The sequence below is a fragment of the Rhinoderma darwinii genome, chromosome 3 (assembly GCF_050947455.1).
Source record: "Rhinoderma darwinii isolate aRhiDar2 chromosome 3, aRhiDar2.hap1, whole genome shotgun sequence".
Taxonomy (NCBI): Eukaryota; Metazoa; Chordata; class Amphibia; order Anura; family Rhinodermatidae; genus Rhinoderma; species Rhinoderma darwinii.
In genome coordinates, this window is record NC_134689.1 from 288436864 (window position 1) to 288571334 (window position 134471).

Genomic DNA, 134471 nt, shown 5'->3' on the forward strand with positions numbered 1-134471 from the left:
TAAGGGTAACGGTAGCATAAAATTAGAATGCACGGGTTAAAGTAGTAAGAACCACTCGTGCCTGTGATACTCCTGTAGGGCAAGGCAGTGAGATAAGTCAGGATAAATATCCTGCCGTACCTACGTGCATAACTGGTCAACTAGGCATAAGAAAGTCAACTAATTCAGCAAGGGGTTTTCCAGTGGTGGACAACACCTTTAAAGATTTATCACATTATAACTGGTTTTACAGCTTTTGCACTTTGATAATGAGTAGATGTATAAATGTCTGTTACCCACAATGGACAAACAATCATGTGCATTAAACTTTATGTTCACATTTGAACACTAGTTTACATATAGCATTAATATACATAAAAAGTGAAGTAACTTTGTAAATACTGTACATTGTATTAGTTTTAATGCACCGGTCCTGAGTTACAGCCTGTATTATAGTCCACAACTGCATTTACAATTCTGCAGGCTTCAGATCTGAATTTCCCCAGAATTTCCACTTGCCTAGTGTCTGAACAGACCTCGTTGGATGATTTGTATTCTAATACCTCATGCACACAACCGTATGCGCTGTCCAAGTCCCGTCAGTGATCTGAGGAAAGACACGTCATGTTCTATCTTTCCTCGGATCGGAGACTCGGACCATTTTTAATGGACCCGATTCACCCGCTAAAGTGAATGGGTCCGTGAAGACTATCGGGTGCCACTCGGTTGCCGTCAAAAACGGCCCGAGTGGCACAACGGTTGTGTGCGTGAGGCATAAGAAGTTTACTGTTTATTCTAGACACTACAGTAATCTGAATCAGGAAAACTGTTAGGGTGTTAGGGATTTGTCTGTCAACAAGCTTGTTGACTGTTTTCCAATAACAGCCAGCATAGTTGTGAATGCAGCAGTGAAGGTAATGTATTAACAATTACTCATTTTTATATGTAGATTTGTTATACCTTTGATTTTCCATCAAAGAAAAAAGAAAAGCAAAATCCTCATAGCTACCACTCACTTCTCAGGTTTGAACAATGAAGAATATGTTACATAATGTAATAATTATGCCAATCCATACTATCAAAATACAATATAGTATTTTAACGTGTGAACAGGGCTCTATTTTTGTTTCTGTGGGGGTATAGTGTATATAGTAGTTAACCTGGAGAATAAAACTGGGGAAAGGCAATGTATTTTGGTTTATATGACAAATGGTTACAATTATGGAGTAAAGGCAAATGGATGGTAGAGCTATTAAGCAATACTGATGGGGGATATGGTGAGGACCGTAAAAAACATGTTTATTTTTTTGGTGTTTCTGGTTTTGGATTAAAAAGTGGGCTGCGGCACAAGGTGGATTTAGGTGTTGTGCAATTGCTATGGGAGATGGAGATTGGACAATTGAAGATGAATGGAGAGATTGCTTTGCTTTCAGTGGTAGATGCACTCATATGTTATGGCTGAGTAGTGTTGTGGCAAGCTTATTCGTAACAATGTCATGTAAGATCAATGTTCGCATTTAGACCAGTGGGTGTTAGAGTGTTCAGTTTATATATCCAGTAGGATTCGCGGGCGCAGAGGTTTTTAAAGTGATCTTTACCAATTTTTTCCTCAATGATGTCGATCCCTGTCAGTCATTTCTTCATTTTTTCCTTGATGTTTAATGAGCATTTTTTCCGGTTTTTGATGTTTCTGCAGTGCTCGTGGAATCTGTCCTTCAGCAGTCTAGTTGTCCTACCAACATATTGTAGCCCATAGGTACAGGTGATTATGTAGACCACATATGTAGATTCACAGCTGATGCTTTGTTTAATTGTGAATTTTTCTTTTGTTGTGTTGGATGAGTATTCTTTGATAGATTTTTGCATATGGGAGCAAGTAATGCAGTTTATTTTATGTTTTCTGTGGCAGCCCTTATTGTTGTGTGTTTTCTTATCTGATTTAAGTGTTGGGGCTAGGATGTTCTTTGGGGATTCTCCTTTTTTGTATATGATACACGGTTTTTCTGGGAGTCTATCGCAGAGGATTTGGTCACTTTGTAGAATGGACCAGTTTTTCTCAAATATTTTCTTGATGGTATCGGGTTGGTTGCAGTATTGCGTATGATGGGTAGGTCACATGCTTTTTTTATTATTCTAGTTTTTTGATGAATAACTTTTCTTTTGTTTTGTCTGAAACATTCTTGGTGAACTATTTTTGGTTTTCTCTTTTTTCTAGGATTTTCTTTTTTGGTCCTAATAGTAGTTTCCTTGGATATTGTTGTGCTTCAAAGGATTCTATCATCTTATTTATTTGGTTTATGCAGTTGTTCGTATTGGTGCAGCTCCTGCTGATGCGATTGAACTGCCCATATGGAATGTTGGTTTTCTATCTTGTAAGGTGGCTGCTGTGGAAATGGAGATAGCTATTTGCATCAGTCGGTTTTGTATATGTTTTTGTTTATATCATTGTTTCGTTTATAGTCAGTGTAATGTCGAGAAAGGTAATCTGTTTTTTACTGTATTGGGTCTCAAATGTCAAATCTAGTGGCTTGTTATTCAGATATTCTTTGAAGTGGGAGATTTCTGAGACTGGTCCTTCCCATATAATAAGGATGTCGTCGATATAGCTTCCAAAGTACAGAATGTAGGGGAGAAATTGATTATTTTCTTGAATGTATATCTCTTCCCACCACCCCATGTATAGATTCGCAAAACTTGGAGCGAATTTCGTGTCCATCGCTGTCCCGCACTTTTGTAGGAAGAAAATGTAAACTAAATATGATTTGTTTCTGCATGTGGGACGTGGAATTGTCTTTGTGCAGATAATTTGATACTGCTCTTATTCCTAGAGAGTGTGGTATGTTAGAGTAGGGTGCACTCACGTTACTGGTTATCAGTATTTCCTTATAGTGATGCTTTTTAGTGTGTTGAGAAGGTGAATGTTATCCTTTATGTAGCTAGATAGTCTTTTTACATGGTTTTGTAAGTTGTGATTGCTGTATTTGAGGTAACGTTATTAATACCGGAGATGATGGGTCTACCTAGTGGGTTGGTTACATTTTTATGGATTTTTGGTAGATGATAGTACACCAAAACTTTTGGTTTCTTAATTTAAAAAAAAGTCAAACTCTTGTTTTGAAATAATATTGTTAGCTTTTGCTTCTTTCTAAGTAGTTCCTGGTTGTATTCCTCAGCTGGATTGTTTTTTATAGGTTGGTAATAGAATGTATTTTCCTGTATGTGCACTTCCTCCTGCTGGTACTCAGAGGTGTCCTGAATGACAATTCCCCCACCTTTGTCGGCCAGTTTGATGGTTATTTCAGAGGCTTGTTGTAGATCTTTCATTGCTTTTATTTCCTTTGCTGTTAGTTTTTTTTTTGTTTTTTTTTTTTGGGGGGGGGGGGGGGTTTGATACCCGCTTGTGTGTATTCTGTATGTCGTGCCACATGGTATGATGGAATGTTTCTACAAATTTCCCTTTGTCTTCCAGTCGGTAGAAGTTGGATTTTTTTTCTGAAGGGTTTTGGTGGTAGTTGGTTCCCTATAGTTTCCATATTTATATCCTCAATATTTACTGTGTTTGGACCAAGATCTTGATTTAGATGGTCCCCAGAGGTGTTTTCTGTTATGGTTTGGAGGGCAATTTCAAGTCTTTTTCTTTCTAGTTCTTTAAGGGTGAAGTGTCTTTTTAGTGTGAGGTTTCATGTTGAGGTCAACAAATTGTTTGAACAGATTAATTTTTTTAAGTCGGTGCATAAGATAAAACCTTTGAGAGTAATTCTGTTTCTGCTTCGGTTAGTATGCGTGAGGATAGATTAAAGACATTCTTTACTTTGTTTGTACTGTGGGGGATAGTATGCGATATTCTCTTTTTGTACTTCCATCCTCCTCTCTTTCCTCACTTTATAGTGCTCTTTTCAGTGATAATCTCAGCGGTGTTGTGCCCCCCACTTTCTTTCTGCACTGTGGCCCGACTGGGTGGAATATCTGGTAGGCCAAGGCATGATTTTTGAGTCATGTAAAACTCTGCTCTGGTCATCTAAGGGGGGTTGGTGGACTGGGTTTGTGTTTCTTTGGTGTGTGTTTTGGGATGCGCTCCTTGCCTAACAAAATCAGATTTTTTTTAGGGGAATGATGTGTTTCTATGTAACAAATATGGGGGGTATTATATTTGTTCTGGATAGGCAGATTATTGATAGGGAGCGAAAGGACAGGGTGTCTGGTTATGGTAGATGTTTTGGTTGCAACAGGATCAATCATAGGCAGTGGTACCTGGAGAGGTGATGGGAAGAATATGAGGTCCTGGGGAGTTTTGTGCTGGGGTTGGGTTGTGGGCTGGTCAATCACTGATGGTTTGAAAGTAACTGTGGAATGTCTTAGTGTTTTCAGTGATGTAACTATGGTTGCAGGCATTAGACCTATACTAGAGGTCTGTACGTTGGAGTTGTGTCTAGTCCTTGGTTGTTGAAGATCTGTTGTTTTGTTGTTGGTGTTAGTGTTGTGTGATCTAGCCTGCATAGTGTGTCTATTCTTGTGGTTGTATTTGAGGGATGTATAGATGCCTGTGTTTGCAACTTGAGTAGGAGTGTCTTTATAGGTATTACTTGCATCGGTAGCCGTAATGTGGCTATAAGTGTTGCGTGGACCATTTTGTCTTTTGTGTGAGCCACTGGCTGTACTTGTATGTCCATGGTAGTCATGTATGGTGTTCTGTTTGTAATCATGTACATCTCTGTGCCTATGTAACTGTACGTGAATGTACCTTAACTGATAAAAGTCAGATAGTGAAAAATATCTGAACACTTTTTAAATCAATGGCAAATCCTCCTATCTACAGACACTGTATCTGAACTGATGTTATAATTTATTTAACTTTTGCATGTCAAAGTATCACATAACTGTGAGATAGGGTCAGAGTAATATTTTGATTTGTACATTGTATACTGTTGATAATGTTTTGCAGATGTCAGGAAAGAGAGGATTTAGTAAATCCTGTGGCCTACAGTTTATATAAATTAATCTTTCTAAAATAACAAGGAGAGTGTCTTATTTATTAATCACGTGTGTTATTCATGATTTATTTGTGCATATTTCTTTAAAATATAGGGTAGCCTAAGACAATATAGTCTAATGTTAAATGTTAGCAAATGTTGGCAAAATCTGATATACTCAAACAAAAGAACCCAGTAACAACTTACAAGAGAGGAAACGCTTAAAACAATGGTGGCCAAATAGTCTTTTACAATCTACAGTACCTGAAGACTGCAAGGCAGGGACCAAAAGATCTTGTTCTCCCGATGGTTTCAACACAGAAATGGGAAAACTGCCTCCCCATAGGTTCATGTTTCAGTGTGCCTATTCAAATCTTTCTAGTAAAATGCTCATAGGCACTTATGGGTCTCGACTTGCTGAATAAGGTATCACATACTCCCTGATGGCTTATGTAAACTATAGCATAGAACAGGGAAGAGGGGAGTAGCTGCATGGTCATATATGAAGAGGTCAGGCTGTGGAGCAAGTGAATAAGTGATTAACTGCTATTATTATTATTATTATTATTATGAAAGGACCGGGCCATGGAAAAAAAATGGCAGCAATGTACCCAGGTGCCTCATGTTTCTGACCTTTGTACATAGATCACCCAACTCAAGCTCCACAAGAAGTTTGGATGAATGTTACAAGTCAGACAATCCAAAGTAGCCCAGTCCAAAGAGTAAATGCAGCACAGGTGAAATCTTGGAGACTGAAATGAGGGCTGATGATGAGGATAAGGAATAACATTTGGCAGATCAAAGTTCTTGGCGTTAACAGAGAATAACTTTTTCCCACAGAAACTTTTCGAATGGAAATGTTACTTTGAAAGAAAAAAATACTTAAATTTTACCTCCGTGATAGTGTGTCATTGAGCTACAGTGGATTATTAGAAACACCTTATCATTGTACAAAAACAAGTACATTTAGACATGTAGTAAAGTCCTTATAATGAACCAATCCTATAATGAAATTGAACAGGAAATCTACTTCCTTGGACCTTGCATTTCCGTTTTTTTTTCTCAGTTTGTGACTGAGCAGGATTTAGTGAAGCAATGATTCTTTTTATCTCCTCATCAGATAAGTTAGGGAGAAATTGCTGTCGGCTGAGAGTTATCTTGTGTAAATGGCCAACTTCAGTGTTGCTGGGTCAGTAAACATCCACGAATCAGTGAGACAGTTCTGGATTCCTAGCACTTTACCAGAATGCCACACATCTGTGTTGATAGAAGAAATGAATTATACTTTTACTTAATGAAATTCTCCACTGCTGATCTATGACTGTAGATATTGGCACATAAAGACACAACTAAGGCCCCATACACACGAACGTGCTTTTGCGGCTGCAATTCCCCCAAAAATCCACGGGAGAATTGCAGCCCCATTCACTTCAATGGGCCCATGCACACAAACGTGGTTTCCACGGTCTGTGCATGGCCCAGGAGCCTGGATCGCAAAAAGAATGGACATGTCTTATTACGGCCGTGTTTTGCGGTCCAGGCTCATAGAAAATAATGCATGCAGCCATGTGCACGGCCCATGATTTCAGGGGGGCTCGCAGGTGACACTCCGCGGCCGGCCTACCCGAAAATCACGGTCGTGTGCATGAGGCCTAAGTGGCTGCTAATTTGCTGTTCAAATGCAACATCCCGTGGCAAATATGCAAATCCATAAATAAATTAATTCAATAAATACAATATCATCTAAATTCATAAGCAAATAATAAATATTGACAGAAGATAAGGGGCGAAATAGGGCATAACAAATCCCCTTATTTGGCCAAAAGTCCAGACCGCCAGTGAAATAAATTATTTATCAAAAAAATCTCCAATAATTAAAAAAAAAATAATCAGAATGGTGACCTAAATAAATAAAATAAATTATAATACATACATACAAACAAAAACTCTGTAAAGGTATGATGTAATTTCACTACTGATAGATGTCACCTCATCTGAGTCTTCCTGGTGGATTCCAGATGGATTGTGCATTTTGAACTTTTAGGCTGGGTTCACACGACCTATTTTCAGACGTAAACGAGGCGTATTATGCCTCATTTTACGTCTGAAAATAGGGCTACAATACGTCGGCAAACATCTGCCCATTCATTTGAATGGGTTTGCCGACGTACTGTGCAGACGACCTGTCATTTACGCGTCGTCGTTTGACAGCTGTCAAACTACGACGCGTAAAATGACTGCCTCGGCAAAGAAGTGCAGGACACTTCTTTGCAACGTAATTTGAGCCGTTCTTCATTGAAGTCAATGAAGAGCAGCTCAAGATTTATGAGCGTCAAAGACTCCTCGCATAATGCGAGGAGGAGCTTTTACGCCTGAAACGAGGCAGCTGTTTTCTCCTGAAAACAGTCTGTCTTTTCAGACGTAAAAGCCACTTCTCGTGTGCACATACCCTTAGATGTCCACATCTAAACAGAGCTTTAAACCAGTCTTCTAATGTAAAAGATAGTTTGGGTTCTTTCTCCCAATTCAGCAGGCTGGAAATATTAGCAAGATCTTTGTTTGTGCAACATGGATGAATATGCAGTCGAGGGTCCCCGAATTGAGATATTTCAGAGGTGAGGTATATTTGGAAAGATTACCTTTTTAGAAATCTAAATTTTTGTTTGGCTAGAAAGGTTAAGAGATAAGGGATTTAAGTATTTACCTTATTGTAGGAAATTGCCCCAAAGGATGCTCGTAACTCTGAAATTTTTGGAAGGGTAGAGAGCGTGTTGGTTAGAACTAGAATGAGATTGCAGCGTATTAATCTATTTTGTGATTATACGATCCTATATGGATGTCTTTAATGGAGCTGTCTTCTCTAACCAAGTGGCCAAAGGTTGCAATACAAGAGTAAAGGAGAGAGCGCGCAACCCTGGCGAGTGCTATTCATAATGGGGAAGGATTCCGAAAGAATACCTGATGCAAAAACCTTGGCATTGGAAGTAGTATACAGAGCCATTATGGAAAAATGAGATTAACCGATGATACCAAAATGAGTAAGAACCTTAGACAGGAACAGAGCCAGTGTACCCTTCTCTGCATCCAATGGGGGGAAGATGTTAGGAATATTGTCAATATGTGCAATATGAAGAAGATTAATAAAGCATCTAGTAACTTCAACTGTCTGACATTTTTTTTACAAAACAAAACTGATTGGATGTAATTAGTTTGGGAAGGATGTTGTCTTGTCTATATGTCAAGATTTTTTGCTATGGGCTTCAGATCACTATTTAAAAGAGAGATTGGTCTGAAGTTGCAAGGATGAGTAAGGGGTTTTGCTGCGTTTGAAGAGGTGTGACTATTGTGGCAGCCCAAATTTTCGGAGAAAAAGTGAAAATTTGGAAGTTGCAAAAAAAGATGCGGACCAACATAGGCATCAATACAGTTTTGAAGATTTTATAGTAATCATATGAAAGACGATCTGGGCTTGAAGAATCTTTACATTTGAAAAATGTAATCGCTTTAAGTATTTTGTTAATATGTATTGCAGGGTTTAGAATTTCCAAATTAGGGGGTGATATTTGTCGGAGATTTACTTTGGAGAGAAATCGATCAATAATCTCAGGAATAGGTTGGGGAGTATTGCGGTCAACACATTTTCAGCAGGAAATAGATCGTTTGGGATGATGCAAAATTGTCAAGAAACATCAGCAAACTGGTATGTGACCCTCTACAAACCGGAAAACTTCGAATAAAATACCTCACGGATAGATCTTTGTGCTGGAAATTTTACGTTGATTTACGCATGAATACATACATATATACATACCAGCAAACAAAAAAGAGTAGCAGAAAGCTTTTGCTTTAACGGGTAAGCAGTGCCCTCTCATTATCCATCTTGAATAGAGAGTTTTCCCCCATTTTATAATATCTTTTGCTGTAAGCCTAAAAAAATCACACAGATTTAAAATATTTTTGCCCCATTTAATGAACAATAGAAAAAAATACCTGCATAAATTGCTAATACCCAATTTGGATTAGGAACGTCCCATGTAGTAGCCAGATTCAGCTTTGACTATAAAAAGTCTCTTCGGACTATGATGGCCGTCATGTAACACCAAATGAATTTGTCAACAAAATTAGTATTAAATAGAAATATTAAATCTGTAAAACTTTATATCCATAAATTTATTGTACAGTAACCATAGATATTTAGAATTCATATAAATATTTATTCCCTGTTCTACCCTTATTTACAAAAGTGTGTCATTATACAAGCTATAAGGGATGTGGCTATATGGGTGTGTAATATTTTACAAACTGCAGAATATATCATTAAACTTTCAGCTTCTGAGCACATATTAGGGAGGATGTTTTTTTCTCCCGTGGTACAATGAATTCCCCTGAACAGCGACCTTTGCCTGTGGCAGATGTTCATCAGAGGGTGGATTCCACAATACAAGAAAGCACTGAGAGATTTTTGTATCTAGCTAATGCTATGACATGTAATAAAAAAAAAGTAAAATATCATAAAATCTTTTTTGAGGACTCCCAGAACCTAATTTCTCTCAACTGCACCTGGTCTACTCGAGATGACTCAAATGGTGCATTGACTATTTCATCCGATCTGAGCAGGTGTTTCAGTTCTAGATTTTGAAAGTCCTGAATACGGAGTATATTTCTCAATGCAGCTATTCGCATGATTCTGTTTTTTATATTTATTTTCTAAATACATTGCATGTTCTAACATTGTGTGCCGGTAACATATTTCCCCATATAATTCAGTAGAGCATTGAAATCTATGCAGACTGGCATTTTATTCTGTATTTAGTTTTATTTAACTATTTATGTAAATATTTGATCCATATTGATGAAAACATATATTGACCAAATCTGCACAGTGTACATGAGGCCTAGGGACAGAATGAATGCGGTGTGAATGGGCATCTGTAAGGGTATGTAGACACGCAGAGTCAAAAACGTCTCAAAATACGGAGCTGTTTTCAAGAGAAAACAGCACTTGATTTTCAGATTTTTTTGTGCCACTCGTGATTTTCAATAGAGTCTATGGAAAACGGCTCCAAAAACGTCCCAAGAAGTGTCCTGCACTTCTTTGACGCAGGCGTAATTTTACGCGGCGTCTTTTGACAGCGACGCGTAAAATTACACCTCATCTGAACAGAACATCGTAAGACCCATTGCAAGCAATGGGCAGATTTTTGCAGACGTAATGGAGCCGTCTTTTCAGGCGTAATTCGAGGCGTAAAATGCCTGAATTACATCTGAAAATAGGTTGTGTGCACATACACTTATTCCACTGGCGTAGCTATAGGGGTCGCAATTGCGACCGGGCCCCGAAGCCAGGGGGGCCCACAGCCCCCCGCACCACATCAATAAAAAGTTACTATAGTAACTCGGGCCGCAGGCCCCTGTTACTATAGTAATAGACTGTACATACCTTCCTGGTTCCGGATCGCAGCGGAGGTCCTGACGTCAAGCGCTGTGCGCAGCGCATGACGTCACAGCGCTATGCGCCGCGCACAGCATCGAGACGACAGAACTACCGCCGCAGCTGAAGAGGAAGGTAAGATTAGCCCTGACTGGCGGTGTCCGACTCCCGGGAACCGCCAATCAGCTGTTTTGAAGGGGCCGCAGCGTACGAGAGCTGCCTCCTCTTCATTCCGGTCACTTCATTCCGGTCACACTGTGAATCGGTGTCGGCGATTCACAGTGTGAGCGAGTAGTGAAATGAAGGGGAAGCAGCTCTAGTACGAGTGCTGCGGCCCCTTCAAAACAGCTGATTGGCGGGTCCCGGGAGACGGACCCTGACACATCAGCTATTGATGGCCTATCCTGTGGATAGGCCATCAATGTTTAGGGACTGGACAACTCCTAAGCCTACGATGTAGCAGGCTTAGGGGGCCCATGAGACAGGATCACAGATTGTGTGATCCTGTCTGCTGGGCCCTGTATCTAAGCCAATAACATGATAGGCTTAGATACATGGCCCATGTGTGATCCTGTCTGATGGGCCCTGTATCTAAGCCAATCACATGGTAGGCTTAGATACATGGCCCATGTGTGATCCTGTCTGATGGGCCCTGTATCTAAGCCAATCACATGGTAGGCTTAGATACATGGCCCATGTGTGATCCTGTCTGCTGGGCCCTGTATATAAGCCTACCACACTGTAGGTTTAGATACAGGGTCCAGCACACAGTAATCTTATACTGTATAAGATTACTGTCTGCTGGACCCTGTATCTAAGCCTACGTTGTGGCTTATTTTTTCTATGTGCTTGTATCTTTTTAAACTTTATTATCACCACCTTAGTAATGGCCGCTGGCTGATTGACAACCTCCATTACTAAGGCGAGGCTTAATGTTAGCCGGTGCAGAGGCCAACACTAAACCCCATTATTACCCCGGTACCCACCGCCACCAGGGGTGCTGGGAAGAGCCGGGTACGAACCAGTACCCGACCATCTGTAGTGACGGTCAGACACCAGGGCGGCCGCAGGCTGGTAGTATCAGGAGGAGAAAGGCCAGATACAGTGGCCCTTCCCACCCTGGTAATGCTAGGCTGCTGCTGCTTTATTGTATCTGGCTGGTTATGAAAAATGGGGGGAACCCCACCCAATTTTCATAACCAGCCAGATACAACACAGCAGCAGCAGGCAGCATTACCAGGGTGGTAGGTGCCACTGTTTTTGGCCTTCCCCAGCCTAATACTACCAGCCTGCGGCCGCCCTGGTGTCTGACCGTCACTACAGATGGTCGGGTACTGGTTCGTACCCGGCTCTTCCCAGCACCCCTGGTGGCGGTGGGTACCGGGGTAATAATGGGGTTTAGTGTTGGCCTCTGCACCGGCTAACATTAAGCCTCGCCTTAGTAATGGAGGTTGTCAATCAGCCAGCGGCCATTACTAAGGTGGTGATAATAAAGTTTAAAAAGATACAAGCACATAGAAAAAATATTTTATTGAAATAAAAAAACATAACCCACATTAACCATTTTATTGAGAATTAAAAAAACGCCGTCATTGAAGTCCTCGTATCCGAAGTCCAACAACCGAACCTGTAAAAAAACACAAACACACAAAAATAATCAGTAACACATAAAGAAGCTAAATTATTATTCTTACCTTTCCTGGGTCTAGCGCTGGAGCCGCAATGTCAGCGAGCTGTGTATCTAATCCTATCATGTGTGATACTGTCTGCTGGGCCCTATAACTAATCCAATCACCTGTGATACTGTCTGCTGAGACACTGTATCTAATCCTATCATGTGTGATACTCTCTGCTGAGCCACTGTATCTAATCCTATCATGTGTGATACTGTCTGCTGGGCCCTATATCTAATCCTATCATGTGTGATACTGTCTGCTGAGCCGCTGTATCTAATCCTATCATGTGGGATACTGCCTTCCGAGCCACTGTATCTAATCCGATCATGTGTGATACTGTCTGCTCAGCCATTGTATCTAATCCTATCATGTGTGATACTGTCTGCTGAGCCACTGTATCTAATCCTATCATGTGTGATACTGCCTTCTGAGCCACTGTATCTAATCCTATCATGTGTGGTACTGTCTGCTGGGCCACTGTATCTAATCCTATCATGTGTGATACTGTCTGCTGAGCCACTGTATCTAATCCTATCATGTGTGATACTGCCTTCTGAGCCACTGTATCTAATCCTATCATGTGTGGTACTGTCTGCTGGGCCACTGTATCTAATCCTATCATGTGTGATACTGTCTGCTGAGTCATTGTATCTAATCCTATCATGTGTGATACTGTCTGCTCAGCCACTGTATCTAATCCTATCATGTGTGATACTGTCTGCTCAGCCACTGTATCTAATCCTATCATGTGTGATACTGTCTGCTGAGCCAATGTATCTAATCCTATCCATAGTTTATGGGGTCGTAGTGCTATAGATATGTTATGCTGTCTCCTATACACACATTTTTTTTGGGGCGGACACATATGTATTGGGGCTATTTCCCCTAACATTTTAAGCCCTGAGGGTATGTCCACATGGCAGCGTCTGTTACGGCTGAAATTACGGGGCTGTTTTCAGGAGAAAACAGCACCGTAATTTCAGCCGTAAAGGCATGTGCAGGCGTCTTTCGCTGCGTCCATTACGGACGTAATTGGAGCTGTTTTTCCATGGAGTCCATGGAAAATGGCTCCATTTACGTCTGAAGAAGTGACAGGCACTTCTTTGACGCGGGCGTCATTTTTACGCACCGCCTTTTGACAGCGGCGCGTAAAAAAAAATGACCGTTGGCACAGAACATCGTAAGACCCATTCTAATGAATGGGCAGATGTTTGCCAACGCTTTTGAGCCGCATTTTCGGACATAATTCAATGCAAAAACGCCAGAATTACGTCCGTAAATAGGGTGTGTGAACCCAGCCTTAGTGACGCCCCCGGCTGCTAGTGCTGCATTGTTGGGTCACTTAGGAGTTTGCGGGGGGGGGGGGGCGGCCCAATAAAAACTTTTGCATCGGGGCCCATGAGCCTTTAGCTACGCCCCTGCCTTATTCTGTTTGTTCATCTTTGTGCATATACATCGGACTCCTGTAATATGTATTTTACTTTACGCTGAATGACTATCTTTTTTACAGGTTTTTTGTTTTTATTTATTGCGTTTTCATGTCTTGATAATTTCAAAATAAAAACTTTGAAAAAAAGAAAAGAAACCCCAAGATGTCTGCATGTTAGGAGGGGATCAAGGGGATCAGGGAACAAAGAGCCTACACTAAAGATAATCATTAGTATTAGGCCGGATTCACACGGGCGTGTGCGTTTTGCGCGCGCAAATAACGCGGCGTTTTGCGCGCGCAAAAAGTCCATAACAGCTGTGTTATCAGCATATGATGCGTGGCTGCGTGATTTTCGCGCAACCGCCATCATTATGACACTCTGTATGTTTGTAAACAGAAAAGCATGTGGTGCTTTTCTGTTTTCATTCATAGTTTTGACTACTGTAGTGCGCATTGCGTGCGACACACGGAAGTGCGTCTGTGTGCCGTGCACGGTTTTCACGCACCCATTGACTTCAATTGGCTTCAATTGGGGCGTGATGCGCAAAAAACTGGCAAATATAGGACATGTCGTGAGTTTTACGCAGCGGACGCAAGCTGCGTGAAAATCACGGACAGTCTGAACGGCCCCATTGACTAACATCCGTGCCAAGTGCGTGAAAATCACGCGCGTTGCACGGACGTATTATACGTTCGTCTGAATATGCCCTCATGTCGGTTTCACACAATAGTAATACGAGTGTTTTTACAGAGGTCTAGTAACTCCTACAGTATCATAGGGATTTAGGGCAGATACAGACGGACGTTGCGTTTTTGCGCGCGCAAACAACGCGGCGTTTTGCGCGCGCAAAAAACATTTGACAGCTGCGTGTGTCATCCGTGTCTGATGCGCGGCTGCGTGATTTTCGCGCAGCCGCCATCATAGAGATGAGGCTAGTCGACGCCCGTCACTGTCCAAGGTGCTGAAAGAGCAAACTCTTTCAGCACCCTCGACAGTGAATGCCGAACACAATATCGAAAAACCTGTTGAAAAAAAGTTCGTACTTACCGAGAACTTCCCGGCCGTTGCCTTGGTGACGCGTCCTTGGTGACGCGCCTCTCGACATCGGGCCCCACCTCCCTGGATGACGCGCCAGTCCATGTGACCGCTGCAGCCTGTGCTTGGCCTGTGATTGGCTGGAGCTGTCACTTGGACTGAATTGTCATCCCGGGAGGTCAGACTGGAGGAAGACGCCGGGAGTTATCGGTAAGTCAGAACTTCGTTTTTTTTTTCTACAGGTTCATGTATATTGGGATCGGAAGTCACTGTCCATGGTGCTGAAACAGTTTAACTCTTTCAGCACCATGGACAGTGACTATCTCCTGACGTCGCGTACCGATAATTTTTTTGCCGGGTTCGGCCAAAACGAGTTCGGCCGAACCCGGTGAAGTTCGGTTCGCTTGTCCGGCTTCGCTCATCGCAAAGACACTCCGTTTGGATGTTCGGAAACAGAAAAGCATGTGGTGCTTTTCTGTTTACATTCATCCTTTTGACAGCTGGTGCGCTGTTTCAGTCGGTTCGCACAGAAGTTCTTCCGTGCAACCTGCGTGGTTTTCACGCACCCATTGACTTCAATGGGTGCGTGATGCGCGAAATACGCAGAGTTATTGAACCTGTCGCGCTTTTTGCGCAGCAGACAAACGCTGCGCAAAAAGCACGGACTGTCTGTACTGCCCCATAGACTTGTATTGGTCCATGCGTGCTGCGTGAAAACCACGCGGCCCGCACGGACCGAATACACGCTCGTGTGAATCCCCCCTTATGTGCAAGCGGCCTTAATTGTTTATCAGTATATCAGTATATAAGCCACGTTGGAAAATCCTTGCTGAACTCTCAACCCACTGAAACAGCTCCTCGCACATTTATGAAAATGGATCCTGAATGACGTACATTTAAGGCTATGTTCTCACGGTTATCAAAAAACGTCTGAAAATACGGAGCTGTTTTCAAGGGAAAACAGCTTTTGATTTTCAGCTGTTTTTTATTCAAACTAGCGTTTTTCGCAACATTTTTTACGGCCGTCTTTGGAGCTGTTTTTCTATTGATTCAATGAAAAGCGGCTCCAAAAATGGCTCAAGACGTGACATGCACTTCTTTTTACGGGACATCTTTTTAAGCGCTGTTTTTTGTAAATGAGGCGTAAAAACACGCCCCGTCAGAACAGAACCCCGTATTTCCCATTGAAATCAATGGGCAGATGTTTGTAGGCATTCTGCTTCAGATTTTTCAGCCGTTTGCTGGACGTTTACGGGCCGGAAAAACGGCTGAAAATAGGTCGTGTGAACATACCCTTAGGGTGACATTTCTACTAACAAGGATCTAATGTGGCAGATACAACAAAGAAAAATATTAATTTGACCAGAGAACTATGGTGTGTAAATTATTATTTTTAATAATACAACAATAGGCCTAAAAGGAATGTATCACCTACTGTATATATTTTGCTTATTAATTAAAAGTTTGTTAAATTCTTTGAGGTGCATGGTAACTTGCAATATATAATGCCATGGCATTTGCAAAATTGATTTGAGGAGTTATTTCTTGCCCTTTAAGAACTTTCCTATATTTGGTAAAGGAATTTATAATTGAAAAGAAGTAGTTACGTATAAAGCGTTTTTTTTCTCCCAGACAAGTCGAGCCTTGCACTCCATCTTCAACATTTTACATGCCAGAGTGTGATCAGATATTAACATTTATGGGTACATTCCTCAAAAAATACGTGGGTCGTGGTAGTATAATTCACTCTCTTTTCCTAATAGGATCTAGTTTACAAATGACCATAAATGGTGCCAATTATCAGCAACAGAAAGTATGAAGTAACTTTTAATGGAGTCTTGTCTTTACAACTCAAAGGTATACTGGTTATTTCGTCTTGTTCTTTTTGCTTATCATTTCATTGACACCAGGACTTGACCTACAAGAAAATCTCAGCTGCTCATCTCTAGCACTGAACATGTTAACATAGTCTGCTAAGCAGATGGAGAATGTTGTTCTGCCAACAATTGTTACTCATTTGGATGCAATGTAATAGAACATTCCAAAATGTAACATTGAACAAAATAATCCCACCAAGTTCTAAATTGTGACGTGAAACTATTCAGGAAAAAGAGACAAACCCGCTGCAGTACAACGTCTCATTTCCCTTCTATATGTCACATTGACATCCTACCACATTTTCTATTAGCTAAATAATCTGACTCATTCCAATAAATGCTGTTTTGTTTTCGAAGTTCAAGTTTGGTAAATGTCACTTGATTGTACAGCTAGATATAACCCAAGGGCGTAGCTAATGAGGGGGGGGCAACCAGGGCATGTGACATGTGTGCGGCTGTACACCCAGATATAACCCAGGAGTGTAGCTAACGGGGGGGCAACCGGGGCATATGACATTTGTGCGGCTATAACTGACGGGTGGGGTTGCCAGCAAGGGGCATATACCTTGGATTTTCTGCCCGGTGTCCCCAATCTCAGGAGAGTGCCAAATTAAACTATATCCACGTCCTTAGGAAGCGGATACAGTTGAATACTATAGCAGAGCATGAGAGCCTACAGTTTCCTTCCCCGCTGTTCACATCATAAGCCAAAGGCCCCATGGTGGTGTGATCACAAGAGCTTGCGCCAGGCTACAAAATGCTCAGGATACAGGCCAGAAGAGGCCTGTGACCTGTGTTCAGTTTCAGTGAGAATCCACATTAGAATAGGAAACTCAAGTGATCTTTGTGACATCGAACGAGGCATAGTCATCGGTGCTTGACTAGACTGGGCCAGTGTTTGAAAAAACTGCCAAACTTGTGGGGTTTTCTTGTGCAACGGTGTCTAAAGTATACAGAGAATGGTGTGATCGAGGAAAAGCATTCAGTAAAAGGGGATCCTATAGACGTCAACAATACGTCGACAAAAGGGATCAAAGGAGGATGTCAAGAATCATTCTGACAAACACGCAATGCACAGTCTTTTTTTTTCGCTCTATTTTTGGGAGATGACGTTAGATTGGTATCATGCAACATACGAGGCATGGCAACCAGGGTTCAAAGGACTGCAGTCTTCAATCTGCTAAAGGGACAGCAACCTTCCTCGAACTCATTTCAATACAGTCTTAAATAGAGCGCATAAGAATTCTTTACAGATTCAATGTCACCGTGTATTCCTCCTTTTCAAGTGGAGTGCAATTTTAATTACTAAAGGAGTTAGGCCCCATGCAACTGAAACGTGCTTTTACGGCAGCAATTCACCCGAAAATCCACGGTAGAATTGCGGCCCCATTCATTCCTATGGGGCCATGCACACGACCGTGGTTTTCACGATCCGTGCATGGCCCCGGAGCTCGGACCGCAGAAAGAACGGGCAAGCCTTATTACGGCCATGTTTTGCGGTCCGCTCATTGGCCGGCCAATCCGGAAATCACGGCCGTGCACATAGCTACAGTCGTGTGCATGAGGCCTAAGATTTGAACTGTTGTCACAGAAAATAGATGGCAGTGGATGTTTGGAATTCTTGCATTGTATCATTGAGGGATTGCACAGTAACATCCATTTATATACCCCCACCATTTGAATATGAGGTGAAGTATACATTTTAGGAGTTTTTGGCAGAAAAGGAAGGTTGTCCCTTTTTAATGCTCGGTGACTTTAACCCCTTAAGGACGCAGCCTTGTTTTGGCCTTAAGGCTCAGAGCCCATTTTTCAAATCTGACATATTTCACTTTATGTGGTAATAACGATTCTTGTTTTCTCGAGACACATTGGGCTTTATGTTAGTGGTAAAATTTGGACGATATATTCAGTGTTTATTGGTGAGAATTTGCAAAATTTAGGGAAAATTTATAAAAAATAGTATTTTTCAGAATTTAAATGCATCTGCTTGTAAAACAGACGGTTATACCACCCAAAATAGTTGCTAGTTCACATTTCCCATATGTCTACTTTGGATTGGCATCGTTTTTTGAACATTCTTTTATTCTTCTTGGACGTTACAAGGCTTAGAACATAAACAGTAATTTCTCATTTTTTTAAGAAAATTTCAAAAGCCTTTTTTTTAAGGTACCAGTTCAGTTCTGAAGTGGCTTTGAGGGGCCTATGTATTAGAAACCCTGATAAAACACCCCATTTTAAAAACTAGACCCATCAAAGTATTCAAAACAGCATTTAGAAAGTTTTTTAACCCTTCAGGCATTTCACAGGAATTAAAGCAAGCTGGAGGTGAAATTTGCAAATTTCATTTTTCTTGCTGAATTTCAATTTTATTCAATTTTTTTTGTGCAACACAGAAGGTTTTACCAGAGAAACACTACTAAATATGTATTGTCCAGATTCTGCAGTTTTTAGAAATGTCCCACATGTGGCTCTACTGCGCTCCTGGACGAAAACACAAGCCCTAGAAGCAAAGAAGCACCTAGTGCATTTTGAGGCCCCTTTTTTATTAGAATATATTTTAGGCAGCATGCCAGGTTTGAAGAGGTGTTGAGGTGCCAAAACAGTAGGAATCCCCCAATAGTGACCCCATTTTGGAAACTACACCCCTCAAGGAATTAATTTATGGTTGTTGTTATCATTTTGACCACACAATTTTTTCACAGCACCTATTTTAATTGGGCTGTGACATTAAAAAATGACATTTTTTCCAATAAGATGTAATTTATGATCAAAATTTCCTATTTTCACAGGGAATAAAATACCCCATTTTGTTGCCCAATTTGTCCTTAGTGCGGCAATACCCCATTTGTGGCGATAAACTGCCGTTTGGGCCCATGGGAGGGCTCAGAAGGAAAGGAGCGCTATGTGTTTGTTGGAGTCAAGATTTTGCTGGATTGGTTTTCGGGTGCCATGTCGCATTTGCAGAGTCCCAGAGGTATCAAAGCAATGGAAACCCACCAGAAGTAACCCCATTTTGGAAACTACACCCTTCAAACAATTCATTTATGGGTAATGTGACTATTTAGACCCCATAGTTTCTTTACAGAACTTATTTGAATTGGGCTGGGAATTTAAAAAAAAATAATTTTTTACAATAATATGTCGTTTTAGCTCAAAATTTCTTATTTTCACAAGAAATAAAATACTCCATTTTGTTGCCCAATTTGTCCTGAGTGCAGCAATACCCCATTTGTGGTGATAAACTGCCGTTTGGGCCCATGGGAGGGCTCAGAAGGAAGGGAGCGCTATGTGTTTGTTGGAGTCCAGATTTTGCTGGATTGGCTTTCGGGTGCCATGTCGCATTTGCAGAGCCCCAGAGGTATCAAAGCAATGGAAACCCACCAGAAGTGACCCGATTTTGGAAACTACACCCCTCAAGGAATTCATTTATGGTTGTGGTTATCATTTTGACCACACAGTTTTTTCACAGCACCTATTTGAATTGGTCTGTGAAATAAAAAAAATGACATTTTTTCCAATAAGATGGCATTTTTTATCAAAATGTCTTATTTTCACAGGGAACAAAATACCCCATTTTGTTGCCCAATTTGTCCTTAGTGCGGCAATACCCCATTTGTGGTGATAAACTGCCATTTGGGTCCATGGGAGGGCTCAGAAGCAAAGGAGTGCTATGTGTTTGTTGGAGTCCAGATTTTGCTGGATTGGTTTTCGGGTGCCATGTCGCATTTGCAGAGCCCCAGAGGTATCAAAGCAATGGAAACCCACCAGAAGTGACCCCATTTTGGAAACTACACCCCTCAAGGAATTTATTTATGGGTGTTGTGACAATTTTGACCCCACAGTTTTTTCACAGAACTTATTTGAATTGGGCTGGGAATTAAAACAAAATTATTTTTTCCAATAATATGTAGTTTTGGCTGAAAATTTCAAATTTTCACAAGAAATAAAATACCCCATTCTGTTGCCCAATTTGTCCTGAGTGCGGCAGTACCCCATTTGTGGTGATAAACTGCCGTTTGGGCCCATGGGAGGGCTCAAAAGGAAAGGACCACCATTTGGCCTACTGGGGATTTTTTGGTGCAAAGTCATGTATGCAGAAGCCCCTGAGGTACCAGTACAGTTGAAACCCCCAAGAAGTGACCCCGTTTTAAAAACTACACCCTTGAGGCATTCATCTAGAGGTGTAGTGAGCATTTTGACCGGAGACTTACACCCCATAAACTGTAATGTGTATTCTCCCGGGCATGGCAATACCCTACATGTGGCTGTTATCAGCTGCCTGGGCACGCAGCAGGGCTCAGAGGGGAAAGACGAGGGGGATAAGCTGTGCGGAGTGCATCAGGGTAAGTAAAACTGGGGTAGATTAAAAATCATGGGATGTATGATAAATTTTGAAGCTCTCTTTCATACGGAGCCTTAGTTTTTCGGGACATGTGTCACATTGATATATTGTGTCCTTCCTTATCCCCCTCTTATAGCAGACTTTGTACCTCTTTTGACTTTTTCCTTTCTTGCCAGTTTGGGGAACTTCTCCTGGAAAGTGTTGCCCTGGTAGGATGCGTGTGGCCCCGCTTCCATAAGTACTGGGTGCCCCCCCCCCCTTCTTGGTCCATAAAAATTAGTTTCTTGATAACCACCTCTTGAAATTCCAGGAAAGTTCCCGTCTGGCCTGTACATCGATGTAGCACGTACGCGTTGTACAATGCCATCTGTATGATGTGCCCGGCCAGCTTCTTATACCACACCGCATGGCGCTGTAGGACTTCAGGGCTTGATCTGACAAGTCCACCCCTCTCATGTACCTATAGTAGTCCAGGATGCAGTCTGGTTTGGGGGTCTCTGTACTGGTACCTCGTACAGGTACATGGGTACTGGTGTGACATCTCTCTTGTCCTTGTACTTGAAACACAATATGTTGCTGCTAGATTGTGCCCTGCTCTCACCCCTTCTGAGCGTTTGCCCTGCAGAGTCTGATGGAGGCCTCTCAGATTTCTTCTAGCAGTGCCGCATGCCGCAGGACTTCTGGAAGCGAGGCAGTTGAAGAGTGGGACGCTGGTATAAAAATTATCCAGGTAGAGGTGGTAACCCTGGTCCAGCAGTGGGTGCAACAAATCCCATACAATTTTTGCATTAACTCCCAGTAAGGGGGGGGGGGCATTCTGGGGGCTGAATACTGGTGTCCTTCCCTTCATATATTCTAAATTTGTAGGTATACCCTGATGCACTCTCGCACAGCTTATACATCTTCACGCCATACCTTGCCCTCTTACCCGGCAGATACTGGCGGAATTGAACCATCCCTTTAAAATGTACCAAGGACTCATCAATAGAAATACACTTCTCGGGGGTGTATGCTTGGGAAAACCGGGCACTGAAACGGTCTAATAGGGGTCTCCATTTATACAAACGGTCAAAACTGGGGTCATCTCGGGGTGGGCACGGCTCATTATCAGTATAATGTAAGAAGCAAAGTATTGCCTAATTTATTAATTTTTTAGGTTCCAGTTCAGTTCTGAAGTTGCTTTGAGGGGCCCATATATTAGAAACCCCTATCAAACACCCCATTTTAGAAACTAGACCCCTCAAAGTATTCACAACAGCATATAGAAAGTTTATGAACCCTTTAGGTGTTTCACAGAAATTTTGAGCAAAGTAGAGGGGAAATCTACTTTTTTTTTTTGTCAGAAAATCCTTTATATACCACTTTTTTTTATAACACAAAAGGTTTTACCAGAGAAACGCAACTCAAAATTTATTGCCCAGATTCTGCAGTTTTGAGAAATATCCCACATGTGGCCCTAGTGCGGTAATGGACTGAAGCACCGGCCTCCGAAGCAAAGGAGCACCTAGTGGATTTTGAGCCCTCCTTTTTATTAGGCACCATGTCCGGTTTGAAGAGGTCTTGTGGTGCCAAAACATTGGGAACCCCCCAAAAGTGACCCCAATTTGGAAACTAGACCCCTTGAGGAATGCATTGTAGTTTTCTTGGGGTGCATGCGGCTTTTTATCAGTTTTTATTCTATTTTTAAGTGGCGCGGTGACTAAAAAACAGCAATTCTACTATTGTTTTTTTATTCTATTTTTTTTTACAGCGTTCACCGTACGCTATAAATGACATATTCACTTTATTCTGCGGGGCGATACGATTACGGCGATACCAGATGTTTATAGTTTTTTTTTATGTCTTATGGCGTTTGCACAATAAAATACGTTTTGTAAAAAATCATTCACTTTTTGTGTTACCTTATTCTCAGAGCCAGAACTTTTTTATTTTTCCATCAATAAAGCCGTGCGAGGACTTATTTTTTGCGTAACGAACTGTAGTTTCGATCAGTACCATTTTTAGGTACATGCGACTTTTTGATCTCTTTTTATTCCATTTTTTTGCGAGGTGAAGTGACCAAAGAATTGTGATTCTGGGACGGTTTATTATTATTTTATTTTACGGCGTTCACCGTGCGGGATAAATAATAAAATAATTTTGTAGTTCAGGCCGTTACGGACGCGGCGATACCAATTATGTATAGTTTATTTGTTTGTTTATATATTTTTATTAATAATAAAGGACTGATAAGGGAAAAGGGGGGATTTTTACTTTTATTACTTTTAAATCTTTTATTTTCTTATTTTTACACATCTTTTTTTAACTTTTTTTTAACTTTTTTACTTTGTCCCACTAGGGGACTTGAGGGCAGGAGGCCCTGATCGCTATTCTAATACACTGCACTACATACGTAGTGCAGTGTATTAGAGCTGTCAGCTACTCACTGACAGCAAGCATAGTGGGTCCTGACTTCGTCAGGACCTACTAGGCTTCCGTCGATGGCATAGCCGGACGCCATTGTTTGGTGTCCGGTTGCCATAGTCACCATCGCCGGCCGCTATCGTGTAGCAGGCCGGCGATGGCAGCTTAACCCCTAAAAAGCCGTGATCGCTATTGAACACGGCTTTTCAGGGGTTAATCAGAGGGGACACAGCGATCGGTCCCCACTGTAGGAGCTGTGACAGCCGCTGTACGAGACAGCAGCTGTCACAGCTCCTGTATGTGTCGGGAGGATGGCCGTTACTCCCGAGACGTACTATTCCGTCATGGAGCGCGAACAGGGCGCTTTCCATGACGTAATAGTACGTCACTGAGCGTTAAGGGGTTAAGAATATTGTAGACGTACATTAGAATAAACACCAACTGTGGGAAAATCACGGCTCTAAACTGTCCACGTTTGGGAAAATACTAAAGGAATTAAATTGGATTGATTAGTGGCGGGTTAAAAACTTAAATAGTAAAGAATTCACATGTTTCTCCAAAACCCATATGTCCCTGACAAGGATAGATTTGATGATTGGGAACCAGGGTGCATATAACCTAATGGAAAATATTTTTCACAACTCTAGAGGTGTATCGGATCACTCTATAATAAGTATAGATATAAAAACAGGGAATAACTTTATAAGAAAAAATTGGAAGTTAAATCCACAATGGTTAGAATATATTAACAGTCATGATAAGGTAGAGGAAGAGCTAATCTTCTTCTTCAATGTTCGCAAAGGGATGGTATCACATAATATATTATGGGATGCTAGTAAGGCATTTTTAAGGGGCATTTTGAATAGGGAAATATGTAGAATTAAAAGGCAGTGTCAGGTGGATGAAAAACAGATTAAAAACACCCAAAAAAATTAACATAATCATTTACAGGCTCCTAGCACAGAACTAAAAAAAATATATATATCTTTATCTTGGCTCTGATAACTTGCTGCAGCATGATATACAGTGAAGGAAATAAGTATTTGATCCCTTGCTGATTTTGTAAGTTTGCCCACTGTCAAAGACATGAACAGTCTAGAATTTTTAGGCTAGGTTAATTTTACCAGTGAGAGATAGATTATATTTTTTTTAAAAACCAGAAAATCACATTGTCAAAATTATATATATTTATTTGCATTGTGCACAGAGAAATAAGTATTTGATCCCTTTGGCAAACAAGACTTAATACTTGGTGGCAAAACCCTTGTTCGCAAGCACAGCAGTCAGACGTTTTTTGTAGTTGATGATGAGGTTTGCACACATGTTAGATGGAATTTTGGCCCACTCCTCTTTGCAGATCATCTGTAAATCATTAAGATTTCGAGGCTGTCGCTTGGCAACTCGGATCTTCAGCTCCCTCCATAAGTTTTCGATGGGATTAAGGTCTGGAGACTGGCTAGGCCACTCCATGACCTTAATGTGCTTCTTTTTTGAGCCACTCCTTTGTTGCCTTGGCTGTATGTTTCGGGTCATTGTCGTACTGGAAGACCCAGCCACGAGCCATTTTTAATGTCCTGGTGGAGGGAACGAGGTTGTCACACAGGATTTGACGGTACATGGCTCCATCCATTCTCCCATTGATGCGGTAAAGTAGTCCTGTGCCCTTAGCAGAGAAACACCTCCAAAACATAATGTTTCCACCTCCATGCTTGACAGTGGGGACGGTGTTCTTTGGGTCATAGGCAGCATTTCTCTTCCTCCAAACAAGGCAAGTTGAGTTAATGCCAAAGAGCTCAATTTTAGTCTCATCTGACCACAGCACCTTCTCCCAATCACTCTCAGAATCATCCAGATGTTTGCAAACTTCAGACGGGCCTGTACATGTGCCTTCTTGAGCAGGGGGACCTTGCGGGCACTGCAGGATTTTAATCCATTACGGCGTAATGTGTTACCAATGGTTTTCTTGGTGACTGTGGTCCCAGCTGCCTTGAGATCATTAACAAGTTCCCCCCGTGTAGTTTTCGGCTGAGCTCTCACCTTCCTCAGGATAAAGGATACCCCACGAGGTGAGATTTTGCATGGAGCCCCAGATCGATGTCGATTGACCGTCATTTTGTATGTCTTCCATTTTCTTACTATTGGACCAACTGTTGTCTCCTTCTCACCCAGCGTCTTACTTTGGGTTTTGTAGCCCATTCCAGCCTTGTGCAGGTCTATGATCTTGTCCCTGACATCCTTAGAAAACTCTTTGGTCTTGCCCATGTTGTAGAGGTTAGAGTCAGACTGATTAATTGAGTCTGTGGACAGGAGTCTTTTAAACAGGTGACCATTTAAGACAGCTGTCTTTAATGCAGGCACCAAGTTGATTTGGAGCGTGTAACTGGTCTGGAGGAGGCTGAACTCTTAATGGTTGGTAGGGGATCAAATACTTATTTCTCTGTGCACAATGCAAATAAATATATATAATTTTGACTATGTGATTTTCTGTTTTTCTTTTTATATAATCTATCTCTCACTGGTAAAATTAACCTACCCTAAAAATTCTAAACTGTTCATGACTTTGACAGTGGGCAAACTTACAAAATCAGCAAGGGATCAAATACTTATTTCCTTCACTGTACAATTAGTAGCAGGGAGGAAAATGGGACGCTGGTTAGAAAATAAGATGGGGGAAAAAAAGGGAGCTCAACAGTATACTGTGCATCAAAACAAAAGATGGCAGACCCTCAAGAAATTAGAACAGAATTCTACTATTATTATTCTACTATTATTATAAAACCCCTCTACCAGTCTATCAGTCCTTATACAAATAAGAATTGTGCAAGGTACATGAAGAAGATTATGATGCCTACTTTGTTACCAGAGAGTGTAGAGCTCTTAGAAGACCCAATATCACTGCAGGACCAACAAAAAGTAATAAGGGAAGTGTCAAGTGGGAAGTCACTGGGAGTAGATGGACTCTCCTTTGAGGTTAAAGTTTACAAAAACTGTAACAAAACACTTTTACCCTTCATGTTGCAGACATTTAATAATGCCTTGTTTCAGGAAGATTTGCCAAACTCTATAACAACGCAATGGTGGTTGTATTGCTAAAGCCCGAAAAACATTTGGAGAAAATAATTTCTTAGAGGCTAATATCCCTGCTAAACGTGGATATTAAGGTGCTGGTATGGATTCTGGTTAATAGAGTTGTGAAAGTTATATCGGAAGTTGTGGGTAGAGATCAGGCAGGATTTATGCCTGCAAGCACTACAACAGAAAATATCTGTAGTTACTTAAACATGGGCCCTCCACTCGGCTCTGGCAATTGCTCATAGATGCATCTTGGGCCCTCGACACAGTTGAGTAGGGGTACCTTCAAGAGGTGTTGACAAAAATGGGGTTTGGACCGATGTTTAGAAAATGGATGAATCATTTATAGAAGGTCGAGGACTAATGTAGTAATAAATGGTAAGTGAGCTCCGAGTTTTCCTCTTGGTAAAGGTATTCACCATGGGTGCCCCCTGTTGCCTCTGCTGTTTGCACTGGTGATAGATCCTCTGGTGGTGGCAGTAAGAGGGACCCACGTATCCGGGGACTTTTGCAAGGAGGAATGGAATAGAAGATTTTGTTATATGCTGACGATGTAATGATATTTTTGGGGAATAGAGGGAACTCGTTGATATGGGTGATGGAAAAATCGCAGAATTTTCAGATTATTCTGGTATTTAAATGAATAAGGATAGAAGTCTGATTATGCCCCTTGATGGTCTAATGGAGGACTTTGGATCCTCCCTTCATGTGTGAAATACCTCTTTTAAAGAGGATCTGTCTCTAGTTTATTAATTCCCAAACTAATCTAATAGGCGCTATGATGCTGATAACAACAGTGTAATTTTATTTTTCAAAAACGTTTATTATTTTCAAAGTTATGTGCATTTTTCTAAATATGCTAATTTGGCTATACTTGCCAAATAGGAGGATACTATTTATTTTCACTCTGGGCGGTTGTTTTCGGTATGATGCTGTCCGATCAGCATCATATAGTTCTCCTCTTTCCTGTCCAGCAACACGTGATCATATAGTATACAGCTTCTATTCCCGACTGTGTTTTCAACTGGTGATAACTCCGGTTGTTTCACAGCTAGAATTGCAATCCTGGTGCCATATGAAAGATTAGAATCTCATCTTTCATATGCCACCACTGTTCTAGGTGGTCCACAGCCGGACTGTGTGTGAAGCAGCTTCATGTTGATAGGACAGTCTCAGAGGCAGTGAGGTAGCTCCACCTCAGGAGAATCGCTGCTGTTGACACCAACTTGTCTAGTATAGCCTAATTTGCATATTTAGAAAAAAAGCTCATAATTTTTAAAATAATAAACTTTTTGGGATAAAATTTTCGCTAGCATTATCTGTGTGACTGCACCTATTAGATTAGATAGGAGATTGGGCATTACTAAACTAGTGACAGATCCTCTAAGTATTTGGGGATAAATATTTCAAAATAGTGGAGGATTATGCAGAATTAAACATACAGCCTTTGCGAACTAGGTTATGGGGAAAAGCAAAAATATGGTCAAAACTCCCTTTGTCCCTGCATGGGCGTTCGGATTTGGTGAAATCTGTATTTTACCCTCAATTTCTATACATATTAGCATACAGTCCAGTATGGTTAAACTCCAACATTTTAAATAGTAGCTGCTATCTACAGAGATATGTTTTGGAATGGGTGTAACCCAAGGATACGACTGAATGCCTATCAAGTCAAATGTGCCAATGGAAGGGTTGGGGACTTAATAATTAGGAGGAGGTCAATTGTAAATTGGTCGGAACCTGTGCAGGAGGACCACGAACTCCTTCCATCCGGTCGACGCCCTTCTCTCCAGAGATGTCTGCACATGCTGCCGTCCTGTTCCACAGTGACCACCAGGGTGCGCTCGCGAGCTCAGTTCAGACAAGGAGCCAGGTCACACACAGGTGGGAGATTGAGCTGATTGATCCCAGAGCACCCTGGACTATAAGAAGGGCTGTGCCCCTCCCTGCAATGCCTGAGCCTTGTTGTCGTTATTCTAGTATGTCTATGCAAATGGTCTCCTAAGTGTTTTCGAGTTCCCAGTGTTCCCCGTTCCTGCTACCTGTAACCTGTATCCCGTGCTATCCTGGTCAAGTGCCGTATTGAGCTGAAGTTGTCCTGTGCTGTGTACCACGCCTGTCCTGCTACACCACGCCTGGAGCCTGCCAGCTGCCTAGTCCCAGCCGAGCCTGTCTTACTATTGTCTGAGCTACCACAGGTACACTATACGAACTATAGACTGTGGCCTGTGTCCTGTTGGCCTGCTGCCATACCGTCAAGGCGGTACGGGCCAGTGGGTCCACATACCCAACATCAAAACCAAAAAAAAGGCCATACTTACTAAGTGGGTGGGTGAAAACCCGTTCCCAGCAGGACGCAGACCGGTCAAAAAATGCTGCAGAAGGAGGGTGCATTAAATAGTGATAGCCACTCCCACTAGTCTTGGGGGGAGTGGCAAACTAAGTGCTCACAAGTGTGTGATAAATGAATGTCAGTGTTAGTATAGTGCTAAGGTGTGAATGTATGGTAAAAAAGAAAAGTGTATGTATGGAAGTGTCAGAAATGTGTGATAATGTAATAAGAAATAAATGTGTGATGAATGGGGTGTCAGTACTAAGTGTAATACGTGGAGGGACAATGTGCTGGTCGTCAGGAATAGCATATCTTGCCGAATCACAGCCTATTTGTAACGCCGCTACTGTTAGCTAAGGCGGGCTGCTCTGTATGCCAAGCCAAACGCCAGCACATCATGCCCTCCCAGCATATAAGACCTCGCTGTGTCCTGAAAAAAAGTATACATAGTAAACATATCCATGAAACATGGGGTATTAGTTGTTATTTTGGCCAAAATAGGCATAGCTCGCAACCCAACGTCAAGGGTCCCAAGTGCCTTGCGAGTCCCTAACTAGAACTTTTCGTTCCTAATTTAAAAACACTTCAAAACCACAAAAAAGGCCATACTTACTAAGTGGGTGGGTGAAAACTAAGGCGAACTAAGTGCTCACATACCCAACATGACAGCAAGCTCAGGCCATGGACCCCGCTGGTCAATCCAAGACCATGACGACGTCACAGGAGATGCGGGCGGATATACTAGACCTCCGGTCTCGACAAGACCAACTCCTCCAGGCATTGAACATTATTGCACGTCGGCTGGAGGTGCAAGCTGTCGTTCCTCCTACTACACCTTCTGGCAGTACTGATCCTCCAACTACACCTCCTGGCAGTGCTGATCCCGGATTTTCTTTGCCGTGTCCTGACCGCTATGATGGAGACGCGAGGACCTGCCGTGGATTTTTGAACCAGTGCCAGATCCACTTTAGCCTGTATGCAAGGGCATTCTCGTCTGATGACGCAAGGGTTGCTTTCATCATCTCTCTCCTCACTGGCAGGGCCCTTGCATGGACGAACCCTATCTGGGAGAGACAAGGACCTGAGACCCATGACTTCCAGGGGTTCCTACGGACATTTCGCACAGTGTTTGAGGAGCCTGGACGAGTCTCGTCTGCAGCCACCTCCTTCCTGAACCTACGCCAGGGAGACACCTCCATGGGCAAGTACGCCATCCACTTCTGCACCCTGGCAGGGGAACTGTTGTGGAACAATGAGGACCTGGTGGCTAAATTCTGGCAGGGACTGTCTCCTAGGATTAAGGACGAGCTTGCCGCCCGAGATCTACCGTCTACCCTGGATGACCTCATCCTTCTGACCGCCCGGATTGATATAAGGATCCGAGAACGGTACCAAGAAGCTCGTCGGGAGGGAGGACTCCCTAGTCCGGTTCCTACTTTTTAGTAACCCCTGCTGTTCTCAGATGCTGATCCTCTTAAGAAGTCTGTGAGGATGTACCAGTTTAAGCTGTCTACCCAGGAGAGACAGCGCAGACGCACCTTGGGACTCTGTCTATATTGCGGCCTCGGAGGTCATCTTGTGCGTCTGTGTCCCCAAAAGCCCCAGAGCCTAGGGTTGGTGAGAGAGACAACCCTGGGTAAAGAAGGACTTTCGTCTAAATTGTCCATTCCCGTGACCATAGTGTCCGGCGAGAAAACGCATCAGGTCTCTGCGTATCTGAACTCTGGATCCGCTGCTAATTTCATTCGTAGAGACCTGGTGGATCCTCTCCAATTGCCCACAACTCCTCTGGAGAGACCGTTGATGGTTGCATCTGTAAATGGACTACCTCTGCCAGACCCAATTATAGCTGTGACCAAGCCGCTGAGGCTCCAAGTAGGAGACCTCCATTCCGAGCTCCTCTCATACTTTGTCCTGGCTAAAGCTGTCAATCCTGTTCTGCTGGGTCTGCCCTGGCTCCGACTACATGCCCCTGTCCTGGACTGGAATTCTGGAGAGGTTCTCTAGTGGGGTCCCGAGTCTCTCAACCGTTGCCTGGTACAGAATTTTTTCAGCTCAGCCTCCTCTGCCTCAGTCCTTGGCAGGATTCCCTGGTCATTATTTGGCATTTTCGGAAGTCTTAAGCAAGAAAGAGGCAGAGTCGCTGTCCCCACACCGGGCGAATAACTGTCCTATCGACCTAGTTCCTGGTGCATTCCTTCCCCGTGGTAGGTTATATCCTCTTTCCTTGCCAGAGAGTCTGTCCATGTCCGCCTATGTTAAGGAGAACTTGGAGAGGGGCTTCATACGGAAGTCTTCCTCCCCGGCAGAAGCCGGGTTCTTCTTCATCAAGAAAAAGGATGGTTCTCTGCGTCCTTGCTTCGCCTATCGGGGTCTCAACCAGATTATGGTAAAAAATAGGTATCCGTTGCCTTTGATTTCTGAACTGTTTGATCGCATACGCGGAGCCAAGATTTTTTCAAAGCTAGACCTGCGTGGGGCTTACAACCTAAACCGGATTCGCCGGGGTGACGAATGGAAGACGGCATTTAACACCCGTGACGGACACTATGAATATCTAGTAATGCCCTTCCGTCTGTGTAATGCTCCTGCGGTCTTCCAAGAGTTTGTTAATGACATATTCCGTGACCTCCTCTATGTATGTGTTGGGGTCTATCTTGATGACATCTTGATGACATCTTTTTTCTCCAGATCCAATGACTCATCGGAGACATGTCCGTCAAGTTTTGCTACGGTTAAGGGAGAATCGTCTGTATGCCAAGTTGGAGAAAAGCGTGTTTGAGAACGTTGCTCTACCCTTCCTGGGCTACATCATCTCGAATCAAGGTATCAAGATGGATCCTGAAAAGGTCCCAAGATAGATTCTGAAAAGGTAAAGGCCGTTCTGGAATGGCCACGCCCTCAAGGCTTGAGGTCCATACAGCGCTTCCTGGGATTCGCCAATTTCTACAGACAGTTCATTCCAAACTTTTCCTCACTGACATCTCCTATCTCTAACCTCACCAAGAAAGGCATGAACGCCAAGGTGTGGACTCCAGAAGCGGAAGCCGCATTTAATAGCCTGAAGAGTGACTTCACGTCAGCTTCTATCCTCTATCATCCAGATGTTTCTCGACAGTTCTCGTTGGAGGTGGACGCCTCCTCTGTCAGTGCTGGTGCACACCTGTTCCAGAGAGGTTCCAAGGGCAAGTCAATGGTATGTGGCTATTACTCCAAGCTCTCCTCTTCTGCAGAACGCAACTCCTCGATTGGGGATCAGGAGTTACTGGCCATCAAGTTGGCTCTGGAGGAGTGGAGACATCTATTAGAGGGCACAGTTCATCCCATCTTGATATTCACTGACCACAAGAACCTCCCTTATCTCCAGACTGCCCAATGACTGAATCCCCGCCAGGCCAGGTGGTCGCTCTTCTTTGCCCGGTTCCAGTTTGAGCTCCACTACCGTCCGGCCGACAAGAATGTGAGGGCCGATGCATTGACCAGGTCGTTCGAGACAGAGGATGCTATAGAGCCTCCATAGAATATCATTAATCTGTCCTGCATCATCCCTGTCAACCCTCTGCAAGTTAGAGACGTTCCCCCGGGGAGGGCTTTTGTGCGTCTGGCAGACAGAAGAATCCTCTGCTGGGGACACAGTTCCAAACTGGCAGGGCACGTGGGTGTCCGTAAGACCCGAGACTTGATCGCTCGTCAGTTCTGGTGGCCCACGCTGCCCAAAGACGTCACGGACTTTGTCTCCTCCTGCACGGTGTGCGCAGCAAATAAAGTTGCCCACTCCAAACCGACGGGCCTGTTCCAGCCGCTGCCTGTGCCCGATGCCCCCTGGCAACATATTGCTATGGACTTTGTCACGGACCTGCCTCTCTCTGGTGGTTGCAGTACGGTCTGGGTGGTGGTGGACCGTTTCTCCAAGGTGGCTCATTTCGTTCCACTGACCGGCCTACCATCCACTTCCCGACTGGCCAATCTTTTCGTCCAACACATGTTCCGTTTGCACGGCTTGCCTCTGCATATTGTGTCGGATCGGGGGGTTCAGTTCACCTCAAAGTTCTGGAGGGCCCTCTGCGTACTCCTCGGTGTGAAGTTGGACTTTTCCTCTGCCTACGATCCCCAGTCCAATGGTCAAGTCGAGAGAATAAATCAGATTATGGAGAACTATTTACGACACTTTATCTCCAGGCAGCATGATGACTGGGTGCAGCTGCTTCCTTGGGCTGAGTTCTCCTACAACAACCACACTAGTGAGTCCACCGCTAAGAGTCCATTCTTCATTGTCTATGGCCAACACCCCCGAATACCTCTCCCTGTTTCCACTACATCCCAGGTGCCTGCAGCTGACTCTGCATTCAGGGACTTTCTACAAATCTGGCAGCAGACCTGATCTTCTATTATGCTGGCGGTCTACCGCATGAAAAGAAAGGCAGACACAAGAAGACGAGTGCCTCCCCAGTTTCTTCCAGGTACTGAGGTCTGGCTGTCCTCTAGGAATATCCAGATGAGGGTGCTATCGTACAAGTTTGCTCCCAGGTTCCTTGGACCCTTCGAGATTTTGCAACAAATCAACCCTGTCTCCTACAAGCTCCGGCTGCCTCCTACCCTCAAGATCCCCAACTCCTTCCATGTCTCCCTGTTGAAGCCTGTGATTTTGAACCGCTACTCCAGGACTTCCACTCCTGCAGTGGCTCCCAGCGGTTCATCAGATACTTTTGAGGTTAAGGAGATCTTGGACATTAAAAAAGTAAGAGGAAGAACCTTTTATTTAGTGGATTGGACGGGGTTTGGTCCGTAGGAGAGGTCCTGGGAGCCAGAAGAGAATCTCAATGCTCCTACCCTCATTAAGAAGTTTCTCTCTCATTCTGGTCCCAAGAGGAGGAAGTGTAAGAGGGGGGATACTGTAACGTCCGTGGTCGCTGACCACAAACGCCTTCCATCCGGACGACGCCTTTCTCTCTACAGATGTCTGCACATGCGGCCGTCCTGTTCCACAGTGACCACCAGGGTGCGCTCACGAGCTCAGTCCAGACAAGGAGCCAGGTTGCACACAGGTGGGAGATTGAGCTGATAGCTCCCAGAGCACCCTGGAATATAAGAAGTGCTGTGCCCTCCCTGAAATGCCTGAACCTTGTTGTCATTATCCTAGTATGTCTATGCAAATGGTCTCCTAAGTGTTTTCCAGTTCCCAGTGTTCCCTGTTCCTGCTACCTGTATCCCGTGCTATCCTGGTCAAGTGCCGTGTTGAGCTGAAGTCGTGCTGTGGTGTGTACCATGCCTGTCCTGCTACACCACGCCTGGGGCCTGCCTGCTGCCTAGTCCCAGCTGAGCCTGTCTTGCTTCTGTCCGAGCTACCACAGGTACACTATACGAACTATAGACTGTGACCTGTGTCTTGTTGGCCAGCTGCCATACCGGCAAGGCGGTACGGCCCAGTGGGTCCACATACCCAACGTGACCATATGGAAGTGGATAGAGGGCCCTCTGGGGAAAATGGAAAGACTATTTAGGAGACATAAGGGAAGTACAGTGGAAGAATATTGTAGGAATAATTCCTTCAATATCAATTTTCCCTCCCCAAGGGCCTCACAACTCTTTATATTATGTAGAGCTCATTACACACCTAAAAGGTTAAAGTAAATTGGATACAGGGAAACAGAAAAGTGTCCCAAATCTAGGGCGCTCAAGGAGATTTGATTTATCTATTGTGGAATTGTCCGAAGTTAAGATAGTTCTAGAAGGGAATAATAAAGCTCTTGAACAAGGTGTACAGTATCAATCTTCAGGTTGACCCAACTTAATGTATTTTGGGGTGTAACCTTGGTTTAACACTTACTAATCCCTATAAGATCTCAATTTGGTGTATCCTATATATAGCCAGAAACATTTTACTAAAAAACTGGATTTCTGAGATGGCTCCAAATGTGCAGATTGGAAGGCTGTGATCCTTAAATATATTCATTATGAAGGAATTTTATGTAAAGATAACTATTCAATTTACTTAAAGATGGGAATTGTGGGGTAACCATGTATCCATAGACCAGGCCGGCCTTAGGGGTGTGCGAGCTGCGCGAGCGCACAGGGCGCTGCACCCTCCCAGCATGTAGGGGGCGCCATTGGGCTCTGCCTCTATGCTCTGTTGTTAAACACACAGACTAAATAACAGCCGAGGAGCAGAGGAGGAAGCTCCGCCCAAAGCCCGTCCTGCAAAAACCTGCGATCCTGTCAGCAAGGAGACATGGTGAGTGTCCATGTGTGTCTGGGTGTATATGTGTGCGTAGTGTGTATACAGTACGTGTCTCTGTTCATACAGTATGTGTCTCTGTGTTTGTATGTGTATATGTTACAGTGTGTGTGTGTGTGTGTGTGTGTGTGTGTGTGTGTGTGTGTGTGTGTGTGTGTGTGTGTTTATGTCTCTTTGTAAAACTGTGTTCAATATTAAAGTAGAACAGATAAAATGCAGATATCTGTGCTGCCTCCTATATACCCTGCTGCCCCTATATATCCTGTTGCCCTATATACCCTTCTGTCCCCTATATATCCTGCTGCCCCTTATATAACTTACTGCCCTTTATATACCCTGCTGCCCCTATATACCCTTCTGTCCCCTATATATCCTGCTTCCCCTATATATCCTGCTGCCCCTATATATCCTGCTGCCCCTATATGCCCTTCTGTCCACTATATATCCTGCTGCCCCTATATACCCTGCTACCCCTATTTACCCTGCTGCCCCCTATATACCCTGGTGACCCCTATATACCCTGCTGCCCCTTATACACTCTGCTGCCCTTATATATATATATACTTGTGTGTGTGTGTTTAAATGTGTCTGTCGGTATAGTTATCATCTACTACATTATCTGTACTCAGAGAGTTATCACTGTGTTATCTGTGGTGTTACATAGGACTGCAGATAACACCCACTACATTATCTGTTCTCAGAGAGTTATGACTGTGTTATCTGTGGTGATACATAGGACTACAAGTAAAGCTACTACATTATCTTTTCCCAGAGAGTTATGACTGTTATCTGTGGTGATACATGGGACTGCAGGTACCGTCTACTACATTATATGTACTCAGTTATTACTGTGTGTTATCTGTGGTGTTATATAGGGCTGCACATGAAATCTACTACATTATCTGTACTCAGAGAGTTATCACTGTGTTATCTGTGATGTTGGGTAGGACTGCATGTGAAATTTACTACATTATCTATACTGGGTATATACAGTGAAGGAAATAAGTATTTGATCCCTTGCTGATTTTGTAAGTTTGCCCACTGTCAAAGTCATGAACAGTCTAGAATTTTTAGGCTAGGTTAATTTTACCAGTGAGAGATAGATTATATAAAAAAAAGAAAATCACATAGTCAAAATTATATATATTTATTTTCATTGTGCACAGAGAAATAAGTATTTGATCCCCTAGCAACCATTAAGAGTTCAGCCTCCTCCAGACCAGTTACACGCTCCAAATCAACTGCATTAAAGGCAGCTGTCTTAAATGGTCACCTGTATAAAAGACTCCTGTCCACAGACTCAATTAATCAGTCTGACTCTAACCTCTACAACATGGGCAAGACCAAAGAGCTTTCTAAGGATGTCAGGGACAAGATCATAGACCTGCACAAGGCTGGAATGGGCTACAAAACCATAAGTAAGACGCTGGGTGAGAAGGAGACAACTGTTGGTGCAATAGTAAGAAAATTGAAGACATACTAAATGACTGTCAATCGACATCAATCTGGGGCTCCATGCAAAATCTCACCTCGTGGGGTATCCTTGATCCTGAGGAAGGTGAGAGCTCAGCCTAAAACTACACGGGGGAACTTGTTAATGATCTCAAGGCAGCTGGGACCACAGTCACCAAGAAAACCATTGTAACACATTACGCCGTAATGGATTAAAATCCTGCAGTGCCCGCAAGGTCCCCCTGCTCAAGAAAGCACATGTACAGGCCCGTCTGAAGTTTGTAAATGAACATCTGGATGATTCTGAGAGTGATTGGGAGAAGGTGCTGTGGTCAGATGAGACTAAAATTGAGCTCTTTGGCATTAACTCAACTCTCCGTGTTTGGAGGAAGAGAAATGCTGCCTATGACCCAAAGAACACCGTCCCCACTGTCAAGCATCGAGGTGGAAACATTATGTTTTTGGGGGATTTCTCTGCTAAGGGCACAGGTCTACTTCACCGCATCAATGGGAGAATGGATGGAGCCATGTACCATCAAATCCTGAGTGACAACCTCCTTCCCTCCACCAGGACATTAAAAATGGCTTGTGGCTGGGTCTTCCAGCACGACAATGACCCGAAACATACAGCCAAGGCAACAAAGGAGTGGCTCAAAAAAGAAGCACATTAAGGTCATGGAGTGGCCTAGCCAGTCTCCAGACCTTAATCCCATCAAAAACTTATGGAGGGAGCTGAAGATCCGAGTTGCCAAGCGACAGCCTCGAAATCTTAATGATTTACAGATGATCTGCAAAGAGGAGTGGGCCAAAATTCCATCTAACATGTGTGCAAACCTCATCATCAACTACAAAAAACGTCTGACTGCTGTGCTTGCCAACAAGGGTTTTGCCACCAAGTATTAAGTCTTGTTTGCCAAAGGGATCAAATACTTATTTCTCTGTGCACAATGCAAATAAATATATATAATTTTGACAATGTGATTTTGAGTTTTTTTTTTTTATATAATCTATCTCTAGACTGTTCATGTCCTTGACAGTGGGCAAACTTACAAAATCAGCGTGTGCGTGTGCGTGTGCGTGTGTGTGTGTGTGTGTGTGTGTGTGTGAAAGATGCTTGCTTTAATTTTGTAAACTGCTTTTCAAAACCATCAGGCCTAACCCAGAATTATAAAATGCTCTTTGTACTTCATTTCCCCAATAAGGATATATTTATCCATTTTATTTAGGAGGATTTGTCCCTATTTGACAATATGCAAAAAAAAAAATGTCCATTCCGTTGAGATTTTATAATATTTGTATAGTAGCAATACGTTAAACTTTGGATAGTTAAAAAAAAAATATAATAGAATATATCTGCCTGGAGTAGGCTACATTTAACACCATGGAAATTCTCATTGTTAATAATTTTGGATTACACATGAAGATGAAAGCAGCCATGCAATGATGTCTGCTGTATAGTAGTGCTTTATTTAATATATTAGTGGCCCCCATCATGTTATTCAGTTTTTAAGTGAAATAACTGTTGCATCCATTGCACTGTGGTGCTTAACCTGTTTGCGCACCACAACATACTATTGTGTCATGGTGCGGTGGGCGATGTTTGGAGCGGCCTACATACGCATCGGGTGTCAGCTGTGTTTTAGAGTTGACAACCGGGACTAACGGACAGTTTTAACTAACTGGCGGTTTAACCCCTTAGATGCTGGGATCCAGCAGGATCGCAGCATCTAAGACGTTATAAAGAGGGGGGCACCCCTCACTGACAGCTCATTGCCCACCCCCTGCGATGCAATCGGGGGGTGCCGATGGTTGTCATGGCAGCCCAGAGGCATAATGAAGGCCCTCTAATAAAGGCCTCTGGCAGGGCTTAACAGGAGCCTGTCAAACTGACTATATACAGCAATACATTAGTATCCAACGTATCCAACTGGTTCAAGTCCCCTAGGAGGACTAATGAAATGTGTGTAAAAAAAAAAGTTAAATAAAGTTTTTAGCAGTGTAAAAAAAAATCTAAATAAATAAACATTTCCCAAAACCCTTTTTCCCATTTTTCCTCTGATGTAATGTAAAAAATATACAAAATTGGTAACGCTGTGTCCGTAAAAGTCCAAACTATTACAATATAGCATTATTTAATGCGGATTGTGTACGCCGTAAAAGGAAAAAATATAAACCGCCAGAATACTGTTTTTGTCACTTCATATCCCTCAAAAAATGAAATAAAAAGTCTTATGTAGCCCAAAATAGTACCAATAGAAACTACAGCTAAAAAAAAAAAAGCCCTCATACCGCTCAATCGACAGAAAAATAAAAAAAAGTCATGGCTCTCAGAATGTGGCGACAAAACACAAATTTTATTTTTAACAATTAGTTTCTTTCTTGTAAAAGTAGTAAAACATTAAAAAAAAATACATAAATTTGGTATCGTCGTAATCGTATTGACTGGTAGAATAAAGTTAAAATGTCATTTTTTTACCATATGGTGAAAGCTGTAAAAAAACGAAACCCCTCGAAAGATTGGGGAATCACTGTTTTTTTCCTATTTCACCCCACACTTTTCCAGTTTCCCAATAAATGATATGGTACAATAAATGGTGCAATGAAAAACTACAAAAAAACGGCCCTCATATGGCTATATCGAAGGAAAAACAAAAACGTTATGGTTTTTGGAAGGTGGGGAGGAAAAAAAATTACAACAAAAATCCCATAAATGGCTGCGTCCTGAAAGGGTTAAAAAGATGCTGGGGCTTGTGGTGCCGTCAGGGGTGAGACATACCAGTAAAAGAATATCAGAATATCAGAATTAAACCACATTGTCACGAAAAAAGTGTGTGGTGTGGTGCTTGAAGTATGCTGGGGACTGTGATGCCATCAGGGGTAAGACGTACCTGTGAATGAGAGAACTGATGATCTGACCTGATCATGAGTTCTCTCCTTCACAGGTATGTCTTACCCCTGATGGCATCACAAGCCCCAGCATACTTCAAACACCACACCACACACTTTTTTCGTGACAATGTTGTTTAATTCTGATTAGTACACTTATGTACACTTATTAGTGCAATTATGAAGTTACACTTAAAGAGACTGTCACCAGATTATAAGTGCCCTATCTCTTACATAATCTGATCGGCGCTGTAATGTAGATAACAGTGGTTTTTATTTTGAAAAACGATCATTTTTTAGCAAGTTATGAGCAATTTTAGATTTATGCTAATTCGTTTCTTAATGGGGATTTTATGGGGATTACCGAAGTGTCAGGAGTTTGAAACGAAATCATGTCCTGGCTGGAGGTGATGTCTATTCACTCTCAAGACACTTCAGTAAAGTTAATGTTGGTGTATGTGATAGCACAGCGTGATCTCGCGAGATCACGCTGTGCGGAGTACAAATGGACATGAATGGAGAGAAGTGTATGACGCTGATTGGTCCGATTGGTCAGCGTCATACACTTCTCTTTACAATGCCCACTTGGGAAAAAGTAAAAACACGCCCAGTGTTAGCATAAATCTAAAATTGCTCATAACTTGCTAAAAAAATGATCATTTTTCAAAATAAAAACCACTGTTATCTACATTACAGCGCCGATCAGATTATGTAGGAGATAGGGCACTTATAATCTGGTGACAGAGCCTCTTTAAGGTATTTTTACACAGATTAATGATCGGCAAACGATCATTGCTCTGTATAAAGAGACCAGTGATTAGTTGACAAATGAGCAACTGCTTGTCAGCTGATCCGAAATTTTATGCCGCCTAAAAAATGTCTTGTCTCGGCAGCACATCTCCCCATGTAAACAGGGGATGTGCGGACGACAAGATGCAAAATGTATTGGGATGAGCGATCATATTAACGATCATTCGTCCCTATAGATTTTCATAATTGCTCTGTTTAAATGGAGCAATCGAGCACCGATCGACATCCTCTTTTGTTACCTGCCCATCTAAAACCACCTTTGGCGATATTACACGGAATTCACTATAAGTGGAATTATACGATCAGTTCCATTTATGTTTATAAAACCGACTATAGTATGGCTCAATAGAGAAAGGTCCCAGTGCAATGGATGCAACAGTTATTTCACTTAAAAACTGAATAACATGATGGGGGCCACTAATATATTAAATAAAGCACTACTATACAGCAGACATCATTGCATGGCTGCTTTCATCTTCATGTGTAATCCAAAATTATTAACAATGAGAATTTCCATGGTGTTAAATGTAGCCTACTCCAGGCAGATATATTCTATTATATTTTTTTTTTAACTATCCAAAGGTTAACGTATTGCTACTATACAAATATTATAAAATCTCAACGGAATGGCCATTTTTTTTTTGCATATTGTCAAATAGGGACAAATCCTCCTAAATAAAATGGATAAATATATCCTTATTGGGGAAATGAAGTACAAAGAGCATTTTATAATTCTGGGTTAGGCCTGATGGTTTTGAAAAGCAGTTTACAAAATTAAAGCAAGCATCTTTCATATGGGCAACATTGTAGTTTTTGGGTGCCAAAATCGGTATATTAAACACTATGAAACATCTACATTTATTTCCAGCAAATGACCGGGGCTGAGAAAATCGGAAGGTGTGCATATGTATCTATACAGTTGTATTTTCAATGTAGCTATGCAGCACTAGCAAAGTAGACAGATGTTAGACAGAAGTTTAAATCTCTGTAAATATTTATAAAACTGATTAACCCCCTCCCCATTGTAGGAATGTGAAACATGCCGTCGAGTCCTGCTCTGAACAATTCTACACATATAAAAGGATAGGAATCTTTGTTGCTGAATTCAATAGTATGTTCTAGATCACAATATAGGATGACAGATGAACCCTCCCAGTCAGATCTGTTAGCTTAATTCTAGGAAAGTATTTAGTCCATACATCTGAACAGATCTTGGACCCTCCTGATACAGTAGAACATTTGCCAAGTTCAAGATTAGCCAATGATCCAGATGCTAAGGCGTGGGAAATTTCTTTGCAATGAGAAAATACAGCTTGACTTAATGATGATTGTAGATCTGTGGAATAAACAATCCGATCTAAAGTGCAAGAGAACACATATGGTCATTGTTAATTTTACTCAATTCTTGCAATCATAAAAGCTTTAGAAAAGTAGAACATTTGTACTAAAGTACTGAAGCATTCTTCTTACCTTTACGGTCAGTTCACATGGAGCCGAAACCGCATCGGAATCGGCTCCAAAAAAAAAGCACAAATTGCCCCCCCCCCCCCCTTGATTTGAGGCAAAGGAATTTTTAGGCAGATTTTTTTTTCTGCATGTCAAGAAATTCTTTTGTCTGTTAGTAAAGCCTTCTTAGAAGACAAGATCGTATCTGTTGGGGCGTGGCTTAGGCATGGCGGCGTGAGACAGCAATTCCCAGGAGTTTTGGACACCTCCAGTTGAACTTTGTCAATATCTCGACTTACCACAGTTAGACATGCCTAGGGGGAAAGGGAAGTCTAGAACTCCCAGTGTCTCACGAGATCCCTCCCAGGCTCGGTTCCTGCAACCATCAACGCCGTAATATATATATATATATATATATATATATATATACACACACATTATTCCAACCCTACCTCCTCCACCCACCATACCGCAGCAACGATAAAAGAATAAAAAAAATTTTATGCAATTTTTATTTTATCAAAATTTCTGCAATTTTATCATTTCAGAAAAAACTTTTCCGAAGGTTTGACAATATCAATCAATTTTTCCTAAATAGAAAATAACTTCTGCAGACACCCTCTGGATTTATAGAAATAAAACTCATATGACATTAACGTAGAGGATTCAGATTTCCATAATTTAAAAATTGGAGTCTTCTACTTAATAGAATATTCCCTTCATGTTCAAATGCATGCTGGAGACTTTGTGGACACAAGGGCTCTTTATATCACATTCTGTGGGAATGTAAGAAAATCCAACCTCTCTGGATAGCAACAAAAAGGATAATTTCTATCCTTATGGGAAAAGAAGTACAAATTAGCCCACGAATGGCTCTACTCTTTTTCGATCTCCATACCTTCAACTCCTCTTCCAAGTATATTATAGCACATCTTCTGATGTCAACCAAACTCATAATTACCAAGTATTGGAAACAGCCGACACAGCCCCATATACGAGAGGTTACAGGCCAAATTAACACTACATGCATTTATGAAAAAATGTTTGCCAATCAGAATCACAAATGTGAACAATTTATTCAAAGATGGGGAATCTGGATCGAAAGTTCATATTACAATACCTGAATGCTTGCTTAATTAATATTACAGTACTTGTTAATGCAGTCGAGTTTACTATGGATTAGTTACTTATTATTGTTATACCAGATAGTTCATTTTAAAGCGCAGACACTGCATAACAAAGTAACAAATTGGGTTTGAAGGACTCGTATGAGTAAAGACCCAAAATGTACTGAAAGCAGTTTGGAGAGAGCTATTACAGAGGAAAATATGCAAATAACTATCATTTAAGAAGGTACAAAGATTTATATTAGCTCAATGTATGATTGAAATACAATGGCATTTTTTACTAAATGATTTGTAAACTGTTTTCTATACTGAGAACGGTTTCAATGCTCTGTTTTATACTCTGTATGATCTGCGTATAAAATAAAAATGTTTTGATTTAAAAAATAAAAAAAAAATTGGAGTCTTCTTACAAAGCCAAAATCTGGCGATTAATTTTCTGGCAACAAACAAAACTTTTAATACCCCCAAAATCATTGGAGTAATAACCCCAAACGGATTTGGATCGCCCAGTATACAAATTTTCAGACATCTACAAATCCGTTTTGTATATCCGGCTAATTTTGCTTGTTATATCTGTCCAATATCTGACCAACTTGGGACATCTCCATATTAAATTTAGAATCTGATGAGTCACATTTAGGACAATTCAAGGAATCAGAATATCCTATTCTGTGTAAAAAGTATTTGGAGTAATAAAGGCGATGTGTTATCAAAAATTTAGTAATTTTATGTGCCCCATTTAAAATAACCTTATGTGAAATTTTGTAAATTCGTGTCCATGCCACATCTGAGACAGTGCCCAAATCTTCTGTCCATTTAGGACGTTAACTGATATATGTTAAGATTTTTTAACCATCAAAGAGTCGTATATATTAGAGATAAAACCCTTTAGTCTGTGCAATTAAAATTTCATAAGCTACGAATGTACCAATTTATTTTTTCCCTCTTAAAATGTGATTAACCCCTTCAAGACACAGCCTGTTTTGGCCTTCAGTACACAGCCAATTTTATCAAATCTGACATGTTTCACTTTATGTGGTAATAACTTCGGAATGCTTTTACCTATCCAAGCGATTCGGAGATTGTTTTGTCGTGACACATTGGACTTTGTTACTGGCAAAATTTGCTCGATACATTAAGTATTTAATTGTGAAAAACACCAAAATTTAGCGAAAAATTGCAAAAATTAGCATTTTTCTAAATTTATATGTATCTGCTTGTAAGACAGATAGTAATACCACACAAAATTGTTGCTAATTAACATCACCCATATGTCTACTTTAGATTGGCATCCTTTTTTGAACATCCTTTTATTTTTCTATGACATCACAAGGCTTAGAACTTTAGCAGCAATTTCTCACATTTTCAAGAAAATTTCAAAAGGCTATTTTTACAGGGGCCAGTTCAGTTGTGAAGTGGATTTTAGGGCCTTATATATTAGAAACCCTCGATAAGTCACCCCATTTTAAAAACTTCACCCCTCAAAGTATTCAAAACAGCATTTAGAAAGTTTCTTAACCCTTTAGATGTTTTACAGGAATTAAGGCAAAGTAGATGTGAAATTTTCAAATTTCTTTTTTTCATCTATTTTTTTTTGTAACACAGAAAGTTTTACCAGAGAAATACAACTCAATATCTATTGCCCAGATACTGCACTTTTTAGAAATACCCCACATGTGGCCCTAGTGCACTTATTGACTGAAGCACTGGCCTCAGAAGCAAAGGAGCACCTAGAGGATTTTGGGGCCTCCTTTTTATTAGAAAATATTTTAGGCTCCATGTCGGGTCTGAAAGGCTCTTGCGGGACCAAAACAGTGGAAATCCCCCAAAAGTGACCCCACTTTGGAAACTATACCCCTTTAGGAAATTATCTAGGGGTATAGTGAGCATTTTGACCCCGCAGGTTTTTTGCAGAAATTATTGGAAGTAGGCTGTGAAAATGAAAATCTACATTCTTTCAAAGAAAATGTAGGTTTAGCTAATTTTTTCTAATTTCCACAAGGACTAAAAGGAGAAAATGCACCACTACTTTTGTAAAGCAATTTCTCCCGAGTAAAAAACAATACCCTGCATGTGGTCATAAACAGTTGTTTGGACACACGGCGGAGCTTAGAAGGGAAAGAGCGCCATTTGGCTTTTGAAGCTCAAATTTAGCAGGAATGGTTTGCGGAGACCATGTCGCATTTGCAAAGCCCCTAAGGGACCAAAACAGTGAAAACACCAAAAAAAGTTACTCCATTTAGGAAACTACACCCCTTGAAGAATCCATCTAGGGGTGTAGTGAGCATTTTGAACCCACAGGGGTTTCATAAATTAGATTAGAATTGGGCAGTGAAGATAAAAAAAATCATTTTTTTTCCAATAAGACGTAGCTTTAGCTCAAAATTTTTCATTTCCTCAACAAAGGAATAAAAGAACCCCAACATTTGTAAAGCAACTTCTCTGGAGTACGGCAATAAACTGCTGTTTGGGCATACGGCAAGGATCAGAATAGAAGGAGCGCCATTTGGCTTTTGGAGCACAGATTTTGCTGGATTGGTTTCTTGACACCATGTCACTTGTCAAAGATCCTAAAGTACCAGTACAGTGGAAACTCCCCAAAAGTGACTCAAATCACGAAACTACACCCATTGAGGAATTCATCTAGGGGTGCAGTGAGAATTTTGACCCCACAAGTGTTTCATAGATTTTATTAGAATTGGGCAGTGAAAATAAAAAAAATCCTTTTTCTTCAATAAGACGTAGTTTTAGCTGAATATGTTTCATATTCTCAACAAATAAATGAAATAAAAAGCACCCCAACACTTGTGAAGCAACTTCTCCTGTGTACGGCAATACCACATATGTGATCATAAACGGCTGTTTGGGCACAGAGTAGGGCTCAGAAGGGAAGGAGCGCCATTTGGCTTTTGGAGTACAGATTTTGCTGGATTGGTTTCTGGTCGCTATGTCGCATTTGCAAAGTCCCTGTGGGACCAAAACAGTGGAAACCCCCCAGAAGTGACCCCATTTTAGAAACTAAACCCCTCAAGGTGTAGTGAGCATATTAACCCCACAGGTGATTGGCAGAAATTGGTGTGCACTCGATGTTGCAGAGTGAAAATGGTTTTTCAATAGATATGCCAATATGTGGCGCCCAGCTTGTGCCACTGGAGACACACACCCCAAAAATTGTTAAAAGGGTTCTCCCGGGTATGGCGATGCCATATATGTGGAAGTAAACTGCTGTTTGGGCACACTGTAGGGTTCAGAAGGGAGGTAGCGCCATTTGGCTTTTGGAGCGTGGATTTTGCTTGTAGTAGTTTTGTTTTGAGTCAGTTTATAATGTGGGGGTACATGTAAGGCGGGCGGAGTATATAAGGGGCATAGCCAGGTGGTATAGTGGGGTAAAAAAATAAAATAATTATTTATAGGTGTGTTATGCTGTGACACAATCCTTTCTGCACAGGCCGGTGTCGCACTAATAAACGGTCTTTACTTATTCCCCTTTTGGTCCACACTCGGCACCTTTGAAGTTTGGGGAATTTTGCTGGGAAAGTGTTGTCCTGGTATAATACAGGCGCCCTCACTTCCAGCAGATATGTTTGGGCCCTCCCCTTCCTGGTTCCCTAATTTTAGGGGCCTTGATAATTCGCTACTTGTCGCCATGTTGTGAGAGCCATAACGGTTTTAAATTTTTCGTCGACGGAGCTGTATAAGGGCTTGTTTTTAGCGAGACGAGTTATAGTTTTTATAGGTACCATTTTTAGGTACATGCGACTTTTTGATCACTTTTTATTTCAATTTTTGGAAGACAAAGTGACCAAAAAATAGCGATTGTCAGTATTTTTTAGTTATTTTTTTTACGGCGTTCACTGTGCGGAATAAACAACATAATATTTTTATAGTTAAGGTCGTTACAGTCGCAGCGATACCAAATATGTATGGCTTTATTATTTTTTTCAATAATAAATTACTTGATAATGGAAAAAGGGCGATTGTGTTTTGTGTTATTATTTGAAACTTTTATTATATTTTTTACAACTTTTCTTTAGTTCCACTAGGGGACTTGAAGGTCCAACTGTTTGTTTGATGTTCTAATACATTGCACTACCTATGTAGTGCAATGTATTAGAACTGTCAGTTGTTCACTGACAGCAAGTCGATCAGGCTCCGCCTCCGGGAGGGGCCTAATCGGCTTACTTAATGGCAGATAGGAAGCCATGGTTAGGGCTCCTGTTGCCATAGTAATAGTCGCCAGCCTTGCCATCGCATGGCAAGGCTGCCGATTTTCTACAAACCTCTAGGATGCAGCGATCACAATGGATCGCTGCATCGAAGGGGTTAATGCCAGGAATCGGAGCTAGCTCCGGTTCTTGGCGATAGATCTGGGTGTCCGCTGTAACATACAGCGGACACCCACTGATGACGCCGGCTCAGCTTCTGAACCGGAAGCTGAGCCGGCACTATCTTGCTGATGGTACCGGAAGCCTCCTGGGCCCCGCCGACGACGGGGCATAGGAGGATTCCGTTACTGGCGGACCGGGAGGTAAGTATTAGCCCTCCGATGGCCTTTGCAGCCACCGGCAACCCAGCGATCACGTTGCTGGGGTGCCGGTGGCTATAAACTCCTCACATGCTGCGATCTCTATTGAACGCAGCATGTGAGGGGTTAATCGGTCGGATCGGAGGCTAGCTCCGGCCCTGGCCGACACCCCAGGGTGCCAGATGTAACATACAGCTGTCACCCAGCGGTGATGTCGCTGGCTCAGCTCCTGAGCCAGCTCCATCTGTTTCACGTACAGTTACGTGGAGATACGGGAAAAGACCATCTCCCATCACGTAACTGTACGTGAAATGGCGGGAAGGGGTTAAAGAGGCTCTGTCACTAGATTATAAGTGCCCTATCTCCTACATAATGTGAATGGCGCTGTAATAAGCCGGTGTCATCAGCAGTGGGTGTCCGAAGTATGTTAGTAACAGCTAACGGCAGGAACCGGAGCTAGCTCCGATCCCTGCCATTAGCCCCTTAGATGCAGCGATCACTGCATCTTAGTGGTTTGCAGCAAATCGGCAGCCCTGCCATGCGATGGCAGGGTTGCCGACTGCTGTTATGGCAACAGGAGGCCTAACAATGGCCTCCTGCTCTGCCATCAGGAAAGCAGATTAGGCCCCGCCCAAAGCCTGATCGGTGTGAGGTCAGTGAACAACTGACAGTTCTAATACATTGCACTACATAGGTAGTGCAATGTATTAGAACAGCAATCAAACAGTTGGACCTTCAAGTCCCCTAGTGGGACTAAAAAAAAAAAAAAATTGTCAAAATAAAAGATGTAAAAAAATAAAAAGGTTCAAGTAATAAAATAAAACACAATTGCCCTTTTTTTCCCTTATCAAGTCATTATTAAAAAAAATAAAAATAAACCATACATATTTGGTATCACCGCATCCGTAACGACCTGAAGTATAAAAATGTTAAGTTATTTATCCCACACAGTGAACGCCCTTAAAAAAACAACTAAAATAATTGCCAGAATTGCTGTTTTTTTGGTCACTTTGTCTTCCAAAAATTGAAATAAAAAGTGATCAAGAAGATGCATGTATCCAAAAATGGTACCTATAAAAACTATAGATCGTCTCACAAAAAACAAGCCCTCATATAGCTCCGTCTACGAAAAAATTAAAACGTTTTGGCTCTGACAACATGGCGTCAGAAAAAAATGTATTCTTTTGTAAAAAGAAGGTATTGTGCAAAAAGTTGTAAAACATAAAAAAGTTCTATAAATTTGGTATCGCCAGAATCGCACTGACCCGCAAAATAATGTTAACATGTAGTTTATAATGCATGGTGACCGCTGCATAAAAATAAACAACCTAAAAAACGATGCCAGAATTGCTGTTTTTTGGTCACATTGCCTCCCAAAAAAAAAAAAAAAAAAAAGGATAAAAAGTGATCAAAATCTCACATGTACCCCAAAATGGTACCAATAATAACTACAGCTCATTCCGCAAAAAAAAAAAAGCCCTCCTACCACTACATCTATGAAAAAAAGTTAAGGCTCCAAATAGTCAGGAAAGAAAAATATGCAGTTGTGCAGCCCTGAGGGGAACATTTCTTCTGTTTCACGAGGCGATTTATCAAGGGACTAAAATTAGGGAACCAGGAAGGGAAGGACTCAAACATATCTGCTGGAAGGGAGGGTGCCCGTATTATACCAGGACAGCACTTCCCAGCAAAATTCCCCAAACTGCAAAGGTGCGGAGTGTGTACAAAAAGGGGGATAAGAAACGATGCCACTGATCAGTGCACACTGGCCTGTGCATAAAGGATTGCTTCACTGCGTAACACACATCTATGGATTATTTTACCACCTGACTATGCCCCTCATGGATTCTGCCCAGCTTACATATGCCCCCACACTATCAACTAAAATACCAGTAAAACTCCAAACAAAACTACTATCAAAGCAATATCCACGCTCCAAAAGCAAAATTGTGCTCCCTCCCTTCTGAACCCTACAGTGAACACAAACAGAAGTGTACTTCAATTCATATGGCATCACCAAACCAGGGAGAACCCTTTTAACGATTTGTGGGGTGTCTCTCTTTAGTGGCATAAGCTGGGCACAACATATTTGCCACTGAAATGGCATATCTAGGGAAAAATTGCTATTTTTAATTTGCACCATCCGCAGCGCATTTAGAAAGACCTGTGGGGTGAAGATGCTCACTACACCTGTTAATAAATGCCTTGAGGGGTGTAGTTTCCAAAATGGGGTCACTTCTCAGATGTTTCTTTTATCATTTCACATCAGAGCCTCTGCAATTGTGAATCAATACTTTGTAAGTCGTCAAATAAGGCCCCAATTTCGCATGGTACTCTTTCACTCCTGTGCCCTGTCGATCGTCCAGGCAAAAAGATTAGGGCCACATGTAGGGTGTTTCTAAAACCGTGAAACACCGCATAATAATTAGAGAGCTGTCTTGTTATGGTGGCACAAGCTGGGCACCATATATTGGCATATCTATGGAAAAAATCCCATTTTCACTCTGCAACATCGAGTGCACACTAATTTCTGCTAAATGCCTGCGGGGTTAACATGCTCACTACACCCCTAGGTGAATACCTTGAGGGGTGCAGTTTTCAAAATGGGGTCACTTCTTGGGGGTTTCCACTGTTTTGGTCCCACAGGGGCTTTGCAAATGCAACATAGCACCCAGAAACCAATCCAGCAAAATCTGCACTCCAAAAGCCTAATGGCGCTCCTTCCCTTCTGAGCCCTACTCTGTGCCCAAACGGCAGTTTATTACCACATATGGGCTATTGCCATACTCGGGAGAAGTTGCTTTACCAATGTTGTGGGACTTTTTCTCCTTTTATTTGTTTCGAAAATGAAACATTTTGAGCTAAAGATACGTTTTATTGGGAAAAAAACCCTTAATTTTATTTTCACTGCCCAATCCTAATAAAATCTATGAAACACCTGTGGGGTCAAAATGCTCACTACACCCCTAGATAAATTCCTAAAGGTGTTTAGTTTCCCAAATGGAGTCACACGACATGGTGCCAAGAAACCAATCCAGCAGAATCTGCGCTCCAAAAGAGAAATAGTGCGCCTTCCCTTCTAACCTCTGCCGTGTGCCCAAACAGCAGTTTATGACCACATATGGGGTATTTACATACTCTGGAGAAGTTGCTTTACAAATGTTGGTGCCTTTTTCTTCTTTATTCCTTGTGGAAATTTTTTTTCTTTAGCTAAAACGACTTCTTATTGGAAAAATAAAAAATATTTTCACGTCCAAATTCTAATAAAATCTATGAAATACCTGTGGGTTCAAAATGCGCAGTACACACCTAGATGAATTCTTTGTGGTGTGTAGTTTCCAAAATGGGGTCTTTTTTGGGGTGTTTCCTTTCTTTTGGCATCACAAGACCTCTTCAAACCGGACATGGTGCGTAAAATATATTCTAATAAAAAGAAGGCCCCAAAACCCACTAGGTGCTCTTTTGTTCTGAGGTCTGTGGTTCAGTACATTACCACACTAGGGCCACATGTGGGATATTTCTAGAAACTGCAGAATCTGGGCAATAAATATTGAGTTGCGTTTTTCTTGTAAAACCTTCTGCGTTACAGAAAAAAAAATAAAAAAATGCATTTCTGCAAACAAGAAATGTAATTTGTAAATATCACCTCTAATTCTTGTGAAACGCCTAAACTTTCTAAATGTTATTTTGAATACTTTGAGGGGTGCAGTTTTTAAAATGGGGTGATTTATGGGGGATTTCTAATATATAGGGCCCACAAAACCATTTCAGAACTGAACCGATCCATGAAAAAATAGCCTTTTGAAATTTTCTTGATAATTTGAGAAATTACAAGGCTTAGAGCTTTAGCAGCAATGTCCTAGAAAAAGAAAAAGTACGTTCAAAAAACGATGCCAACATAAAAGTACACATATGGGAAATGTAAACTAGTAACTATTTTGTGTGGTATAACTATCGGTATTTCAAGCAGATACATTTAAATTTAGAAAAATGAAAATTTTTGCACATTTTCTCTAAATTTGTGTTTTGCACAAATAAATATAGAATTTATCGACTACATTTTTTCACTAACAAAGTCCTGTATGTCACGAAAAAAATCTCAGAATCGCTTGGATAGGTAAAAGCATTACAAAGTTATTACCATATAAAGGGATATGTCCGATTTGAAAAGAAGGCTCCTTCAGGAAGGTCAAAATTCGCCCCAGCGAAAAGGGGTTAAAGTTCATAACTGGTAACACTACTTACATACTGCCTAACCTTTGAATACCAAATCATGAGACATTTTAAGTTCCACTCTGCTGATCCCAGGCATACCCCCAAAACAGCCAAGGGAATGCCTCTTTTTATGCAATTTCTCATTGGGCTATGTTTACACTGCCATTCGGGACTGCTTTCAGAGACTTTACCGACAATGCCGTCACATTTGATAGCAAGAATAGTGCAGCAAATTTGGCATTGCACACAATATTTTAATGGGAAACCACTTGTACCAGTGAATAGAATTCACTATAAATTTAAATGATAGAATGTATTGTATTAAGCTCAGATAGAATTTTAGGGCTATTGTTTTCTACTGCATGCAAAAACAAAAAAGCAGTGCATGGTTTTTCATATGTATCTACAGGTCAATGAAAATTTTAAACCTAAAAGTATAATTTTTAGTTTATTTTATATCTACAAGTACATCTTAAGCTAAACTTTTCTGTATGTAGTGATTCATGATCCACACCCAATAGGATCATAACTTATAGAAAAGTTTTAAATACTTGATTAAAGATCAAAATCATAAATGAATGCTCCTCACTATGAGAGAAGGGTGTACAGATCATAAAGATTCCAAAAACCTTTTAAAGCAAAACTGCTACAAAATATATTTTATTTAAAAAAAACAAAAAAACAACGCCTTGTCCTGTAAATCAAATTAGCAAATCCCACAACTATTCATGTCCTTATATAACCTTAATCTTATATGTAGGATATGTACTTTACCATAAAACATACAGAATTGCTATGAAATTCAGGAGGAAGAAAGTATGCTAAAAAGAACGTAAACTAGAATGTAGGTCACAAACAACTAAAGACAGCTTAAAAAAAAAACTATACTTTCAAACAAAATGAAAAATGATGGATTTGGTAAAGCTTAATGATTAAAAAAAACAAAACATTAAACTAAATGAGATTGGTCATAGGGTAATGTATGATGAGTGAGCTCATGTGGAAAGAAAGAAGATCATAGATGAAACATGTATGTGTAGTATATATTAAAGATTCGAGCAATGCCGACAGATGCCTTATAGGGAATGTCTGATGTATTTAATTTAGCTTGATTAATTAGATTTAAAGGCTATGTAAACCTTTGAAAGGCAATTTTTTAAAACAAAAGGTGTATCTTTGGGTTTGGTGCAACTTTACAAATACTTTTTTAAAAATGTGTTTTACTTTTTGAGATACAGCTGTTCTGTATTCTCTATAAAGAGCAGCTGTATCTAACGCTATTCACTGAATTAGTCAGTCCCGCGGACCTGCCGGGTTCAGTGACAGTGGGTCCTGCGCGTCTGACACGCAGGATCCAGCTGTAAACGGTCACATCTAAATTCATAACGGGACTGACAGATTCAGTGAATAGCGCTAGATACAGCTGCTCTGTATAGAGAATACAGAGCAGCTGTATCTCAAAAAGTAAAACAAATTTTAAAAAAAGTATTTGTAAAGTTGCACCAAACACACGGATACACCATTATATATAGAAAAAAAAAAAAAATTGCCTTTCAAAGGTGTACATAGCCTTGAAGACAGAGAAGTTATGTATTTATTATTTTTAAACTCTTGTAGCGATTTGTTTTCCCTGGGACAGCCATTTTGGAGACACATTTCCTTCCTGTACAGCAGTGTTCGAGCTTTATGGCAGCTGAAATTAAAGACTCTGGCTAGTCCTGATCAATAAAATAACTGGTGTATTATAAGCAGCAAGGATACATCTCCATAATTATTGCAATTGGTTTCTAAACGTAATGTATATTTGCAAAAATGGACATATGATAAAATACAGTTAACACAAGTTTTCCGGGACTTTGATATTAATGGAATATCCTAATGCCATCAATATCACATCCATCAATATCAGAATGGAGGGGGTCTGACCCGACAACCCCACCAATCAGCTAACGGAGGTGGATGTGGCGCTCCAATGAGCAGCACGCCCAGAGTTGCACATTTGTGGCTGTGCCTAGTATTGCAGCTCCGTTCCATTCACATGAAGAGGACTAAGCTCAAAGACTTGCAGCACCATGAAGAGCCACTACAAAATATATGGCGCTGTACCGTATAAACAATGAAGGGGCAGATCCAATCAGCGCCACACCAATCTGATATTGATGGCAATTGATATTGATCGCTTATCCATATAAAGACGCGGAAAATCCTTTTAAGCCTAACATTTGATAAAACAGAGGCTAATGGTTACAGTAAAGGCCTAAGTATTAAGGGAAGTGTTTTAAACTCATACTCAGCAGGAGAAAACCCAGATAGTCATGAGTCATGCAGCAAGTCTTACTTCTTTATTCAGTTTTCTGTGAGCGTAAGAGTGCCAAAAAATACGGTAAAATATGCAATAAATATTTTAGATTTTCTGTAACAAGCAGACGTGCACATTAAATAGCACTGGAAGAAAACATTTCTACAAACACAAATAAGATGGAAGAAATTTTAAACTCATGATATTTTTTCCTTTTTTGCAATTTTTTGCCAGTTCTTTAATATTATCATTTACAGGACAAACTGTAACACTGTAGAATGTTGCCCTTCAAGGGGATTAAGAACATAGCAACAGAAGTGGTTGAGCAAAATGACACTGGAGACTAGGACAGAAAAGCCTGGGAAAAACGGCTGCTGGAAAATTCTGATTTCAGTTTTCTGGCTGCTCTACAATGTTCTGCCTTTGGCAGCTCTTTTGTTTAAACCTCCAGTGAGGCCCATTTCCAATATAGTCTGTTTCACCTTAAATTGTAAACTGTGCAATGTTCATTGAAAATGGGCACTTACAAAATCTAGCTAATCAAATTCTTTGGGACTCTTAGTATAGGAAGGAATGTCAGTATATATTTGGCCAGTCTGTACAGGCCCTTGTCCGGTTAGGGTATATTCACACAGGGTAGAGTCAGCCGTTTTTCGTGCTGTAAACGTCACGAAAAACGGCTGAAAAATCGGAAGCAGAACGCCTCCAAACATCTGCCCATTGATTTCAAATGGGAAAAAAACGATGTTCTGTTCCGACGGGGCGTTTTTTTTTACGCAGCCGTTTTTCAAAAAAAAAGCCAGCGAAAAACAAGTGCATGTCACTTCTTCAGCCGTTTTTCATAGACTATAGAAAAACAGCTCCAAAAAGGTCTGCGAAAAACGCGACTGATTAAAAAACTTCTGAAAGTCAGGAGCGGTTTTCCCTTGAAAACAGCTCCGTATTTCCATACGTTTTTTTAGTAAGCGTGTGAACATACTCTTATTGTTTTATTCAGCAAAATACTATTCGTTTCTTTTTTTTTTATATATCTTATATTTTTATTATTTTCTATTCAATTCACAAAAGCCATATACAAAAAGAATGTATAATAATACAATTGCAATGCCTAAGTTACAAAAATAAATGAAAAAAAAAATTGTTTCATCCCCCTTTCCACCCGCCTCAAAAAAATGTACTTCTGTTTTTGTACTGCAGAGAAAAATTTTCAATAAAGATATTGGGGGAGATTTCTTAACACATACGCCAGTCTTCATAAACAGTTCGCTGAATTAAGATGTAACACATTTATTAAGAAGCTAATGCCTCTTAATAAATGGGTCGCATCTTTCGCCTGGCCTTGAGGCACAATAGTGGCGTAACAATCTCTTCTGCAGCACCAAAGAAATAAATGGAGTGGTGGCCGAGCACGTGCAATACCGCTCCACTCATATGAGGCTCCCAGGAACGGAAATGTATGCCCGTTCGTGAGTAGTGGGGGTCCCATCAGTCGGACCCACAGCGATCAGATATTTATCACCTATTCAGTGGATAGGTGATAAATATTGATTACGGGAAAACTGCCTTAACTAAAGGCTGACACTAGCTTCAAGTCACCAGGTGGCCATACACCTTCAGTAGTTGTCGGTCTAACAGCTATTCCTCCCGACTTCCACATACACATGAACGTCCAGTTCGGTTGAACGTGCATGTGCTCTCAATGGAGAGAGGGGAATAAGCCTTTGCCATACACTTCTAGTAGCAGGTTATCTACCTTGACGACAAAGGAGCAGGCATGTTAAAATAAAAAAAAGAACAATTTGTGAACAAACCCAGTAAGACACTATCCTGAGAGCTCTGCCCCAAAGAGCCCACTCTTTCACCCCCAAATTGCTGCCCCCTCAGGTCAAAAGCTTTTGTCCAGCACATATGCCAGAAACTTTTTGTTCTTACTCTTTATAGAACCTCAATGCTCCTCCATCGACTCTATACAACGGCAACATGGATTACTGCTTGGTCTGTTCTGGACTCCCACAGCTTCCAACTGAAGCAATCCACTTATTGGAGACCCCCCATCTCTGATAAAGAACTGCAGCTGACCATATAAAAATCCTCAAACTGGCACAGCCCCACAACCGAACACCTCTTCCTTTTCTATTTCAAACTCTTCTATCCTAGTTTTTTCTTTTTACTCCCTTTCACAAGACCGCTCCCTCACAATTGACTCTTAGGGCCCATATATCCATCATACCTAAAAAAAATAAAAAAAAAAAGTAAGGACCAGACGCAGTGCCCTAATAACAGGCCTATTTCCCTCCTTAATGTGGACATTAAGTTATTTACCAACATTTTTGCCACCCACTTTACTACTGCAACACATCATCCATATGGTCTAAGTCACCCAGCTATATCAGATGAACTTCTCACTCTCCTCCTGGCTGTCTAAGCAGATTAAGACAGGTGGACATGGGGAACCTTTAAATGGTTTGGTCATTGATCCATATTCAATATGAATGTATTCCCCTAGATCCTTTACCCAATTCACATTCTCTGAGTCTTTTTCAACAGAATCTCCTCCCTTCTAACTCAGTTCTTATGGGCTAATAAACCATTCAGGATTGCTAAATCTATTCTTTTAAGACCTAAAAAGGAGGGCAGTCTCTGTTTACCAAATGTCAATTCTTACTACGTTGCCTCCAATCTTTACAGAGTGGTGGACTGGCATCGTCATGCAGAGACAAAGCTTTGGGTGCAATTAGAGTCTTCTTTTAGCTCCACACCTTTGACTGTTGACCCCTTGGTTAGACAAATCCCCTTAAGACAACCATTTTCCAAAACCTTTTTATTGGCCACATCTGGCTGCATACCTCCCCCATGCTTCGGGTCTTAAAGAACCTGGCATTTACTCCCGAGTGATCCGATATTTCACCGCTGGTTCCATGTGGGCCGTTTCCATGTCACACATTTTATCCAAAAGAGACTTATGGTCTTCTCCTGACTCATTAAATAGAATTACAGAACTTTGTCCCCGCTCACATTATTTATTTTCTTCTCCACTCCATTGGAGACTTTATGTTTTGTGTCTAGCCTGGTAAGACACTCCCTTTCACAGATTTATGCCACGTTGAGGGTCCCCTCTAGGTCAACCATCCTCATCCTTTCTATTGAATTAGGAAAGGGATCTGAATCTTTCTCAGAAGTACAAAAATGTAGGTTGTACCTTATGGCTCAGGACTCTTCAATCACTAGTCTACCGGAAGCAGGTTGCCAAGTGCTCTCAAGATGGCATAGGGTTTCTTCCAAAACGACTCATGATGATTCCAAATGGTCCCCTCCACTTGCTTGTGCCGTTTTAATTTTGCACATTTTCTGGGAATGCCCGGCTTTGGCCTAATTTTGGAGAGAGGTGTAGAAAATTTCTTCTACTTTCAGAGTACTCTATACCTTTCACTCCTGCCTTCTTTATAACAGCGACATCCCCATGAGGTCCTATCGAGTTTCAATTCTGAGACATTTGGTAAATACAGCTAGAGCCTGCATCCCAGCACTGTGGAGACGTTTAGACTCCCCCCCCCCCCCCCCCCTCCTTGCAACTCGGGCTACAGAATGTAGAGATTTGCATTGCATGGATGATCGGACTTATTAAATCCACAACAGCCAAAACTCATACTTTAAGTCCTGACACTATTGGCAAGAATTCCAAGACTCAGAGGAGTACAAAATGATTTTGGTGCAGTGAAGGCTCTGTTTTCGAGGTCCATGTCGGTTTCCTTGGGGATGGGGGACAAGAGATCTGGCACTTCTAAGCTCCCCTTTTTTTCTTCTCTTCTTGGTCACCTTGCTTGTCTCCTCTCCTTCCTTTTTCTTGATACCCATTTGTGATGATTCATTAGTATAAAACACTTTCTGTAGGTTGAGCCTGCGAGCTCACAAATTGCTTTGTATTTGTTTTGACTGACCTCGCTGTATAGGGGTTCAAACCCCCTTTCCTCCTCCCTCATGGATTACTTGATTTGTTTTTTGTATTTAACATATTCCAAAAACAAACTTACATTTCTCTCTTTAAAAATAGTGGAGGTATAACCCAATATTGTACAGTAGTATGTGCAGTATTCCACAACAGGCATCGGCGGTGATAGAGAATGCGACACATGCTCCGCTAGTAGTCTACAATGGTGTACCACTGAGCCTCACATGCTAGTATAGCCAATAGCAACTGAAATTACTACTTTCATATTCAATTCTGCTTTGAAAAAAAATATATAAAAGCGCCGCCTGTAGCAACCAATCAGATTCCAGCTACCAGTTTTGTTTGGAGAGGTTGAGGGTGAATAAAACCTAAAACTTCTATATGGATTAGTGCCATATGTAAAAACTAATAACCAATTCCTGCCCTGAAACCCACCAAATTGCTATATAGTTTGGATACGTATCCCTCAACAATCACTCAGCACGTGAAGAATTTTTAAAGTATTGAAAGCTAGCTCTTGATGGAAGTTCATGATTTTTAAAAAAAAACAAAAAACTGCAAAACGGTTTGCATTTGTACAAACTTAGACAAAGACAATAAGTAGAAGAATGGACGGCAGCTTGGTTTACACTTCACAAATAAGCTCCAAAGAAGCAGATTTCTGCAATGAATCTCATACCAATAACATGTAGAACAATTAAGAATTTTAATAGGAGCATATAAAAACATGCATACATTTGTTGCCATTACCTTGCTTGACCCAGACTACTCCCTATCACAAAGGAGGAAAATAAAAAACACACACAGCCCTATTCTACATGGATTCCAAACATGTTAACAGCTTAAGTGCGAACATTGCGCTGTAGACAAGCTAGGCTACAAACGGACAGCACACAACCACGTATCGGCCAAGCTTAATGCATGCCTTTAGCTAGCCAAGATCCCTTTACTCCTGCTACCAAGGTTAGATTCTTACAAATATTATTTATACACATATGTAAATATTCATATTGGCTTTTTCTTTAGTAACAGATTTGGAGTATGCTGAAGTTGTTTTTTTTGTACATGGACAGTGACACACTTTTTTTTTTAAACTACTTTGTACATATGCCTTCCATTAGCATTGAGATCATTCCTGAATCAAAAATACCCACTTTCCTTAACAAGGGCAAGGCAACAATTCATAATCTCTAGCAAGTAAATGGTCAACTGCTAACGTCTAGAAGGTGAAATCAGAGGCACATGGGAGGTACAGTATGGCACAATACACCTCTATGGGTGCCATATTACAGATAAGTACAACTCAGAGGTTATACACTCCGTATAATATAGTTGGTAGCATAAACCTTAGTGTCCCTCCAGTCCCCCCCCAAAAAAAAATGAACTAACGATTGCAAAATGATATTTAACTTACCTAGTGTCCATCTTTTTTTTTTTTCATTCTGGTCCCCATTACGCACAATGCCAGATCGCCACCAAAGTCTCAGACTTGCATATGGAGTGTTGTATGAAAGGCTGAGACATGCCCCCGCCTCCTCCTCTGTCCTCTGATGGACAACCGCTGAGGACGTCAGCGCTGGTCCATTGCTTCTGACACTTCCCCTGCTGTTAACCTTGCAGGGGTTCCGGCTACAGTATTCCCAGTGAAAAGAGTGAAGACAGTGCCGGGGACGTCAGAACTCATCTAGTGGAGGTAAGTATATCCCTGTATTTTTGTAAAGGTCTTCTGTCTTTTATGGTCAGGCCGAATATTCGGATGGAAAATCTGCAACAAATCCGCTATGTGTGCAAGGGTCCTTAGTCACAGTAAACCACCAGCCTTACTTAAGCTTGTTGGTAATAGCCCGAAAATGGCAAACATCTGGTCTGTAGCATAGTACATGATAAAGTACTATTTTGACCTTTAGGCTGCGTTAATACAATGCAGAAATATAAGGCCATGTTCAAACAACAGATTTTCACGCGGATTTCTGCACGTAATCCGCACCCAAACCCATGTGCAATTTGCCCACATCCTTCCTGTTGCAATGAGAAATCCACTCGTAGTTCATACAACACAGATTTTAAATCCATGTCGCAGAAAACAAGAGAAGCGACATGGATTTCTGCCACGGATTCTCGGAAAAATCCATCATGTGATCACTTCTGTTTATAATTATTGCAGGTCCAAGCTCCAGAGGATAAACATGTAGTAAAGGTCTTTTAGATTGGCAGCTCATCCCACATTGAGGGGAATGTTGGAAATCTGACCGCTGGAATACAGGTGGTCAGTCCTCCAGAGAAAAAGCGGATTATTTTTGCTGCAGTTCTCTATCACAGCCAACCAGTGAGGGACCTTCTATGACGACCATATTCCATAATAGAAATTTGGCCAGGGTGGTCTCATTGCAAAGTATTTTGGAAAAATTATTTTATCCATTCCTTCTCCAGGAAATACTCTCCCCTCTGAATAACAAATGCAACTGTATGGTATACAATGGTGGAATTACGTTCGTCGCAATCGATGGTAGATTTTTCTAGATTATAAAGCATTAATGTGATGATATGAACCTAAAACGAACATTACCAAACGTTGGCCCTCATTTCTAATATTTGGTCAATTTTAATGTTTTGGGTGGAAATCCTGTAACTATGCCCATTGATCCTAGCCAGTAACTCTACAGTGCACCCTCTGCTTTCCTCAAGTGCATACTTGTGGGTATGCCCCCCTCTAATCCCTTTAAAACTGGGTTTTTCAACAACATAGTAGATTTCAACTAAAAATGCTGCATAATGCCACCCAAAATTCTCAGCCCAATTCCTAGATGTTTGACACAAAAAAAAAGTGGCTAAAATAATAAAATCTTTATTTAAATAACATAATTATGTAAAAACAAGCGCATAAATACAAAAATAAGCCTTTAGACAAACACACACATACAAAAATAGAATATAAAAAAAAAGCACAAGACTATATACATGCCCAAAAAATAAATTAAAAAAAATCTATGCATTCTGTAGCAAGAATTGAAAAGTTCGTAGAAAACATCCATGTAGTGGAAGCCTTTTGAGTGCTTTTCTTAATCAGTTAAAACGACTTAAATAGGCAATGGACTGTCAAAGCCGCTGTCTTGCGGTGGAGATGCAAAATCCAGCAATAATTTCCGTGATGGTAGCTGGATGCCTCGACTTACGTTGGAGTATGACTTAGATTCTACAGCTGTAGGCGGATGACCCACAACTTTACTAGAATGCTGTGTACCAGGAGTCTGATCTCTTTTCTTCCCAATGTGTGCCGATTGATTCTGACCTTCATATCTGCTGCCAAAGGTATCATGACTTCTCTCCACAAAGGAAAACACACCTGCTCCTGAAAAATTCCCAGGAGCGTTCGGATTTTGAGACTGCGCTTTCAAAAAGAGACCTTTACTAGTCAAACAGCTCCAGTCATTACTTCCATTTTCATCCCGCACAGGAGTTTCTTGGAGTTCAAACTTTTGTCTATCTGATCTTGACTTTGGATTCCCATGGCATGAGCGATCTTTTAACAAATGTAAAACAGAGGGATCAATTGGTTTACCAAATGTGACCTGAAGAGAATCTGCATTAGCGTCTGGACTATTCGAAGCAAGACCATCAAAAGGTGTGCTCATAGACCGTCCTGTAGGCACCGGTGTAGGTCTGTGCTTTGACACATCAAGTTTAATAGCAGTAGAATCTTCCAGATTAGGGAATTTGCCCCCATCAAGCTTCTCCTTCATATGTCTCCTGATGAGTTCATCCAGTGTCTTTTGTTCGGTGTTTGGATCAGTCGATCTGTTACTTGAACAGCTTAGAACATTCTGTATTGGCCTCATTGCTTCAGGCTCAGTTTCATCTTGGCTCACCGCTAACCCTAATTAAAGATTAAAAAGATATTAAAAATCTAAAGCCCTTCGTCATTCCATTGCAATGAGTTACAGTGTGATGTCAAGACTGCCAGTGTCATCTGTCAAATGAAGTTTAGTCAGCAGTTGAAGGAACTCGTAAAGTCTGTTACTGAAAAGATGCATCATATCCGCAAATGCAAGTTTATTGGAAAAATGCTATTTCTAATAAGTTAAGAATCTCCACGGTGAAGTTACATGTTAAAGCTGCATAAGTCTGCTACTGAATAGGACTGGATAGTATTCCAGATTCTCCAAGACGTAATCTCTTAGGTTCTGTTCACACCACCATTTGTTCCTTTTCCGTCAGTCTGCAGTGCCATTATTGCCATCAAATAGATCATAATCCAGACAGACCCCATAAGTCAACAGGATCCATCAGGATTAGTCTCAGCATTCGTGCAAGTGTGAACACCGTGCAACAATTAGACTAGTCCGTCACATATTACATTTCTCACATGTTCGTAAAGTCTGATCAAAGATGGCTGATCTCTCTATCCAAAACAGGATGCAGGCAACCGCTTTTATTTAACCTCATACCTACAATGTAGAAGTTATTCCATCCATAGCCTTCAGTGACCACCTTCTGCTGAATCACAAAGTATTTTCCAAAAGAGAATCCTACATACCTGCACGCAAGCTTCTGCTTTGTGTTTTTTGGGAGATGGGAGTTTCCAAGACTTTTGCCATAGTTGCAAGTTTGCTCGCAGCATTCATTATTTTCTTTTCAGCTCTAAGAAAACAGATCAAAATACGATTTGTCAGAAATTCTATGTAAATCAGTTACGGTTTCCTGTATTTCTGCGGTCTACTAGTTAAATGAAACTGCACACAGAACATCAACAACACAGGGTTGTACATTATATACTGCTAGTTAGAAAAAAAATATATACATTTACAACATTGCTATCTACGGCTGTATAACACAACGTGTTATAGATGTGCAAAAATCTTGTGCTTGTGAGATAATCTAAGGGTAGCCATAGGTAAACAGTCATTTATTCATCGTCATGCATTACTGGTGAGATCTATTAGAAAATCACAGGGTCAATTGGAAAAACAGAACATGAGCACAGTCAACCGTCAAATGTACTTATATACCCCATCAAATTTTAGATTCCTTCCTGACTGACCTTACTGTAAAATGAGGCTACCCATAGCTAATCCAATGGCATTTCTCTAAGCCCACTATCCTAAAACGCTAGAATCGCCAACAAACATCTTGTATGCTGCAAATTTAAACAAGTTCTGTTTCTTGTGTGCGGCACACCGACCCCTCATTCTTGCCATCGTCCTTTAGTAACTGCTGCAGACAAGTCAAGTAATATTTGCGCATTTTCCGAGCGGTTTCTTGCCGTTCTCTTAAAACTTCATTTTTCAACATTTCAGCTGCTCTTCCCTTACTTTCATGTATATAACGAAGCATGTCACCTGTATAAAATAAAAAAGGGGAAAAAATAAGTACATGGTCTAAACACAGCAAAGACAGAATATCCACAGAATATGCCATAAATGTCCGATAGATGTAGGCCCCACCTCTGGGCCCTGCACCTATCTATAATGGAGCCCACTGACTCCCGTCCCACCTTCTCTTGCAAATCTCAGCTCACTGACTGATGAGGTGGTCAGAAGTACAGAAACAGTCTAGCTCGCTGAGCTGAGCTGTTTCTGTGCATCCTGTGGACATACCATAAATGGGAATACCCCTTTAAAGTAAAAAAGTAATTATTTATATATATTTAACATATATACACACACACACACACACACACACAAAATATACTATGAAAAAATGGGAGGTCCGAACTCAAGCGAGTCTCAAACCAGGCACACCATTAAGATTAAAATTATGCCATGATTTTAAGTCCATTCTTTTTCGCACAACTCTACAAATGTTAAACCAACTAAGCCATATTAAAAAGGGGAGAACTCGCTTTTTTACCAAGACATGAACAGCTCACACGCGGGAACACTTGGATGGCTTTAGATTTGTTTTTGTCCATAGTAAAGAAACAAAAGTACTGGTTGATTACTGATATTTAAGAATATTGGTATAAAGCTTTGGTTCTGTTTGGTCAGACTTCCATTGTCTCTGATGGACAGAATAGAAAAGTCCTCTTTAACTTTTCTACCAAACACGGATTCTAAGGGTCCATTTATACGGACAGATTTCTGCGGGTAAAGAAGTCGATCCATGGCACTAGTCTAGCTCCCTTTACATGGATCAATCATTGTATCGTAGGGGGGATGAAAGAGAGCGTTCACATCATTGTCGGCAGCACATCCCCTTTACATGGATCAATCATTGGATCATATGGGGGATGAAAGAGAGCGTTCACCCCATACCGTTTGCATCATTGTCGGCAGCACATCCTCTTTACATGGGGAGATTTGCTGCCAATGAGGATGATTTTTATGGCTACATAAAATATGCGATCAGCCGACAAATGAGAGCTTGCTCGTCTGTCAGCTTATCGCTGGGTCCTTTTAAAATGGTAAACTATCGACCCATGTAATAAAGGGCCTTAAATCAACGTGATCAGTTACAAATTGGTATCATCGATGCTTTAATCCCTTAGTGACCAGCCTATTTTAGGGCTTAATGACTAAGCAATTTGACGTTTTTCCATCGTCTCATTCAAAGAGATATAACTTTTTTATATTTCTGTCGAAAGATGTATAAAAGGATTTAATTTTTGCGGGACAAGTTGTATTTTTTAATAGCACCATTTTGGGGTACATATGATTTATTGATTAACTTTTAACCTTTTTTTGGAGGTGTGGTTTAAAAAAAAACGCATTTCGCCACTCTTTTTTGCATCTTAAATTTACGCAGTTTACGGTGTGGTATAAATGACAACATTATTCAGCGGGTCCTTAGGATTGTGACAACAAACATATAGTTTTTTTTATGTTTTACTACTTTTACACAGTAAAACCACTTTTTCAAAATGTGTTTGCTTCTCCATATTTTAAGAGCCATAATAACTTTATTTTTCCGACGATGCAGCGGTCGTAGAGCTTTTTTTTGGGCGGGACGACTTGTGGTTTTTATTGGTACCATTTAGGAGTACATGCGACTTTATCACATTTTTTTGAAGGCAGATATTTTTTATTTAATTTTTTACGGCGTTAAATGTGCGGGTTAACTAATATAATCATTTTATAGTTAGCGTCGTTATGGATGTAGCGATACCAAATGTGTAACGGTTTTACTTTTTTTTTTTCTTTCATAATAAATCATTTTGTAAAGCCAAAAAGTGGGTTAATATTTTTTTTACTTTGGGATTTTTATTTATTAAACTTTTTTTAACTTCTTTTTTTAGTCCCAATAGGGGACTTTACTATGCGATAATTTGATCGCTTTTATAATACACTGCAATACTTCTGTATTGCAGTGTATTATGGCTTGTCAGCATAAACTGATCCAGACCTAGGGGCCTTTGTTATGTCCACGGCTACCATAAAAACCATCGGCACCCGGCGATCGCATCATGGGTCTGCCGATGGGGTGGGAGAGGGAGCCCCCTCCAACTAAAACCACTGAGATGCAGCGGTCGCTATTGACCGCTGCATCTATGGCGTCAAATGGGCAGGATCAATGCGGATATCGATCCCGGCCGCTCCAGCAGGTCTGCGCCCAGCACTCAGCTACCTCCAGTAGCATAGAGCAGGGAGCTTTTTTCAGACTAAAGCCATTTTTTTTTACCACCCATAGGCCTTTTTACGGCAAACACGAACAGGTTAAAAAAATTTAAAACATGGCAGTAATTATTTAGATTAATATTTTTGTTGTCAACTCACTTTTTATTTTGTCCACAGCTTTGATATATTGCGCACGCATCTCTTCCAAAGCATTTCCTCTACACAGAGCACAGCCCTTCTCTGAACCCTCTTCCGGTTGTGTACTTAAAAAAAAAAAAAAAAAGCGTAAAAAAATTAAAATTAATTTTAAGTTACTGTAAAACAAACAAGAACCGTAAATTTGTCACATTTATATATCTAAATTCAGCGGTAGGACAGCCATCTCCTCACTACCCAGCCTATTGTAAGAAAAAGAGATGGTGTCCTCAGCAGCACGTACAGTGAAATATGGAGCATGACTCAGACGTCACATGTTCATGTTATAAGCCCCCTTCCATAAAAGCACTATATAAACATATTCAAACTATTAAAAATAGAATAATAAATCTTAAATTAAATGTATGAGCGCAGTGATAACAGAACATGCACATCACTAAAACAATCAGAAAATATCTTTTAAAAAGAAATCCTTACCTTTGTACTTTTCTGTTACTTTTCAATACTTCATTAGTTTTATACAGTTCAGCATTTTCCTTCCTTAGAGTTTGGGCAACAATGTCATTATCTGGAAAAAAAAATAAAACTGGTAAGGAATTACTTATGCAGCATCATAATGAAAATGGCGATTCTCAGATCCCAAAAAAAATAAAAGTATCTGTAGAAAAGCTCACACTTCGGCTGGATTCACATGCTCCGTGTGGCAGCAGCGTATGATGCGCGGCTGAGTGCTTTTCGCGCAGCCGCCATCATAATGACACTCCGTTTGGATGTTTGTAAACAGAAAAGCACGTGGTGCTTTTGTTTTCAATCATCCTTTTGACAGCTGGTGCGCGGTTTAAAGGGGTTGTCCAGGCACAGAAAACTGATGACCTATCCACAGGATAGGTCATCAGTATATAAATCGGTGGGGGTCCGACACCCGGACCGATCAGCTGCCTCCGGGCATCGGATATCCATGCCGGAAGCAGGCGGCTCCGGTCACAGAATAGCGGTCAAGCAGTTGATTGGTGCGGGGGTCCGGGTGTCAGACCCCCACCGATCATGTACTGATGATTTCAACAATACCAAAATGGTGTTTTCAGGTGAGTTCTCACCACAATCCCTCTCATTACTTTTGGGATGCACCTCGTGTATACACACACTAACACACAAAAACTCGGTGGTATCGGAAAGGTGTTGACTGTTTGGGTGAATAGATCTTGTATTATCACCCGTATAAATTGCCCTGTTATCAGGGAGTAGTGCATTGTGGAACCTTATATGACTAAGGATAAGGCCACACAGGGAGGGATTGACGTGGCTGTGAATCGTGCCGCCATGCTGTTCGGCCCAGTTTTCAAATTGATTGTTTATGGCTGCCCTTTGTTGCAGGTTAACTCCTTAACGCCGAAGGACGGATATATCCGTCCTCAGCAGCTGCTAGTTCGCGCAGGAGGAGGGATATATCCGTCCTGTGATCGCGCGGGTACTGTCACTGTACCCACGCGATTAGCGGCAGGAGCACGGCTGTTATACACAGCCTGGCTCCTGCTGCAACTGCCGGAATCGAAGCGCGCTCCGATTCCGGCAGTTTAACCCATTAAATGCCGCTGTCAATAGTGACAGCGGCATTTAATGTGTTTGACAGAGGGAGGGAGCTCCCTCTGTCACCCGATCGGCGCCCCCGCAAACAAATCGCGGGTCGCCGTCGGGTTTCCATGACAGCCGGGGGTCTAACAAAGACCCCCAGGTCTGTCTTCAGCAACTGCCTGTTAGGCGATGCCGGAGGCATGACCTAATAGGTTGCCTGTCAGTATACCAAAGCATTATTGCCTGTCAGTGTAAAACTAAGTATACCAAAGCATTATATATGCGATCGGCACATCGCATAGTGAAGTCCCCTGCTGGGACTTTTAAAAAAAAATGTCAATCAGTTAAATAAAGTTAGTGGAAAAAAAAAAAAAAAAAAAGTCAGTCAAAATCAACTAAAACTACTTTTTTTGCCCAAAAAGTGGTTTTATTCAGTAAAAGTGTCGAAACAAATCACACATACACATATATGGTATCCCCGCGATCGTAACAACTTGACCAATAAAATGAACACATTAATTAAACCGCCGGATGAACGGCGTCCAAAAAAAACGCAAAAAACAGCAAAATTCGCTCTTTTCTCCCATTCCCCCCATAAAAAAATAAAATAAAAGTTAATCTATAAGTCCTATGTACCCCAAAATAGTACTAATGAAAACGACACATTGGCCCGCAAAAATCAAGCCCACATACGGCCACATCGACGGAAAAATAAAAAAATGACGGCTCTTGGAATGCGGCGATACAAAAACAAGTAATTTTTTTCTAAAAGGGTTTTTATTGTGCAAACGTAGGAAAACATAAAACCTTTACATATTTGGTATCCCCGTAATCGTGCCGACCCATAGAATAAAGTTAACATGTTATTTACGCTGCATAGTAAACGGCGTAAATTTATAACGTGAAAATTAATGCTGGAATAGCTGCTTATTTTCAATTCTCTCCTAAAATAAAGTTAATAAAAGTTAATCGATATATTGTAAGCATCTAAAAATGGTGCAAATACAAAATACAACTCGTCCCGCAAAAAACAAGCCCTTATACGGCTATGTAGACGGAATAAAAAAAAAGTTACGACTCTTGGAATGCGACCATGAAAAAACAAAAAATAATCCTTGGTCATTAACGTGCAAAATGGCCCGGTCATTAAGGGGTTAAACTGCTGTTTATCTGCAAAATCATGCGGCCATTAATGAATAGGCCCTTATGGCTAGGGCTGGGCGATTCATCAAATTAATTCGCCCTCAAGGACTCACACGATTCTGTCTCTTAACAGAATCGATTCTTTAGTGGCGCTGTCGCGCCGTGCTGTAGGAGGAACTCCGCCCCACCGCATCTCTGCTTCCCCACGGAACTGCTGTTCTGAACAAATTGATACCATACGGAACAGCAGTTTTCGCTGGGAAGCGGAGACTCCTCGTATATAGCGACCCCACCTTCCTTGCAGATCGCACAACCCCCCCCCCCCTCCCCCCTGCAGATCGCATCACAGTAGCTCCCACTAGGAGCTGAATCTCCAGCCAAAGAGTCGGCAATCTCTGCCAGGAGATTCAGCTCCTAGTGGGAGCTACAGTGGTGCGATCTACAAGGAAGAAGAGGGGGTGCGATCTACAAGGGGGGGTTTGAGACCTACATGTGGGGTGGGGGTGCTATCTGCAAGGGTGTGTTGCACTATATTGGTTGGGGGTGGCACGGTCACTACATGTGGGCACACTGACTGTGGGCACTGATACTATATGTGGGCACTGAGGTACTATGTGGGCACTGTGGCACTATCTACAGGAACATTACAGCACTATCTACATGGGCACTGCCGTTTTCAGGGGATTAATACAAAAACCCTGACAAATGAAATCCATTTATTTTTTTATTTTTTTTTAACGCCCATGAAAAACAGACAGACGGACTGGAAATGGAAGAGAATTTGGAGAAACGGATGCAAAATGCACATGAAAACTGACAAAAATGTCGTTTGACTGCAGCCTAAATGTCATTTATTAAAACCCCATAGTGGGGCCGGTACCGCACAGGGTTCTGCTCACACTTCAGACACTATAATGTAATCTCGCCCCAGCGTGCCGGCTTGGCGCTAGCAGAAAAAAAAAAAAAAAAAAATGGGAAAAAATAAGAAAACCGAGATTCAAATCGAAAAATCGCCCAAAGTGCTGAAAAAAATCTAGATTTTATTTTTGGCCAAAATCGTCTAGCCCTACTTAAGGCCAGACAATTTTGCAGGTAAACAGCAGTTATACCCGACACACCGCACGGCCATTAATCAATTTGAAATAACCACCGTCTTTAGAATCTGTGTAATATGGATTTCAAATAGAGTTGTCTGCATGGGCCCTACAGTGAGCTAAATAGCCTGAACTTCAGGCAGATCTATTTTACCTACATTGATACAATGAACGTTTGTCTTGCTGATATATTTACCACAGAGGACAAAATATACAGGATACAAATGCAGCAAACTCTCAGTAGTGAAAAGTTTTAGGTTTGTATGTGACACTGTAGAACAGTATCCTATACTTTAAGCACTTGAAGAGTTTTATAGAAAATCAAAAGTGATCAATAGTGAATACTCGGGACCCAAACTCTGGATTGTTGAGTTGCCATAGACCATTATGGGGATAGAGATAGATAGATAGGATAGATATAAGTATTTGATCCCTTGCTGATTTTGTAAGCTTGCCCACTGTCAAAGACATGAACAGTCTAGAATTTTTAGGCTAGGTTAATTTTACCAGTGAGAGATAGATTTTATAAAAAATAAAAAAACAAAAAAAAAAAACAGAAAAATCACATTGTCAAAATTATATATATTTATTTGCATTGTGCACAGAGAAATAAGTATTTGATCCCTTTGGCAAACAAGACTTAATACTTGGTGGCAAAACCCTTGTTGGCAAGCACAGCAGTCAGAAGTTTTTTGTAGTTGATGATGAGATTTGCACACGTTAGATAGAATTTTGGCCCACTCCTCTTTGCAGATCATCTGTAAATCATTAAGATTTCGAGGCTGTCGCTTGGCAACTCTGATCTTCAGCTCCCTCCATAAGTTTTCGATGGGATTAAGGTCTGGAGACTGGCTAGGCCACTCCATGACCTTAATGTGCTTCTTTTTGAGCCACTCCTTTGTTGCCTTGGCTGTATGTTTCGGGTCATTGTCGTGCTGGAAGACCCAGCCACGAGCCATTTTTAATGTCCTGGTGGAGGGAAGGAGGTTGTCACTCAGGATTTGACGGTATATGGCTCCATCCATTCTCCCATTGATGCGGTGAGTAGTCCTGTGCCCTTAGCAGAGAAACACCCCCAAAACATAATGTTTCCACCTCCATGCTTGACAGTTGGGATGGTGTTCTTTGGGTCATAGGCAGCATTTCTCTTCCTCCAAACACGGCGAGTTGAGTTAATGCCAAAGAGCTCAATTTTAGTCTCATCTGACCACAGCACCTTCTCCCAATCACTCTCAGAATCATCCAGATGTTCATTTGCAAACTTCAGACGGGCCTGTACATGTGCCTTCTTGAGCAGGGGGACCTTGCGGGCACTGCAGGATTTTAATCCATTACGGCGTAATGTGTTACCAATGGTTTTCTTGGTGACTGTGGTCGCAGCTGCCTTGAGATCATTAACAAGTTCCCCCCATGTAGTTTTCGGCTGAGCTCTCACCTTCCTCAGGATCAAGGATACCCCACGAGGTGAGATTTTGCATGGAGCCCCAGATCGATGTCGATTGACAGTCATTTTGTATGTCTTCCATTTTCTTACTATTGCACCAACAGTTGTCTCCTTCTCACCCAGCGTCTTACTTATGGTTTTGTAGCCCATTCCAGCCTTGTGAAGGTCTATGATCTTGTCCCTGACATCCTTAGAAAGCTCTTTGGTCTTGCCCATGTTGTAGAGGTTAGAGTCAGACTGATTCATTGAGTCTGTGGACAGGAGTCTTTTATACAGGTGACCATGTAAGACAGCTGTCTTTAATGCAGGCACCAAGTTGATTTGGAGCGTGTAACTGGTCTGGAGGAGGCTGAACTCTTAATGGTTGGTAGGGGATCAAATACTTATTTCTCTGTGCACAATGCAAATAAATATATATAATTTTGACAATGTGATTTTCTGTTTTTTTTTTATATATAATCTATCTCTCACTGGTAAAATTAACCTAGCCTAAAAATTCTAGACTGTTCATGACTTTGACAGTGGGCAAACTTACAAAATCAGCAAGGGATCAAATACTTATTTCCTTCACGATGATAGATAGATATGAGATAGATAGATATGAGATAGATAGATAGATATGAGATAGATAGATATGAGATAGATAGATAGATATGAGATAGATAGATATGAGATAGATAGATAGAGATATGAGATAGATAGATATGAGATAGATAGATATGAGATAGATAGATATGAGATAGATAGATAGATAGATAGATAGATAGATAGATAGATAGATAGATAGATAGATAGATAGATAGATAGATAGATAGATAGATAGATAGATAGATAGATAGATAGATAGATAGATAACATACACACACACAAGAAAAAAAAAAGGATTTAAAAAATTTACTCACCGCTAATTTGTTCTGCTTTTAATTTTTGGTCCTTCACTGCTTGTTGAAGATGCCGACATGCTTTATCCAGTTTGCTTCGAAGTTCTTGACAGTCCTTCTTGTATCTCTCAAGCTGCTGCGAGCAGTTCTCACAGCAGCAAAATACAGGATTATTACCTCTCCTTTTCAACTGTTCATCTACAGGATAAATATTCAAGCAATTTATAGGTAGTATTCATTTTCACAAAGACTTCTTCATGCAGACTAAAAAGCGAATATACGATGTTTTATTTATATGTAATACGAGTCAGAAAACAAGCTCCTCAAAGCGGAAAGTATTTTGAATATCTGCCATTGTTCGAGGCATTTCCTGCTGTAACGTTCAAATACACAGAATTTTTGCAAGGATGGGCTAAACAAAACGTAATAAAAAAAAATGCAGAGATGTAAAACGAAGCCCTTGTGAAGACGGATATTCTTGAAATTATAGGTTAAGTAATTAAAGAGTTAAAAAAAGCTTCAGAAAATAATCGTGCAGCAATTCAGGACGTCACATAATTATGCATCCAGCAATGCTATTTTTGGCTAGAAAGATGTATTAGAGGGACTTGCGTATTTTCAGTTTTTTTTGTAAATAAAGCTTAAAGTGAATTTCTAGGTCTAAAAATGTATTATTTAAGTCTTTATTCTATGGGTGTTGCTTATAAATTATTTAATTTTCCTTAACTTTTTTTAAGCTCTGCTTCATTAGGGCACCACTAGAAACTGTGACTAAGCTGCATTGTAGTTGAAGCTGTAGAGGGAGTCTGAAACACACCTTACGTTCACAGCTGTTCGTCCCCCATGCCCTGCACTGCAGCTTTGTGTGCTTGAATGTTCACATCTGCGTCAGCGCTCCGTTCCATCGTATCTTTCCGTCGGAACGGTGCCCTGACTGACAAAAAATTAAACCGGTTTCCGTTTTCATGACCATTGATTTCAATGGTGACTGTTCCGGTGCCAATGGTTTCAGTTTGTCTCCGTTGTGCAAGGGTTCCGTCGCTTTGACCAGACGAACCGTAGTTGATTGAAATCAATGGTGATGGAAACGGAAAACTACGGTTTCAGTTGTTTGCGTCAGTCAGGGCTCCGTTCTAACGGAAAGCTCCGACGGAACGGAGCCCTGATGCAGCTGTGAACGAAGCCTTAGATTTATCAGACTGGGCAAATAAACAGACTGGAATAGAGTTATAAAAACCAATAATGTAATTTATAACGATGTGATATGTGGAATTCGCTTCCATCACAACAATCACAAACACAGAACGTCGTTCCAAAATGCAACCTTAAACCATGTAGCTTTTTAATTTATATTTCAGTTTAATTCTACAGTCTAAATGGTCCATTTATCCTCTTCCAAACCGATTATTTTGGTTTTAAAAATGAAATCTAGACGACAGTACATTTGTGTGTCACAAGTTTCAAAAAAGGTGGAAAACAAATACCATTTGTCTGCCTCTCTGAAAAGTTTTTCTTGTGACTTTTGGGTGCACCATCAGCATTCCTAATAAAAGATCGGTCCGGTGGATTTATGGGGACCTTTGGTTCTCGGTTTTCAAAATTCTCCTCGGGGTTCTGAAACACATCAAGGCATAGGGGTCATGTATGGAGTAACGAATATATTTAAAAAAATGGTCCACTATGTTTTTCAGTTAAAAACAAATGTACAGAGAAGTAACCTGTAAATAATTACCTGCTTCCACTCCGATTTTGCATCAGAAATGGCCTTGTATGCAATCCCCTTGACAGACTTCTGTAAACAAGATCGTAGCTTATCCAAAAACTGGGCATCTAAATTGCTTGACGTATAAGAGAAACTATTTAGAACACGTCCTTCAACCAGTTCGTCGTGAATGTCAGACATAAGGCGCTCTATTTCAGATAAGATCTCTTTATCGTGATCTTGGATTCTTCGAGATTCTTCACAAGTCCGTTGCTTGAGTTGCTGGTTAAAGATTTCTGTCAATTCTGCCACTTTCTGAGACATCAGTTCAATTTTTTGCTTTTCAAAATCAGATTTTGCTGTGGAAAGAACTTCGCTGATCTTAGTCCTATGCTCATTCAAAAAAGTGCGGTAATCTTTTTCATTTTGTGCCTGAATTTGATGAATTTCTTCTTGTCGCTCTTTGTTCCACAGGGCACGCGACTCCCCAAGTTCTACTTTTATCCGTGCCTCATACTCCTCTTTGTTTCGCTCCAATTCCCTTTTCAATAAGGCAATCTGCTCCTCCAATTCTTTTTCTGTTTGGTCTGTGTACTCAACTTTTCCAACTCCTAACTTCAAGCTTTCTTCAGCTGCAACAGCATCGGATATCTGCAAAAAAAATGTTTATAAGCTATAAGATACAAATAATACTCTTAGATAAAAAAGGACAGTAAGGCCCCATGCACACGACCGTAAAAACTCCCGTAATTACGGGCCGTAATTATGGGCCCATAGACTTCTATTGGCCACGGGTACCTCCCCGCATGCTTACTGGAAGATACCCGTGCCGCTGAAAAAGATAGGACCATGTCCTATTTCAGGCCGTAATTACGGCACGGACAGCCCATAGAGGTCTGTGGGGCTCCCGTAATTACGGGTGACTACGAGTGCGCACCCGTAATTACGGGAGCGTTGCTAGGCAACGTCAGTAAATAGTCACTGTCCAGGGTGCTGAAAGAGTTAAACGATCCAGTAACTGTTTCAGCACCCTGGACAGTGGCTACCGATCACAATATAGATAAAGCTGAAAAAAAAACAAAAAAACTTTCATACTTACCCAGAACTCCCTGCTTCTTCCTCCAGTCCGGCCTCCTGGGATGACATTACAGCCCATGTGACCGCTGCAGCCAATCACAGGTAACATGGACTGCCACGTCATACAGGGAGGTCGGACTGGATGACAAGAGAGGGACGCGTCACCAAGACAACGGCCGGGTAAGTATGAATTTCTTTTACTTTAATTACGGAAAGGACTGTCCCTTCTCTCTATCCTGCACTGATAGAGAAGGAGCTGCCGTTTAGTGCAGTGAAATTTTGCAGCCAAAAACGTGCCCGTAAATACTGGTGCAATATGGGTCGAATACGTGTGACCAAGGACACGTATTTACGCCAGTATTTCCGGGTGGACAAAAATACGGTCGTGTGCATGAGGCCTAAGTATAACCTAAATAATGTTTCCCTGCCGTGTGCCCTATTACACCTAAAAAGGAAAACCCTGAAAAGAACATATTTTTATTTTGTCTTATTGCCAAGAAAACATTTATAAAAACAAATATTGTAAGTGTACTTGTCTTTACTTACCTGCTTCTTTACATTAAGATCATGAAGCCTTTCCCACTTTTCTCTCTCAAGCCTCAAGTTTGCTTTGTATTCTGATAGACTGGTAAGTTCTTCTAACCACCTTGTGTAAGCTTTTGTTAGAGCCAATTCCACCTGTAAAACCAAAAACAGTCAAAAACAAAAAGCATCCATTTGTTAATTTGTTAGCCCTGGAGGACACATTAAAAATCATGGTGGTGCTGAGGAGTTCCTACTATATAGAAACAGACCAAACAAATAAAACTTTACTTTAAAGGGAATCTGTCACCTCCGATACCTAAACTGCAGTAATCAGTAAATCTCTTAAAATACGCTGATTCCGGATCTGTCATTTTTATCTTTCTACTCACTTGCTTTTCCCTGTTGCAAGTCTGCAAACCGGCCGTCCGCTGCATGCGAGACTTTGTTCAGAGATAGAATGGAGAGAATGACAAAGTAGATCTCTCTATGCGTCTGCAGGCAGCGCACAGCCCGCTTGCAGGCTTACAGCAGGAGAATGCAGGTGAATAGAAAGATAACAATTGCAGATTCTAAAAATCAGTGTATATTAACCCCTTCCCTCTTTGGCCACTTTTGACCTTCCTGACCGAGCCTCATTTTTCAAATCTGACATGTTTCACTTTATGTGGTAATAACTCCGGAATGCTTTCACCTATCCAAGCGATTCTGAGAATGTTTTCTCGTGACACATTGGACTTTGTGTTACTGGCAAAATTTGCCCGATACATTCAGTATTTAATTGTGAAAAACACCAAAATTTAGCGAAAAATTGCAAAGATTAGCATTTTTCTCAATTTAAATGTATCTGCTTGTAAGACAGGCAGTTATGACCACACAAAAATGTTTCTAATTAACATCACCCATATGTCTACTTTAGTTTAGCATCGTTTTTTGAACATCATTTTATTTTCCTACGACGCTACAAGGCTTAGAACTTTAGCAGCAATTTCTCACATTTTCAAGAAAAATTTCAAAATGCTATTTTTACAGGGACGAGTTCAGTTGTGAAGTGGCTTTGAGGTCCTTATATATTAGAATCCCCCAATAAGTCACCCCATTTTAAAAACTGCACCCCTCAAAGTATTCAAAACAGCATTTAGAAAGTTTCTTAACCCTTTAGACATTGCGCAGGAATTAAGGCAAAGTAGAGGTGAAATTTACAAAGTTCATTATTTTTTTCCAGAAGTTCATTTTCAATTCATTTTTTTTGTACCACAGAAGGTTTTACCGAGAAATGCAACTCAATATTTATTGCCCAGGTTCTGCAGTTTTAGGAAATATCCCACGTGGCCCTAGCGTGCTACTGGACTGAAGCACCGGTATCCGAAGCAAAAGTAGCACCTAGTAGATTTTGGGCCTCCTTTTTATTAGAATATATTTTAGGCACCATGTCAGCTTTGAAGAGGTCTTGTGGAACTAAAACAGTGGAAACCCCCCAAAAGTGACCCATTTGGGAAACTACACCCCTCGAGGAATTTATTTAGGGGTGTAGCAAGCATTTTAACCCACCAGTTTTTTTGCAAAAATTTTTGGAACTAGGCCATGAAAATGAAAATCTACATTTTTTTCAAATAAAATGTAGGTTTAGCTAATTTTTTTTTCATTTCCACAAGGTCTAAGGAGAAAAGGCACCATCAAATTTGTAAAGAAATTTCTCCCGAGTAAAACAGTACCCCACATGTGGTAATAAACGGCTGTTTGGACACACGGCAGGGCTGAGAAGGGAAAGAGCACCATTTGGCTTTTGGAACTCAAATTTAGCAGGAATGGTTTGCGGAGGCCATGTCACATTTGCAGAGCCCCTGAGGGGACAAAAAACAGTGGAAACCCCCAACAAGTGACCCCATTTTGGAAACTACACCCCATGAGGAAATTATCTAGGGGTATAGTGAGCAGTTTGACCCCACAGGTGTTTACAGAACTTATTGGAAGTAGGCCGTAAAAATGAAAATCTAAATTTTTTCAAAGAAAATGTAGGTTTAGGTATTTTTTTTTTTCATTTCCACAAGGACTGAAGGAGAAAAAGCACCGCAACATTTGTAAAGCAATTTCTCCCGAGTAAAAATACCCCACATGTGGTCATAAACATCTGTTTGGACACACGGTATGGCTCAGAATGGAAGGAGCACCATTTGGATTTTGGAATGGTTTCTGGGCGCCATGTCACATTTGCTGAGCCCCTGTAGTACTAGTACAGTGGAAACACCCCAAAAGTGACTCCAATTGGGAAACTGCACCCCCTGAGGAATTACCTAGGGGTATAGTGAAAATTTTGATCCCAAAAGGTTTTTTGCTGAATTAATTAGAATTAAGCCATGAAAATGAAAAATATTTTTTTTTTCCAACAAGATGTCGTTTTAGATCAACATTTTACATTTTTACAAGGAATAGAGAAGAAAAAGCACCCCAACATTTGTAAATTCATTTCTCCCGAGTACGGTAACACCCCATATGTGGTTATAATCAGCCGTTTACATATATAGGAGCATTATGAAGAAAAGGAGCGGTATTTATCTTTTGGCGAGTAGATTTTGCTGGAATGGTTTGCGGACAACATGTTGCATTTGCAAAACCACTGATGTACCAAACAAAAGTGACCCCGTTTTAGAAACTACACCCCTAAAGGCATTTATCAAGGGGTGTAGTGAGAATTTAGACTCCACAGGTGTTTTTCAGAAATGAATACGCAGTGGATGGTGCAAAGTGAAAATTGCAATTTTTCCACTGATCTGCCTATTCACCGCACAATATGTTGTGCCCCTGGAGAATCTCACCCCATAAATTGTTAAGTGGGTTCTCCCGGGTATGGTAATGCCTTACTTGTGGCCATAAATTGCTTTTTGGGCACGCTGTAGGGCTAAGAAGGGAAAGACCGCCATTTTGAGCATGGATTTTGCTTGGTAGTAGTTCTGTTTGGGGTTTTGCTGGTATTTCCGTTTATAATGTGGTGGCATATGTAATCTGTGCGGAGTATACCAGGGGTATATGTAATCTGTGCGGAGTACATCAGGGTATATGTAATCTGTGCGGAGTACATCAGGGTATATGTAAGCTGGGCGGAGTACATCAGGGTATATGTAAGCTGGGCGGAGTACATCAGGGTATATGTAAGCTGGGCGGAGTACATCCGGGTATATGTAATCTGTGCAGAGTACATCAGGGCATAATAAGAGGGTAAATAATACAATTATCCATAGATGTGTGTTACGCTGTGAAGCGATCCATTATGCACAGGCCGGTGTCACACTGATAAACGGTTTTCTTTCTTATCCCCCTTCTGTAACGCTCTGCACCTTTTGGGGACTTTTTCTCCTTCGTAGTTTGGGAAATATTGCTGGGAAAGTTTTGCGCTGGTATAATACGGGCGCCCTCGCTTCCAGCGGATGTGCTATGTCCCTTCCCTTTCCTAGTTCCTCAATACTAGGGCCCTGAAACTGAAGGAATGTTCCCCTCCGGCCTGCGCGTTGAGATGTTTTTTCATCACCGCATTACTAGTGCCGTAACATTTTTATTTTTCAGTTGATTGAGCGGTGTGCGGGCTTGTTTTTTGCGAGACGGGCTGTAGATTTTATTGGTACCATTTTAGAAGACATACGACTTTTTGATCACTTTTTATTTCATTTTTTGATAAAGGAAATTACCAAAAACAAGCAATTCTAGAATAGTTTTTTTATTGTTTTTTTTTTTTGGCATCCACAGTGCGCCGTAAATTACATGTTAGCTTTATTCTGCGGATCGATACGATTACGGCGATACCAAATTTATATCGTTTTTTTTATGTATTGCGGCTTTTGCACAATAAAAATCACTTTTTTTATAAAATCATTTGTTTTCTGTGTCGACATATTCTAAGACCCATAACTTTTTTTTATTTTTGCGTGCACAAAGCGTGTCAGGGATTATTTTTTGCGGAACGGATTGCCGTTTTTATTAGTACTATTTTGGAGTAAATGTGACTTTTTGATCACTTTTTATAGCATTTTTTGGAAGGAGATGTGACCTAAAAACAAAGATTCTGGCGTTGTTTTTCATGTTTTTTTTTACCGCGTTCACCGTGCGGGATAAATTACATAATAGTTTTGGTCGTTATGGACGCGGCGATACCAATTATGTATAGTTTTTTTAATTTTTACGGTTTTTCCCATAATAAAAGACTTACTTTGGGAAAAAAGTCAGTTTAGCTTTATTTTTATTTGAAACGTGTGTGTTTTTATTGTTTTACCACATTTTCATTAACTTTTTTTTTTAAATTTTTTGACTTATCCCACTAGGGGACATGAGGGCCTGATGCCCCGGTCGCTACTCTAATACACTGCATTACATACGTAGTGCAGTGTATTAGCGTTGTCAGTTATTCACTGACAGCAAGCCTATGAGGACGCGCCGCAGGCGGGTCCTCATCGGCTCCCGTACAAGGCAGACTCGGACGCCATTTTCTGGCGTCCGATTGCCACAGCAACCCAGCGATTGCGTCACTGGGTTGCCGGTCGGGTTAAAACCTATCAGATGCTGTGCAATATTGAGCGCAGCATCTGAGGGGTTAATCAGCTGGATCGGAGAATAGCTCCGGTCCTGGCAGTTACAGGAGGGTGCCAGCTGTATAATACAGCTGTCACCCCGAGGTGATGATGCCGGCTCTGCTTCTGAGTCCGCACCATCACTGCCACGTAACTGTACTGCGCTTTGCAGGAACACCTTTCCGGCAGCGCCATATATATACGGCGGATGTCGGGAAGGGGTTAAAGAGGCTGTCACCACATTATAAGTGCCCTATCTCCTACATAATATGATTGGCGCTGTAATGTAGATACGTTTTTATTTCGAAAAACGATCATTTTTGACCAAGTTATGAGCAATTTAAGATTTATGCTAATTACTTTAACCCCTTAAGGACGCAGCCTAGTTTTGGCCTTAAGGCTCAGAGCCCATTTTTCAAATCTGACATATTTCACTTTATGTGGTAATAACGTCGGAATGCTTAAACCTATCCAAGCGATTCTGAGATTGTTTTCTCGTGACACATTGGGCTTCATGTTCGTGGTAAAATTTGGTCGATATATTCAGTGTTTATTGGTGATAAATTGCAAAATTTTGTGAAAATTTGGAAAAAATAGCATTTTTCAGAATTTTAATGCATCTGCTTGTAAAACAGACGGTTATACCACACAAAATAGTTACTATTTCACACTTCCCATATGTCTACTTTAGATTGGCATCGTTTTTTGAACATTCTTTTATTTTTCTTGGACGTTACAAGGCTTAGAACCTAAACAGCAATTTCTCATATTTTTAAGAAAATTTCAAAATCCTTTTTTTTAAGGTACCTCTTGAGTTCTGAAGAGGCTTTGAGGGGCCTATGTATTAGAAACCCTGATAAAACACCCCATTTTAAAAACTAGACCCCTCAAAGTATTCAAAACAGCATTTAGAAAGTTTTTTAACCCTTCAGGCATTTCACAAGAATTAAAGCAAAGTGGAGGTGAAATTTGCAAATTTCATTTTTCTTGCTGAATTTCAATTTTATTCATTTTTTTTCTGTAACACAGAAGGTTTTACCAGAGAAACACTACTAAATATGTATTGTCCATATTCTGCAGTTTTTAGAAATGTCCCACATGTGGCTCTACTGCGCTCATGGACTAAAACACAAGCCCTAGAAGCAAAGAAGCACCTAGTGCATTTTGAGTCCTCTTTTTTATTAGCATATATTTTAGGCAGCATGCCAGGTTTGAAGAGGTGTTGAGGTGCCAAAACAGTAGGAATCCCTGAATAGTGACCCCATTTTGGAAACTACACCCCTCAAGGAATTCATTTATGGTTGTTGTTACCATTTTGACCGCACAGTTTTTTCACAGCACCTATTTGAATTGGGCTGTGAAATTAAAAAAATTTCATTTTTTCCAATAAGAGGTCATTTTTTATCAAAATTTCTTATTGTCTCCATAAATAAAATACTACATTTTGTTGCCCAATTTGTCCTGAGTGCGGCAATACCCCATTTGTGACGATAAACTGCTGTTTGGGCCCATGGGAGGGCTCAGAAGGAAAGGAGCGCTATGTGTTGGTTGGAGTACAGATTTTGCTGGTTTGGTTTTCGGGTGCCATGTCGCATTTGCAGAGCCCCAGAGGTATCAAAGCAATGGAAACCCACCAGAAGTGACCCCATTTTGGAAACTACACCCCTCAAGGAATTCATTTATGGGTGTTGTGACCATTTTGACTCAATAGTTTTTTCACAGAACTTATTTGAATTGGGCTTGGAATTAAAACAAAATTAATTTTTTCCAATAATATGTAGTTTTGGCTGAAAATTTCTTATTTTCACAAGAAATAAAATACCCCATTCTGTTGCGCAATTTGTCCTGAGTGCAGCAATACCCCATTTGTGGTGATAAACTGCCGTTTGGGCCCATGGGAGGGCTCAGAACGAAAGGACCACCATTTGGCCTACTGGGGATTTTCTCGTGCAAAGTCATGTGTGCAGAAGCCCCAGTACAGTTGAAACCCGCAAGAAGTCACCCAGTTTTAAAAACTACACCCTTAAGGCATTCATCTAGAGGTGTAGTGAGCATTTTGACCGGAGAGATACACCCCATAAACTGTAATGTGGGTTCTCCCGGGTATGGCAATACCCTCAATGTGGCTGTTATCAGCTGCTTGGGCACACAGCAGGGCTCAGAAGGGAAAGATAAGGGGGGATAAGCTGTGCGGAGTACATCAGGGTAAATAGAATTGGGGTAAATTATAAAACAAGGGATGTATGATAAATGTTAAAACACTTTTTCAGAGAGCTCTGGTTTTTCGGGACACGCGTTACATTGATATATTGTGTCCTCCCTTATACCCCTCTTATAGCAGACTTTGCACCTCTTTTGACTTTTTCCCTTCTTGCCAGTTTGGGGAACTTCTCCTGGAAAGTGTTGCCCTGGTACGATGCGTGTGGCCTCGCTTCCAGAAGTACTGGGTGCCCCCCCCCCGTTCCTGGTCCCTAAAGATTAGGTTCTTGATCATCACCTCTTGAAATTCCAGGAAAGTTCCCCTCTGGCCTGTACATCGACGTAGCACGTACACATTGTACAATGCCATCTGTATGATGTGCCCGGCCAGCTTCTTATACCACAGCGCATGGCGCTGTAGGGCTTCGGGACTTGATCTGACAAGTCCACCCCTCCCATGTACCTATTGTAGTACAGGATGCAGTCTGGTTTAGGGGTCGCTGTACTGGTACCTCGTACAGGTACATGGGTACTGGTGTGACATCTCTCTTGTCCTTGTACTTGACACACAATATTTTGCTGCTAGAATGTGCCCTGCGCTCACCCCTTCTTGTTTGCCCTGCAGAGTCTTAGGGAGGCCTCTCAGATTTCTTCTAGCAGTGCCGCATGCCACAGGACTGGAAGCGAGGCAGTTGAAGAGTGGGACGCCGGTATAAAAATTATCCAGGTAGAGGTGGTAACCCTGGTCCAGCAGTGGGTGCACCAAATCCCACACAATTTTTGCATTAACTCCCAGTAAGGGGGGGCATTCTGGGGGCTGACACTGGTGTCCTTCCCTTCATATATCCTAAACCTGTATGTATACCCTGATGCACTCTCGCACAGCTCATACATCTTCATGCCATACCTTGCCTTCTTACCCGGCAGGTACTCGCGGAATTGAACCCTCCCTTTAAAATCCACCAAGGACTCATCAATAGAAATACACTTCTTGGGGGTGTATGCTTGGGAAAACCGGGCACTGAAACGGTCTAATAGGGGTCTCCGTTTATACAAACGGTCAAAACTGGGGTCATCTCGGGGTGGGCACGGCTCATTATCAGTATGATGTAAGAAGCCAAGTATTGCCTGATTTTTTATTTATTTTTAGGTTACAGTTCAGTTTTGAAGTTGCTTTGATGGACCTATATATTAGAAACCCCTATCAAACACCCCATTTTAGAAACTAGACCCCTCAAAGTATTCACAACAGCATTTAGAAAGTTTATGAACCCTTTAGGTATTTCACAGGAATTTAGAGCAAAGTAGAGGTGAAATTAAAAAAAATTTTTTGTCAGAAAATCCTCTTTATACCATTTTTTTTATAACACAAAAGGTTTTATCATAGAAACGCAACTTAATACGTATCGCCCAGATTCTGCAGTTTTGAGAAATATCCCACATGTGGCCCTAGTGCGGTAATGGACTGAAGCATCGGCAACCAAAGCAAAGGAGCACCTAGTGGATTTTGAGGCATCCTTTTTATTAGGCACCATGTCTGCTTTGAAGAGGTCTTGTGGTGCCAAAACATTGGGAACCCCCCAAAAGTGACCCCAATTTGGAAACTAGACCCCTTGAGGAATCCATTGTAGTTTTCATGGGGTGCATGCGGCTTTTTGATCAGTTTTTATTCTATTTTTAGGTGGCGTGGTGACTAAAAAACAGCAATCCTACTATTGTTTTTTTATTCTATTTTTTTTACAGCGTGCACCGTGCGCTATAAATGACATATTCACTTTATTCTGCGGGGCGATACGATTACGGCGATACCAGAGGTTTATAGTTTTTTTTTTATATCTTATGGCGTTTACACAATAAAATACGTTTTGTAAACAATCATTCACTTTTTGTGTTACCTTATTCTAAGAGCCAGAACGGTTTTATTTTTCCATCAATAAAGCCGTGCGTGGACTTATTTTTTGCGTAACGAACTGTAGTTTCGAACAGTACCATTTTTAGGGACATGCGACTTTTTGATCTCTTTTTATTCCATTTTTTGGGAGGTGAAGTGACCAAACAATTGTTATTGTGGTACGGTTTATTATTATTTTCTTTTACGGCGTTCACCGCGCGGGATAAATAACGAAATAATTTTGTAGTTCAGGCCGTTACGGACGCGGCGATACCAATTATGTATAGTTTATTTGTTTGTTTATATATTTTTATTAATAATAAAGGACTGATAAGGGAAAAGGGGGGATTTTTACTTTTAAAACTTTTATTTTCTTATTTTTACACATCTTTTTTTAACTTTTTTTTAACTTTATTACTTTGTCCCATTAGGGGACTTGAGGGCAGGAGGCCCTGATCGCTATTCTAATACACTGCACTACATGCGTAGTGCAGTGTATTAGAACTGTCAGCTACTCACTGACAGCAAGCATAGTGGGTCCTGACGTTGTCAGGACCCACTAGGCTTCCGTCGATGGCAGAGCCGGACGCCATTGTTTGGTGTCCGGTTGCCATAGCCACCATCGCCAGCCGCTATCGCGTAGCAGGCTGGCGATTGTAGCTTAACCCCTAAAAAGCCGTGATCACTATTGAACACGGCTTTTAAGGGGTTAATCAGCGGGGACACAGCGATCGGTCCCCGCTGTAGGAGCTGTGACAGCTGCTGTACGAGACAGCAGCGTCACAGCTCCTGTATGTGTCGGGAGGACGGCCGAAATGGCCGTTATCCCCGCGACGTAATAATCCGTCGCTGAGCGCTAACGATACAGTTAGCGCGACGGATTATTACGTCGCTGAGCGCGAAGGGGTTAATGCCCAACTAGGCGTTTAACTTTTGACCAAGTGGGCGTTGTGAAGAGAAGTGTATGACGCTGACCAATCAGCGTCATACACTTCTCTCCATTAATGTCCATTTGTACTCAGCCCAGCGTGATCTTGCTGTGCTGTCACATACACCCACATTAACTTTGCTGAAGTGTCTTGAAAGTGAATAGACATCGCCTACAGCCAGGACGCGATGTCTATTCACACTTCCGACACTTCGGTAAAGTTTGTGTGGGACTCCCATAGCACAGCGTGATCTCGCTGTGCTGTCATTCATAGCGTGATCTCGCGAAATCACGTTGTGCGGTCATTTATAGCGTGATCTCGCGAGATCACGCTGATCAGCTATTAAGTCCCACAGAAACGTTACCGAAGTGTCGGGGGTGTGAATAAACATCGTGTACTGGCTGGAGGCAATGTCCATTCACTCTCAAGACACTTTAGTAAAGTTAATGTGGGTGTATGAGACAGCACAACAAGTTCACACTGTGCAGAGTACAAATGGACATGAATGGAGAGAAGTGTATGATGCTGATTGATCTGCGTCATACACTTCTCTTCACAACGCCCACTTGGTCAAAAGTACAAAACATGCCCAGTTGGGCATTTAGAAAGTAATTAGCATAAATCTAAAATTGCTCATAACTTGGTCAAAAATGATCGGTTTTCAAAATAAAAAACACTGTTATCTACATTACAGCACCGATCATATTATGTAGGAGATCGGGCACTTATAATGTGGTGACAGGACCTCTAAGTTATTTACGGATTACTGTAGTTTAGGAGGTAGTATTGGAGGTGTCAGTCTTTTTAAACAGTACCTAACTTTTCTGAATAGGCGGTCGTTTGTGTGTACATGAGGAACAACACTATTTCTGGCCATTATATGACTCGTATCCTGCATTATTTAGTAGTTCTCCCCTCTGCAGGCTTTATTTCTAGTTGTCAGTGGAGCATAACTGCCATCATGTCTCCTATACACTGCACACAAAGAGGCAAATAATTCTCTACTATATATCTGTAGAACACCCTCAGAAACAGCAGCAACAAGGACGACATCTTACAGCAGTCCTGAGCAATGTAGGTGAGAATCCAGCACTGGGGTGATATACAAAACATACTAGAAGCTGCTGCAGAATGTCTGCGTGTGTCTCTCACGCTCGCTCTCTCTCCCCCTCTCCAAAAAAATTCTAGGGGCAGGTGTAAACTGATCCCTCAATAAGCTGATAGTCTATCTTGTCTTGAGGAGAAAGAAAAAAGCAGTAAATTCAGATTGAGTATACAGTTTAGGGGGTGGAGAAGTTTGAAAAGCAGAGAAAAGCATTATTTTCTAATATGATATATTATAAAGTTTCTTATAGTTGCTTGTACTATTTATCTATGCAAAGTCAGTTAAAAAATTAGTGACTATTTTCTCATAGTATAAAAGGAAGATTTAAAAAAAAAAAAAAAAAAAAAAAAAAACCTACACATTTCATGCATCTTACCTGCTTTGAGATATCTTGACGGTGCTGTATTTCTAGATCCAGTCGGACGTCCTGGACAGCCCTCTCTTTCTCTTGCACTGCCTTCTGAAGTTGAAGTTTCAGGTCATCTAGCTGCTTAGCTACTAATGTAGATGGTGTTGTGAAAGTCTCCTCTGTCTGTATAGCATGATCTTCTAAGTTCTGCAGTGACTTTGCTCTGGAATCTTGAGTTGCTCTATCTAGTTTATGTCTCCACTGGTTCTCCAAATCTTGAATTCTTAAATCAGTTTTCTATTATAAAAGGAAACAAGGTATCAGTTAAATTAATGGAAATCTTCCAGCAAGGTTTGTTATATACATACACAGCATCAAAAATAAACTTTTACCATTCATAAGAATTGTTAAAAGCCCCTTTGACTTCACTTGCTAATGCCATACAACATGAGATGAAAAGTACTCAATGGGGCAAACATGTCAGTTTCTTTAGAACAGAAGCCACTGCATCTATAACCTTTGACAAATACTTGTAGTGTATGCTCAACTTTTAACACCATTCTAAATATATATTAAAAAATTTACTTCAAGAGTTTTGTCTAATCTGGCTCTTTGCATTCTGGGAAGAGTACACTACAAAAGGCACCGTACGGTAATCTGATGTAGGTATAAATTATGGTCATCTAAAAAGGACAATTTAGACAACTTTTGGCTGTCTGTCGGTACCTTTTCACGACCAGACCAAAGACAGATATCAGTGGAAAAGTTGATCTGTCGGTTGGATTTTTTCGGTAGTTGTCAGGTGCAGTCTTGTAAGGTCATTCATGCCAAACATTAGATCTGCATCCCAGGTCGATCGCCGATTTGTCGTTTTAACTTCTGGAGTGATCGTCCTGAACCACAACCTTCACAGACCAACTGTCCATAAAACAGTCTTCTGAAATCCCTGACGTTTGGCCAGCGTAACTTACACACAGCATTATATAAACGGTTAGGGTTGTGTCTGCTAACAAGCGGCCAGATTTCAATGACACCCATTAGAACTGTGAATGCAGCTCTGAATTATCTTACAGGCTGTAACAAAGAAGAAGAAGTACACGATAAATACAATATATTTTATTTTCTATGAAAGATTATACCTAGCATATTAAGAACTGGAAAATTTTGTTTAAAAACACATTCTTTAAAGATTTTCCAGTATTAATAAGGCACAGGCCTGGTAGAACGAATACACTGCATTATGCCTAGTGGAGGGGGTGAAAGGGGCAGAGAATGGCACAGGGATTCTCATTTTGGTGTTCTTTCAACCCCAGAATCACGCATCACTCCTTCAGGAGCTGCACTACATCTAACACAATATATACGTTTTTAACCCAATAACAGCGGAGGGCATGTACAACGACCAACACCAATCATTAGCCAGAAGGTATCAATCCCTGCAGCGAGTGTGCCCTGGAAATATCAGCAACACTTCACATTACCATTATATTGACTTACAAAGAATAGAAGTGCAAAAGCAACCATTTAAAAAAAAGTATATCTTTATTAATGACGTTTTAAACACAACACGTTATAAAGGTGTTCTAAAAAAGTAAAGGAACAGCATCCATGGGTCATATTACAGCATCACAATAAATTCTTAAGGAAAAATCCCCCATATGTCCAATGTACTAATAGTAAAGCACATAAAAGTGCCAGATAGGATGTATATCGTTACACCTGTGTCAAATAAAAGGACATATCCAAAAAAAAAAAAAATATATAAAAATATTAATGTTATCAACCTATATTGCAAGACCACACTCGATAGCGTCCACCCTTGAAGGCGTTTTGGCAGGAATGCCGTCGTCTACCTTTTTAAATAGTTGCTTTTGCACTTCTATTCTTTGAAGGTTAATATAAATATATATGTTTTGCCCAGTATAATCCTTTAACCCCTTCAGGACCAAGCTCATTTTGGCCTTCAGGACCAGACCCATTTTTTCAAATCTGACATAATTCACTTTATGTGGTAATAACTCCGGAACGCTTTTACCTATCAAAGCGATTCTGAGATTGTTTTCTCGTGACACATTGGACTTTAGGATAGTGGAAAAATGTGGTCGATAAATTCAATATTTACCAGTGAAAAACACCAAAATTTTGTGAAAAATTGAAAAAAATTTGCATTTTTCTAAATGTAAATGTATCTGCTTGTAAGACAGGCCAGTTATACCACACAGAATTGTTGCTAATTAACATCCCCCATATGTCTACTTTAGATTGGCATCGTTTTTTGAACATCCTTTTATTTTTCTATGACGTCACAAGGCTTAGAACTTTAGCAGCAATTTCTCACATTTTCAAGAAAATTTCAAAAGGCTATTTTTACAGGGGCCAGTTCAGTTGTGAAGCGGCTTTTTAGGGCCTTATATATTAGAAACCGTCAAAAAGTCACCCCATTTTAAAATCTTCACCCCTCAAAGTATTCAAAACAGCATTAAGAAAGTTTCTTAACCCTTTAAACGTTTCACAGGAATTAAAGAAACGTAGTGGAGGTGAAATTTTCAAAATTTCCTTTTTTTTTGTTGCAGAAATTCATTTTTAATCTATTTTTTTTGTAACACAGAAGTTTTTACCAGAGAAACGCAACTCAATATTTATTGCCCAGATTCCGCAGTTTTTAGAAATATCCCACATGTGGCCCTAGTGCGGTAATGGACTGAAGCACCGGCCTCAGAAGCAAAGGAGCACATAGTGGATTTTGGGCCTCCTTTTTATTAGAAAATATTTTAGGCACCATGTCAGGTTTCAAAGGCTCTTTCAGTGCCAAAACAGTGGAAATCCACCAAAAGTGACCCCATTTGGGAAACTACACCCCTTGAGGAAATTATCTAGGGGTATAGTGAGCATTTTGACCCGGCAGGTTTTTTGCAGAAATTATTGGAAGTAGGCCGTGAAAATAAAAATCGTCATTCTTTCAAAGATAATGTAGGTTTAGCTAATTTTTTCTAATTTCCACGAGGACTAAAGGAGAAAAAGCACCACAACATTTGTAAAGCAATTTCTCCCGAGTAAAACAATACCCCACATGTGGTTATAAACGGATGTTTGGACACACGGCGGAGCTTAGAAGGGAAAGAGCGCTATTTGGCTTTTGGAGCTCAAATTTAGCAGGAATGGTTTGCGCAGGCCATGTCGCATTTGCAAAGCCCCTGAGGTACCAAAACAGTGAAAACGCCAAAAAAGTGATTCCATTGAGAAAACTACACCCCTTGAGGAATCCATCTAGGGGTGTAGTGAGCATTTTGCCCCCACAGGTGTTTCATAGATTTTATTAGAATTGGGCAGTGAAAATAAAAAAAAAATCCTTTTTCTTCAATAAGACGTAGCTTTAGCTCCAAATTTTTAATTTTCTCAACAAATAAAGGAAAAAAAGAACCCCAACGTTTGTAAAGCAACTTCTCTGGAGTACGGCAATACCCCACAGGTGGTCATAAAATGCTGTTTGGGCACGCGGCAGGGCTCAGAAGGGAAGGAGCGCCATTTGCTTTTGGTGTACAGATTTTGCTGCATTTGGTTTCTGGTCGCTATGTTGCATTTGCAAAGTCCCTGTGGGACCAAAACAGTGGATCCCCCCCAGAAGTGACCCCATTTTGGAAACAACACCCTCAAGGTATTCACCTTGGGGTGTAGTGAGCATGTTAACCCCACAGGTGTTTTGCAGAAATTCGTGTGCACACGATGTGGGAGAATGAAAATGGGAATTTTTCCTTAGATACGCCAATATGTGGTGCCCAGCTTGTGCCACCATAACAAGACAGCTCTCAATTATTATGCAGCGTTTCCCTGTTTTAGAATCACCCTACATGTGGCCCTAATCTTTTACCTGGACATTCGACAGGGCTCAGGAGTGAAAGAGTACCATGTAAAATTGAGGCCTAATTTGGCGACATATAAAAGTATTGGTTCACAATTGCAGAGGCTTTGATGTGAAATAATAAAAGAAACCCCTGAGAAGTGACCCCATTTTGGAAACTGCACCCCTCAAGGCATTTATTAAGAGGTGTAGTGAGCATTTTCACCCCACGTGTCTTTTCCATAAATGATTGCACTGCGGAAGGTACAAATTAAAATTTTTCCCTAGATATGTCAATTCAGTGTCAAATATGTCGTGCCCAGCTTGTGCCACTGGGGACACACACCCAAAAATTGTTAAAAGGGTTCTCCTGGGTATGGTGATGCCATATATGTGGAAGTAAACTGCTGTTTGGGCACACTGTAGGGCTCCGATGGGTGGGAGCGCCATTTGGGTTTTGGAGCGTGGAATTTGCTTGGTAATAGTTTTGTTTGGAGTATCACTGTTGTTTCCGTTTATAATGTGGGGCATATCTGAGCTGGGCAGAGTACATCAGGGGCATAGTCAGGTGGTATAATAATAAGGTAAAAAAAATAATAAAATGATCCATAGATGTGTGTGTTACGCTGTGATCGATCCTTTCTGCACAGGCCGGTGTCGCACTGATAAATGTCCTTCCTTATCCCCCTTTTGGTCCACACTCCGCACCTTTGCAGTTTGGGGAATTTTGCCGGGAAAGTGTTGTCCTGGTATAATACGGGCACCGTCGCTTCCAGCAGATATGTTTGGGCCCTCCCCTTCCTGGTTCCCTAATTTTAGTGCCTTGATACATCGCCTTTTGAAACAGAAGAAATGTTCCCCTCGGGCCTTCACAACTGGATATTTTTCTTTCCTGAATTATTGGAGCCTTAACTTATTTTATTTTTTCATAGACGTAGTGGTATGAGGGCTCTTTTTTTACGGGACGAGCTGTAGCTTTTATTGGTACATATTGGGGTACATGCGACTTTTTGATCACTTGTTATCCTTTTTTTGGGAGGCAAGGTGACAAAAAAAAAACAGCAATTCTGCCATAGTTTTTTTTGTTGTTTTTTCTTTATACAGCGTTCAACATGCGTTATAAACTACATGTTACCTTTATTCTGCGGGCCAGTACGATTCCGGCGATACCAAATTTATAGAACTTTTTTATAACTTTTTGCACAATAAAATTACTTTTGGAAACAGAATGTATTTTTTCTGTCGCCAAGTTGTGAGAGCCATAACTTTTACATTTTTTCATCTATGGAGCTGTGTGACGGCTTGTTTTTTGCGAGACGAGGTATAGATTTTATCGGTACCATTTTTGGATACGTGCGACTTTTTGATCACTTTTTATTTCAATTTTTGGAAGACAGTGACCAAAAAAAACAGTAATTATGGCAGTGTTTTTGAGGGTTTTTTTTTTATGACATTCACTGCGCTGGATAAATAACATAATATTTTTATAGTTCAGGTCGTTACGGTCGCAGCGATACCAAATATGTATGGCTTTATTATTTTTTTCTATAATAAATGACTTGATAAGTGAAAAAGGGCGATTGTGTTTTATTTTATTACTTGAAACTTTTATTGTATGTTTTACAACTTTTATTTTTACACTTTTTTTTACACTTTTCTTTAGTCCCACTAGGGGACTTGAATGTCCAACTGTTTGTTTGATGTTCTAACACATTGCACTACCTATGTAGTGCAATGTATTGGAACGGTCAGTTGTTCACTGACAGCAAGCCGATCAGGCTCCACCTCTGGGCGGGGCCTAATCAGCTTACGTAATGGCAGACAGGAGTCCATTGTTAGGGCTCCTGTTGCCATAGTAACAGTCACCAGCCTTCGCATGGCAAGGCTGCCGATTTTCTACAAACCTCTAGGATGCAGCGATCACAATGGATCGCTGCATCGAAGGGGTTAATGCCAGGAATCGGAGCTAGCTCCGGTTCCTGGCGATAGATCGGGGTGTCCGCTGTAACATACAGCGGACACCCAATGCTGATGACGCCGGCTCAGCTTCTGAGCCGGAAGCTGAGGTGGCGCCATCTTGCCGATGGTACCGGAAGCCTCCTGGGCCCCGCCGACGACGGGGCATAGGAGGATTCCGTTACAGGCTGATCGGGAGGTAAGCATTAGCCCTCCGATCGCCTTTGCAGCCACCAGCAATCCAGCGATCACGTTGCTGGGGTGCAGGTGGCTATAAACTCCTCACATGCTGCGATCTCTATTGAACGCAGCATGTGAGGGGTTAATCGGTCGGATCGGAGGCTAGCTCCGGTCCTGCCCGATACCTCAGGGTGCCAGCTGTAACATACAGCTGTCACCCGGTGGTGATGTCGCTGGCTCAGTTCCTGAGCCAACTTCATCTCCATGACGTACAGCAACGTGAAAATGCGGTAAGACACCAGTTTTAATGACGTTACTGTATGTGATCCGGCGGGAAGGGGTTAAACTTCTGTATTCAAAAAAAAAAAAAAAAGCATGCATCAATGTCACTTTTTATTCTGACGATCAGCGGTGAGCCAAAATCAGACTCCACCAATGTTATCTTCCCACATGTATATATGACGCATCAGATCATTTTGACTGGATTTCCCTTTTAAGTACAGTTCTACATATTTTTATATCTTAAAGAGACCGTCACCACATTATAAGTGGCCTATCTCCTACATAATGAGACGAGATGGGCGCTGTAATGTAGGCGACAGCAGTGCTTTTTATTTAGAAAAACGATCTATTTTTACCACGTTGGGAGCGATTTTAGCTTTATGCTAATTAGTTTCTTAATGCCCAACTGGGCGTGTTTTTACTTTAGACCAAGTGGGCGTTGTACAGAGGAGTGTATGATGCTGACCAATTAGGGTCATATACTCCTCTCCATTCATTTCCTCAGCGCATACGGATCCTGCTAGATCAGTATGTGTCGTCTTATACTGACACATTAACGTTACTGAAGTGTTTAGACCGTGAATAGACATTCCTTCCAGCCAGGATGGGATGTCTGTTCACAATCCCGGCACTTCGTTAACGTTTCTGTGGTACTTACAGCAGAGCAAAGCGTAATCTCGCTGTAACCTGTCATTTACAGCATGATCTCGCGAGATTACGCTTGCTCTGCTGTAAGTACCACAGAAACGTTACCAAAGTGCCAGGATTTTGAATAGACATCCCGTCCTGGCTGGAAGGAATGTCTATTCACTGTCAAGACACTTCAGTAACGTTAATATGTCAGTGTAAGACAGCACATAACGAACAACGCAGTGTCACTATGCGCTGACTAAATGAATGGAGAGGAGTGCATGGCGCTGATTGGTCACTGATTGGTCAGCGTCATACACTCCTCTGTACAACGCCCACTATTCTCAAGTAAAAACAAGCCATTGGGCACTAAGAAAGTCATTAGCATAAAGCTAAAATCGCTCCTAACGTGGTAAAAATAGATTATCTAAATAAAAAGCACTGCTGTCACCTACATTACAGCGCCGATCTCCTTATGTAGGAGATAGGGCACTTATAATGTGGTGACAGAGCCTCTTTAAACACATATGTGGAAAAACAGTATTAAATGACCCAAACATTTTCAAACTAAAATAGTTTGTATTGAAATATGATTAAAATACAGATAATAGCATCAAAAATTTATTAAAATATAAGTCCTCACATTAAAGAAAGTACTGAGTGGGCTACTGGCCAGAACATCTATACCATACAGATGTACATTACATAGTTACATAGGTACATAGTTCGTACGGTTGAAAAAAAAGAAACATTTCCATCAAGTTCAACCAAGGGATGAGAAAAGGGAAGTAAAAAATTTCTACACATAGCTTATATTTTTTTGTTCTAGGAAATTATCTAAGCCTTTTTTAAAGCCATCTACTGTCCCTGCTGTGACCAGCTCCTGCAGTAGACTATTCCATAGATTCACTGTTCTCACAGTAAAGAAGGGTTGACGCCTCTGCGGGTTGAACCTCTTTTTTTCCAGACGGAGGGAGTGCCCCCTTGTTTTTTGAGGGGGTTTTACATGGAACAGGATTTCACCATATTTTTTGTAGGTGCCATTCATATATTTATATAAGTTAATCATGTCCCCCCTTAGTCGTCTTTTTTCAAGTCTAAATAGGTTTAGTTCTTTTAATCTTTCCTCATAACTTAGATTCTCCATGCCCCTTATTAGCTTCGTTGCTCTTCTTTGTATTTTTTCCAACTCCAGGGCATCCTTTCTATGAACTGGAATCCAGAACTGAACTACATATTCTAGATGAGGCCTCACTAATGCTTTGTAAAGTGGTAATATTACATCCCTGTCCCGCAAGTCCATGCCTGTTTTAATACACGACAATATCTTGCTGGCCTTTGAAGCAGCTGATTGACATTGCATGTTGTTATGTAGTTTATGATTTACAAGTACACCCAGATTCTTCTCAACAAGTGACTCCCCCAGTGTAGCTCCCCCTAGGACATATGATGCATGCAAGTTGTTCGTACCCAGGTGCATAACTTTACATTTATCTACATTAAAGCTCATTTGCCAAGTGGACGCCCAAACACTTAGCTTGTTTAAATCCGCTTGCAATTCACGAAACATCTTCCATAGACTGAACATTACTACATAGCTTGGGATCATCTGCAAAAATAGAAATAGTGCCATTAATCCCATCCTCTAGATCATTAATAAATAAGTTGAATAATAGTGGTCCCAGCACTGAACCCTGGGGTACACCACTTATTACCGGGGACCATTCAGAGTAGGAATCATTTACCTCAACTCTCTGGATACGGTCCTTGAGCCAATTCTCAATCCAATTACAAACTATACTTTCTAAACCTATAGTCCTTAATTTACCCATTAGACATCTGTGAGGGACAGTGTCAAATGCCTTTGCAAAGACCAAATACACTATATCCACAGCGGCCCCTCTGTCTAGGCTTCTGCTCACCCCTTCATAAAAACAAATCAAGTTGGTTTGACAGCTTCTATCCTTCGTAAAACCGTGCTGGCTGTCACTAATAATACTATTTTTTGTCACAATTCTGTATATAGTCCCTCAATAGCCCCTCAAACATTTTCCCCACAATGGATGTTAAACTTACTGGTCTATAATTACCCGGGGAAGACCTAGAGCCCTTTTTGAAAATAGGCACCACATTTGCCCTGTGCCAGTCCCTTGGCACTATACCAGTCACTAGAGAATCTCTAAATATTATGAAGAGGGGGACAGAAATAACGGAACTAAGCTCCTTAAGAACTCTAGGGTGTAACCCATCTGGACCCGGGGCCTTGTGCACATTTATTTTATTTAAATTTAGTTTGGACCATCTCCACATTCATCCAATTCAGTATATCAACTGATATATTAACAGCACTGGCACCGGCTACATCAGCTGCTCTTTCTTCTGTTGTATATACAGTGCTAAAGAACCCATTTAGTAACTCTGCCTTCTCTTGATCCCCAGTTGCCAACTCCCCATTACTACTATCTAGCAGTCCTACATGTTCAGACCTTGGCTTTTTTGCATTTATATACTTGAAGAATTTTTGGGGATTTGTTTTACTATCCTTGGCCACCTGCCTTTCATTTTGTATTTTTGCTGATTTTATTACCTTTTTACAGATTTTATTAAGCTCTTTATAATTTACAAAGGCTACAGCTGTACCCTCAGATTTGTATTTTTCAAATGCCCTTTTTTTGTCATGTATTGCCCTTTTTACAGAAGGTGTAAGCCATGTGGGGTTTAATTTTAGTCATTTATACTTGTTACCTATAGGAATAAATTTTGCACAATAATTACCCAAAGTAGATTTAAAAATCACCCATTTATCATGTTGTACCATTATTTGACATTAGTTCTTCCCAGTCTATATCCTGAATTGCAGCCCTCATCCTGGGGAAATTGGCCTTCTTAAAATTAAGTGTTTTTGCCCTCCCAGCCTGTGTTTGTTTTTTACAGTATAGGTAAAATATAACTATATTGTGATCACTGTTACCGAGGTTTTCATGAACATTGACATTCCCAACAAGCTCTGCATTATTAGAAATGACCACATCCAACAGAGTTTCACCTCTAGTCGGGTCTTCCACAAACTGGCCCATAACATTTTCCTGCAACAGGTTGAGGAAATGTCTCCCCTTTGGAGTTGAAGCTGAACCATGACACCAATTAATATCCCGGTAGTTCAAATCTCCCATTATTACTACAGTACCCGCCTGTACAGCCCGCTCCATCTGTTTATATAGCTGAACATCCATCTCCTCAGTTATATTGGGGGGGGGTCTATAGATTACACCAAAAGTAATTTTTTCAGTGTTTACCTCCCTTTCTAGTTCCACCCACAAGGTTTCAACCTCCTCACAAGCTTCACCCTCTAATGTCTCATTCACACTCACCTTCATATCACTTCTCACATACAGACATACACCACCGCCTTTCCTATTTGCCCTGTCTTTCCGAAACAGTGTAAAACCCTGTAGATTTACAGCCCAGTCATGTGAAGAGTCCAGCCATTTTTCAGCAACACCAACTATATCTATACTTTCTTCCAGTATCAAGGCCTCCAGCTCCCCCATTTTGCTTGTTAGACTTCTGGCATTTGTGAACATACACTTTAACTTGCCTTTAAATGTTTCACTTTCATTATCAGAAATGTGATTGACATTATTTTGGCATGTTTATTTTCATTGCTGTTTTGTAACGAAAGGATCAAATCTTGTTGCCTAGTCCTCACCCCACAGTCTGTTTCGCCCCCCACCAATATAGTCTGACCCATCTCTAATCTAACTACCCATTTATTTTCTACATTGATCTCCCTCCTCATTATAAATAAACAGCCATGGTAAGTCACATAACAAAATAAAAAACTGTGAAACTCAGAATCGATAGACAGAACTGGCAAGGTAGCAAAAAAAATAAAATAAAAAAATAAAAAGAGAAGTTGACAGACCATGCAGATATACAATGGGGTAAAGAGTAGCGATGTGCCAGGAGCCCAACGTGTTTCGCCACCAGGCTTCATCAGGGGGGAATCCTCTGTAGATGCTGCCACAGTGCACTCCGCAGATGCTGCCACACACACCCCAAGTGGATAGCTTTATTGGGGCTCCCTCTAGGAGTGGAATCCCCAGCCAGAGCGTTGCCGACGCTTTGGCTGAGGATTCCTCTACTGCTGGAGCCCCTGACGTCACTATCCATACAGTGACATCAGGGGATCCTCCTTTACCGGAATGTGATATCAGGGACAACCCAAGAGCCAGAGTCCCAGAGCAGAGAACTAGTATAAGCTCTGCGCTGAGACTCTGGGGAAGCCATTAACATCAGTGTCCATATATGGACAGTGATGTCAGGGGCTTGCCCAGAGCTGGAGTCCCGGAGCAGAGCCGCTTCTAGCACTCTGCCTGGGATTCCAGCTCTGCTCCTGACATCACTGTCCATATATGGACATGGATGTCAGGGGCTTCCCCAGAGTCCCAGAGCAGAGCCTATACTAGCACTCTGCCCGGTACTCCAGCTCTGGGGAACCCCAGACATCGCTGTCCATATGTGGATAGCGATGTCAGAAGATTCCACAGAGTCCCGGAACAGATCCGATACTAGCGCTCTGCCCGAGACTCCTTTCTGGGGAAGACCCTGACACACGGTCCATATATGGACAGCGCTGTCAGGGAATTCCACAGAGTCCCGGAGAAGTGCCTATACTAGTGCTCTGCACGGGACTGCGGCTCTGGGGAGGCCCCAGACATCGCTGTCCATATGTGGACAGCGATGTCACAGAATTCCAGAGTCCCGGAGCAGAGTCCCGCAGATGACAGCCCCAGGGGCCGCATACGGCGTGCTTGAGACCCCTGGTGTAGAGGTTATGGACAGTAGTCCACTCAGTACTTTCTTTACTGTGAGGACTTCTATTTTAATCCATTTTTGATGCTATTATCTGTATTTTGTATTTTTATCATGTCTCAATAAAAACTATTTTATTTTGAAAATGTTTGATTCATTTAACACTGATTTTCCGCATATGTGTTTAAACTATGACTTTGGTGTTTGACCAAATTATTCTATTGAGGCACTTTTTTGGTGTGATTATATTTCTATATCTTGTTTAGTGAATTGTCTACATACCTGCTGGTGCTCCTTTATACAACTATCTTTTACCAATGCCATCCGTGCTTCAAATTGTTCTTTCATTGTGCATTCACTTTCTTTCTCCCACTGAGCCTTCGCATCCAACAAAGCTGACTGATGTTTCAACTCTGTTTCTGTCCTTAGAGTTTGCAAAGACTTTTCTGTGTCTTGTGTCAAGTCTTCTCTCCACTTACAAAAAATAAATTTTTAAAAAAAAATGAAGTTTTGGCATTGTCAATTTATTTAATATAAACATAAAAATAAATATATAAAATTTTTGAAAGAATTACCTGTTCTTCACTTAGTTGAAATTCTTTTTTCATACGGTCTCGGACATTCTCTTCTAGAGTATCCTTCTCTTTACACAATGCTATATAACATTCTTGTACTGCTGTCATCTCATTAGTAAACTCAATGATCCGAGATCTGCAACGCATCAAGAAAATGTTGAAATCTACATTCCGGTTTAAAACTTAAAGGGGTTGTCCAGGAAAAAAAAAAAAAAAAAGTGTCCCCCAGCCTTGGTTTGCCTTCCCTAAAACCCCCTATTAAATGTCTAGCCAGTTTCTGTTTGATCTTCATCGTCACTGCTGCTCTGTTTGTTTACATCCCTTGCTTCTTGTCCTGGCTGTTTCCAGTCTTGTAACCCACCATACCCATGATCCCTTGCTGCATCTGAGGAGACAGCTTACACCCTCCCCCTTCTTCCAAAGCATCTCAGGTATTTGCATACGGCCACACCCCTCTATGTTCACAGGGTCATTCCCTGCTTTAATTACGAAAAACAGGCAGCTCCCTCCCTGCACACTGTCTTACACACTAATAATCATTATCCTTTGTGCCTCCATCTATCTCTGATCTAAGTACACTGCTCTCCCTCCCCCACCCCTTTCACAGCCTGATAAATGTAAGTTTGCCCACTCCACCTATGTGAGACATCTTGTACACACAATCCAGTCAGCACATTTTCCTCACCTGCTGCTGGATCTGTTCCAAGAGATCCTGTATTAGGCCCGGTTCACACTGAGTTTACTGATGTAAACGCTCGAAGATAGGGCATGTCGCTTCTATATCCCACGAGCTGGTTTTACAGCTCGCAGGAAAAAACAGTCTCCGCCTCCCACTGAAATCAGTACGAGGCGTTTTTTGCCGAGTTTTCCGACACAGTTTCCGCGTCAACAAAGCCTGTGTGAAGAGGCCTGAGGGTATGTTCACACAGCTTATTTTCAGGCTGTAAACGGTCAAAAAAAAAAAAAAAAAAAAATCGGAAGCAGAACGCCTCCAAACATCTGCCCATTGATTTCAATGACAAAAATGGCGGTCTGTTCCGAGGGTGCGTTCTTTTAACCGGCCGTTTTGAAAAACACCCGCGTAAAAAAAAAAAAATACCCGCAAAAAATAATTGCATGTCACTTCTTGAGCCGTTTTTGGAGCAGTTTTTCATTGACTCAATGGAAAACCAGCTCCAAAAACGGCCGTAAAAAACGCCACGAAAAATGCGAGCAGCTGAAAATCAGGAGCGGTTTTCCCTTGAAAACAGCCCCGTATTTTCAGACATTTTTATTAAGCGTGTGAACATACCCTTAGGCCCTGTTCACACAGAGTTTTTTTAACACGTTCTTTGACGCGGAAACCGCGTCAGGAAAACACACCAAAAAACGTCCGAAAATGCCTCCCATTGATTTCAATGGGAGGCGGACATGAAGCGACATCCCTTATCTTCGGGTGTATATTCCTCTGACCTCCAATGGGAGGCAGAGAAAGCGTTTTTTCGCAGCGTTTTTTGCGCGCGGCGCTCAATGGCCGCGGGCAAAAAACGCAGCGACAAACGGCGTGCAGGCAGATCAAAATCTGCATCAAAATTCCAGATGGAAATTTTGATGCAGAGTTTTCTGTCTGCAAAAACAAAGTGTGAACAGGGCCTTACAGTGAAGCAAACTCCAAACAACGGTAAAACGTATTTATTTTTTTTACACAATTTACTATAAAATGTATGTAAGTGTCTCTCACTAAATTATATATATATATATATATATATATATATATACACATATATATATATACACATACATACACAGGAGGGGGCGTGTTACAGGAGAGACAAGGCGGCCAGGCAGCGCAGAAAATCCTAGAGTGAAGGAAGAGGAGGTGTGGACGACGAGATAGGACGACGACGGGGCGTATACTATGATTGATGACGCTCCGTGTCTTTGCGAAGACTGCAATTCCGACTGTCTAGAGACACGGCGCGTCATCAACTACCTGTAGGCTCTATTCACACGACAGGGTCCGAGTGTCGGCCGATAAAAACTGCGGTTTTGGTCCGTTTTTCATCTGTTCCGGGCTATGTTTCCGTTTTTAACCCGATTTTTTCCTTGTCCGTTTTAGAAACGGATACATTTCATTTGTAGGTAATGCCACATGCCCGCCCCCTCCTGCAAGCAAGGCCACACCACGCCACCCCCCCCCAGGAGTAGGGGCGTGTACTATGATTGAGGACGCTCCGTGTCTTTGCTCAGCCTGCACTTTCTGCTGTGTAGAGACACGGCGCGTCATCAACTAGGTCTACAGGCGGCGGGACCAGCGGTGGCAGAGCTCTGAAGAGTTCATAAAACATCCGCCCGGCCCACTGCCTGTAAATGTAGTTGATGACAATTATTCCTGGACAACCCCTTTAAGTACTGTGCTTTTTACTAAACCAACACCTATTACATAAAGAGAATTAAAAAGTCTTACTGTAAATGGGCTATTTTAGTCTCATAGTTCTGACATAGCCGTTCCTTTTCTGCTTCAAAATTCTCACTCAGCTCTATTCTTATGTGGTTCTTAATGTCATCCTGATGATGTTCATATGTACGCTCACACCTGGGAGGACAAAGTTATTAGTGGACACTAAACTTGGAAAAATTGTACAATATTTTCCATGCTGCACGCTGCTCATTTAGTACAGGCTGTCTCCTAGGCTTCTGTATTCAGCATGAGATCCTGTGCTGCAAAGTTTTTAAGCCAGGATCACACACGGAATTTTGAGCCAAACACTTGAGTGGACACAAAAGAAAGGAGATGCATCAGTCTTTTCTTTATACCTTTTATTACTTTTGGATTCACTTCTGGCTTTGGCTTAAAAAACAGAGCCAAAAACTGCATCAAAGCAAAGTATGTGATCCTGGCCTTATTTATTGTAATGGAAACTGCACATAAGTATGGGATTCTTAAATATGGCAACCTAGGGAGTTAGATTTAAGAAGCTAGACTATTTGCATCCAATATACACTGATCTCCACAAGTAGGACAGATATGCACGAAACACCAAGAATCTGTTGGCACCTTTCAATAGATTCCTTCTTATCTTTATCAAAGTCTTCAAGCATTTGTCTCATCTCACTGCAGAGTTGCTGGTTTGCAGCCCTCAACTTCTCCTCATTTGTAGTAAGTTCTTTGATACACATCAAATGTTTCTAATAAAAAAAAAAAAAAGACAAAATTATGCAGGGGAGAGTAATAGTACTTGACAGTAGTTTGTAAATATGAACGGATACAAAATATGGTACGCCTAAAGATTGCGTGCTTTGCACTGCAGTCATATAGATTTTCATTGAGAAAACCCACAGTTAATCCTTCTATTGTATTAGATTCAACAAATGTAATATTACAACTACTACTAATGCTCGATCATACCTCAATTTCTTGCTGAAGCCTATGAATCTCTTGGTCTGTATCAGCTCCTGGTCTACGTGGGGATGTAGAATCCAACCGCCTATCACAGCTACTGGTCTATTATAGAAAAAAAATAATGCAATGAAAAGAAGGCCCTTCCTTGCTGCCTATATAAATGTATACAATACTACACACAAACACATCCAGAGACAGACACAATGCACTAGAATCACAGTAGTACAGTTAATACTCACCACGCAGTTCTTGTCCTCTTTTTCAGCACTTTCAAGTAACATTTTCAGTTCCTCGGTTTTGGACTGATATCCCTTCAGATCGGATTGTAGCTGAACAATTTGCTGCCGTTTCGTCTTGTTACTGCTCAAGCAGCGTTCAAGCTCCGCCTTTAACTCCATAATAATATCATCAGATGAAAGGTCTTTCCTAAGACCATTAGTATGCATTACCCTACACATGTAAAAGACAAAAATTTTTTGGGGGAATACTGGAAAACACCACAACGAACAAATACTGAAAAACACATAAGCATAATGCTCTGTCCACATCTCATTTTCCCCTTCCGTTGGTGGTATAGGTTGGAAATATTCTTCAACGTATACCCCTTTATAGACATACGATGGAGTTTGTCGCCCAATGACTCCCATTGTGGAAATGGGTATATGGGTTTTTTTTCTGCACCACTCTGTATAAGAAAGTAGGGGTATGCTGGCCCAGAATGTTCCAAAAGGAAAAGCTTTTGGCATACGCTGGGTGAATGGGGTCCAATGAATATATTCGGCGCATGAGCCAGGAAGTGTCCCAGGCCAAAGGACGAACGTCTTCAAAAAACAAGATGCGAACAGAGCCTTAAAATGTCATTATGCTTACTACTTGTGGAATAACATCTATAGGATTTTCCAAATACATGCTCCAAGAAGCAGAAGTAGCCCTGGCCAGTGGAACCAAGAGTTGTATTTTCAGCTCTACCCAATTCTTTTCCATACATTTCAGGTTGTAATAAATCATTCAATGTAAAGTGTATGTATAGTATCAAATTACCATAAATACCCAATGGATTTTTCCACTTGCAACCTCCTTAGTTGAACCAAACTACTCCATATCAGCCCCCACATTGCTGCGGATATGTCCACTTTTAAAAACTAGTCAGCAAGAATTAACCTACTGAATGCATCACATTTCTTACCATTAAGGCAAGCATTCTTTTACGGATTAAGCTAGACATAGAAAGGAGATTTTTAAATTATTTTTTTGGTGGATCTCAGACATAGGCGTCTATGAGCACTCTTATACGTGGAAAGATCATGTCCTTTCTGGGAAGAATGGCTAAACACTAAAGCACGCTTAAAAAAAACAAAAAAAAAAACTGAATTTCTAACATAGGGAAGTACCTGTTGAGTCGTGACTTCTGCCAGTTAACTTTCCTAATGCCCAAATCCACGTAAGAGTCAGAAAGTTGTTGATCCTCTTCGCCGCGGATAAAAACTCCCATTTTGGCGGCAGACTCATACATGGTAATTTGCTCTTTTAACTCACTTATTTCGACCTTTAAAAAAATAAAAATAAAATAAATATGTATTCCTTGTTTCAAGTTTATACACCGTCAAGTCACATGATGACAAGCAGCACCTAATATCTAGAGTAACCGCAGTGTGAAGCACGGACAGCAGCTAGACGGGCTAGGAGTGACTCAATAAGGCGCTGGTAGGTGGTCGCAGGTAGCTGGAGCCATGCTGACTGCAGCGCATCTCACATTTACTGGAGAGTGTGGGGGAGGATCCATAAAGCGATCAAGATGATCGAGGTGGTCCCACAGATGCTCAATTAGGTTCAAGTCCGGCAAAATAGGGGGCCAGGGACGTACTTGGAAGTCTTGGTCGTGCTCTTCCAATTACTGTCGGACATTTCCAGCTGTGTGACATGTCGCATTATCTTGCTGGAAGATTCCATCTGCCCCAGGGAAAACAAGCAGCATGTATGGATGGACGTGATCTGCAACAATTGATTCACACCAAAATCGCTTCAGAGTGTCTTCCACATGGATGAGTGGGCCCAGAGAATGCCATGAAAAAATTCCCCAGACCAGAACGCTGCCGCCATCAGCTTGTGTTCTTCCAGCAATGTTTGCAGGAGGTTTGTTCTCAGATGTTTCTCACCTGATACACCAACGTCCATTCGAAGCAGGAAACAGGACTCATCGGAGAAGGCAACCCCTTGCCCATCATCGGTGGTCCAAACCAGATACTGCCGTGGAAATTGAAGCCTTTTTTTTTCCGAAGCACCTTTGTTAGCATAGTAGCAGTGACCATTCGTCTGCTTTGGAGCCCCATACGCAGTAGGTTTCGCTGAACTGATGTTTTAGACACACGTCTGGTAGCCCCCTGGTTGATTTTCACGGTGAGCTGTTCCACTGTAGCGTGTCGTTCGGTCCTCACGCACCTTTGTAGCCGACGTTCACCTCTCACATCGATGGCACGTGGTGCTCCGCAGTTTCCACATCAATTATTCCGAATGGTGCCATTTGTCAACTCACAATACACTTTCACCACGGCCAGTTCACAAACCACACTGTTTGAGGAAAAACTGCCGCCCTTGGCCCAAAAGCCAATATCATCCCTTTTTGTAACTCTGATAAATCGCCCCTGTTACCCATGGCAGCATTGAGTGATACGTGTTCAGACAGCCTATCGCACACCTTATACACCCACCAAGCCAGCCCACGACTCATCACTTCCTTCACGAGCTACGCACTGCCGAAAGTAGGAGGTGGTCATAATAATGTGACTCGACTGTGTATAACTAGCCGACAAACAAAATAAAAATTCTAACCCATTAAGTATGCTTTAAAATAGCTTGCATTTTGTAGACAATTGTAAAATATGAGAAACGTTGACAAGAAAAACAAACGCAAATACATACTAACCTGCAAAGCCTTGTTCATGCTATCACTTACTAACTTTGAAGAATGCAGCTGTTGAAGCTGCATCCGTAACTGTGTAGTCTCCTGAATCGAGCCTAAAAAGTTTGAAAGTGTAAAGATTTAAATAGATGAAAAAAAATAAAATAAATACTTAATGACCTAAAAATGTACGATATACAGTATACAGATCGAATGGGTGCATTATCTAGACAGAAATAAATGTGTCTGCATCGCTCACATTACACTTCCCACTCTTCCGCGTTAGTGCACCCCCTACACACGGCATTATTCAGTGCCGAGGCTGCTGTAATCACAGGACTTTATTAGGTAGAAAGGTCTCTCTACAGACACACACACAGCTTGAAGTCAGCTATTTGGGTAAGATATTCAGGTTATTTTTGCTGCAATCCCCAACAACAGAAATGGTTCATTATGAGCAATAATCTTTTTTCACCTACGGATGTAACTTTAAGCAGTTAAACTGATGACATCTTTATTGCTTTATAATATATATATTTTTTTACCTGTGTGCAGGAGATTAGCACATTGCTTTTGACTTTCCTCCAAGCTCCTAGTCAAGCGGTTTATAATCTCAGTTTTCTCCATCTTGATTTCTTCTTGGTTTCTCTCAGATATCTTTACTTGTTGTGACAGGCGACTACACAATTCCTTCTATATGATAAATAAGAGTTATAGATAACTAGTTAGGTCTCATGCACATGGTTGTGACCCTAATCATGGTATGCGATTACGGGACATGGTGGGCATTTTTTTTGCCCGTTCTTCCATACAAAAGTATGGGAGCAAGGTCCGTAAAAAGCAGAAGATAGGACATGCCCTATATTTTGTGGAGGCTTTCTACGGCCCGGACTCCGACCCCGCAAATATACGGGAAGGTGTCCGTGGTGAATAGAAAAGAATGGGTCTTTGATGGCCGCGAGCGGGGACCTTGGGGATCGCGAGGGATTGATGCAGAGAGTATATGCGAGGATTGTGTTATCTTCATTATACAAAGAACAACATGTATATGCTGAATCAAGAAAGATTTTAAGTTTCACATTTTAACACTTGGCATTGCATCTTTTTGAATACTCAGGATTCTGGATACTTAAAGAGACTCACCACATAAGTGCCCCGTCTCCTACATAAGGAGATGGGCGCTATAATGTAGGGGACAGCAGTGCTTTTTATTTAGAAAAACGATCTATTTTTACCACGTTAGGAGCGATTTTAGCTTTATGCTAATTAGTTTCTTAATGCCCAACTGGGCGTGTTTTTAGTATTGACCAAGTGGGCGTTGTACAGAGGAGTGTATGACGCTGACCAATCAGCGTCATACACTTCTCTCCATTCATTTAGTCAGCGCATAGGAATCCTGCTAGATCAGTATGTGCTGTCTTATACGGACATATTAACGATAGGACGGGGCGGGATGTCTATTCACAATCCCGACACTTCTGTAGCGTTTCTGTGGTACTTACAGCAGAACAAGCGTAATCTCACTGTAACCTGTCATTTACAGCGTGATCTCGTGAGATTACGCTTTGCTCTGCTGTAAGTACCACAGAAACGTTACCGAAGTGTCGGGATTGTGAATAGACATCCCGTCCTGGCTGGACGGAATGTCTATTCACTGTCAAGACACTTCAGTAACGTTAATATGTCAGTATAAGACAGCACATAGTGAATAACGCAGTGTCACTATGTGCTGAGTAAATGAATGGAGTAGTGTATGACGCTGATTGGTCAGCGCCATACACTCCTCTGTACAACGCCCACTTGGTCAATACTAAAAACACGCCCAGTTGGGCATTAAGAAACGAATTAGCATAAAGCTAAAATCACTAATAACGTGGTGAAAATAGATGGTTTTTCTAAATAAAAAGCACTGCTGTAACCTACATTACAGCTCCCATCTCCTTATGTAGGATATAGGGCACTTATAATGTGGTGACAGAGTCCCTTTAAGGTAAATTTCGACTTTTGAACAAAAAAATAAAATAAAATTAAATGGGTCTGTAATTGCGGTTCGCATTTACGGACAAAATCTACGGTCGTGTGCATGAGGCCTTACTCTACAGTTAGAGTTTAAGTACAAATAAGAAAGTTTGCCACAAGGTCACTTGCAACCGTTTTCTTCATATGGAATAACTGAAGCTGCATTGTGACCACAATTCTACATTGCCGTAGCCTCAGAGACATAGTAAAGTGGAATAAGACCTGTGTAGCATCTATATATGCATTTTGCTTGGTGTTCAATGGAAATGTTACTCTCCGGAAACATACCTGCTCCATTAGTGCAGTGTTAACCTCATCCAGCTTCTGCTCTAGGGAAAGCAATTGCTCCTCATTCTTCTTTTTGAGCATGGACACAACAGCCTCATGTTGTTCCCTTGCTCTGTGAATGGAATCAGAACGCCTCAGGTCCATGACTTGCTGCTGCATACTGTCCATTGCGAGCTTGGCAACTTTCAGTTCCTTCCGCAACTGAATAAAAAGTAAAGGAACACATTGAGGAGGAGATTAAAATTGACTTTTTCCAAGAACACCACAATGGAAGCAATAATTCTGATAAACATTTCCAACCTAACAAGATTTAGCAAAAGTGGATTCTGGAACATAGAGCCACTTGAATTAGTATGACCAATGGGAGAGGGGGGGCATCTTAAAAGACATCGCTTTTCTACACGGATGGCATGGCACTCAACTCTAGGACTATGACCTTGATTGTGGCGCACAAAGAATGACTCTTCACACGTGCGGTCCTCACACAAATAAGTGGACAGGCCACTGACCGACAGAAGGCACGTAATCCGTCCAGCCTAATATTTGAGAACATCTAAAGTGAGCCCAAACACAACAGTGCTCGGACCATAGTACAATTTACATGAACTGTAAATTATCAATGGCAGATTAAAAGGTGAATTAAAAATACATTTAAAAACACCCAGTTCCTCAAAGACGGAAATCAGAGAAACGAAACATGTTGTTAAACCACTTAAAATACATCAGGACCTGTTCATGAGATGTATGGGCCATACTTCAGAAGAAACATATACTGTAATATTCTCATAGATTGAAAAAGTATGACTAAAGTGTTTCTATATGCATTAAATGGAACGTATTGTTTAAGGGTCATATGTTCGCACCCTATATTTTGCCAGTCCCCAGATAAGCTGATCACGAAAACAGCCACCTCTGCCCGTTCAGCGGTTATCCTTGGTGGAAGCTGGCTGCAAATAATTTCTCATACAGCGAAGAAGAAATGTAACATTACAAAGAATCCATTGAAATCAGTGGGCCATCAATAGAATACACGAACGTGCTGGTTCTGATTGAGGGGTAGCCACTCTTTGATAGCCAGAACTGAGAGCTGCAGAAAAGGGGGTCCCAAGAGGCAGTATATATATATATATTTATATTCGTATGTCCCAATAGGGCATATGTATATAAATTGGCTAAAATAAAATAACCCCTTTAAATATACCTCAACGGTATGGAATAAACAAGATGTGAACGGAACTTATTCTTCACAATTGAAAGACTACTGACCTGCTCATCGTTTGTGGTTAGCCCGTCAACGGTTTTCTCTAGAGCGGCTATCTGGCCTCGTAACTGAAGCTCCACTTCTTTACTATCCTGAAGCAAAGTCTGGGATTCGTGAAGGCTCATTGCCGCTCCATCCTTTTCATCTGAATTACAAAAAAGCACTTGAGGTGTATACCACGTTCTATAGGTAGATAATTCCATAACAAGTATGTCCATTAAATTAAAGACAGCGTTAGTTTATAGAATAACAGTATTATTCAGATAAGGTAAGCGACTTAAATTCTAGGATCTAGCAACATCAACAAGGTATCATTTTTTTTTTTTGCTCTATGCCTTAGTATTATCTATAGCATCTTACAACTGTTAGGCCTCATGCACACGACCGTGTTTTTGCGGCCGCAATTCCCCCGAAAATCCACGGGAGAATTGCGGCCCCATTCTTTTCTATGGGGCCGTGCACACGACCATAGTTTTTGCGGTCCGTGCACGGCCCGGGAGCCCGGACCGCAGAAAGAACGGCCATGTCTTATTACGGCCCGGTTCTGCGGTCCGGGCTCATTGAAAACAATGGCCGCGGCCATGTGCATGTGCGGGCGGCCTGCGGCTTACAGTCCGCTGACAGTCCGCAGCTGGCCGACCCGAAAATCACGGCCGTGCACACGGCTACGGTCGTGTGCATGAGGCCTTAAATACTGGTATCACTGCGGGCACAGAAAATGAATAAAAAAAATAATTAAAAAAAAATAAAAAAAGTCCTAATTTTACCTTTCACTATGGTGAGCTGATGACTGAGGTACCTCAGCTGTCGCTCACCGTCTTCTAACTTTACATTTAATTCTTCTAGTTGTCGCCCTCTTGCCTTATAAAGAACTTGGAGTTGCACAACTTGCATATTACTTGATGTACCTAAAAACACGGTTTCATTATCATAGTTCTAAAAAACAAACAAACAGTGATTATCTACAAGAAAACTTAAATTCTTCTCTTACATTCTCCGGTGTCCAGGAACTCTCTCTGAAGGTCCCCATAATGGTCATCTCTTCTCATAGTATCTTGGTTGGTTAAATCTTTTTGTGTAGCATTTAATTTGTATGGATTGTATTTTAGTTGGATGGGCTCTGATGTTTGATGGCCATTTCCTTCTGATGCATGGAACATCTATTAAAATAGAAAAATGCAGAAAAAAAAACCTCAAATCAACTCAATCTGAAGTATGTAATTTCAATAAAACATGAAAAAAGGGAAAACAATTACGAATTTACATTAAAAAAAAAAAATACCTGTCACAAGGTCGTATAAGTTGAACCGGTTTACTGACCTGAATAGCGCCGTCTCCCTGATTCCAGAGCTGTTTTTTCTTTTTTTTCCTAGAACCCCCGTTCCAGAGATACGGCCCACTGTTGTGTTGGCTCCCTCTGTGCTAATTTGCTGCAGTTAGTCAACAGGGCGTGAACTACCCTCAAGCTGCCTTGCGCTGATTGGTCAGCATCAGAGGCAGAGAATCTAGCTTCACCCCGCTGGCTAATTACAGCAAATTAGCATATAGTGAGCCAACACAACAGTGGACCACATCTCTGGAATGGGGGTCCCAGGAAAAAGAAAAAAAAAAAAACACAGAAAAAAAAAAACGCGCTATTCAGGTCAACTGTCGCTGTTCAGTTAGCTAGCTCAACTTTTATGACCTAGTGACAGATCCTCTTTAACCACACATAATTCCAGAGTAACAGATTTTCCAGTTGATTTAGGGGCACCCATTGACGCAGGCCGGTCCCCAATATCACTGCATAGTAACATGATCTTGTGTAAAGTTTACGTAAAATTAACATAAGTAAACAAAACATCATTAAAAGGATTCATTTTTTTAAACTTTTTAACCCCTTAATGACCAGCCTATTTTAGATCTTAATGACCAGGCTATTTTTTACGTTTTTCCATTGTCGCATTCCAAGAGCTATAACTTTTTTATTTTTGCGTCGACATAGCTGAATAAGGTCTTGTTTTTTGCAGGTCAAGTTGTATTTTTTAATAGCATCATTTTTAGGTACATATTATTTATTGATTAACTTCTATTAAAAATTTTTGGGGGGGGGGGGGGAATAGAAAAAAAATCTGAAATTTCGCCACTCTTTTTTGCGTCCTAAATCTACGCCGTTTACCGTGTGGTATAAATAACACAATAAGTTTATTCAGCGGGTTGTTACGATTGCAACGATACCAAATTTGTATAGTTTTTGTATATTTTACTACTTTTACACAGTAAAAACGCATTTTTTTTCAAATTTATTTGTTTTTGTGTCTCCATATTTGAAGAGCCGTAACGTTTTTATTTTTTCGCCGATGCAGCTGTATGAGGGCTTTTTTTTTGCGGGAAGACTTGTAGTTTTTATTGGTACCATTTTGGAGTAGATGCGACTTTTTGATCACTTTTTAATCACATTTTTTTAAAGTCAGGATTCACAGAAAACAGCAATTTTCCAGTCGTTTTTTATTTCATTTTTTACGGCGTTCACCGTGCGGGTTAAATAATGTAATATCTTTATAGTCGGGGTCGTTACGGACGTGGCGATACCAAATATGTGTAACTTTTTTACTTTATTTTGGTTTTTTAACAGTAAAGCAGTTTGTAAGGGGGAAAAAGGTGGGTTTTTCATTTTTTTTCACATTTTTCTTTTATTAACTTTATTAAACTTTTTTTTTTACTTTTTTACTAGTCCCACTAGGGGACTTCACTATGCGATCCTCCGATCACTATTATTATACACTGCAATACTTTTGTATTGCAGTGTAGTTTAAAACGGACAGGCATCTGCTAGGTCATGCCTGCGGCATGATCTAGCAGGCATTCATTACAGGCAGATCTGGGGGCCTTTATTAGGCCCCCGGCTGCCATGAGAGACACTGACACTCGGCGATCTTATCGCCGGGTGACGGTGGGATGAGAGGGAGCTCCCTCCCTCTCCCCAAAACCACTCCGATGCGGTGCACGCTATTGAGCACCGCATCTGAGGGGTTAAACGGGTGAGATCGATACTAATATCGATCTCACCCGGCAGAGCAGGGATGCCCCCAGCTGCCTCTAGCAGCTGAGAGCAGGGAGATTTGACAGCTCCCTGCTCTGTTTACTTATTCCGATGCCGCGACATAAAAGTCTATGGCATCGGAATAAGGCCCATTAGTGACCGACGTAAAAAGACTATGGGCCGGTCACTAACGGGTTAAACTGCTGCTTAGATTTCAAAGTCTATAGAGAATAGAAAACCCAGGGTGTGAGTAATATTTGAACGTTTTCTACCAAGCTATTTTAAATAATTTGTGATTGATTGCCCAAAGTTGGCTACCATGGGTTAGGAGTAGAACAGCTAGGCTTTTTAAAAGGGGGAATCCAGTCAAATCGATTTTCTAACATGTTAAGTGATGTTCACTTTTGCGTCAGTCTCTATTAGGTCAGAAGAAGCGCTACTCTTAGCGCGAAACAGGCTGTAACCTGCAATCTGCGATGTCCTCCCTTGTACGCTTTTGTTTTTGCATGATGCCACAATAAAAGAATATGAAGCCAAACGAGTGAGTGCCGTAATTTCATCCTTCTTACTCCATGAGAATCTCTATTAGGAGCCTCTTTCGCAGATCCAATAAAAAAAATGGCGGACAAAATAGTGCTGCATGCTGTGCTATTTTGTCCGGTAAAACGACAGACACCATGACAGAAACCTGACAAAGCTCATTTCAGTCAATATGATTTATCTAGCGCCATTAGTGTCTGTCACTGCCGTAATTTTAATTGTTCTGCTTCTATGGCGGAGCAGAACAGCAGAAATGACAGACACACATGTCAGCGTCTCATAGATATATGCTGGAAGATCAGTGGATTCCATGAGCTCTCAACACCAGCAATTTCCAAAGGAAAGGGCCTGCAGTGTTTTGTCGTTTTGGAAATCAGTAGGGGTTTGAACACTTGGGCTCCACCAACGTCATCTCCACAGACACACGTCATAAGAGGACTCTTGGATGTATTTTTAGTATAAAACCCTCTATAAAATGAGGCTCTTGCTCTGGTCAACAACTGTTATCACACCTGAAACTGTTGCTTAGCATCTGGATGGCATTCACCCGTCTGATGTCCACTATTGGTATACGGCTGAAAGTCTTTTGGAAGATGATACAATTCACTTGTGGAACAATGGTCAGATCCATCATAATGATTGTCACTGTGAAAGGTTCCTACATTAGACTCATCATTTGCAGATTCTGTGGGATAGTTGTATTTATTATGAAATTCTGTGTCTCTGTTAAGAGCTCCCCATCCATCGGGCATTTTGTCTTCCACCTCTTGGCTTCTGGAAGGTCCACTTTGTAGGGCCATATATTGTGCAGAATTTGCTCTGTCACTATAACCGTTTTGATACTGTTAAGCAAGAACAGAAAAAGTCAATAAGAACAAGACAACTGAAGGCTCAACAAAACATTAAAAAAGAAAAAAACAAAAAGTTTTGAAGGCACCTACATTATGATGATCAGACATTCCTCCGTCATTTTCCCAGTGATCCTTAGGATCCCAGTTTGGAGGTCTTGAAACAGAAAAAGTCAAATTTTGGTTTAATTTGTCAAATCATTTTGACCGTTCATTTCTTTTTTAAATCAGGTAACTTTTTATTAAAACAAACAAGTTTTACATTTTCCACAATACATTTGTATTCCATCCCCTACAAGCACAAACAATGCCTGCACTGAGAGAAACACTTAGGCCTTATTCACACGACAGTGAAAAAAAATGATCAACGGTCAGTTTTTCATGGCCATTTTGCATCAGTGCGTCTCTAAATTTTCGTCCATTTCCAGTCCGTCTTTAATGGCCGCTTGATATCCACTTTGCATCAGTTTTTCATGGCCGTTAAAAACTGATTAATTTCATTGGTCAGGCTTTTTTTTGTCCCAGCCCCCTGAAAACACCCAAAGGAAGGTCACATGTTCACCTAGACACTATTTACAGCCTCCCTGTATGATGCCACACAGCCCCCCTGCATATGATGCCACACAGCCCGACGTGAATGCCCTACATACTCACCGATGGATCGCTGTCTTCAGGTAAGGTCCCTCATCTTCACTGGATCTGCGGCGACGCGATGACACATACTCAAGATGAAGCACTGTCTCCGGTGGTCTGGTCGCTAGTCTCACGGGATCTGCGAAGGCGGCGCAATGTCGTCGCGTCGCCTTCGCAGAACCCTTGAGACTAGCGAGCAGACGAAGCAGAAGAAGTCGGCGCTGCATCTGTAGCTGTCGTCGCGCCGCCAATAGCCTGCAAATCCCCATGTCACAGATCCGTTTTTAACGGTTGTTACATGTATTGACAGTCGTTAAAAACGGATCCATTGACTTTTATGGGGGCCGTCAGGCCGTTAAAACGGGCAAAAAAAAAAAAAAGGACATGTCCTATTATTTGACGGCCATTATTCACGGGCCGTTAAAAAAATGGCCGTGTGAATACACCCATAGATCATTGTTCTGAAAACGGCCGTGTGACGGCCGTTAAAAGAACGGCCATCGCTCGGCCGTTTTTCACTGTCGTGTGAATAAGGCCTTACATGAAACATCTCAACATCCCCCCCCCCCCACCCCCCGAGAAGTAATTTCCTACACTCCGCAGAAGCAGTGCAACATCGCATATTTTATCAGCTCCCATCTAGACCCACCCCTTACAGCAGCCTTTCACTTTACCTATAGCACGCTTAAATAAGTACAACCCCAGCATGCTAGCTTAGAATCTAAACAGGAGTTATAAATAGACCTCTATCTCTTGTGAGTGCAGAAGTGGCCAAACCCGAGTCATCCAACCAAGAAGCCCACATCTCCTCATATTTTTTGTAAGCACCCCTTTTTAGATATATAGGCTTCCCCATAGACACAAGCCAGTTCACTTTGGCAATATATTCTGATCTAGTGGGAGGTAGCTCCTGCAACAGTCGCTGAGCGATCAACCTCCTTGTCATATAAAGCAAGCGAGCTACTACAGTCTACAACACCTCCGACCCCCTTAAATCATCCACATATCCTAGGAGACATATATATGGTGTCAATATAATATCAGCAGAATACACCCCATTAATTACACCTACAACCTCTCTCCAAAAAGTGTCAAGAATTGGACACGACCACATCATATGAATGAGATCAACATTGTGAATTTCACATCTATTACACAGGGGACTATCTCTCAAGCCAATATCAAAAAAGAAACGGAGGAGTTTTGTACACCCTGTGCATAAGATACAATTGTGACGGTCTATGGGCCTCACTAAGCGACAGTCTAGGGGTGTATGCCACTATATCCTGCCATTGCCCATCTTCAATAGGACCAACATCCCTTTCCCATTTGGTTTTGACCCCTAGAGGGATTTTAGAATGTTCTCTATCCAACAAATACTTGTATACCATTGAAATGAGCCCCTTAGAGTCCACCCTATCCCCAACGAGAGTGACCATTGGATTCACAGTGCACGTGAGAGTATCACCCACAGTAGTCTCCTTCCCTAACGCATGTCTTATCTGCCAGTATTCCAAAAAGGAATCCTTTGGCAAAGCGAACTCCGATTGCAGATCAGAGAACATTTTCATATTCCCCCCTTTATAAAGTCAACCACCCTGTTCATCATTTCTAATGTCAAAATTGTCACTTACTGTTCCGATAACTCGTGGTCGCTGCAGTCACTAAGGTTTGGCTCTGAAGACGAGCAGAGGCTGTCATCAAGCAGATCATGGGGAAGGTCTGTTAAGAGCTTCTGCAACTGTAGGCATAAGTAGAGCCGTCAATATCAAAAACATGCATCAATAAAAACACGAAGGGCTAGTTCACGAAGAGTTTTGTGGCACCGTTTTTGCGCCATAAAACGTCCGAAAGCGCCTCCAATTGATTTCTCATGCTCTTTCTTCCCACGGTCCTGTCTCTGACCTCCCAGTGAAATCAATGTGAAGCAGAGAAAGCGTTTTTCGCTTTGTTATTTGCCCGCGGCGCTCCATGGATGCGGCCCGAAAAACGCCGCAAAAAAACACGGCAAGCAAAGGAATTTTGAGGCAGATTTTTCTGCCTGCAAAAAAAAAAAAAACTCAGTGTGAGCATACCCTTAACTTTTCCGTAATTAGGCCAGTTATAGACATGAGATGTCAACACCTATGGTCAGTGAGACTGCTGTCTATTCTAAACCTCCCCCGCCCTATAGTAGGGTCTGAAACTGTTACAATACATGCAGAACATTCACTGTGCAAAGCATATCCAACAAGAATGCTGCATGAGAATACACAAAAATCATTGAGCTCTTAGCTCAGGGATCAGTTATCAGCACTTTGCAATAGGCACAAAGAAAAAAATAATCCCCGTTGGCATTAGGCAGCAGTTTTAGGCTACTTTTACATGTAGCGAATTTGTGGACAGAAAATCTGCGGCGGAATAGTGGCAGCACAGTAATGAGATTTGAACAAATTTCATACGCAAACTGCAGAAATTTTCCGCATGGAAATTAACCTGTGGCAAAGATTTTCAAAAGAAAAAAAAAAACGCAGAATATCAATTTCTGCTTAGAAAGTGCACAGATGTGTTGCGGATTTTCCCCATTAAATTCAATGGGTAAAAAGAAAATTTACAAGCAAATCTTATTGTTGCAGATTTTGCTGTGAATTACCTGGGGATCCACAATAAAATCCACAAGGCAAAATGGTTTATAATAAAAAATAAAAAAAAACACACACTATACACACCCCGCTTGGCGCTCCCCATGGCAATGCTTCCCTGGTTCCACATGACCACCAGCAATGACGTGTCATGTCGACACGTAACCACTGCAGCTTATCAGAGACCAGCGGGGAACTAGGGAAACATTTCCATGGGAGACCCAGTGTTTTGGGGCTTTTTAGACACTTGCACAGAAATCCGCAGGATTTTGTTTCCCTGCGGCTTCCTCTGGATTTGCTGAAGAAAGTTTCCGCAGCACATCTGGTACTTGTGGATGTATCCTGAGAATTTCCCGAGCTTAGCCTTATTTGTCTCCTGCTGTCTCGTTAAAAGGCAATTAGAGCAAGTCTTCATTAAAGAGGCTCTGTCACCACATTATAAGTGGCCTATATTGTACATGATGTGATCGTCGCTGTAATGTAGATTACAGCAGTGTTTTTTATTTAGAAAAACTATAATTTTTGACGGAGTTATGACCTATATTAGCTTTATGCTAATGAGTTTCTCAATGGACAACTGGGCGTGTTTTACTATATGACCAAGTGGGCGTTGTGGAGAGAAGTGTATGACGCTGACCAATCAGTGACCAATCAGCGTCATACACTTCTCTCCATTCGTTTACACTGCACATAGCGATATAGCTATATCGCTATGTGCAGTCACAAACACACTATAACATTACTGCAGTGTCCTGACAATGCATATACATTACCTCCAGCCAGGACGGGAAGTGTATTCAGAATCCTGACCACTTCGCGAATATAATCCCGACACTACAGCACAGCAAGCGTAATCTCGTTTGAAATGACAGTTTACAGCGTAATCCTGCGAGATTACGCTTGCTGTGCTGTAGTGTCAGGATTATATTAGCGAAGTGGTCAGGATTCTGAATACACATCCTGTCCTGGCTGGAGGTAATGTATATTCATTGTCAGGACACTGCAGTAACGTTAGTGTATGTGGCTGCACATAGCGATATAGCTATATCTCTATGTGCAGTGTAAATGAATGGAGAGAAGTGTATGACGCTGATTGGTCAGAGTCATACACTCCTCTGTACAACGCCCACTTGGCCATATAGTAAAACACGCCCAGATGTCCATTGAGAAACTCATTAGCATAAAGCTAATATAGGTGAAAACTCCGTCAAAAATGATCATTTTTCTAAATAAAAACACTGCTGTAATCTACATTACAGCGCCGATCATATTATGTACAAGATAGGCCACTTATAATGTGGTGACAGAGCCTCTTTAAATCTGTTTCAGGGAAAGCTGCATGACAACCAAAGTAGCTTTCAGCGTGGTGGTCACCCATCTTTCCTAGAGTCCTAAATGGCGAATAGGTCTAAATTAGCCATGTATAACCACGCCATCATGCAGAATCAACATTCAGGAGTCTGGGAAACATGGGTGTAGAAGTAGAAGTAGACAGGGCAGTTATAAAGTAGTCACAGAGCTTTCCCAGGAAAAGTTAAGAACATTTGCTTTCAGAGGGAAAATCATCCAGACACACACAATTATTTCACAAATTTGCCATTTGGATAAAGCTCTAGAGGAGTCTCACACCTGCTATTGTGTTTTTCCATTGACTGTATTTGAGAATTTAACTAGGTAAAATATAAAAAGCAAAGATAAAAAACATAAAACATAATAATTATAACTGATAGCAGATGGGATCAGTAAATGATCCCCCAGGGAACTTCTATAGAAAAGGTATGCGATACATGCAATCCACAGCCATGTGTCTCCTGTTCAGATTTAGGTCACTAATCCCCCTTTCTAAACAGGGATCAGAAATGACAAAAGGACAGGAATCAACTTTCTCACCTCTTGCTCTCTGGCATAATCCTCTTTATCATATTCATCCTCATCGTGCTGGGTCTGTAACGCTGCACTATCAAAGTCCATAGACATTGTACACTAATTCTGAATGACCAAATGGAAACCACCTACTGGAGAAAAGCAGAAAAATGGAAAATATCACACGGAAATTACCATCATGGACACCATGTACGGATGACAAGTTACTCTAGATTACTTCCTACAAGTTTTTAGCACATAGACAGTAGGGCTGGGCGATCAAATGAACACCAGGGCTCTCGCAATTCTAACAGAATCATTGAATCTATTCTTTAGTGGCGCTGTGCAGCCGGTGGAAGCTCCCCCCCCCCCGCCGCCTCGTCACTGCCGGATCTGCCCCGTCCGGTCTCTGCTTCCCCATGGAACTGCAGTTCTGTGGGGAAGTAGAGACTTCTGGTATATAGCCACAACGCCCCGCTGTACATAGCACCCCCCTTGCATATCCCACCACCAGCATCCCCCCCTTTCATATCCCAGTAGATCGCACCCCCTTGTAGATCGCACCGCTGTAGCTCCCACTAGGAGCTGAGTCCCCGGCCAAAGCGTCGGCAACCTCTGGCCGGGGATTCAGCTCCTAGTGAGAGCTACAGCGGTGCGATCTACAAGGGGGTGCGATCTACAAGGGAGGGAGTGGCACTATGTGGGCACTGGCATTACATGTGGGAACTGTCTACAGGGACATTGCTGCACTAACTACATGGGCACTACGGTTTTCAGGGTATCGGGACAAAAAACCCAGACAAATTAAAAAAATAATTATATATATATATATATATATATATATATATATATATATATATATATAGATTATTTATTTTTTAAACGGCCATGTAAAAACGGACAGACGAACTGGAAATGGATGACAATTTGGAGACACTGATGCAAAATGGACATGAAAAATTGACAAATGATGAGTTTTTAATGGCCATCGTTTTTCAGTGTCGTGTGACTGTATCCTAAATGCCTGATGCCAGGAGTCCCCTTCACATGTACCGTGGTCGGGATAGGAAACCCGGCAGACACGAGGAACGTTTTTCACAGTCGTGTGAATCGGGCCTTAATGTCATTTATTTAACACCCCTTGGTGGGGCCGGTACTGCACAGGGTCCTGCTCACCCTTCAGACACTAATGTAAACTCGCCCCAGAGAGCCCGCTCAGCGCGATCTGCCAGGCCCTGCTGCAATTTAGATTGATCTCGCCTGCAATGTCAGAGACCGGCTGAGCGGGTGACGGGCAGAGGTTGGATGTTAGTGCGTGTGGCGTATAATGGATTATAGATTTAGTGTTTGTCCACTGCGTGAAACTCACTGCATGTCCTATTTTCTCCGTTCTTGCGGACCACGTCACCCGTTAAAGTCAATGGGTTTGTAAAAAACATGGACAGCATATCTGTGTGCTGTCCGTGTTTTTCACACACCAGTTGCTAAAAAAACAAACAAAAAAAAAACAAAAACCAGGAGCACCGATGCCCCACAGAAAGCACACGGATCAGAAATGCATGAAATACGGTCCGCTCTTTGCGGATGGAAAATGGACACGTTCGTCTGAATCAGGTCTGGGGGAAATCTAATTCTCCGCAGATGCCAGCAAAACGCAGTTTACAGCGCCTCCATTCTCTGAATGGCACAAGCACAGGGGCTGCCATAACGTGCTGAACATCGCAGTAGCCCCCCATGTACTGTATTAGAAGATGGTTTTGGAGCCTGGGGCTGCCCGGCTCTACTGGCTGACTCACAATTCTGCTACCAGGTGTATAGGGCATTGTTCATCATGCAATAACGCATGGCGCTTCATGTAAGACGCGGCGCAAATATTCCACCACAGAATTTTCTGCATTTGCATTGCAAACCGAAACAGGTCTTAAAATCCACAGAATTTCCTCACTATGTATGAATGGGGGTTTGGAATCCCCCAGTAATATATTCTTCTACACCTTTGCTGAGGACTGTCAGTGCAAAATCCACAATAGAAATCTGCAGCAAAGCCATCATGTTTAAATCTGACCTAAACAGGAATCGGTAACTTGAGCAGACCCCTTTAACTAGGGCCTCATGCCCACTTCAGTCTTTTCCTTCAGGGTGCTAGCCGTTTTTGTCACTCTTAGCACCCTGAACCCAGTCATTTCAATGGGCCCATGCACACTTCCGCTATTTTGACTGATCTGTTGCTCTACTTTTGATGGAACGGAACATGTCCTACTTTGGTCAGTGTTTCATGGACGTCAATGGGTCCGTCAAAAAAACGGACGGCACACAGAAGGCTTCCGCGTGCCGTCCGTTTTTGACGGATCCGTTGCCCTAGCAACAGCAGGGCGTGCCAAGGTTCCCAGACTGGGACAAGTCCAAATAAAGTTCAATACCTTCCGTTTTCTTAACGGAAACAAGGAAGCGAAAGGGAAGCACAACGTCCGTTTAAAACGGAAACACAGAACGGACAACGGAGTACACGCGGAAACCAAATCGGACACACCGATCAGTCAAAACCATGATGGAAGTGTGCATGAGGCCTTAGGGTATGTACCAAAAATAAGTCAGTGGGTCCTCCTTCACTTGCTGGGAGGCCTTACCGAACCAACTCTCTGGGGCGCCATTAGAAAGCACACCCTCATTGTAAACGGAGCTTCCCTCTTGGCACAGTGGATTGTGCGACTCCCAACTTACATAGTGGGCATGCTTACATAGTGGGCATGCTTTGTAGCGGATGCGGCTTGTTTTAGAGAACTCGTTAGGGGAGTTTTCCCGGTGACAGACTCCCTTTAAAATAGGATGTCCTCTTTCGACAACCACCCCCATTAAATGATTTCTCAGGATAGAATTTGTATTACTCTTGAAGAATAAGAGGGTTTGCAATATAACATTTATAAAATAAAACTCCCTCCCTACATCACACACTAAACATGTAAACATTGAAGCGGCACTAAATTCTGTACATGGGCGGACCAGTCTCTGCATGGTGCGGGAAAGAGGATCCCCCGCTGACATATATATAATATACACATACACCCCCCCCCCCCCCCAGCACTGTGTCTATAGGATAATAAATAATATATCAGGACCACTATGTTGTAGATCAGAATAATGACATCTGACAAGCTGTGGCCTCATGAATGATAGAGAACTCGCCGTGCAGCCACGGCAAGTACTGGTCATAGACTCTCATTCACTAAATAACTCTCAGCAGTAAGACATTCCATCTGGTACTTGTAGTCCTACACCTGTGATCACAACATCAGAGCCATTACTGATACACCCCAGCGGACTACAGGCGGTAAACATGACAGTACATGACCAACGACACAACACTTACTACACGACCAACCAGGTCCTCCACCGAGTGCCTCGCTTCATGGGCTCCCTGCAGTAGCGCACCGTAACCACAGCACCGACGCGACAACATCAACACATCTCCTACTTCCCTCTCAACAGTCAAACTGGCAGCCTAGACGCTCATTCGCCCAGCACCGATCAGAGTGACAGCCACACCACCCAATCCAAACACAGCATCGGGGCATTATCAGAGCGAAGGGGTGTGGTTATCAGAAAGTGTTTCCTGGTTAGTGAAGTTAGGTTGAGCAGTACAGTCAACAGCCTCTAGAGATAATTCCGGTGGGCGGGGCAGTGGCGCGATGGGCAGCGGGAAGCTTGTTAGGTGATGTGATTGGCTGGAAGGCTGAGCATTCATGTAGACCGGGCTCTTGTGAGTGCATCTTCTACTGCGGGACTGTGTTCACACTATAGTCCCAGTTTAGCACTACTGTAATAGGACATATTTATTCACATGTTTTTCGAACGCAGATCCAGCAGCATCATATGGTTCACAAAAGGCACACGTCCATCAAGTTAAACCAGGGGATGCAGGAATGTATTGGCGGATTATAGTTTGGGCGGCCACCTGTGGGGCACATAGCTGGCTTTATTAATCTGCCACTGGCTGCCCAAAGTGCCCTTTATTTAGTTCTATTGGATTATAGGGGTTTTGTGGGAACACAACAAAAAAGTTACATCGATCTAAGGGTATGTTCACACGCAGTAGCAAAATACGTCTGAAATTACGGAGCTGTTTTCGCCTGAAAACAGCTGAATTTCAGACGTTTTTACAAGTACTCACATTTTTTCGCGGCGTCCATTACGGACGTTTTTGGAGCTGTTTTTCAATAAAAGTCAATGAAAAACGGCTCCAAAAATGTCCCAAGAAGTGTCCTGCACTTCTTTGACGCGGGCGTAATTTTACGCGCTGTCTTTTGACAGCGACGCGTCAAATTACACCTAGTCTGAACAGAACATCGTAAAAACCATTGAAAGCAATGGGCAGATGTTTGTAGGCGTACTGGAGCCGTTTTTTCAGGCGTAATTCGAGGTGTAAAACGCCCAAATTAAGTCTGAAAACTGCGTGTGAACATACCCTAAGGCGGGATTCACACGACCGGGTCGTTCCCGAGCCCGAGTGCCGGCCGGTAAAATCGGCCATTCTGCCCGGCCGGTTTGCATAAAGTTATGTATCCGTGTCGGGCCGGGCAGATCCGGACAGTGACATCAGCGGCAGCTCCTGAAGGGGAATCCCCATGTGTTCGGGGATTCCGCTTCAGGAGTTTCCCCTGATTTCACTGCCCAGATATGGACAGAGACATCAAGCGCTCTGTCCAGGAGCGGAATCCCCGAAAACACGGGGATTCCGCTCCTTCAAGGAGCTAAAGTGCGGCTAGCACATAGCAGAGCGGGGAGATACCTCCCTGCTCTGCTATAGTGGCGTCGCTGCAGTAGTAGCAGCAGCAGCAGCTGCTGCTACTAGCGGCGCCATCGAAGGTGTCGCCGGGCCAGGGTGCTTTTAACAAGCAGGGGAAGGGAGGCAGCGCTCCCTCCACCTGCTGTACACCCCGGCCCTGCAACACAGTGTACAGCGATGCCATTCGTCAGAATGGCATCAACTCCTCCTCCTCACATGCACTCTGCGCTGTGAGGAGGAGGAGATAGAGCGCAACCGCCGGGAAACCCGGCCATCACTCGGAACACATTCCGGTGATGGCCGTGTAATACCCGGCCCCATAGACTTCTATGGGAGCCGGGCGGCCGGGTGCCCGGGCAAAGATAGAGCATGTCCTATTTTTTGACGGCCGGATTTCCCGGCCGTCAAAAAATCGGTCGTGTGAATAGCCCCATTAGGGGTCTATTATTCCTAATGCAGCCGGGTGCCGGCCGATTTATGAACGGCCGGCACCCGGCCGGGAAACCCTGCCGTGTGAATGAGGCCTAACACTAAAATGTAAGGGACTTCATAATATATTCTCATATTGAAATTGCAACACCAAGTAGGGAAAGTTTTGGAGTTGTGGAAATCCCAGGATCGATAGACATTTTTTACATTGTCAAAGGCGAAAGCTGAACCCTCAGATTTGTATTTTTTAAATGCCTTTTTAATCATTTATTGCCCTTTTTTTTTATACTTGTTACCAATAGAAATACATTTTGCATTTCAATTTATCATTTGTCCCAGTATTTGAGATTAGTTCTTCCCAGTCTATATCCTGAATTGCAGCCCTCATCCTGGGGAAATTGCCTTCTTAACCCCTTCCCGACATCCGCCGTATATATACGGCGCTGTCGGGAGGTGCTTCCCGCAAAGCGCCGTATATGTACGGCGCAGTGATGGTGCGGGCTTAGGAGCAGAGCCAGCACCATCACCGCGGGGTGACAGCTGTATTATACAGCTGGCACCCTCCTGTAACTGCCAGGACCGGAGCTATTCTCCGATCCGGCAGATTAACCCCTCAGATGCTGCGCTCAATAGAGCGCAGCATCTGATAGGTTTTCACCCAATCGGCAACCCAGTGACGCAATCGCTGGGTTGCTGTGGCAATCGGACACCAGAAAATGGCGTCCGAATCTGCCTTGTACGGGAGCCGATGAGGACCCGCCTGCGGCGTGTCCTCATAGGCTTGCGGTCAGTGAATAACTGACAGCGCTAATACACTGCACTACATATGTAGTGCAGTGTATTAGAGTAGCGATCGGGGCATCAGGCCCTCAAGTCCCCTAGTGGGACAAGTAAAAAAAGTTAATAAAAATGTGGTAAAACAATAAAAACACACAAGTTTCAAATAAAAATAAAGCTAAACTGACTTTTTTCCCATAGTAAGTCTTTTATTATGGGAAAAACCGTAAAAATCAAAAAAACTATACATAATTGGTATCGCCGCGTCCGTAACGACCCAAACTACAAAACAATTATGTAATTTATCCCGCACGGTGAACGCCGTAAAAAAAAAAACATGAAAAACAACGCCAGAATCTTTGTTTTTAGTTCACATTTCCTTCCAAAAAATGCTATAAAAAGTGATCAAAAAGTCACATTTACTCCAAAATAGTACTAATAAAAACGACAATCCGTCCCGCAAAAAATAATCCCTGACACCGCTTTGTGCATGCAAAAATAATAAAGTTATGGGTCTTAGAATATGGCGACACGGAAAACAAATGATTTTATAAAAAAAGTGATTTTGTTGTGCAAAAGCCGCAATACATAAAAAAAACTATATAAATTTGGTATCGCCGTAATCGTATCGACCCGCAGAATAAAGCTAACATGTAATTTAGGGCGCACTGTGGATGCCGATAAAAAAAACAATAAAAAACTATTCCAGAATTGCTTGTTTTTGGTAATTTCCTTTACCAAAAAATGAAATAAAAAGTGATCAAAAAGTCGTATGTGTTCTAAAATGGTACCAATAAAATCTACAGCCCGTCTCGCAAAAAACAAGCCCGCACACCGCTCAATCAACTGAAAAATAAAAAAGTTATGGCACTAGTAATGCGGTGATGAAAAACATCTCAATGCGCAGGCCCGGAGGGGAACATTCCTTCAGATTCAGGACCCTAGTATTTAGGAACTAGGAAAGGGAAGGGACATAGCACATCCGCTGGAAGCGAGGGCGCCCGTATTATACCAGTGCAAAACTTTCCCAGTAATATTTCCCAAACTACGAAGGAGAAAAAGTCCCCAAAAGGTGCAGAGCGTTACAGAAGGGGGATAAGAAAGAAAACCGTTTATCAGTGTGACACCGGCCTGTGCATAACAGATCGCTTCACAGCGTAACACACATCTATAGATAATTGTATTATTTACCCATTATTATACCCTCTTATTATGCCCTGATGTACTCCGCACAGATTACATATACCCTGATGTACTCCGCACAGATTACATATACCCTGATATACTCCGCACAGATTACATATGCCCCCACATTATAAACTGAAATACCAGCAAAACCCCAAAAAGAAAAACTACCAAGCAAAATCCACGCTCAAAATGGCGGTCTTTCCCTTCTTAGCCCAAACAACAATTTATGGCCACAAGTAAGGCATTACCATACCCGGGAGAACCCGCTTAACAATTTATGGGGTAAGATTCTCTAGGGGCACAACATCTTGTGCGGTGAATGGGCAGATCAGTGGAGAAATTGCAATTTTCACTTTGCACAATCCACTGCGTATTCATTTCTGAAAAACACCTGTGGAGTCTAAATTCTCACTACACCCCTTGATAAATGCCTTTAGGGGTGTAGTTTCTAAAACGGGGTCACATTTGTTTGGTACATCAGTGGTTTTGCAAATGCAACATGGCGTCCGCAAACCATTCCAGCAAAATCTACGCTCCAAAAGATAAATACCGCTCCTTTTCTTCTGAATGCTCCAATATACGTAAACAGCTGATTATAACCACATATGGGAAGTTACCGTACTCGGGAGAAATTACTTTACAAATGTTGGGGTGCTTTTTCTTCTCTATTCCTTGTAAAAATGAAAAATGTGTATCTAAAACTACATCTTGTTGGAAAAAAAAATTATTTTTCATTTTCATGGCTTAATTCTAATTAATTCAGCAAAAAACCTTTGGGATCAAAATTTTCACTATACCCCTAGATGATTCCTCAGGGGTGCAGTTTCCAAAATGGAGTCACCTTTGGGGTGTTTCCACTGTACTAGTACTACAGGGGCTCAGCAAATATGACATGACACCCAGAAACCATTCCAAAATCCAAATGGTGCTCCTTCCATTCTGAGCCCTACCGTGTGTCCAAACAGATGTTTGTGACCACATGTGGGGTATTGTTTTACTCGGAAGAAGTTGCTTTACAAATGTTGTGGTGCTTTTTCTCCTTCAGTCCTTGTGGAAATGAAAAAAAAAATACCTAAACCTACATTTTCTTTGAAAAAATGTAGATTTTCATTTTTACGGCCTACTTACAATAAGTTCTGTAAAAAAACTGGCTGGTCAAAATGCTTGCTACACCCCTAGATAATTTCCTCATGGGGTGTAGTTTCCAAAATGGGGTCACTTGTTGGGGGTTTCCACTGTTTTGTCCCCTCAGGAGCTTTGCAAATGCGACATGGCCTCCGCAAACCATTCCTGCTAAATTTGAGTTCCAAAAGCCAAATGGCGCTCTTTCCCTTCTCAGCCTCGCTGTGTGTCCAAACAGCCGTTTATTACCACATGTGGGGTATTGTTTTACTCGGGAGAAATTTCTTTACAAATTTTATGGTGCTTTTTCTCCTTTAGTCCTTGTGGAAATGAAAAAAAATTAGCTAAACCTACATTTTATTTGAAAAAATTTAGATTTTCATTTTCACAGCCTACTTGCAATAATTTCTTCAAAAAACCTGTGGGGTCAAAATGCTCACTATACCCCTAGATAATTTCCTCAAGGGGTATAGTTTCCAAAATGGGGTCACTTGTTGGGGGTTTCCACTGTTTTGTCACCTCAGGGGCTTTGCAAATGCGACATGGCCTCCGCAAACCATTCCTGCTAAATTTGAGCTCCAAGAGCCAAATGGCGCTCTTTCCCTTCTAAGCCCTGCCGTGTGTCCAAACAACCGTTTATTACCACATGTGGGGTATTGTTTTACTCGGGAGAAATTGCTCTACAAATGTTGTTGTGCTTTTTCTACTTTAATTCTCTTGGAAATGAAAAAAAATTAGCTAAACCTACATTTTATTTGAAAAAATGTAGATTTTCATTTTCATGACCTAGTTCCAAAAATTTTTGCAAAAAAACTGGCCGGTCTAAATGCTTGCTACACCCCTAGATAAATTCCTCGAGGGGTGTAGTTTCCAAAATGGAGTCACTTTTGGGGGGTTTCCACTGTTTTAGTTCCACTAGACCTGTTCAAAGCGGATATGGTGCCTAAAATATATTCTAATAAAAAGGAGGCCCAAAATCCACCAGGTGCTCCTTTGCTTCTGAGGCCGGTGTTTCAGTCCAGTAGCACACTAGGGCCATATGTGGGATATTTCGTAAAACTGCAGAACCTGGGCAATAAATATTGAGTTGCATTTCTTGGGTAAAACCTTCTGTGGTACAAAAAAAATGGATTCAAAATGAATTTCTGGAAAAAAATAATGAACTTTGTAAATTTCACCTCTACTTTGCCTTAATTCCTGCGCAACGTCTAAAGGGTTAAGAAACTTTCTAAATGCTGTTTTGAATACTTTGATGGGTGCAGTTTTTAAAATGGGGTGACTTATTGGGGGTTTCTAATATCTAAGGACCTCAAAGCCACTTCACAACTGAACTGGCCCTTGTAAAAATAGCATTTTGAAATTTTCTTGAAAATGTGAGAAATTGCTGCTAAAGTTCTAAGCCTTGTAACGTCCTAGAAAAATAAAATGATGATCAAAATACGATGCCAATATAAAGTAGACATATGGGGGATGTTAGTTAGCAACATTTTTGTGTGGTATAACTGCCTGTCTTACAAGCAGATACATTTAAATTGAGAAAAATGCTAATTTTTGCAATTTTTCGCTAAATTTTGGTGTTTTTCACAATTAAATACTGAATGTATCGGGCAAATTTTGCCAGTAACATAAAGTCCAATGTGTCACCAGAAAACAATCTCAGAATCGCTTGGATAGGTAAAAGCATTCCGGAGTTATTACCACATAAAGTGAAACATGTCAGATTTGAAAAATGAGGCTCTGTCAGGAAGGTCAAAAGTGGCCAAAGAGGGAAGGGGTTAAAATTAAGTGTTTTTGCCCTCCCAGCCTGCGTTTGTTTTTTACAGTATAGGTAAAATATAACTATATTGTGATAACTGTTACCGAGGTTTTCACGAACATTGACGTTCCCAACAAGCTCTGCATTATTAGAAATGACCAGATCCAACAGAGCTTCACCTCTAGTCGGGTCTTCCACAAACTGGCCCATAAAATTTTCCTGCAACAGGTCGAGGAAATGTCTCCCCTTTCCAGTTGATGCTGAACCATGACACCAATTAATATCCCGGTAATTAAAATCTCCCATTATCACTACAGTACCCGCCTGTGCAGCCCGCTCCATCTGTTTATATAGCGGGCCTTCCATCTCCTCAGTTATATTGGGGGGTCTATAGATTTTACCAAAAGTAATTTTTTCAGTGTTTACCTCCCTTTCTAATTCCACCCACAAGGTTTCAACCTCCTCACAATCTTCACCCTCTAATGTCTCATTCACACTCACCTTCATATCACTTCTCACATACAGACATACACCACCGCCTTTCCTATTTGCCCTGTCTTTCCGAAACAGTGTAAGGCCTCGTTTACACGAACGTATTATACGCGCGTGCGACGCGCGTGCTTTGCACGCATGTCGTACGCACCTATATTAGTCAATGGGGCTGTTTAGACGATGCGTGAATTGCGCTCATTGCGTGTGCGCAGAAAAAAACTCACGACATGTTCTATAATCGTGCGTTTTTCGCGCACTCACGCACCCATTGAAGTCAATGGGTGCGTGAAAACCACGCATGCCGCACGGAAGCACTTCCGTGCGAACTGCGTGATTCGCGCAAGAGCTGTCAAACTCCTGAATGTAAACAGAAAAGCAGCACGTGCTTTTCTGTTTACAAACATCCAAACGGAGTGTCAAATTCGAGATGAGCGCCCCGAACTTCACCGGGTTCGGCCAAACTCGTTTTGACCGAAACCGGTAAAAAATGTTCGGGTACGCGACGTCAGGAGACAGTCACTGTCCACGGTGCTGAAAGCGTTAAACTGGTTCAGCACCATGGACAGTGACTTCCGCTCCGAAAATCCATGAACCTGTAAAAAAAAAAAGACGTTCTGACTTACCGATAACTCCGGTCCGACCTCCCGGGATGACAGTTCAGTCAAAGTGACAGCTGCAGCCAATCACAGGCCAAGCACAGGCTGCAGCCAATCACAGGCTGCAGCGGTCTCATGGACTGCGGCGTCATCCTGGGAGGTGGGGCCGGATGACGAGAGAGGGACGCGTCACCAAGGCAACGGCCGGGAGACCGGACTGGAGGAAGCAGGCAGTTCATGGTAAGTTTGAACATCTTTTTTTATTCACAGGTTGGTGTCTATTGTGATCGGCATTCACTGTCGAGGGTGCTGAAAGAGTTACTGCCGATCAGTTAGCTCTTTCAGCACCTTGGACAGTGACGGGCCTCGACTACCTCATCTCTATGATGGCGGCAGCGTGAAAATCACGCAGCCGCGCATCATGACACACGGAGCTGTCAAATGCCTTTTGCGCGTTTAAAACGCAACAAGGCTGCGTTTACGCAGTGCATACGCCATGCATACGCGCGCAAAACGCAGCGTTTTTTGCGCGCGCAAAACGCATACGCTCGTGTAAATGAGGCCTAAAACCCTGTAGATTTACAGCCCAATCATGTGAAGAGCCTAGCCATGTTTCAGAAACACCAACTATATCTCTATGTATTAAGGCCTCCAGCTCCCTATTTTCCTGCTTGCTGTTTTTTAGTCTATGATCTACATGTACACCCAGATCCTTCTCTAAAGGTCAGCTGACATGTTGCGTAAATACTGCAGTTTTTCCGCAATGGAATTTGTTGCGGAAAATCCGCAGCAAATACAGTAACAGCAAAGTGGATGAGATAATACAAATCTGATACACACGCTGCATAAAAACAGCGCAAAACTGCTCAGAAATTGACCTGTGGTGCGGAATTTTATTCCGCAGCATGTCAATTGTATTTGCGTAAACGCTGCTTATTTGTTGGGGAGGTAAATCCCGCGACAAATAGCAGATGTTGCGTTTTTTGCGGCGGGTTCACAGCGATTCCACAGTAAAAAACGCAACTCAGAAAAATAAAAAATATCATACTTATCCAGAAGTCTGTGTTCCTCCTTCCAGCGTGGCCTCCTGGGATGACGTTTCATCCCATGTGACTGCTGCAGCCAATCACAGGCTGGAGCGGCAGTCACATTGGATGAAACATCATCCCAGGAGGCTAGCCTGGTTGACGCCAGAGGGCCGGCCTACTGGGATGACGCATCATCCCATGTAGCCACCGCTGCAGCCAATCACAGGCCAGCCGGCCATATGCTGCATGCTTTTATGCAGTGAATCCGCCCCGTGTGAGCTTAGCCTCAGGGTATGTGCCCACACACAGGATATGCTGTAACAGAAAATCTGCAGCAGAATCTCTAGAAAAACACTGGTAACAGAAATCCGCACCAAATAGTGCGTTTTTCCTGCACATATTGCTGCGGAAACGCTGCATTTTTTCCACAGCGGTTTTACCTGTGGATTTAGTGTAAGGGCTTGTCCACACGTAACGGAATTACTGCAGAAAGTTTCTGCAGCAATTCCGCAGAAACTACCAGACATTCCGCTGCGGAAAAAACGCACCATTTCCTGCGTTTTTTACTGCAGAAAATGGTGCGGATTTTGCAGCAATTCAGTCCACTTTCCGCAGCAGGAATTGACATGCTGAGGTACGAAAAATACGCACCACAGGTGAATTTCTTGTCGGAAATTGCAGTGTGTGGATGAGATTTTTACCCATTTTGCTGCTACTTTATTCTGCTGCGTATTTTCCGTCCGCAATTCTGGACGGAAAATATGCAGCAATTTCGTTACATGTGGACAAACCTTAAACATTGGTTATAGCAAAGTATATGTGCACCTGCGGATTTCCAGCGGTTTTTACTGCGTTTCCGCTGCGTAAACGTAAAAACCGCAAAAACATAAATCTGTTGCAAAATTTCTGCTCCCCATTGAAATCTATGGGCCAAACACGAAGGATCTCCGCACAGAACACGCAGCATAAATTGACATGCTGCGGAATTGAAAAACGCACCGCAGAACAGTTTCAACACGACGTTTGTGCGTGTTTTTAAAGTTAAAAAATCAAAATGAAAAATCCCTTTATGGGATTAAAAAAAAAAGTTTTGTTAAATAAAAAAAAATAGTAAAAAAAATACACAGAAATACAATTTTTTTACAATAAATAAACTTTTTTAAATATAAGTCCCAAAACATGAAATAATAAACGCATATTTGGTATCACCACGTCTGTATCAACCTGTACAATACATTTATAACGTTATTTATGATGATCGGTGTATGGTGTAAAAAAAATTAATAAACAATACTGCAGCGGAACTGCTTTTTCTCTACGTTTTTGCCAAAATAAAAATTTATGATAATGTAAATGTACCAAAAAAATGGTACTTACATAAAGTACAACTCATCCCGGAAAAACAAAGTCTCATACAACTACGTCGGATGTAAAGAGGGAAATATTAAAAAAATTGTTCTGTCCTCAAAGCCAAAATTGGCCGTGTCCTTAAGGGGTTAAAGTGACTCTTCGGGTTTTCTCCTGTTTTGGATATATAGTGCATGCAGATTATATGTTCCCAGATACATAACTTTTATCCACATTTATGCACATTCAATCTCGTTTGCCAAGGGGATACCTAGACACTTAGTGGGGGGGGGGGGTGTTTCTTTACTTTTCTACGCTGGTTTTCTTCTGTAGAAAAGTAGCAAACACCACAAAAGTCACATTTTGCAGTATAATTTTCGACTTTTGTGACATTTCCACCATTTAAAAAAAAAAAAAAGCAGGCAGAGCTTATTGGAAAGGGGTGACAAATTCATCAGAATTTATGCCAGAAACTGGCGCAACTTATTGCGCAGATCTGCATGATAAGCTGGTATAGATTTCTCTTTCTGGCACACGGACGGTCAGCAATGCAACCAATTTACTAAAAAGCGTATCCCTCTTAATAAATTAGGTGTGCTTTATTCCAACTTTCTTTATATTAAGACTGGCATATGAAACGTCAGTCTTAATAAATTCCCCCTCCAGAGTCCAAGTTGGCCTAAATTATAAATATCTTCCATAGATAGTACTATACTACATAGCGTCTGCAAAAATAGAAAAAGTGCTATGGGCAGATATGTGACAGATTTTACAATGTGGTATTTCACCACAAACAACAGATGTGCAATGTTTATTTGTCCCTCTAAATCCATCCTCCCTCCATTCTGACATCGGGTGTGAATGTGGAGAGTCGTGTGCACGGGTACTATTAATTAGGGTTTAGTAATTTTGAGCCCATTTTATACCATGCACCATAAACCACATCATGTTTTTGTTCTAGCGTTGTGGTACCACAGGCAGGGCCGCCATCAGGAATTTCAGGGCCCCCTACAGCTAAATTTTCTGGGCCCCCCTACCGTGGCACCGCCTGTTAACGGTACTCCGTCCAGCACTTTATCATGCTACCCAGGGCCGCCATCAGGGGGGGTATTATGGGTACTGATGTGAGAGGCCCGGCCAAACCTAATTGAAAGGGGGGCCCGGCAACTGCCGCGACTTGCCTTTGGTAGAAAAAAAACAGGCCCCTGCAATGGGGCCCGTTTTTTTCACCAAAAGAATGTTGCGAGCTGCGGGCCCCCCTTTCAATTAGGTTTGGCCGGGCCTCTCACATCAGTACCCATAATACCCCCCCTGATGGCGGCCTTGGGTAGCATGGGGGCCGTCAAACACTGCCGCCCGTGCGACCGATCGCGCGCACTCGCAAACTCCCGCGCATGCGCACCCGCGACTGCCTGGAACCGTGCACCGAATTTTGAGGCAGATTTTGACCTGCCCACACTATCTGCCTCTCATTGATTTCGATGGGAGGTCAGAGGCAGAACAACGGCAAGAAAGGACGTGCTGCTTTTCCTTTTTTCCGCGACTGCCTCCCATTGATTTCAGATTAAATCAATGGGAGGCGGTTTTGGAAGTTTTTTGGTGCTGATTCTGACGCAGTGTCCGAGTCAATATCAAGGCCCAAAAACTCTGTGAACTGGGCCTTATTGTTAGGGCTTATTCAGACGAACGTGTAATACATCCGTGCAACGCGCGTGATTTTCACGCACCTATGTTACTCTATGGGGCCGTGCAGGCTGTCAGTGATTTTCATGCAGCGTGTGTCCGTATGTCCGCTGCGTAAAACTCACGACATGTCCGATATTTGTGCATTCTTCGCCCATCACGCACCCATTGAAGTCAATGGGTGCGTGAAAATCACGCCCAGCACTTCCGCAGAAGTATAGACTATGAATGAAAACAGAAAAGCACCACGTGCTACAAACATACAAACAGAGTGTCATAATGATGGCGGCTGCGCGAAAATCACGCAGCCACGCATCATACGCTGCTGCCACACGAAGCTGTTATGGACCTTTTGCATGCGCAAAACGCCACGTTTTTGCGCACGCAAAAAGCACACGCTTGTGTAAATCCGGCCTTAGGGTAGGAACACACTAGGCATGAACACTGCGGATTTTATGCAACACATTTTATTGTGGAAAATCTGCAGTGTATTACAGTCGCAGCCGAGTGGATGAGGTTTGAACAAATCTCATCCACACGCTGCAAAACAAATGGACCTGTAGTGTGGCTTTTTAAGCCGTAGCATGTCAATGTATGCTGTGGAATCGCTGCTCCTCTGTTGCGGAAATGCTGCGGTTCTGCCGCAAAAATCACACATGAGAAAAAAAAAAGGCACTTTTTTAAATTTATAAAAAAGTTTAGACTTACCCCGGCCGTAGTCCTGGTGACGCGATCCTCTATTCTTAGCGCAGCTCGGCCTCCTGTCATGACGTTTCATCCCATGTGACTGCTGCAGCGGTCACATGGTCTACAGCGTCATCCCAGGAGGCGGGGCTACGTTCAGAAGAGAGAGATGCGTCACCTAAACTACGGCCGGGGCAAGTCTAAATTTTTTTTTCCCTGCAGGATTCCCGCAGCGGACATGCCTCACGAAACCTGCGCCACTATTTGGTGCGGTTTTGCTGTCGGAATTCCCTGCGGCTACCGGGGCGGATAAGCTGTGTAGTTTTACTCAGTGATGCACGTGATGCTTTTCTGTTTTCATTCATAGTTTATACTGCTGCGGAAGTGCTGGGCGTGATTTTCACGCACCCATTGACTTCAATGGGTGCGTGATGCACGAACAATGCACAAATATCGGACATGTCGTGAGTTTTACGCAGCGGACACACGGACACACTCTGCATGAAACTCACGGACAGTCTGAACGGCCCCATAGAGTAACATAGGTCCGTGCGAGGCGCGTGAAAATCACTGACAGTCTGCACGGCCCCATAGAGTAACATAGGTCCGTGCGAGGTGCGTGAAAATCACGCGCGTTGCACGGATGTATTACACGTTCGTCTGAATAAGCCCTAACAATAAGGCCCAGTTCACAGAGTTTTTGGGCCTTGATATTGACTCGGACACTGCGTCAGAATCAGCACCAAAAAACTTCCAAAACCGCCTCCCATTGATTTAATCTGAAATCAATTGGAGTAAGTCGCGGAAAAAAGAAAAAGCAGCACGTCCTTTCTTGCCGCGGTTCCGCCTCTGACCTCCCATCGAAATCAATGGGAGGCAGAAAATGCATTTTTCGCTGCGTTTTTTGTCTGCTGTCCTCAATCGCAGCGGGCAAAAAACGCAGCAAAAAACGCGGCAAGAATGTGTGGGCAGGTCAAAATCTGCCTCAAAATTCTTTAAGGAATTTTGAGGCAGATTTTTTCGGCCTGCAAAATACTCTGTGTGAACAGGGCCATACATAAACAGCACTTTGAGACACTTTACTCACCGTGTCAGAAGAGCTGCTCCCACTCCAGTCCTCTTCAGGCGATGTCTTCGGTCCAGACATTCAGTCCTTCACCTCCAGGCTCCAGAAAATGGTGGGGATCATAGAACTCCTACCGCCGCGCAACAACTAGACTCCTCCCCCTCTCCTTACGCAGCTACGCTCTGGAGAAGAAGGAGGCGGAGT

The 134471-nt window shown here is 41.8% G+C and overlaps 1 protein-coding gene across 2 annotated transcripts; it reads right to left on the reverse strand.

Moving 5' to 3' along the window:
- Nucleotides 1–60376: 60376 nt before the first annotated feature.
- CEP152 (centrosomal protein 152) lies at nucleotides 60377–120810 on the reverse strand. Of its 2 annotated transcripts, none has more exons than XM_075858027.1 (28): nucleotides 120684–120810; nucleotides 117344–117465; nucleotides 114467–114573; nucleotides 112293–112356; nucleotides 111864–112193; nucleotides 108781–108949; nucleotides 108557–108697; nucleotides 107795–107934; nucleotides 106529–106729; nucleotides 104767–104914; nucleotides 104246–104337; nucleotides 102714–102868; nucleotides 101562–101772; nucleotides 101329–101424; nucleotides 100978–101108; nucleotides 100387–100515; nucleotides 97941–98076; nucleotides 97648–97839; nucleotides 85692–85961; nucleotides 74657–74788; nucleotides 73064–73684; nucleotides 72816–72945; nucleotides 71353–71529; nucleotides 65675–65765; nucleotides 65201–65304; nucleotides 62671–62827; nucleotides 62026–62129; nucleotides 60377–61365 (listed from the first exon to the last, which is right to left on the reverse strand). In XM_075858027.1, the coding sequence occupies exons 2-28, from the start codon at nucleotides 117428–117430 to the stop codon at nucleotides 60569–60571; spliced, it is 5112 nt and encodes a 1703-aa protein (XP_075714142.1). In that variant the 5' UTR covers nucleotides 117431–117465; nucleotides 120684–120810; the 3' UTR covers nucleotides 60377–60568. The 2 variants fall into 2 exon arrangements, with proteins under 2 accessions (XP_075714142.1, XP_075714141.1); XM_075858026.1 differs by having other exon boundaries at nucleotides 117344–117468.
- Nucleotides 120811–134471: the final 13661 nt, after the last annotated feature.

What these genes read in the sequence shown, in the direction of transcription:
- CEP152 (XM_075858027.1), bottom strand. Translation starts at nt 117,430, where the DNA reads ATGTCTATGGACTTTGATAGTGCAGCGTTACAGACCCAGCACGATGAG. An exon ending in GCATGAACAAGGCTTTGCAG is followed by an intron (nt 102,869 to 104,245) that starts GTTAGTATGTAT and finishes ATTTTTTTAAAG; the next exon opens with GTCGAAATAAGTGAGTTAAA. An exon ending in ACTAAAATAGCCCATTTACA is followed by an intron (nt 98,077 to 100,386) that starts GTAAGACTTTTT and finishes GATGCGTTGCAG; the next exon opens with ATCTCGGATCATTGAGTTTA.